This window comes from Trichosurus vulpecula, chromosome 9 (assembly GCF_011100635.1).
Source record: "Trichosurus vulpecula isolate mTriVul1 chromosome 9, mTriVul1.pri, whole genome shotgun sequence".
Classification (NCBI taxonomy): domain Eukaryota; kingdom Metazoa; phylum Chordata; class Mammalia; order Diprotodontia; family Phalangeridae; genus Trichosurus; species Trichosurus vulpecula.
Window position 1 is genome coordinate 124,916,965 of NC_050581.1, and position 144,179 is coordinate 125,061,143.

The following is a 144,179-nucleotide window of genomic DNA, read 5'->3' on the forward strand; positions in this document are numbered from 1 at the left end:
TAAGTTGTTCATACACTCTAACCTAGTGATCCTGTTATTGGGTATATATATACCCCATGTAGGTCAAAGACAGAAAGAAATGTCCAATACATGCCATGATGTTGATAGCAGCATTTTTAAGGTAGCAAAAAACTGGAAACATGTGGGTGTCCTTTGATTGGGAAATGGCTGAAAAATAGTCATATAGGAGTAGAACAGAATAAGAATTGTAGTAAGAAATGACAAAGAGGAGTAATTCATAGAAACATAGAAAGATTCGCATGAACAGATTCTAAGTGAAATGAGCAGAACCACAAGAATGATAATGACAATGGCCACAAAACATAAATGAAAGTATTACTAAAAGGAAGTTGAATTCTGAATAGTTGAAGAAAATGATGATCTCACAGAACAGCTAATGAAAGATACCTCCCTCCTCATAGCAGACAGGTGGAGGACCACCAGGGAAGAATGTTGCATACATTTTCAGCCATCATTACTGTTTCAGCAGTAACGAAACTGTTGACCAGAAGAGAAGATGTGTATTGAGCAGTAAAGGTAAATGGAGAGAATACTGGCTTTGTTATTGAAGAAACTGAGTTTGAATTCTAAGTCTATTGTCTACTGAGCTCTGGCCAAATCTTTTTTTCTGAACTTCAATGTCCTCATCTATATAATGAAAATGGCTGGCCCAGGTAATGTTCAGGGTCTCTTCCAGTGATTTTATGAAATAAGTTTGAATAGATGAGGAGATGCCAGACTAGGGAAGGCAACATGAACTGGCCAAGAAGTTTATATTTGACATAGAAGGAAACAGGGAGACACTGTGGTATAGTAGAAAGAACATCTGATTTGGAATCGGAAGTTCTGGGTTTGAATCTTCCTCTTGACTATAGCTTTGTAATGCCATACCAGTTGGTGCCATGTTGGTTACTGCCAACCAGGCTGGTTGCTGCTGCTATCACTCTCCTGGACTTCCAAGGTCCCCAGTCTGAGGTTTTCTGACTGCCTTGGGCCTTTCTGAGCATCCTGGGACTCTCTCAGGGGGGCCGCTCTTTTCTTGTTATACCTGCACAGAGCCATAAAAGCTATGCCTGACCTTGGCAGTCCCTAGTGGTGCTTGGATGTTATGCTGGTCTGGTATTGACTTTGTTCGGTGTCTATTCCTATTGTCCTCTGGCATCTGGTTGTCATATTGTGCATTTCTGGAGTGAAATTTACTACAATTTCACATTGTTTCTTGACCATTATTCACTCTAATGGGAACTTGAGGGTTTTGCTGGAGTAGGTATATGGGAGCTAGGTGGTCTCCTTCCCATTTAGGCAATCATCTTGGTAGAAGTCTCTAGAAATTCCTTATCATATGAGAGAAGCAGCAAAGGCTTTTGAGTAGGGGAGTTAACATGAAGAAAGAAGCATTTATGGAAATAAATAGTTCTAATAGCAATATGTAGAAATATAATAGTGAAGACGAGTAGTTAGATCCTCTTAGACAGTCCAGGTCTTGTGCAATTAGGAAGACTTTTGAGGACAAGAACAAGCATTAGAAAGTGAAATAGGAAATACAGTCAACGGTATTTAGCAATCCTTATGGTCAAATGTACTTTGGATTGTTGCTTTTGCCTAGTCATAGGACTTTTTGACAAATAGCTTTGGTTACTCTCTCTGTCACTGTCTCTCTCTTTCTCTGTCTTTCTGTTTCTGTCTCTCATGTCTCTCTCTCTCTCTCTCTGTCTCTCTCTCTCTCTCTGTCTCTCTCTCCCTCTCTCTCTCCTTTCTTCCTCCTCCTCCTCCTTCTCCCCTTCCTCCCTGTCCAACCCCCACTGTGTGAGCGTGGTCAAGTCACTTCACTTCTTCTGGCCTCAGGCTCCTCATCTGTAAAATGAAGGAATTGGGCTAGGTTAACTCTGAGGCCTCTGACAGGTCTAATTTTATGGTCCTAGTCTTATGGTGTCTGTTTCAAGGAGGCAACTACTGTGTAGTGAAAAGAACCACGGAATTGGAGTTAGGACATTTGATCCTACTGTGCGACCTCACTTCTGTTTTCTGGGCTTTCAGTTTTTTCCTTTATGAAATTAAGGGGTTGGCTTAGCTGACTTCTAGGATATTTTTTAGTTCTGACATTGTCTTGTTCTTTGGTTTGACTTTGAACTCTCTGCTTGGGAGTAGGAGTGGTGACTGATCCACCTCATCCTATGGTATTACTATATTTCAAAACCTACTAGCTCAGGAAAGAATTTGTCTAGATTGCAAACAAAAGAACTTATACCCAGTAAAAAAAGAAAGTGTTCAAGGCTAGATTTCTTCAGTACATTCTCTTTGGAATCATGCGAATTTGTTGGACTGAAAAAGGGAGTCTAATGAAACCTAAAGGAAGGTACATGGAAATTTGGGATGGTTTTAACAAAAAGTGGGAAGGCAATGAGGACATTGGAGCGCATCAACGTTTGTGGGGAAGGGGCCTGCCATCCCTACTGCCTCCAGTAGCAACTACCAACCACCTGCTATCTATGGGCAGATAAGCCCAAGAGTTCTGGGAACAATAGCACCCCTGCTCCAGACCACAGGCCCTTCTTCCAGTCTGCCTCCTCATGAGAGTTTAGAGAAACAACACTCGTGGAGATACAATCTGACAACTTCCTCTCCAAGTGCCAAATTCCCTGCCTCCCAAGTAGTCACAGCTTTAAAGAATGGGAAAATACATTTCTTACCACCTAAATCCTCAGCATTGTCAAGTGATTCAACATCAAAACGGATAGGTTTTAAATGATGGAAATGCCATTAAAGAAGATACACCCCTTCAATCTAAGGACCATAGGGATCTTTCCGTCTGACTCAAAGCTGAAACCTCCTATATTTATTGTCTCCCCTTATTAGAGTGCAAGCGTCTTATAAGAGCAGGGTCTGTCTTCTTTTTCCATTTGCATTCCCAGCGTTTAGCAAAGTGCTCTGTGCACAGTGAATGCTTAATAAATGCTTTTAAAATCCGTCCATCCATCCATCCATTCATATACTTATCCATCCTTTCGTTCATAGGAGGCTTATCTCAAGGACCCTTGAAACTCTGTAGTTTTTTTTCTCAACATTTAGTTATTTTTTTTTCATTTAAAAACCCAGTCTCTTCAATTTTTTCAGGGCTCTTGTGATGTATAGAGAAAGACACAGCACAGCACACACATGTTTACTGGACCTTTCTACCCAGTGTCAGCAAGGATGCATTTCCTGACCTCTCTTTCCTATGCCTATTCCGAGATCTTGAACATGAAAACATCAAGCCTCTTTACATAAGATCTATTATCAAACATAGCCTTTAAAAGTTGGTTAAATATTTTTGAGTCTCTCCTCCAGCTTCATGTCTCACTCTAGCAGGAACAGCATCTTCTTATATGAGGCTATAAATGATCTATTTGACAGAAACCCTTGTTCCGCTTTTCTTCCTTTTGTACTTCCTCTGTGATTTTGCCTAGTGAGCCTTCCTATACAGAATGCCTGTCCCAAAGATAGAACCTTACAGGGTGGCCTCAAGTTGAAGGTCAAAAAGAGTTCGCTGGTAGTTAAAGCACTTCCTTATGGTCAGCATTGCTCCTGGTGGCTGGTAGGTGACAGAAGAAGCACGGAATGACTTGGCTTAGGACTTCTGCTTTTGGATATTTTGGTACTTCTGCATGGGTGAAGATGAAGGAAGTACTGAAAACTGAAAACTCATTTAAAGGAAAGAATCCTTATGCTTTCAAACTCTGGAGAGATTGGAAGGGAGAAAGGGTCAAAATGAATTTTACCTAAATTTCTTTGGTCTTTTGCCAGATGGATTTAGTGACCCCCTCCTTCCCTCACACCCTACCCCTTATCTTTTGTTATTTTGCTTTGGGTATTCTCTGAGTTTTCTTTTTTTGTGCACTTCTTTGGTGGAGCGAAACAACAATATACACCAATAAAGGAAATTCTCAGCTGGTCTAAAAGAATAAAAGCAGGAAAAATCTGGTGATTCATGACTTCCAGGTTATTTTTTTACCCTAAAGGGTTTGAGGTGGGGTTTAGCTCAAACCTCAATGGATCCATGATCTCATCATCAATGTGGGTACTTCTCTACCAGGGCAGTTTGCAACCCTTCCAAGCCTTCTCATCCTGTTATTCTTGGCAATGTTTTCCCATAAATCCTCCAGAAATGACTTTACCCAACACTGGGAATTAGGAGGACTGCGATTTTACCACTGGTTTGTTATGTGCAAGTAACTCCTGGCAAATCACTTTCCCTCTGTGGGCCTCAGTTTCTCCTCTGTAAAATGAAAGGCTCAAACTGGATAATTTTTAAGGGGCACTGATTCAATAGGTTTAGTCGTTAGACTGTAAGCTCCTTGTGGGCAGGGACTGTTTTACTTTGGTCTTTATATTCTCAGTGCTTAGCCAAGGAGGTGTTTAATAAATTCTTCTTGATTGATTGATTTTCTTGGTGAGTAGTTTTACAGGTGATACTTCCCCTCGTCATCATTATTCCTACTTCTCCTTTACTCATAGCTGATATTCATGTAGCACTTTAAGGTTTCCCAAGCACTTTGCATACATTATCTTATTCTAATGTCATAACAACCCTATGAGGTAAGTAGTGTATTTGTGACGTCACTGATGCAGATCACAATTCACCTGCGCTTGCTCTCACTGTGTGATTCCTTCCAGGTCTTCCCATAAGTTTGTCTCAGGCAGTCTATCCAATATGTGTGTGTGTGTGTGTGTGTGTGTGTGTGTTTCCTTACTTCCTCTTGACATCATGAAGATATAGTATTTCAGTTTGCTTGCTCCCACCATCTACCCTTCCATTGCTCTCTGGGTGATTGTCTATTCCCATTCTTTGGATATGGTAGCCTGCCATTATTTTACAGGCATATGGCATCACTGGGACAAAAATTCTTTTGGATGAACCCATCGTTTAATTGGTATTGGGAACTCCCAGTGGGGAAACTTCTTCTACCAATGTCAGGAGGCACCTGCTCAGCAATTTATAGTGTTAGAAGTTGTGAAGGTGACTCTGACTTGATATGTCTAGTATGTGTGGGAGGCAGGTCTTGAACCCAGGTCGTCTTGACTCTGAAGATGGCTCTCTATCTACTACACTTCATCACTTCTCACTGGAAGAATGTGGGTCTTATACGAAGACAGGTTTTTGTTTCTAAATGAAGCTTAGGGTCATTAATGAACCTCATAATTTCCCAAAGGCAGTCTAGCCTGATACCCAAGCCCTGCTCAATTACAGGCCTAGTTTGTTGTCTATTTGCAACAACTGTCCAAGATAAATAAATATAAATACACAGATATATGAACAAGTTCTACAGGTTGTTCTATTTGATAATGCATCCTAGTCTAGACAATAGTATAAATATTATTATCTCCTTTTGAAAATGAGGAAATTGAGCCTCCATTTCCTAAGTTGCCTAAGGTCACATAGCTAGAACATGGCAGAGCTGTGACTACAACCCAGGCTTTCTGCTTCTAAGTCTAGTATGCTTTCCACTCTACCATGGAGTTGATGAAAAGTAACTTATGATGAAAGGATTTAGAACTAGAAGTGGATTGTAATCTCTGGCCCAGGGTGGGCTTCAGCCAGAGATGATCATGAATGTTACAAGTGATAAAAGCAAACCTGGCTAGGAGTTGACAAATTATTCCTGACGTTTGTTTACATTCTGAGATGCTTGGCTTTCCTGTGACTGAGCGCTCACTCAGGATACTTGAACCAAGAATCTCAGCTATGCTTAAATGCCTCCTGGATCAGTACTGGTCTTAGATTAGAACAACTTGCTATTTTCCTCTTTTCCTCTTGATTTCAGGTAAGCTTGAGACACATTACCCTTAATATTGGTTATGATCATTTTCGTTAGGAAGGAAATAAGCATTTATTAAATACCTACTTTGTTCCAGGCACTATGCTGTTTTTTTTAAATAACAAATATCTCATTTGATCTCACAATTCTGGGAGGTAGGTGTTATTATCCCCAATTTACAGATGAAGAAACCAAGGCAGACAACAGTTAAGTGACTTGTTCAAGGTCACAAAGCTGCTAGGTTTCTGAGTCTGGATTTAAACTCAGGTCTTCCTGACTCCAAGCTGAGTGCTCCATCTACCGTCCCACCCAGCTGCCTCTTTAGAAGAGTCACCGAATCTCAGAATGGGTAGGAACCTGGTTCAACCTCTGTTTAGAGCAGACGTTGCCTTTACAACAGCACTGGCCACTGGTCATCCAGCCTTCTTCACCTGAAGTCCTTCTGAGAAGAGAGAACCCATTCTTTCTTATTATTCAACTTTTGGATGGCTCTAATTTTTTCCCTTTTCCCCTGCTTTTATCCAGCCTAAATTTGCCTCTGTTCATTTCCTCCCCCCTCCCCCTATGCTCCCCAGGGGCAATCAGAACTATTTAATCCCTCTCTTACTTCAAATACTTGAAGGCAGCTATCAAATCTATCCCTCCTCTAAGCTAAATATCCCTAGTTCCTCCAACCCATTCTTCTGTGGCAGGGTCTCCAGCTCCCTCATTATCCTAGCTGCCCTCTTCTGGGTGCCTTCGGTCTTGCCAGTATTCTTTGTTTAATGTGCTGCCGGAACTGATGCAAGACCCCAAGTATGGACAGTCCGGGATAGATTACAGAAGGATCATCATATATTTTATCCTGCCATTATTGGAGTGATTACCATTTTGTTAAAGTGGTCTGATCATACAGACATTAGCCACAGGTATTCATGATTGAGACATAAATCTCCTGGTTATATTAAGACGATATACAGGCAAACCAAAATACAGTCAATTTTCAACTTATGGACAGGCATTCAGAATTTATTTTATAAAACAAGAAGAGAGGAATTATATTCTCTCTGTATTCTTATAATTGCATCCTATTATTACAAGAGGGAAATTACATATATTAAATATACAGCCTTCATCACCAATCATACTACCCTATCATGATGCATATTAATAATGATAACATAGTTTCAAACCATGACATATAAACTGACATAAATGTTGTTTTACTATTATTTGTCACATACTGACAGCCTATGAAATCTCTGTATAAGGACCTACTTTTCTCTGCTTAGGGCCGGTTAATGTTAGTCATCCAGCACTCTTCCCCTTCCTGTGAAATCTCCAGCTCATTTTAGAGAAGAATTTGTCAATCGTTACTTGTCACTCATTAGCTCAGCCTCCACTTACCAGCTACTCTTCTCTCCAGATCCAATATAGTGTTTCAGTCACTGAAATCTCAAGGTTATGATTGAATAAATAGTTTAATTAGATTAGCAAAATAACAATAACAGAAACAATAGCTAGCATTTATATAGTGTTTTCAGATTTGCAAAACACTTTATGAATTTAATTTTATTTTGTCCTCACAACAACCTTTGGGAGGTGGGTGCTATGATTATCTCCATTTTACAGATGAGGAAACTGAGATTAAGTGACTTGCCCAGAATCTAGTAAATGTCTGAGGCTGGATTTGAACTTAGGTATTCCTGACTCTAGGATCAGTACTCTTTTCCACTGTGTCACCTAGCTGCCTCCAAAATTATGATGAAGTCAAGAAAGCTTTAGTTATGTGCATTCTTGGAGCTCCTTATTTCAATGAAACCCCAAGTCCTCATCCCTGTCCTATTTTAAAAATGACCCTCTAGGCACTTCTCAGCTCCATTCCTCATGACTAACTTTGCCTCTTGGTTTGGAATCCATTTCTATTCTTTTCATTCTTCCAAGCTGGGAGAGAGAGGAAAGCAGGGAGTACATCTGCTTAAGGAGAAAAACATCCCCAACTCTATCCACCAGAGAATTATACTATTCATTCATTCCAGTTAACTCACAAACAGGTGCTATAGTTTGAAGTCTCCTGTCACTGTCACTGGGCAGAGGAGCATGTGCTAGACACGCCAAGCCATGTTCTCCCAGATATTTCCTTCTTCCTCAGTTCACTGAAGACTTCTTATACTTTGTTGAAACTTAACTGCTAATACATCACTTAAACTCCACATTGTGATAAAACCTCAAGCAATTTATTTAATAAAAGCATCACATTATCAAGGACATACGTCAGCAGCAAACATGTCCAACACCCACAATTTAAGCTAGCCAACTCATTTCCTCCCCATTCCCACCAACTTCTATTGTAATTTTGACATAACTTGGGCCTGCATTCCTGCCTCACAGCCTAACTTTGGCTCTAGTCAATCAAGAGAAGCTGGAGCCTTTGGAATAATAATTTGCCCCTCATCATAGGCAATAGGGAGTCTTCAGGATGGTGAAGTCATGGCTGCTTGACTAAGAACTTGGGTAAACTAAGAACTCTGCTTTTAGGAGATCTGTGGTCCATTTAGGTATGGAAAAGTATGGGCCACGTTGAATCTGCAATCCAGACAACAGCAAGAGCCATGAAATTTCCTGGGGCTGCAACAAGATGGCTAAATCAATACACAAAGCCCAGTCTTGCAGGAGGGAAAGAGAAACACCAGTCTCCAGAACTCTTGGTATGATGCAAAATATGCGGCAATGGCCATGTTAACCCCTTGACTTAAAAAAATTTAAAAAAAGTCTCACCACTAAACACATACTTATTTGTAGTCCATTTCCCTGGGACATTAAGTACTTAGGGAGGAAGGGAAAGCAAAACTATATGTTAGAGTATCAGAATGTTGGCAAAGTGCTAGAAGAATCCTCTTATAGATGATAAGATAAAGAATACAGTAAAGATGCGTGCCAGTGACATAAACAAACAAACAAACCTGGGTTCATTTTGACTTAAGCTGTGACATTCCACAGTACAAGCGTGATCCAATCAGGAGCTACTCAGTTCTTCCAGAATTGCAGACTAACCTAAAAAATTGCTTTTTCTTACTCAAGAGAAAGTGCAGGGACCTGGCACATAGTAGGTGCTTAAGCCATCTCTAGGGCAGGGGAGTGTGGAGGGAAGAAAACAAATTACATGATAACTTTATTATAAATTTAAAAGGAACAGTAAGTTGTATATAATAGATGTGCAGTGTCATGTGTAATCATCTTTTTTTAATTATACTATATTATTGAAATGCTTGTTTTATTCCACAACTTAAAGTAAATAAATTTGAGAAAAAATACAAATGAGAAAGGTTAAAAAAAGTTTATTGATTGGCGGACTGGCTCCCTTTACAAATGATCCAATTGAGAGAAATCAAATGCCAGGAACCAAAGGATTATAGCCAGTAGGGGTAGAAGGAATGGAGGTCATGGTTGAGGATGAAAAACAGGGTGGAGGGTTATTAGAAATAGGGAAAGAGAGAGTGATAAAAGATTAAGATCAGAGAAAGGAATTTCAGAGTTTGTGAATAAGGAAGCAGAACTCTTGCGGATGATGGCAAAATGGAGATTCTTACCTTCTTTATGTGTAGTTGAAGTGGAGTGAAGGAATAGGTCATGAGAATGGAATCGATTGAGCAACTGGGAAATCATGATGTTTGAAAGAACATCAATGGTATGTTGAACTCCCCTAGTGTGAAGGCAAGAGTCTTGGTGGAGAGGGAGTGTTGGTGGTAAGAGCCCAAATACATGCATTAAAGGTGTTAGATAAATGTGAGTTATTATTATTAAATATCAAAGTACTTTGTAAGGCAAAGCAGGAGGAATTCGTTTTTTCAGATTGCCTCTTTCCACAACTCATCCCGTTTCAATATAATTTATTGAACTACGTCAATCTTAATGACAACATTAATCTATTTCTGAAGATGGCTAATGTTATTTGTCTCACTATCATCTGAAAAAGTATGATTTCTACTTGGCTATAGAATTAAGAACTGGGATGAATGAGTGGATTTATAATGGGAGGAAAGGGGAGATTTCAACTCAGTGTAGGTGTATCAGAGATTGAATTGGCCCATAGAGATCATCTCAAGGGAACACGTATTCCATTCTTTCCTGGAAACTTGTGGGGACTTCAGTGACAGGTTTGACTTGGCATTTGGTTATAATCAGCAGCCCTGAAAACTTCTTTATGTTCTGATGTGATTTAAGTATCAGTTTCCCTGCAAATTACAGGAATAATTATAAGTTGTTACTGAATCCCTTTTTTTTGTAGCTCTGTTAATGTAAGCTATGAGTCTTTTACACTTAACATTTCTTTTGTGCATAGGAATAAAATACTGGGTCCCATCCTTGATTCATATTCTATATTAAATACCTTTCTACTCTCCCTTTTTGGGGAAACCCTGAAGGTGAGCCTAAACCTAATGGTTAAAAATCTCTGATACATTTATATGGAGTTGAAATCTCCCCTTTGCCCCCACTATAACTTCCACTCCTCCATCCAAGTTGCCTATTTTAGAGACAAGCAGAATAAGAAAAAATTGCATTTGCTCAGATGATAGTGAGAAGTTTTAAATAAACATAGGTTTTGAATAAAATTTTCCCTGAGGTATCAGTGTAGGAGTTCAATGAACCAGAGTATGAGAAAAGGGAATCTAACCTTTTTCATTAGAAGCAAATCTCCTGAGGAGGAATACAATCTAGCCATATGCCTGCTTCTAGAGCAAAAGGCCTACTAAGTAGAAAATGGAGCGGTACAGTACCCTAACTAGTACCCTTGAGACTCAGCAGTAGTGCCTTATTGTTAGCTGAGGAGGGACTTTTTAATCATTAGAGCTGTTTGCCAGTTAAATGGACTGCCTTGGGAGATAATGAGTTTCTGGACCCTTAAAAGGCCTCCAAATAGAGTCTGGATGACCACTTGTTGGTAGAAGTGATTTGTGCTTCTGTTAAAAACTGGAGCCAATGAACTTTGAAGACCTATCTAACTCTGGCTTTCTTTCTTATGCCAAACTGGGTCTGCCAGATGGAAACTACTCCAATGACTGATGGAGCTTTCTGAACTTCCAAAAAAGGTTCTGACCCTGAAGGTGTGCCATTACAAAAATTGCTTCTTCATTTTTAAAAATAAAAAGGGGGATGAACAATTGAGTCTTTTTTTTGCCTATTTGAAGGAGTAGAAACTGCTAGCCCCTTCACTTGCTTTCAATCAGCCTTTGGGACAAGTAAAATGTAGTTTAGGAATATCCTCATTTAATCCTATAGTTGTGAAAACAGGATAGGGCTTTAAAAGTTTTTAACGGCAATGCTATGAAAGATCACTGGATGAAAATATTATAATAATGCCATTTGACACTGCCTGCGTGTGTTTGTCTCTCTCTCTGTGTACGTGACATACCTGAGTTTCTATTTCTTCCACTCTGTGTCTCTGATTCACTGTGTTTCTTTTCCTGTATCTCTTGTTTTTCTCTCTTTTTCTATATCTATGTCATTGCTGCATCATTTGTAGTTTAGTAGACCAAGAGCTGAACTTAAGAACTTAACACCTGCATCAGAATCCTGACTCTGATGCTTGCAGCCTGTATGACCATGGGCAAGTCACTTAACTTCTCTGATTTTCAGTAAAGTGGGAATAATAACATTTTGCCATAGGGTGAGTGGGAGAAAAAGTGCTTGGTTCTCATACAACTCCTACATCATAAGAACTTGTATCCCTATCTCTTCCCCTCTTCATTTCTTCTCTCTCCTTCCATTCTCTCTTTTCCTTACCTTGCAATAAAACAGAGCACATTTTTTATTTGTTGCATTTATGGTACAGAATTTTTATGATACCCATTTTAATTTTAAAATCAGACGAATAGGATACCTTATGTTTCTCTCATTTAAGAGCAAATCAAAACAAAACAACAACTCTCAATTAATCCCCCCCCACTAGGTTACCAGTTGATTTTTTTCCCCTATAGATTAGGAAAAAGATTCCCACCTCTAGTTTAAATATAAATGAATCAGATGCCTTTAGAAGGCTCATTGAGAAATCCCTACTCTACATCCGACTCCAACTCCCACTGGATTCTGGAGATTAGTTAATGATGCTGTGCATACCTGGAGAAAGGCTAGATTTTCCTCCTCCAAACAAGGAACTTGAAGGAAGATTTGGAATGCTTCCTCAGCTGTCTGAGCCACCAAATATATGACAAAGATGAGAGCCAGTTAGCCAGAATGTAGCAAGTGTGTGTATATAAGGTCAGGGTACAGATGCAGCAGCTGTCTAGTGGTATTTTTAGGTTTCAAGTTCCTGAAGAGCAGAGATAAGACAGTTAAAGTATTCTATGCAGTGCTAGAACTCATTGGAGTAAACAGGCAGCGATGTTGGTACTGGTTGAAAAATATAAAAACTGATTAATGGAACAGATCAGGTAAATAAGACTCAGATGCAATTGAAAATAGCAGCCCATTATTTGATAAAGCCCAAAATATCAACTACTGGGGTGAGGACTCACTGTTTGACAAAAAGTGTGTTTCTTCTGCTTGTATTTGTATTCCCAGCATTTAGCACACCACCTGGCACATAATAATTGCCTGACAAATGATTTTTTTGATTTGACTTGACTTGAAAAGCTACTGGGAAAACTGGAAAACAATCTGGTAGAAATTAGGTTTAGATTAACATCTTATTCTATATACCATAATAAGCTCCAAATGGATACATGACCTAAATATAAATGTAATATAATAAACAAATCAGAGAAGAAGGGAAAAGGATACCTTTCATAACTATTAATAACGGGAGATATTGACCAAACAAAGGATAGAGAGGATTAGAAAAGAAAAAAATGGGCAATTTTGATTATGTAAAAGTGAAAAGTGTTTTGTACAAAGTAAAAAAAAATATATAGTGCAGTGAGAGTTAGAAAGGAAATAGTTGACTGGGAAAAAAATCTTTGCAGCAAACTTCTTTGATATCTACAATATATAAGGAATTGATGCAAATACATAGGAATGAGGGCCATTTCCTAATTGATAAATGGTCAAAGGATATGAACAGTTTTCAAATGAAGGAATGAAAGTTATCCACAATTATATGAAAAATATGCTCCAAATCAGCAAAAATAAGAGAAAGGCAAATTAAAATGACTTTGAGATTCAACCTCACCCCCTCATTGGATTGACAAAGATGACAAAAGGGAAAAATGGCAATTGTTGGAGGAAGTATGGGAGGATAAAAACACTAGTGCACTGTGGGTGGAGATGTGAATTGGTCCAACTACTCTGGAAAGATATAGGACTATGCCCACAAATCGTATAGGTGTTTAATAAATACTTACTGTTTGATCCAACTACAACTAATTAGGCAACTACTTTGACCTCAGAGGTCAAAGACAACGGGAAAAGACACATATGTGCAAAAATATTTATAGATTCTTTTCTTTGTTATTATAACAAAGAATTGGAAACAAAATAGATGCAATTCCAATGGGGAATAGCTATGTCACAAGAAATGATGAAAGGTTCAGATTCAGAGAAACCCAAAGACTTATATTAACTGATGCAGAGCTAAGTGAACAGAACCAGGAGAATAATTGATATAATTAGTAGAATAATATAAAGAAAAAAATTTTTAAAGAATTAAGAACTGTGTTTAATGCACCAATTAATCATATCCCCAGAAGACTGATGACAAAGCATGCTTTCCCCCTTTTGACAGAAAGGTGATAGATCAGAGGTACAGAATGGGACATACATGGTCAGATATGGCCAATTTGTGAATTTGTTTTGCTTGACTGCACTTATTTGTTACAACAGAGTGCTTTTATTTTAGGGAGGAGAATTGGGAGGGAGAATAGATGAGGAATGACAGTAATGCAAAAAAATTAAAAAAGAAAAAAGAACATTAATGAAATATTTAAAAACACACAGATGGAAGCTGAAGGAAGTTTAAAAGGGACACAGCCAACAAGCAGGGCAGTTTTGTTATCATCATAGTATATTTAAGAAATAGGTCTCAATTAGTGAGGATAATGAATCCTTTGAAGTGGCTGCATGAATGAGAATAATACAACTCCTTCAAGGGATTCTTCATTTGCCCTAATTGGAACCTATACTTAAGCTATACTTGAATTGTACATAGTAGAAATTCGGTCTCATACAGAATCCTCTTCTCCTGTTTTTTATATTGAATTGCTCATTTGTTGTAATTTTTAAGTTTTCAATAAAAATTAATTAAAAAATAAAAAATGCTGTTCTTTAAGGGTCACTAGGGTATGGACTATACTCCCACTAGCTTGATTTGCCTAATGTTTGCCTATGAGGACTGTGGTTAGACATGATGATAGTTTGTGGTCCATGGGCTGGACAATCCCACCGCCAATTTGTACCATCAGACCACTTGTCTCTTTCTGTGTATTTTTGCACGTACATCTGTTTAATCTCCTATGTTCCTATGCTCTGTATTTGTGTCTTCACATCTCTCTCCAAGGTGTTTCCAGTATAATGATAAGAGCACTGAGATGGGAAACAAGAGGTTCTCCTTCTGGCTTTGCCACTTATCAGCTATGTGACCTTAGATGAATCACTTTACTATTAAGAAATTCAGTTTCTCCATTTGGAAAATGGGGAGAATAATTTCCCTGAAAACATTATATAGTTATTGTGAGAATCATATGACACAATGTGTGTGAAAGCACTTTGAAAATTGTTAGGGAGTATAAAAATACTATCATGTCTTCATGTTGTCAGCACAATTCAGGGAGTCATTGAGGAAGTGGGGCTGTAGGGGTAGAGAAATGGGAGCTGTGGCTAAAGTCCTAATTAGGGCATCATTCCATTCTGAGGATGCCTGCAGACAGTAAATAAAAGCAGAACGACCTAGAACCTCTGGATTGGTTTTCCTGAACTGGCTCTAGTATTGTAGCTTCAGGACTGATTATATTTACACTAGTAAGCCAGGTGAGCCCTTGCCCTGCTGGATGGTAGCCCCAGGAATTTGGTATAATGTTTCCCCTTTTTTTGTCTGTGTTCAGGAGAAAGTCTTGCCTTTGGGCACAGAGAACACTGAAGGGTTGGATAATGATGACCCTATGTCATAAACAGCTGTATTTTTGACACTAACTTCTGAGCCCTTTCTTATTCTTTCATGTTTGCTTGTGTTAGAGATTGAAGGACCCTGATAACCATCAGTTGTGGGACCTTTGCCCAAGTATTATCTGCATCTTTAGCATCCAGTACCTAGCACTGCATATTGTATTTTGGTTGTTTAGTCATTTTTCAGTTGTGTCTGACTCTTGGTGACCCCTTTTGGGTTTTTTTTTGGCAAAGGTGGATACTGGAATGGTTTTCTATTTCCTTCCCTAGCTCATTTTACAGATGAGGAAATAGAGGCAAAGAGGATTAAGTGACTTGCTCAGGGTCACACAGCTAGATCTGAGGACAGAGTTGAACTCAGGAAGAGGAGTCTTCCTGACTCCAGGTCTGGCCCTGTACCACTTCGTTGCCCCATATTGTATTTAGTAGACACTGAAGAAATATGTGTTGAGTTCTGCTGAGTATGGGAGGTCTGATAGGGAAGATGGCTGAATAGAAGGATCATTTTCATATATGATGGATCTCTCTTACTCCTCCCAGGACATCTAAACTTCCCTGTCTATTTGACTCACTGGCTGGATAAGAATGGCAGGTAGGACTTGGGCATGGAAGAATCATTGGGATGAGAAGAGGTAGCCAGGAAGAAGAAGCCTGGGTAGCTTCAGATTGAAGTGTTATTGATCTTTTATTATAGAGCTGAAATGCTGGTGGGGACCCCAGAATCTTTTGCATATTTTGATGGATACGTGATCTCATTACCATCTTTCCACTAGTATAGAGTACAATTTCTCTGTATTGTCTCAACTGTGTTCTTATTCAAGTTTTCTCATAAATCTTCTATAGAGGAACTAACCAATGTACTGAAGGCCTTCCTCCTGTTTTTCTTTTGTTTTCTTTTTTTTGGGAGGGGGCAAGCAATTGGGGTTAAGTGACTTACACAAGGTCACACAGCTAGAAAGTGTGTCAAATGTCTGAGGCCAGATTTGAACTCAGGTCCTCCTGACTCCAGGGCTGGTGCTCTACTCACTGTGATGCCTAGCTGCCCCCCTCCTGTTTTTCTTGTGAGACCCATTGTTACCTAAGAGAAAATGAGATTCCCCATCCACTCTGAGGAAGCAGACACTTATCCATGCCTGCAAGTCAGGGAAAGACCAAGCAGTGAATAGCAGTGGCAGTATAGGAAATGGTAGGCATTAATACTGGGGTCTAAAAAATTTGCATATTCAATCAGCTGTCCAATGCTGCCATTTTTACCCCTCTAATATTTTTTGCATTCATCTCCTTCTCGTCTCTCATGTTACCTGTGACCACTCACCAGGATTATGGTAGTAGATTTCTAATTGGCTGCTTTGCCTCAAGTCTCCAATCTTTCACACCTCAGCCTAAACATACTTCCTAATACACTGTACTGACCAAATTGTTCTCTTGATCACAAAACTTTAGTGGATCCCTGTTGTCTGTAGGGCCAAGAAATTCCTTAGCCTGGTATTCAAGGCCCTTTACAATCTACCTCCAACCTACCTTTCTAGAATATCACTCCCCTTCACACACATTGCATTTGGAGCAAATTAGATATGTTACTGTACCCCAAACTTGTCAAAGTAATGTTCTTGTGAATCTGCAGAAACCACCTCCCTTGGAATGCATTTCCCTCCCCATTGCTTCCTTTTCAGAATCCTTCAAGTATCAGCCTAAGCACCAACTCCTCCACGAAGCTTTGTCTCTCCAGCTATGGTACTCTCTCTCTCCTTAAATATTCCTAGAGCACTGATCTCCCCTTTTCCTCCCTTCACTTGCCATGTTATGTTATACTTATCTGCGCTCATGCCTTACTCTCCATCTTAATAGCATGTAACCTCTCTGAACACCGGGTCTTTTGTTTTTTATCTGATCACTAGCATCTCATAGATGCTTAATAAAAGTTTGCGGAACTGGGCCAAAAAGAAAAGACTCTGGGGAAACTTGATAGAATCAACAGGCTCTTCTGGAGGCCCTCTGGTCAGAAGGCATTCAGGTTGATGGAAACTCTGAATGCAGGGCCTGCTTTCTGTTTTTGTCTTTTTTTTCCTTAAGAGCTAACCCAGTGCCTTGTACATGATAGGTACTCAATAAGTGTTTCCTGAATTGGAATGTTGAACTAAGAATAATGGATGGGAGCTGAAGGAAAGACTTTAGCTTGACGTTGGGAAAAACTTTGGGATGATCAGAGCCATTCAAAGGTGCTTTGGCTGGGAATGAGTCCCCCTTTACTGCAAGTCATCAAGTTGACTGTGGATAACTACTGGTCAGAGATGCTTTAGAGATGATTTTCTTTAATGAAAAGAACTTTGAGGTCTCTTTCAACTCTTATATAAAGTTAAAAAAATTATATTGGGCAGAAGCCTGCTTCTCCACAGCCCCTACCCTTTTCCCCTCCCTAGTTTTGTCTTCTGGAGCTTATATGATGATTATGTTTCTCTAAGTCTTTTCTAGACTAAACATTTCTAGCTCTCACTAGAAGGACTGAAGTTTAAGAATACTTTGAAGGACCAAACTGCATTAATTGAATGCGGTGCATATTTCTACATCCACAAGGCAAAAGAAAATAGAGATAGTAGAAAGTTTTTATTTTACAGTGAAATTATAATATTTTTGCATCGATTGTCACACCTCTCCCTCCTAATGTTAACTAATCTTCTTATGACATAATCTCAAGGACCTTTCCCATCCTAGCTGTCTTCCTCTGGAGTAGTGGCCTGGACCCTTTTGATCTGATGACTCCCAAAAAAGGAAATTGGTGAGTCTGGCACCATCTATTCTTATCAAACCCATGCTGACTCGGTCATCGTTGCTTCCTTTTCAAGATGTTTTTGAACCATCTCTTTAGTAATATATTCTAGAATCTTGCCAGTAATGGAGGTCAAGTTCCCTGGTCTATAGCTTGCAGATTCTCCTCTTTTGAAAATTGGCCGTACATTTGCTCTTCTCTTCTAATCCACAACACCTCTCCTCTTTTTTTTGTAGGTTTTGAGAGATCACTGATAGTGACTCCACAGCTTTATCTTCTTGGTTTTTTGCCCAGGGCTATATTTAATCTAGGCTTGGTGACTTAAATTCATCACGAGCAACTAGGAGCTCTCTTAAAATTTTTTTTAATGGACACCTCCCAGTTTCATATTACCCACATTTCCCAATGTATCTACCTCTCCCCCCATCACTAGCCATCCCTTATAATAAAGAATAAAAAGAGGGGGGAAAAGTTTAGCCAAAGTAATCAATATACTGGAAGAGTAAGATATTATATCCAAATAGTCACTTGTAAGTGGTGGTGAGTGGGAGTGGGGCGGGAGTGGGAAAGAAGGGAAGATGCTTTCTCATAATTCTTTCGGGCTAAGCTCGGTTGTTATAATTTTGAAGCATTCAGTTTCTATTTTGTTATTGTTATTGCTTTTCACATTTACACCAGCATAGTCATTGTGTAGCTTGTTTTCTTGTTTACTTATTTTACTTTATAACAGTTCATAGATCTTCTTATGCTTCTCAGTATCTTACATATTCACAGTTTCTTAAAGCACAGTAATATTCCGTTCCATTCATTTGCCGCACGTCATGTCTCTTAATCAACTAATAGACAGAAAATTCCTTTCTAATTCTTTACCATTACAAAAAGTACAGCAACATTTTGGTGTGTAATTATGGAGGCTTTCTTTTTATTTTTGATTTCCTTGGGAGGTTTGTTTAGCAGGGGAATCTCCGGACTATCGGATATAGATACTTTATTGACTCTCTGCGCAATCCAAATTATATTTATTTCCATAATGTTTGTTTCAATTCGCAGCTCTACCAACGGTGCGTAAGTGTGATCATCTTCCCACAACTCCTCCAATATTGATTATTTCTATCTTCTGTCACCTGCGCCAAGTTATGAGATATGAGGTGAAACCTCAAGTTTCTTTTGTTTTGCGTTTATCTTATTAGCTATATGTACTTATGCTAACTCCCTATTAACCATCTTTGTCCTATCTTTTCCTTTCCAAAGATTATTTTCCTTAGAAAAGTAAACAGAAACAGAATAAAAGTTGAGTAATTCTGCCTTCTTTCTCTTGTCAGCTATTGTCCCATCCAACTGGAACAGTTCTCCTATCTCTTGTTTTGCTTCTGCTTTCTAGTATAGTTACCTCCCCTACAGCAAGCCTTGTTTGTAATCCTTGGCATTCTTTACAAGTATTGACTCATTCTGATCTTAGGAATTCCTGATATTGTTTTTACAGGACCATGTCATACTTTTGCATTCATTCTGGTTCCTGCACTACCTTCCATTTTCTTTTTTTTTTTTTTCTTGGACTATTTTTTTTTTTATTTATAAGGAGGTTTGAAGTTTATTAAAGCCATATATATATATATATATATATATATAGGTATATATATATTTTTTTAAAGGTGTTTTATTTATTTTTAGTTTACCACACACGGTTCTACATAGTTTTGAGTTCCAGTTTTTCTCCCCTCCCTCCCCCCTCCCTCCCCAAGACGGCATGAAGTCTCATATAACTGTCATGTATAACTTCGCATTGAATTAATTTATGCTCTAGTCAAGTCGTGGAGAAGAATTTTGACCAATGGAATGAATCATGAGAAAGAAGAAACAGAACCAAAAAAAAAAAAAACAAAACAAACAAGAAAAAAAAAACCCCAAAAACAAAAACAAAAGAGAAGCAGAAAAGGCGAGCATGTAGTGTGCCTCAGTCTGTATTCAAACTTCGCAGTTCTTTCTCCGAATGAAGATAGCATTCTCCATCGTGAGTCCCCTGGAATTGTCCTTGCCCCTTTAGGTTGCTGAAAGAAGCGCAGTATGTCAGGGTTGGTCCTCACGGAATCCACATATCTGTGGCTGTGCACAACGTTCTCCTGGCTCTGCTCCGCTCACTCAGCATTATGTCGTGTAGGTTTTTCCAGGTTGTTATGAAGTCTGCATCATCCCCATTTCTTATGGCACAATAGTATTCCATCACCTTCATATACCACAGCTTGTTCAGCCATTCCCCAATTGATGGGCATCCCTTTGCTTTCCAATTCTTGGCTACCACAAAGAGAGCTGCTATAAATATTCTTGTACATATGGGTCCTTTTCCCACTTGCATGATTTCTTTGGGATACAACCCTAGAAGTGGTATTACTGGGTCAAAGGGTATGAACATTTCTATAGCCCTTTGGGCATAGTTCCACACCGCCCTCCAAAATGGCTGGATCAGCTCACAACTCCACCAGCAATGCAACAATGTTCCAATTTCCCCACATCCTTTCCAGCATTTATCATTCTCCTGATTTGTTATTTTAGCCAATCTGACAGGAGAGATGTGGTATCTAAGAGTTGTTTTGATTTGCATTTCTCTAATCAGCAGCGATCCAGAGCATTTTTTCATATGCCTGTAGATAGCTTTAATTTCTTCCTCTGAAAACTGCCTGTTCATATCCTTTGACCATTTCTCAATTGGGGAATGGCTTGTATTCCTATATATTTGGCTTAGCTCCCTGTATATTTTAGAGATGGTCCAATATCTTACACCATATACCAAAATAAAGTCAAAATGGGTTCATGATTTAGGAGTAAAAGTTGATACTCTAAATAATTTGGGAAAGCAAGGAATAGTTTACTTATCAGATTTGTGGAAAAGTAAAGAATTCATGACCCAACAAGAGATAGAGAGCATTACAAAATGCAAAATGGATAATTTTGATTATGTCAAATTGAAATGTTTTTGTACAAAAAAGCCAATGCAACAAGAATTAGGAGGGAAGCAGAAAATTGGGAGAAAATCTTTGCAACTAGTATCTCTGATAAAGGCCTCATCTACCTTCCATTTTCTATACATGTTTTTTAAAAACCTAAGTTGGTTGTACTCCTTTTCCCTCATGATTGGAATTGTTTGTGGACTCTCTTTGTGTCCTCAGAATTTCATTATTGAATGACTCCTATCCTCCTTGGGATAGCCACCTTTACAAAATTTTAGGCTATGAGGTTCTATGGATCCTTTCTCTGAGACTTAGAAATATGTTCTCACCAAATCTAGGATTACTATTCTCTTTTCTAAGATGTGGTGCTCACTCCCCAACCCACCTCCAAGATTCGCATCATTTTTACTTCGAACAACCAGTTCCTCCCTGCTGTTGAGAATTGGGACCAGATGAATAGTTCTCTGATTCTCCATCTTTTGAAAGATGAAATGATGATTAAGTCAAATCAAGAAATTATCAGCTGTCTGACTTTGGACAAAGAGAGAACTCCAGCAGATAGATGCGTAGTTTGTGTCTCCCTTGATATGTCTTCATTCTAGGCTTACGATCTTTCCTCTTCCCCCTGGGTTCCTCACCTACTTTCTCTTTTTGTTCAGGTGGTCAGTAGCAGACTTTTTATGACAATATTGCTTCTATTTCTACCACTGTTGATCTCCACACAAATGCTCACTTCTATGCTTCTTCCTTCTAAGTCCTGATTTTCCTTAACAAGTATTTTTTCTCAATACAGTATACAATGATACTCTTCTTTTCTCCCCTTGCCCCACCTTACTTATTTTATTCCTTGGAAATAAGATATGCCCTTCCCCAGTTTTTCTTTTTCTGGGCCCATATTTGAGGCCTTTCCATCTTGGTATAACCTGACATAGTCTACAATTTTTATCGTAGAGAGGTCTTGGTGGAGATGTCAGAGGAGGAATTTGGAGACATGGGCCAATTAATACATCAAGTTTTTGAATGTAAGCTTTGGGACAAGCATTATCCACTTTCAAAATCTCAGCGTGAATGAATCACAATGTGTAACTACTGCTGATTTATCTGATTTACTTATGACATTATCCTAAATATGTATTCCAACGTGATGTAAGCACAGGCCAGAGAGAGTTCACTATTCAGAACTATTGTAAAAATAGCTCAGGTTAACTTACCACAAGCATTCACCTAAGAAAACATGATGCATTTAAAGTTTTCACTCTCTAAATATTTTTTTTCTCTTCATAGTTATTTTGAGTACATAGACTGCTTTTTATTTTTCTTTTTTTTAATTTTAAAGCTCTTTGTCTTTGCAAATGTGCCAGATGAATTCCTTAAGTTGGGGCCTGCCAAATCCATGACTGTCTTCTGCTTCTTATCTGGCCCTTCATAGTTTTAACAGGAAGCTTCAGCCAAGAAAATGATGTAACTTGATGGACTTCACAGATATAAAACTGTTCACCGAGTGGAGAGAAAACTACATTAGGAATTCCTTTTCTTTTCTTTTTAGAACAAAAGTATTAACCACAAATTAAAAGACAGAAATAGTCTAGGTAACCAGTAATTGGATTCTTCAAATATTCCCTGTTCCTTTTAGGGCATAAGTTATGTGCCTCCTGACTGGGAATGGGTTAGCTTTCTCTATAAATTGTTCATGTCATTATAACTTAGCCTCAGAAAGCAATTCAGAATTCTCAACCCACTCCTGATTCCTGTACACCTCTCTCTTATCACCGATTTTAGAAAGGTAGCATTATTAGAACTCACCTCTGCTTATTCATGATTTATGGTTGTGGTACCTTAGGAAAAACCACAATCTTCTAGATTAGGTGTGGGGAACCTGTGGCCCCGAGGCCACATGTGGCCCTCTAGGCCCTCAAATGTGGCCTTTTGACCGAATCCAAACTTCACAGAACAAATCCCGTTAATAAAAGGATGTGTTAAACTTGGACTCAGTCAAAAGGCCACACCAAAGGACCTAGAAGCCACATGTGGCCTTGAAGCTGAAGGTTCCCCACTCCTGGGGAGTATCTCTGAGCCACACAGTAGCATAATGGAAAGTGTTGGACATGCACGTGGAAGATCTTGGTTTTAGTCTCAGAATCAAATATGTCAGAGGTAAAAGGGACCTCTAACCATGTCTGAAAAAGAGTTCCCTGTCCAATATTATCCAACAAGTGGTCATTCAATTTTTGCTTGGAGGCCTCCAATGAGACTGTATCTGCTGCTTCTTGAAGTAGCCAATTTTATGATTGATTAGCTTTGGTCAGAAGCTTCTCTTCATATCCTCATAGCATTCTCATGTCCATACTTTTATCCCCATATCCCCATATATCCCATATCCCCGTTGTATCCTTACATCCATACTTTTAGTTCTGCCTTTTGGAATAAAAATGAACAAGTCTAATATCTCCTTCCCACAGCAACCTTTTTATTAGACTCTGAGGATGTCTGAATGGACAGGAAGACAGCTGCCCATGGAAGGCAAAGGGGCTTGCAGCTGCCTGTAGTTGTTGATTGCTCCCTGAGTTGTGTTATTTGATGATAGAGATCTGTTTGGCGTGGCAGGAGGAGATCCAGACCCTAAGTATGTACTGGGGAGTTTTCTGTGAACGGACAGTTAGTACTGTGGCTGGAGTGATTAATGGTATGCAGAAGAAGGAGAGAGAAGATAGCCGCGGTCAGTAAGTGAGTTTGAATGAGAAGCTACGTCCAGGAGGAGAGCCCTGTGGTCAGCGCGGCTTCTGGGTGAGCCTTGTTTCGTGACAACATGGAGAAGGTGGGCACTGGGGCTGGGTGGGTACTAGAATGCTTTCCTTGTGCTTTGATCTCCGAGAGTATGACACCAGTGCAGCATTTAGAAGGCAGTGAAGAGGGAGCCCCAACAGAATTTATACCGTTGTTGCCGCTATGGGAAAAGTGAATAGTCAGGGTCTATATGTATATGTGTATGTAGAGAATGCGAGCAGGATCAGAGTGTGGTAAGTTAGCAGGGTTAGTGTATTTGAATGGGTCTCTGTATATACTGTGATATAATACAATACAATATAACATAAGATAACATAACACAACAAAACATAATATGCAATGTATTGTATAATATATAATATATGATATAAATATATATTATACAATATATGGGGCAGCTAGGTGGTACAGTGGATAGAATGCCTAGCCTGGGGTCTGGAGACTCATCTTCTTGAGTTCAAATCTGGCCTCAGACACTTACTTATCTGTAAAATTATAACTGGAGAAGGAAATGACAAACCACTTCAAATATCTTTGCCAAGAAAACCCCAAATGGGGTCACAAAGAGTCAGACATGCCTGAAAGAACAACTGAACAACAACAAATACAATATATTATATGTATAAAACCTATAATATAAAATGTGTATTTAATGTATGTTTGGGGACAAGAGGATGATCATATAGAATAGGCTATTACAACTGCCTGATGATAGGTGATGGGTTCTCTCTTACTGGAGACTTTCAGGTGGAGGCTCGATGACCATTCATCAGGAATGTTGTTGGAGGGGACTCATATTTCAGGTGGATGTTAGAGTAGATGTCCTCTGAATTCTCTTTCTCCTATAAGAATCTCTGATTTTAGATAAAAAATGTCAAAGAGGGAGGAGCGTGGGAAAAAGAAAAAATGGAGTAGGGAAGCTGCTTCCTTCCAGACTCATATAAGATTTAGGATCGTAGATTGACAGTTGGAAGGAACTGCAGAGACTATCTAATTCAACATCCTGCCTCCATTTTACAGATATAGAAACTGAGGCCTGGAGGGGTGCCAAACAAGATCACACAGGCAGTAAGCATGAAGGCAGGATTTGAACACAGGGTTCTCTGATCCCAGAATCAGTGCTTTTACCACTGTGCCACGTGAACTCCTCTTATTTAGTTTGCTAGTAGGAAGACCTAAATATCTTAGACACTATCTCCTTTAGTTTTACCATTTTACAGAAAAATGCCAGAGAAGGGAAACGATAAAAGTAGTAAGCAGGAGAACCAAGATTTGAACCCAAGTCTTCTGATTCCAACCCAAATATAGGAGCCACTATCTTACCCTGGCAACCCCTGTTCCTGAAACACGTAATAACAGTATTGGAGCCCCAAGTGTATGGGGTATTCAAGGAGGACTAGCACCGCTGGTGTGAGGGCTTGCAGAGCCCTTTTCAGGGCTGCTCATCCATCTTTGGTGTCCACCTGTGCCCAGCTCTCACCTGTGGCTCCAAGAAGCTGTTGCATGGGCAGCAGCCACACCCAGGTAAAAATGTCTTGGTAGACAGGCTAAGCCAGATTGAGGGTAACTGATGGGCTTGTAATGCAAATCACGACAGCACACTTGAGGACTGCTGCTGTGAATAGCTTTAAGGGTCTAATCACATAGTGGGATGAATTCTCTATTTATTTAGAACTAAACCTTATTCAGGAAACTAAAGTATAACTTTGACAACAACATAACATCACTTATTAGTAAGTTGGCCCCATAGTCTTAAATAAAACATATCATTCAGTATGTCTTACAGCATTTCTCAGAATAGCCACACAGCATATATCGTTCAATAAACTAAACCATAACATTCATAGCAACATCCTTAAGCAAAACATCATTCAGTAGCATCCCCCAAAGTACTTGTTTACACTTGCAGGGGGTCCCAGGTCAGGGTCTTCCCTAGCATATCGTCCTTAAGGGGTGGCAGAAAATAAAAACACCATCCACCCCTAGGTCACAGCAAGTTACAATCTCTTCAGTCAATAGAGTGTCCAAGTAAAGTTCTTCTTGGGGATATGTCCTTCTCCCCACACTGGCATTGCAGGTTTCCTCCTGGCACTCTCAGGTGCAGGCATGCTTTAATGAGCAAAGTCCCAACACAAACAAAAAGAGTCCAAATTAATTTCATCTTCATTGGTGGTGCATTTACCCTTTTCATTTTTGATACTGGTAATTTGGTTTTCTTTTTTTCTTTTCTTAAAATCAAGTTAACCAATGGTTTATCAATTTCACTAGTTTTTTCATAAAACCAACTTCTCATTTTATTTATTAGTTCAATAATTTTTAAATTTCACTGTTATTAATCTCCTTTTTGATTTTCAGGATCTCTATTTTGCTATTTAGTTTGGGATTTTTAATTTGTTCTTTTCCTAGTTTTTTTTGGTTGCATGCCAAATTCATTGTTCTGTGCTCCCCGCTTTGATATAAGCATATATATATATAAATACACACATATATTTCCCCCAAGTACTGCTATGGGTATATCTCATAACTTTTGGTATATTGTCTTGTTATTATCATTATCTTTAGCGAAATTATTGATTGTTTTTATGACTTTTTCCTTTGACCCATTCATGCTTTAGGATTAAATTGTTTAATTTCCAATTAATTTTTAATTTATGCTTCCAATTACCTTTATTGAAAGTAATTTTTATTGCATTATGGTCAAATAAGGGTGCATTTTATATTCTGCTTTTTCTGTATTTTTTTTGGTGAGGATTTTATCCCCTTATACATAATCAATTTTTGTGAAGGAGCCATAAACAGTTGAGAAAAAAGTATACTCTATTTTCAGTTGGCTCCAGAGGTTTATCATGTCTAGCTTTTCTAAAATTTTATTCATCTCCTTAACTTCTTATTTATTTTATGGTTAAATTTATCTAGTTCTAAGAGGGGTAAGTTGAGTTCCCTCACTAGTATAGTTTTATTGTCTATTTCCTCCTGTAACTCATTTAACTTTTAAAAATATGGATACTATATCATTTGGTACATGTGTGTTTGGTATTGATATTACTTCATTGTCTTTGGTACCTTTTTGCAAAATGCATTTTCCCGGATTATCTCTTTTAATTAGGTCTATTTTTGTGTTTCCTTTGTCTAGGATCATGATTGTTGCTCTTGCTTTTTTTTTTTTTACTGCAACTGAAACATAATAAATTCTCCTCTAGCTTCTTGTTTTAACTCTCTGTGTGTTTCATTCTGTTTTAAGCAATTTTTCTTGTAAACAACATAATGTTGGATTCTGATTTCTAATCTATCCTACTGCTTGCTTGTGTTTTATGAGTGAGTTCATCCCATTCATTTTATAGTTATGATTACTGTGTATTTCCCTCTAGCCTATTTTCTTTTGTTTATCCATCATTCTTTTTTTTACCCTGTTTCTCCTGAAAAATCTGTTTTGCTTCTGACCACTGCCTCCCTTACTCTGCCTTCCCTCTTATCACTCCCTCCATTTCTTTTATCTCTTTCCTCTCCTATTTCCCTGTTGGATAAGATAGGTTTCTATACTCAACTGAGTGTGTATATATCCTGTCCTCTTTAAACCACTTCAGATGAGAATGAACCTCTCTCACTTCACCCTTCTATTTTTTTTGAGAGCATACCAACATAATAGATTCACACCTGTACTTGCTCTCTATATAGACTTCTTCTAACTTCCCTAATAATGATAAAATCCTTAGGCATTACATATATTGTTATATGTATCATCTTCCCATTCAGGGGTGGGGAACCTGTGGCTTCAAGGCCACATGTGGCCCTCTAGGTTCTCAAGTGTGGCCCTTTGACTGAATTCAAACTTCACAGAACAAATCCCCTTAATAAAAGGATTTGTTCTGTAAAACTTGGATTCAGTCAAAAGGCTACACCCCAGGATCTAGAAGACCACATGTGGCCTCAAGGCTGCAGGTTCCCCACTCCTGGACTGATTCCTCTTCCCCAAGATAGCCCTTCAAACACTTGAACATAGTTATCTTGTCCTTTCCTCCCCCATGCCTCCCCTAGTCTCTTCTTCTCACACCTATTTTCCTCAACTAGTTCTTTCTTCTCATATTATTTCTCTCTGTGCACTTGATACTCCATTTAAATTTTATTCACCCAAATCTCCTACCTCTGTGAATGTATCTACCCTATGCTTTATGTCTGGAATGTTTTCCTTCTGCACTTTCACCTGTTAATTTTCATGTTGTTCAGTCATGTTTGACTCTGTGATCCCATTTGGGGTTTTCTTGGCAAAGACACAGGAAGAGTTTGCTATTTCCTTCTCCATATCATTTTACAGATAAGGAAAAGGAGGCAAACAGGGTTAAGTGACTTGCCCAAGGTGATACAGCTAGTGTATGTAGCCAAATTTGAACTCATGAAGATGAGTCTCCCTGATTCCAACCCCAGTGCTCTATCCGCTGTACCACCCAGATGTTCCATTAAGTTTCTAGCCATCCTTTAAATTTCAATTAACTTGTCACCTCTTTCATGATGTCTTCCCTGATCCTGGGGTGTTGATGACCTTTCCCCTCAGACCTTGTATAGTAGAGTGTTAGGCACCGATCCAATCCACTTATTTAATACATTTATTTGTGTTTCTCTCTCATTCCCTTATTAGGCTCAAATCTCCCTCAGAGTAGATGTGAAAACTGAAGCCCAGAGATATTTAAATAACTCACCCAAGGTCACAGAGCTAGTAAGAGCTGGGATTCAAACTGAAGACGACTGCCTCAAAATCCAGCATTCTTTCCACTACACAGAGCTACCTCCTACATGAGAATGAGTTAAAGGAACTCTGCATGATTATCCTTGAGTCCAAGATGGTGTTTCAGGGAGTGTCATGAGAACTGTTTCCAGGTATTTGAAGGGCTGTTCTTAGACCAATTCTTTTTGGTCCCAGAGGGCAGATTTAGCAGTGGAAACAGTGGAGAGACAGATTTAGGCTCTGATTAGGAAAAAAGAAACATCCTAACAATTAGAGCTGGCTATCCAAAAGCAGCCTGGGCTGCCTTGGGAAGTAAAGCTTAGACAATCACTTTCTGCAATGCTCTCACAGGCATTCTTGGTCAGCTATGAATTGGACTATAAGGTATTATGAAGTCTCTTTGAACTCTGAATCTCTTGTTCTGTGGCTAGAACTCTGACCCGTTATGGTTCTAAGACATTTCACTCTCCTCTCCCTATCTCATTCCCTTTATAAATAGAATAGTGTTCACCCCGACTCCAGGCATCATTCCAGAGAGATTCTTTCTCCCTCAGACACTGCTGACTTCAGGGAAATGAACTTGTCTTCAGTTTCTGTTTTAGCCAAAGAACTCTTGCTTTTGATTTCTTCATTTCTGGGACAGCTTTGGTGGACCAGGGCTTTCCCTTAAATCATAGGACTCAGACTCTGTCTTAGTCACTAGTTTTGTAGTTCTCCATGGAAGACATCCTAGCATTGAAATCTAATGATGAAGCATTCCCTATTCAGAGAACCTGGGAGCACTCACTCTCACATGTGGGCTTCAATCAAGCTACCCCAAGTTAAGTGGTTTGTATTCACTTAAGACCACAATTCATGAGCCATAATTGATTTGCTTACTTTTCTAATCAACTGGAAGACACAATAGTTAAAGCAAAGGTATTTAATGAAATAGTGTTGTAAGAAAAGTAGCACCAAAATGTTTTCTTCATAGTCAGGATGTACACTCCCACATACACCAGCAGTGGGAAGAGGGACATATTGTGTCTTCTGATCCTGTAGCTGCCTTCTCTACTTCAGGCTCTTGGGTTTCACCTCTTCCAGGTGTCCGTTGGCCACTGTAGGAGAATAGATGTATGTGTAAGATAAGACAGGGTCAAAAAAAGTCTTTCTTGGCTTCAGCTGTAATGGTACCTAATGTCTGAACTCTGGCAGCCAAACTACATATGTGCTAGTCCCTTAGGAAGTGACCAGCAAAACTCTTTGACTTTTATCGACTACTCAGAGACCTATATCATGTTCTAGGTTTCATGCCTAGGGGAATTCTAAAGAAAGTCCTGACCTATTTGGCTTGCTGATGCTTTCTTTTGGACAGTGCTAATGATACTGAAAGATTCTCACAAGCCACTTTGAATGTTAGATCTTTGCTGGGGTTTCCCCATCACTAGAAGTAGGAGGTACCACCTTAAGTAAAAGTTCTTTTGGTTAGCACATTGTGGTTCTCATTGTCCTAGTGCTCCAATAATATAAACCCAGGCCCTCCTCAGGCAATAGGCATCTTAGCACCTATCTGCTAAGATGCATTGGCCAATATCTCTTTAGATATAGCTAAGGCTTCAGGATGCCATATTTAGCTAAGGGACAAAATACAGGCAGAATATCCCCCTAGGATAAGGTTAAGTCTGGTTTTGAGCTCTTTTGTTTGAGGCTGAACTCTAGGTCTTTGTCCCAGACAACTATCTGACTTAGTGTTAGAACCTCTCAAGGTCCATTGGTCTCCCCTGCAAATGAAAGGGAATATAAAACAATCCTTTCTCCCCCTGTGACTTACATCATAAGTCCAGAGCAGGAGTTATTAACACTTTCTTGTGATATGGACCCCTTTGACTGTCTGGGGACATCCTCAGGCCCCTTATCAGTATCGTGTTTTTAAGTGCATAAAATAAAATATCTAGAATTACAATAGAAACTCATTATTAAAAGAAAGTTATCAGAATATTAAAGAAACCATTTCATGGAACCCATCTTAAAAGCCCTTTATCTAGAATGAGAAAGGGACCTTAGGAATCATCTAGTCTAGTGATTCTGCAAATGTGACCTGAGGACCCTGAAGGACCTTAAGACCTTTATTTGGGGGGTCCTCAAGATTAAAGTTATTTTTATAATAATATCAAAGTATTTTTATTTCCAATATGATAAATATTGATAGATACAATGCACATAAAAACTCTTTGAGGGGAAGTCCTCAGTAATTTTCGAGAGTCTAGAGGGGTCCTGAGATAAAAAAATTTGAAAACTACTGATCTAATCCAACTTCCATATTTTGCTGAGGAGGAAACTGATATCTGGAGAGTCTCAAAGAGTCGTCCAAGGTCATGCAGCTAGTAAGTGGTTGATTTGAACTTGCCACTTTCTAACTTCACTTCTAGGGGCTCAACAAAAGGCAGAGGAGAACCTGTAGAGAAATTCACTAGGGCACAAGAAAAATTGACCAGAGAAATTTTCCTTTCTTGTCGACCAGTTTTTCCTCTTGTATCTATGTTTATTTACTTGGTTTTCCTTCGCTTCAAAATATCAAGAGGATGCTCTAAATATAATGCTAATAGATAGAAACTTAACTACAACTGAGAAAGAAAATGCAGGGAAACTTTTAAGCAAATAACATTCAAGGCTTGGGCGCTTTCCAGGCAATGGTCTAATCACCAGGGATGGCATCCGAGTCTTCTATCCATTTTTGCAGGATGACCACTTTCCATTTCTAGTTTGATTGTTGTGTTAGGGAACAGCTGGGGTCAAAGCCTGGCACACTCTTAGCATCTTTACAGTCTGCCTGTTTGTTCTGCTTCATTTTGATTTCTATTGTTTTAAAGCATCACCATGAAGCTGAAAAAGTATCCTTTATAAAGACACTTGGTGTGTATTTGTCCAGCATCAGTACCTTTGCACAGGCTTTCACCTCCTTCAAGGCTCAGCTCAAGTACCATCTCCTACATGAAGTACATCCTGTTCCTCCTTTTCCTCCCATAGTCTCTAGTGACCTCCTCATCCCCTTTGTATTTATTTGTTATGTATTTTGTTTTTACTTATCTGTGTATACATTGTTTTCTCCTAATAAAATATGGCTTACTTGAAAGCAGGAACCATTTAGTTTTTGTCTTCACATCTCCAGTGCCTTGTACAGTGCCTGGCACGTAGATAGTGCTCAATAAATGCTTGTTGAATAAACAAATGGTCTAAATCCCCTTGGGGGGTTTTTTTCAGTCTCTTGGCTCACAGCTTCAAAGCAGGAACTCTAAGAAAATGTATAAATGATCAACCGATGAATCAATAAGTAAAAAAGAACTAATTAAAGGCTTATTATGTCCCAGGCAAGCATTCCTGTGGAGGAGGGGCCTCTTTAGCTGCCACCAACACCAATTGTGATGCCCCAGAGTAATTTAATTTACTACTGATAACTTTTTTTCTTACTATTATTTACTGCTTAAGGAGCCTTTAAAGAATTTTTATGAACCCCTTGGACCACTGTCATGAACTCCTTGGGGATTTGCAAACCACCAAATGGGAACCATTGCTCTAGACATATTTTGACTAGGGCAGTGCATAGTAGAACTATCATCTCCCTCTTTCTGGACATTATGAATTACTTAAAGATCATTTAGTCCAGAAGTCCTCAAGCTTTTTGTTTTGCAGTCTAGTGGAACCTATGAATTCCTCAGAATAAAGTTTTTAAATGCACAAAATAAAATACAGAGAATTGCACAGGAAAACAATTATATTGAAACGCAGTAATCAGAATGTTATTTAAAAAATCACAGAGCCTAGGTTCAGCATCCCTGTTCTAGTCCAGTTTCCTTATTTTACAGAGGAGGAAACTGAGGCTCAAAGAAATATAATAACTTGCTCAAATTCACAAGCGATTGATCTGGGATTCAAAATTGGGTCCTCTGATTCCAAGTCCTGTTCACATTTTGTAACACCATATGGGGTGACTGAAGACATGTTGGGATGGGAAGGTGTAACAGCAAGTAAAGAAGGATTTTTTGCTGGATTTAGTTCTAGCCAATCAGAGACCTGTATGTGAGTTCTAACCAATCAGACATGTGTATTGAGTTTTCTAAGAGCCCAGAAGAGACCTCTGAGAGCAGAGAGGAGACCTCTAAGAACAAAGAGAAGACCTTTGGTGGCAGAGACTTGCTGAAGTAGCATCTGAGTTGTAAAAGCAAATAGAGCTGTAGGGCAGAAACCTGCCCATGGGAAGGAAGTTTGGCTTAAGCACCTCTTGAGAGCTGTTAAAGTGAGTTGAGCTGTTATCACAGAGCCTCTGGACTTTGGAGGTGAATTGAGATGGTGGTGCTGATAGTGCGTGTTGTTGCCCCGTTAAGCTTTGTTTTCCCAGAGGCAGAAGCTGCGGGCAGAAACCCCTAGAGACTGCTGGGCAGGAGCAGGAAGACTTTGGAGTGGAGCAGTCCCCAGTGAGCTGAGATCTGGTGCAAGATAGGAGAGCTGCCTAGGTGTGAATCCAGGCAAGAGTCGGGAGCGGTCAGTCCACAGAGGAAGAGCCATGGGACTTGGAAGTCAACTTTGAGTCAAGATGAAAGAGGACTTTACTTGGATGCTTGGTATTGATTAAGAAGATTGTTCTTATTGTGATCTAGGGGTGGATGGTGTGGTATTTTCTGCTACTCCTTAAGGATGTGTAGTGCTAGGGAAGACCCTAGCCTGGGACCCCTAATTGTGTAAACAAATATTTTGGGGAACGCTTGTAAATGCAGTGATACATTCTATGTGCCATATGACAAACTGAGTGTTATGACACACACACACACACACACATATACACATATATATATATCAGATGATATGTTTTGCTTAAGGATGTTGTTATGAATGTTATGTTTTACTTTATTGAACAATAGTTTATCGCTGGATAAATAGAGAGTTCATTATACTATGCGATTAGACTCTTGAAATTATTCACGGGAGTAGTCTTCAAGTGTGCTGCCATGATTGACGTTACAGAAAGATGGAAAATCTAGCTTCAGGTGGCGTGATTTTTTTTCCAGTGACTCAGCAGTGAGTTTGTCTGCTGAACTGAGAGAGTAAGGGGTAATGAGATGAAGAGATTAAGTGATGTTTTAAGTATTTGGAAGAGGTGCTGTGATGTTTGATAGCAAGTTCTGATTTTCTAAGCAGGAAATACAACTTATTTACTCATTTTACTCTTCCTAGACTACAATCAAATGTACAAATATTCTCTGGGGGCAGGGAAAAAGTTCCGAAACCTAATTATGAATTCTGGGACTTGTAGTTGAACACCTGGTTATGCTAGGGAGAATAGAGTGACATCTTCCTTGTACACAATGATCTTCCTTTTTGTACTCCAGGCACTAGCTGCTACTGAAATCAGTCTAATTTGGTTCTAGTATAGGAAGGTAGTTAGGTAGTGGAAAGAGCCCTGGCTTCAGAGTCAGAACTGGTTTGTGCTATTGATTACCTGTGTGGTGTTGGGCAAGTCTTGACCCCTCTCTGTTTACTACTCAGTTCACTACTTTATAAAATGAGAAGTCTAGGTGATTTCCAATATCCCTTCCAGCTCTAAATCCTATGCTTTATTTTTCTTCTAATTTTTTTTCATTTTCTTTTTTAGAATTCTGAACTTAAGTTCCAAAGAAAGTAAACATTTCTATATGCATGTAGAAGAGGAGAGGATTGTTCCTGAAACCATGAATCTCCAGTTTTCTTTTTGTTAAGTATGTAACACATTCAACACATAACTTTTGAAGCTGATCTGTTTGCCTGTTATTTCTTCTAGCCTTCCTTCTGTTCTTTTGCTTTATTTTTCAGTGTTATTAATGGAATAAATATATGGAGTTGAACTTGAATGTGGATTAAAGGGAGACTAAGGATTGGCTCTCTCAGTCTTTCATCCCAATCAGGGTTGTGCTGATTGGTTGTAGACTTCTTTTTGTAGAGGACTCTGACATTTTGAGAAAACATCTCTGTGAAATTATGCAAATAGCCTTCAGAGAGGTAGCATAAGTTCTTTTTGAAGGAAACATTTGCAGCTCTCTGCAGGTGCTCTTTGTACCAATTTCCCAAAGCAGTGAAGATGCGTGCCTGAAGGATTAATGAGTTGTGTCAAGTGATGTGAGTTGAAATTGGAAATGAGCTGCTTTGAAAGTCTGAATTTGCTTATGAACAAAGAGGCGGAACATCTGAAAATCTGGTGGATGAAATTCATTTCGGGAATTTCCAGCTGAAGTGTAACTACAGGCTAACCAATGCTCGGAATGTGATAATTCGGCTTTTCTTTTGTTATTGTTAGAACTGGAAGAAAAATGCCACAGTATAGGAAGGGTTATTTTATGTTTTGGCTTTCTGATGGATGTCAGAGGAAGACTGGAATCAGGGCTTCCAAAGAAATGAAAGAATGTCGGGTTATGGGGAGGATGTAGCAGATGGAGATGTTGTCTCCAGTTCGACAAATATTTATCTAGTGTCTATCATATAGAAGGCACTGCCAAGCATTGTGGGAACACAAAGATGAAGAAAGTGTCTTCCTTGCCATCTGTGTTAACCTTGCAGTAGGTTATTAAGATAAACAGATAACTACAATGCAAACTGGAATGGGAAAAACCTTTGGAAGAACTATAAACAAAGAGCTGTTGGACTTCACAGTATTACTTTGGGGAGAAGATTGGGGAAAGCTTCATGGAGGAGGTGGTATTTGAATGAAGTCCAAAGGATGGATAGGAAATAAACAAGTGGAACTGGGAAGAGGGAGTATTCCAGGCAAAGTGAACAACATGAACAGAGGCTCAGAGGAAAGAAATTGGGAGGCGTATTCAGGGAATAGGAAGTAGTTTCATTGTAATTGGAAACATCAAGCATACTGGGAAATGCTTAACAACAAATTGAAAAAAGATGTAAGCATGGCACACTTTTAAGCTCAATCTTTATTATTATTACTTTTCCCATCACTTTCTTAAATCTGGACAGTCTACAAAACAATAAATCAAACTTTGATTTGTTGGGTTTGCTTATTTCAGAGTTATTGCTTATTTTGGCTGATTTACCAATCAACTCCTGAGAACCTATAAGAGCAGGCTCCATCATAGATATGTAAGAGCGAGACAAAAGTGGAGAGTAATGGGAAATAAATAAAGTTGGGGCAAAGCAAGGACATTTAATAGCAGACCAAGCAAGGGGTTGTCTTCTGGAGGCAATCGGGAACCATAGAAAGCTCTTGACCACAAAAATCATGCGCATCGTAGGATTTAGAGCTGGGAAATCTAGTCTAATTCCCTCATTTTTCAGGTAAAACTGAAGCTTAGGGAAGTTCCTCATGTGTAAAAGAGGGAATCATGATACGTGCATTAATATTTCACAGGGTAGCCATGAGGAAGGCACTTTGCCGACCATAAAGCCTATACAAATGTAATTCACACAGGGTCTAACTCCAAATCCAATTTGTCTCTGTCCCACAGTTACATCTCTACATAGTCAGTTAAAGATTATTCTTGTAGTATATGTAATATGGACTGGAAACAAGGGAGAGGCTAAAGTGTCTGATGTCTTTGGGTGGGTGGGTGGGGCAGGATGTTCGGTATTAACTTATACCAACTGGTTACTGAAGGGTGACAAGGTTTGGGAATACAGTCCTGCCACAGGCTTAAGAGTACTTGAACATAGCTGTGAAGGAATGGACACACAAGAGCAGAAGGTCCAGCTACGTGGTTTTGACAGAGGTGCTCAATGGCCTTATGTGGGAGTGGGCGGGGCAGGAAATGTGGCCTGAGGCAGCTACGTGGCACATTGGCTAGAGCTCTATCTCAGAGTTAGGAAGAGAAGCTCAAGTCAAGCCTCAGACACTTACTAGCTGTGTGACCTTGGGCAAGTCACTCAACCTTAGTGTCCCCATCTGTAAAATGGGGATAATAAGAACACCTAACTCTCAGGGTTATAATGAGGAGAAAAATTTATTGTGACATATGTAAATGTTAGTTATAATTACCATGTTACTATGTAATGGAAACTACCTCTAGTATGTCTTGGGGGATGAGAGGATGGTGGCTGGTCTCTGGTTTTCCGAAAGTGGATTTAGAGAAATGTTTTCATAGATCATTCTTTCCTTTCGAACCGACGACAGGAGACAAGTGACTGCCCTGTTTGGCTTTTAAACTAAGGAACAATCTGCCTCCTCTTTCTAATCCCCTGCCCCCAACCCTTTCCCCCTTTTTCCTGCAGCTCTATGTAGGCACCAGGCTTGAAAGAAAGAAATCAGAGGAAATTCCTCCTTTTTCCTCCCTACTCCCTCATACCATTAACAGGCATAGAAGGCCATCACCTGTGACCATGATTTACTGGCCGAAAATTCCTCCTTGCCTCATAATCTCTCTCCCATTGGTCTATAAAAGATCACCTGTCCTTATCATATAGTTTGAAATAAATCAACCAAATCACCCAATATTTATGTATTGTGAGAAGAGCATTGTAGTAGTTAGAGTGGAAAGGACCTGAGTTCAAACTTCACCTCTGACACAAATTAATGTATGACCTTGGGCTGAGCCTCTGGTAATCCTCTGAGACTAATGCTCTGGTTCTTATCTGCTTCTGTAGAATGAATGTTCATGTGAATAGAATCATGGGTCTAAGCAATGTAGGAGAGCAAAACCCCTTCTTTTCTCTTCCTACTTCTTTGCACCTCTCCCTTTTTGTCCTCTGGGCTTTGCCCTAACTGGGCAACTTACAGAGGGCTATAGAAGTTTGCCTTGGAGTTGGGTAGCAATAGGAAGTATGAATATCCAGAAATAACTGTAGTTACATGATACCATAGGTGTATTCATCCCAAGGTATTTATATTCATAAGCTATTTGTATGTGTTGTGTGATGGAAACACCTGCTTTTTGGACTTGGTCATTTTATTCTAGTTTATTGGGAACTGCAACTTGGGCGAATTGACTTAAGAGTTTAAAAATCACCTAATGATTTCTCAATTAATGAATCACCCAGTAGTCATACTATGGGTGTGGTGCTAGCTTTGTTGTCTTGTGGTGGGTTGCTTTCACTTAGGATAATATTTATTCATTGTACAACAGAATAGAACATAAACTACGAAATTAGAGTCTACTAATGTTGAGGATGATGCCTGTATTTGCTATCTGGAGGATCAAATTAGTATTACCTCTAGTTTTTGACTGTATTGATTCTTCAATGTAATTGATTTTATGCCATATTGATTTTATAATCGAGACTGCATCTGCTTAAAGCTACCTTTCTATGTCCTTGAGTTGAGCTCAGGAACGCAGCTGTCCCTTTGAGTTAGTTTAAAGTTATAATTAAAAGAAAAGCTTTTTTCTCTCACACTGGTATATTTCCAGAATATCTATTGTTATCTTTAAGTCCCACAAGTTAGCTTGGTACTATCCCCAAAAGATATGTTGTCTGTCCTTGTCTGTCCTTGTGCAATTAGGGGAGTTTTTAAACTCTTTCAAGGAGACAACAAATCTAGTAGTTTTGATCCCCTAGCAGAGATTACAAGATAAAGATGGATCCCACAAAATAATTTTTATTGTTGTTCCTTCGTTTAATATCTGACTCTTTGAGACCCCATTTGGGGTTTTCTTGGCAAAGATACTGCAATGGTATGCTGTTTTCTTCTCCAGCTCATTTTACAGATGATGAAACTGGGGCAAACAGGGTTAAATGTCTTGCTCAGGGTCATACAGCTAGGAAATGTCTGAGGCCACATTTGAACTCAGGTCTTCCTGACTCTAGGCCTGGCACTCTATCTGCTGTCCCACATAGCTGCCCTGCATTTTCAGAAAAGGGGTGACTAGCCACACTTGAACACCAACCACTTTTCTTAATAGAGTCAATGGTAATGTTCCAGAACTACCAAGTTCTTTTCTTTGTTGTCTGTCAATAAAAAGGGTCCCCTCCTCTTTGGGGTCCCTGGCTTTACTGAGGTTGCCTGTCTGACCTGCTTTGTTAACATATATGTACATTACTGTTAATAAACTGACTTTGCTGGGAGTTGTGTACCTCAGCTTACCTTTATTGATTTTATTTGCCACATCAGCATTACGTATTGTAGAAGTGATCACATTCAATAGCTCCCAGTTTTAAAGTATCTTTATAATGATACAGTAAATTTGAGAAGAGACTTGCTATTGACCTCTGGAACCACTCTTCTTTGTGTCTCATGAATTTCCTCAGATGGAGAGAGCTCGTCAGTTAATTTTTTTTGGGGGGGGAACAATCCCTTGAAATATAATTTTAGAATTTACTTAAGTTGAAAGGCACAAATGATCCTGACTCCTTTATTATATCAGTCTCTTTTCTCTCAGAATGAAGGAAAATGAAAACAAATCTTAAAAATGGAGAGGAAAAAAAGTAAGGTCATATCCTCCAGGATTAGATAGTAGCATAAAGCTATCACCACTGTCAGTACCCTTTATTAAGTGCTAGCCACATTAGGAATTGCAGAAAACAGACTCCTGATAGGTGGTTCCGATGAAAATGACATTATATATTACATTTATACAATAAAATGGTAGCCTGGTTTACCAGGAGGAGGGGACAGAAAGCTTGGGTCCAAATTCTCCCTCAGCCACTGACCAGGGACCATGAGCAATTAACCTCTCAGAGCTTCAGTTTCCTCATCTGTAGGGCTACTAGTACTTGTAGCAATGTCTTATACATGCTACCTATTATTACTATTATCACAACTAAAAGAATATAAGAACAGAGTTTAATGGTTTGGGAATTGGCAGCTATCTTTGGACAGCCCTTATGTTGATATCTCCTCTTTCCATTTAGATCCATCTCAAGATAGCTAGGTACTACAATGCTGGTCCTTGAGTAATAGTTATTATTATTGAGAAGTCAAGAGAAATCAGAGTGGGCTCAGCAATGCCTCTGGATAGAAGGGAGCAGAGGCTGCTTAACCAATGCACCCTAAGCGTTGGTGCTCGAAGAGAGAAAAAGGTGTGTGTGTGTGGGGGGCGGGGGGGGGCACTAAGATCTTCGAATGAAAGTGTTTGTAGACTCTTGGCAGGGAAAGGAATGAAGACAGGACAATTACATATACACAGGCACACGTGGTGCTGATGCACAAAGCAAAGGGGACACACACACACACGCGCACACACACACACACACACACACACACACACACACACACACCCTCCTCTCCTGTGACAGCGTCCCGGTTTTTTTTTTTTCTCCCTCTGTCCCTCCTTCCTCCAGCAGTACTGCTTGTCGGTGGTTCCGGCCCCTAACTCCCCTGGAGGATCCCAGAATAGCCACTACATCCTCTTCATCCTCCAACCCATGCAAAGAGGACCTGCCGTGGGGGGAGGGAACAAAGCACAACCCCTAAAAAGAAGAAGCAGGAGAGTTCCAGCTGATGGGCGCTGAGGGGCGGTCTGCCTCTGCTCAGGAGGCGGGGGCAGCGGGAGTCGGGGGAGATCGCAATTCGGTTGGCTCTCGTCGCGCTTTTGCGCCCGGGCTAGGAGAGCAGAAGAATTGAGCCAGGGAACCACGAGGAGGAGAGGAGAGACTGGTGGGGTCACTAGGCACATCCAGGCTGAACCAGGCTGGTGGGCACTGCTGTAGCTGCTCACCTATCTTGGGCCGCCTCGGACTCCTTCTTATCCCCGGCTCCTCCTCTGATCCTCCCCTCTCCGTCCTTCCCCTCCCCGCCTTCACGAGCCCGAGCCGGCCCCTGGCTCCCTCTTTTGGGAGACTTCCAACCAGGCTTCTCCGGAGCGAGAGCGATGGAGCTGCGAGCGCGGCGGCGGCTGCGACTTTTCCTGGTGCTGCTCTGGGGTAAGCGGGGGACCTGGGCGTCTGAGAGGGACAAAGGGACCGGGAGCGGATTGGGCCTGAGGGGGTTTCTCGCCGTGGCTCAGGGCAAGGTTTCTTGGTGCAGGGAGCCCCCTTTCTGAAAGGAGGGAAGCTGCCGCCCTCCCGCTGGATCCTCTAAGTTTTTCCTATGAAGTCTTGTCTGTTCGCCAGAAACTGTATACCTGGGAAGCCTCGCCCTCCCTACTTCTGCCTAGCCCTGCCCTGCCCCATTCTGCCCTGCCCCACCCGTGTGCAGCGGGGGCTTGAGCCTCTGGGAAGGAGGAAGGAGCTGTCCCTGTTGCCCACCCTCGGAACTTGGGCGCGTGGTGGCTGGCCAGCGAGAGTGTGAAGGGGCTCCGGGGGTGGGCCATTCTGCTGAGCGCTTCTGCCTCTCTCTCTCTCTCTCTCTCTCTCTCTCTCTCTCTCTCTCTCTCTCTCTCTCTCTCTCTCTCTCTCTCTCTCGTCTCTGTCTCTGTCTCTCTGTCTCTCTCTCTGTCTCTCTCTCTCTCTCTCTGTCTCTCTCTCTCTCTCTCTCTCTCTCTCTTTCTCTCTCTCTCTCCCAACCCCTGCCCCCGCTCCCCAGTCCCTGGCTAGGGGGCCAGCGGAGTAGACGGGCTGGGTTCTTCGTTGGAGGCGGGGTCTCGTCCCCGGCGGAGAAGGGGAAGTGGATTTGGGGCCGGCCCCTGATGGTCTGGGAATCCTCTGGCTAGAAACTTGGTATACCTGGGAGGCGGCTGGACTGTGTCCAGGGAGAGGGACCTGCGTTTTAGGATGCAGATCTGAGGTGCATTGTTTTCCTGTTTCATTTGTCCGTTGGATCTTTACTTTTTTCCGAGGGAAGGGTGGGGTGGGGTGGGTGGGGGGGAGGAGGTAGATTGGGAAGGGGAGCTGGAAAGATAATATGGCCTGAGAACCGGCGTGATAAAATTCCAGCACCTAGAGATGGGCTTCAGTCAAGTCAGCGGACTTGGGTTAGTCCAGACTTTGTTATTGGCTACCTGTGTGACCCTGATAAAGTCATTCGGCTTTTCTAAATATCTCTTTCCTCATCTCGGATGGTCTCTAAGGTCTCTTTCAGTGTCGAGGATGGGGACAGTGGCGGCGGTGGCTACAGTGCCCAGGGGAAAAAGGAGATGCGAGCGGGGTGGATCTTTTTTTCCCCTCGTGTGGTCTTTGAGGCAGACAGTTCTTCGCACCCCTTCATGGCTTTTCAGTAAATGGGATAGCTGAGGTACAAGAGGCACCTGTTCTAATGGGTCCTAGAGGACTGAATTTCTCTTCTCTCTCCCCCTCTGTCCCCGATCTCTCCTCTTCTCTCCTCCTCTTTTCTTCACTCCTCTCTTCCAACTCTCACCCTCCACCCTGCCCTCGCTGGCGTTTTGCACTGGGCTTCAGCTTGGGCTCATTCTTTTTTTTTTTCCCGGGCTAAGGAGTGATATCTCATATCTAACGTGGGAGTTTTTGTGGCAGGGACTGTCTTGTTTAAACATAGCATCTCTAACAGACCCTCCCCCTCCCCCCATCCTCTGCTCGCTGGTACAGTGCTCTATATACAAAGGCCATAATGAATATTTGTTGAATTGAATTGTGTTAGATTCCCTAGATTGAAAATAAAAGGCACGGAGGAAAAATGAGGTGGGAAATGGGGGTTAGGGCAAGGGTTTAATTGAGATCCATTTCTCCGAACTGAATTGATGGTGTAAGAGTGAAAAACCATTTGTCATAGTTGCATGAGTGGGTTTTTGTTGTTGATATTTTTTTGGTGGAGGTGGAAAGGAGCTGGTGGTGGTGTGACTTGGATTAGAAACTCTCACTTTTAAGGAAGAATAGTTGGGAATGGTAAGAGATGAAGGCCAGAAATCTATAAAAGCAAAAATACATTTCTAAGGTGTTATGGACAGAAGGGCCCATTATTCCAAATAGTGGTCACTCGCTCCATCATATCCTCACCAAATTCAATTTTTTTCTCATTTCTTAATTTGAAGTTTTCTTGGTAAATTGATGGCATGACTTTGATTTAGTTTGCACATACTTGGCAGTAAATTGTTTCCATTAGAAGTCTTGTAGGTTAACACATTTCTTTTAAATTATAGCAAAAGTTCTGCTTTAACTTGCTTTAGCTACTCAAAAGGAGTTACACTATATTTTTGATTTTATATATCCTTTAATCGTAAGGAACTTAGGAAATGCTTTTGATGTTTATGATGTGCTTTACTTTGAGAGTTAAAAGTGGTGTGGTAAGAACGGTTTGTATAGACATGTTTTAAAGTTGGCTTTGGGTGTGCATGGGTGTGTGAATTGTGTGTACCTGCCTCTTTGGCCTGAGGGCTAGATGGAAAGAGAAGGAAAGGAAACTTTCCCCTACCCTCTACCAGTTTTAAGGGAATAGCTCATGTCAGAAGAGCTCCATCCTGTGATTTTACTTGTAAAATTCCCAAATTCTTCATGACCATTCAAAGGAGCTAGAACCTTCTCTTTGGATCCTAAAAGTGGTTATTTTGAAAGATTCTTGAAATTAATTAAGTTGCCTTTATGGATCTGGAGTTCCCTGTTATTATAAATAAAAAGTGTGCTACCCCTCCTTCCAAGTGTATAGATTTCATCATTACCTCTAATGCTTGCCTAGCCCAGATTTTTCGCTTTAGCACAGGGCAGCTGAAACTGGAGCATATACTGATACAAGGAGGTTATGAAGGGCTTATTCAATTGAATGTGATTTATTAATTGATTTCTCTCCTCCCATTAGGATGCATTAATAAAAGGAATGCTTTTGGTTTTCAAGCCATTTGTTATTCTCTCTTCCCACCTCTTTATTGTTTTTCTTGGACAATTCCCAGAGCTTAACAGTATGTTATGGCATCTAGGTGGCACAGAGTGCCAGGCCTGAAGTTAGGAAGGGTCATCTTTGTGAGTTCAAATCTGATCTCAGACACTTAGTAGTTATGTAACCTTGGGCAAGTCAATTAAAGCCATTTGCCTCAGTTTCCTCATCTGTAAAATGAGTTGGAGAAGGAAGTGGCAAACCACTCCAGGATCTTTGCCAGGAAAACCCCAAATGGGGTCACAGAAAGTCGGACATGACTGAAAAATGACTGAGCTACAACAGCAAACAGTGTGCTATCTCACTCTGTGCATCTTGAGCAGTTGAGGAACGAGTATCTTGCCCAATATCCTTAGGTAAAATGAATATTAAGGGGCGGTGCCATAGGACCAGGGTTATACAAATAGGTGGCTGATTGGCTGCATGACATTTTAATGCAGTTTCCCGGCTTGGTTACAGTGTTGATGTGAAATGAGTAAATTGGGGCAACTTTGTGGAGTTGTTCTTGTAGTTTTTGACAACAATTTATTTAGGGTAATTTATGATATGGCAAATATAATTCACTTGCTTTTCAACCATTTTAGTAGGATTATTTCAGTACAATGTAAGCTACTTAAGGTCAGGGACTATTTTTCTTCTTTGGCTTTGTTTTCCTAATACTTAGTATGGTGCCTTAGACATAGTAAGCACTGGTTTAATAAGTGCTAATTTGAATGGTTTGGGTTTCAATCATGGGATCCTTAGAAAGAAGGGACTTGAAACATGATTTAGTTCAATTCCCCTATTTTACAGATGAGCTGAGACCAAGAGAGTGACTTGCCCAAGTCATACAGCTAAATTTTGGCAGAACTGATGCTGGAACCTAGGCCTGTTGGCTCTACTTCATGCTCTGCCAATGATATCACACTACTTTCTTCTACCATGGTGATCTCCATTGCTTATTTATTTTTATTTCTGCACGACTCACTTTAACATCTGTTTTTTGCCATTTACTGCTCCCCTGACTCTGTAGTCTGGAAGTCATTGTTTAAAACAAAAGAAGCAAATGTAACACACACTAATTTATTTTTAGGGTCTGTATGTTCTCTTTCAGTTTTAGGCAGCAAAGAGCATTCGTATTCTTAATGTTGTATTTCATCCATTTAATAATGTAACAGGTAGTGTGAGTTGAAAGGCACCAGTTTGTGTTTATAGAAAACCAGTTCCATGTGTTCACTGTCTGGGCTGAAGTGTGTGTTTTCTTTCTGGGTAGGTTTTTAGTCATCTGCTTAGCGATATTTGTTCAGGTTCATTATAGATCTATTATAGAGCCATAATGGGTGCCATTATTCAGTATAATTTAAAAGAACAAAGCAAAACAAAACTTTTAAGTGATTGGAGTCTTCTTCTGGGGGGGGGGTGTTGAGAGAGTAGGTCTGAGGAAAACTGGGAAGGGTAAGGAAATGCAAATGACAAAATGCATCAGAACTGTCTTCATTTCTGCCTTGACACAAAAGTTAGCTTTCTGCAATCAAGAATGGCTGATTTGTTCTACAGTGCTAACTTTATTGTTAAAGTTTGCACTAGGCTTGTAAGTTCCTGGAACCTCATCAAATCACCCAATCTAAGAATCTCCAAGGTCACATAGCTCAACCCAAATATGCTTCATCAGGAATCCCCTCTATGACATCCCTAACAAGTAGACATCCAGCCCCCATTTGCACATCTCCAGGCATGGGAGCCTACTACTTCCTAAGACAGTTCATTCTTCAAAAGAAAAAACAAATGAACAGACAAAAGCCCTAATAAACAATAGTACTACATTAGCACCTTCAGCTTGGACTTCCTTGCTGAATGGTGGAATTGACCTCTGGTGTCAAAGTGAAGAAGTCTAGTCCCTGATTTGTTGTTATGTATTTTAATTCTACAAATTGCCGTTGTTCTCCATAGCTAATACAGATCTCACTAACTACACAGATGGGCATTTTGCGAATTGCCCAGGATTTTCCAGGTGGTGGCAGCAGAAGACATCTTAAATTCATGCATTAACTCCCCAAGCAAATTCTTCTTTGGAAGAGACAGCTTGTTGCTTCAGCAGAACTAAAAACAAGACAGAGAGGGGGGGGGGAGGGGGAGAGAGGGGGAGAGAGGGGGAGGGGGAGAGAGGGAGAGGGAGAGGGAGAGGGAGAGGGAGAGAGAGAGAGAGAGAGAGAGAGAGAGAGAGAGAGAGAGCGAGCACTCCTTTTTCAGCCTTTTGGATAGTATATCTTAGTTGATCTTGTTTTCCTTTTGCTTGGGAAGACAAAGAAAACAAATATGGCAGAACCTATAGTCTCTTGGGACCCCAGTTTTGTGCTCCGGTGCTGCATTAAAGTATGCTCTTTCTTCCATGTCATATCCCTTCAAGTATTTGGAGGAAGCTATTTTGCCTTTCTGAAGTTTCTCACTTCATTTAACTAGTTTTCACTTGTTTTTTTTTAAACCAGCATACCAGATCTTCAGCCTTTGTATGAGAATTCTGCACTTACTAGGTTTACTTGACATATGAGAATCTAAATGCTTGATGACATGACCTACTTCAGATTTCACTGAAAAAATTGAAGCCATTCACAAAAGCTCCTTCTTCTCTCCTCCTCAACTCGCACCACTCAAATGTCTTCCACCACTTCCTCCTGTCATCCCTCTTTCATATCACTCCTCCTCCTCCTCCTCTTCCTCTTGTTCTTCTTGCTATTGTTGTTGTTGTTGTTGTTGTTCTTCTTCTTCTTCTTCTTCTTTTTCTTCTTCTTCTTCTTCTTCTTCTTCTTCTTCTTCTTCTTCTTCTTCTTCTTCTTCTTCTTCTTCTTCTTCTTCTTCTTCTTCTTCTTTTCCTTACCAAGGCAAGCTCCTCTACATGCACAAATGATCCTGTTCTGTCCTGTTTTCAGCACATTGCCTCCTCTACTATCCCTACTCATTTTTAATTTCTCCCTATCTCCTGGTTGGTTTCCTGCTGCCTATAAATACATGCATGTCTCTCATCTTTAAAGACCATCTACTTGATCCTACTTGATCATTCCTAGCTGCCATCAGATATCTTTCTTCCTTTTTTCAGCTAAATGCCTTGAGAAAGCAGTCTACAATTGGTGCCTCCACTTCCTCGCCTTTCACTTGATTCTAAACCTTATGCAATCTGCCTTTTGACTTTCTCAATCAACTGAAGCTCCTGTCTCTAAATCACCAGTGATCTCTTAGTTTAAAAGTCGAATGCTCTTTTCTCAATCCTCATTCTTCTCACCCTCTCTGCAGCCTTTGACACTATTAGTCACCCTCTTTTGATACTTTCTTGTCTCTAGGTTTATGTGATGCTGCTCTCTACTGGTTCTTGTTCCACCTCTCTGACTGATCTTTATCCGGGTCATATCCACTAACTGTGGGTTTCCTGGGGCCTCTTTTCTTTGACCTCTATATTTATCTCTCTTGGTGATCTCATCCACTGCCATGGATTCAATGATCTCTATGTTGATGATTCTCAAACTTTAAATCCAATCCTAACCACTCTCCTGGTCATCTCTTTCACATCTCCAATTGTCTATTGGACATCTCAAACTAGATGTCCCTTAGGCATCTTAAATTCAACATGTCCGCAATTGAACTCATCATGTTTCCCTCAATTCATTCCTCTCTAACCGTGCAGGACATCACCATCCTCCTGGTCAGCTAAGTTCATAACCTGGATGTCGTCTTTGACTTCACTCTCTCTCATCCCCCACATTCAAATGGTTGCAAAATCCTGTTGCTGCCACCTTTGCAACATCTTCTGTACGTGCCTCCTTCTCTCATCTGCCATTGCCACTGCCCTGGTCACTGGTAAGCCCGATCACTTCACCCTGAACTGTTGCAATATGCTTCTGATTGGTCTCCCAACCTCAAATCTTTGCCTATTCCTGCCCATCCTCCATTCAGCTATCAAAGTGATGATCTTAAAGTGCCCTTCTGACTACCATATTTCCTCTCCCCTCCCCATTCAGTAAACTCGAGTGGCTTTGTATTAAATCCAGGATCAAATATAAAACCATCTGATTGGCTTTTAAAGCCCTTTATTACCTGGCCCCTTCCCACCTTTCCACATATTCTATGATCCAGTTACATTGATTTCTTGCTTTTCCTTGAAGAACTCATGCCATCTCCCAACTCTGCGCATTTTCATTGGCTCTCACCCAAGCTTTGAATTCTTTCCCTTCTTATCTCCCTTATCTCCACCTCCTGGTTTTCTTCAAGTCTCATCTAAAATCCTACCTTTTGCAGTCTCCCGTAAAGCTAGTGCCTTCCCTCAGACATTAACTCCAATTTATCCTCTCTCTCTCGCTCTCTCTCTCTCTGTGCTTCTGTCTCTGTCTCTGTCTCCCTTTATCTCTGTCTCTCTGTCTCTCTCTGTCTCTTTTCTCTTTCTCTCTCTGTCTTTCACTCTGTCTCTCTTTTCTCTGTCCATCTGTCTCTGTCTCTCCTCTTTCTGTCTCTCTCTGCATCTTTTTCTCTCTCTTTCTCTCCCACTCTCTCTGTCTCTCTTCTCTCTCTCACTCTGTCTGTTTCTCTGTCTCTTCTCTCTGACTCTCTCTGCTTTGTGCATAGTTGTTTGCACATTGTCTCCTTCATTAGACTGTTTAAACTCCCTCATTAGACTGTGAGCTCTTTGAGCACAGAGACTATTTTTGCCTTTTTTTTTGGTATTCCCAGTGCCTAGCACATAATAAATGCAATAGATGTTTTTAGACTTGAAAGTTTTTTTTCCTTCCTGACTTATTTTCTCTCTGAAATGAGAAAGATGGAAGGAACGTTTATGAACATTCAAGACTTGATCAATATTCTTTGTTATCTTTTTCTCCTTCTTTTGCATCTTTGCTCCCTTCCTCTTCTGTTTATACTTAATACTTATTATTATTGATACCATGATCAATAATATGCAGTCCATGATTTTAAGGAACTTCTAATAGAGGACGTAAAACATGTGCACAGATATAATGTAACATAGGATGTTATAAATCTATGAAGAATATAAAGAAAGTGCTAGGAAAGAGAATTTTGAGTGGAAAGTGATTTCAGAGGCCATATAGTCAGATCTCTACCTGAACAATTGTATATAATCAATGTCACCCCCCACCCCCGTAGTCATTCTGAGTCATTACAATCTCAAATGGAGATCAGAGATCATAGGCTTAGAGTGGGAAGGGATCTCTGTCCTCATCTGGTACAATCACCTTATTTTTAGGGATAAAGAAACTAAGACTTAGGGAGGCTAAGGGACTTACCCCAGAGGGTAATAAGGGGCAGGAGTGGGATTTGAAAGCAAATGTTTTACTAGTAGGTGTTCTTTTCATAGCCCTGTGCTACTTGGTGCTCTTTCCGCCTTGATGAGCATTCTCAAAGGCTTTTCATGTATTTACATAGTTCAATACCACCCAAAGTTCATGTTCTCTAAACCTTCGGGTCAGATAAGGTGATGGGTGAAGGTGATGAGAGACTGCTAGCTGAGAGTAAGGTAGGGCTGTAGCCCACTCTCCCTTTTTACTCTAGCCAGTACCTTGGAGACAGTGGAGACTTTGATTTAATGCTTTGTTTTTCTTTGCATGGATGGAATATGGACTATTCCTTTTTTTGGTGTGTGCCAGCAATGACTGTTTTTTCAAAGCAGGTAAAATCAGATACATTTATGATATTATCTGGGAAATATATTTTTTGCCATTTTCTCCTCAGAATGGGTTAAAGGATACAGCAGCATGAGAGGTGAATAAATAAGTGATTATTTCTAAGGCATAGGGTAATCCTAGTTGTTTATGCCTAAGAAAATCACTTTGGAGATTAGCTTAGTTTTGAACTGCTTGCAAGCATACAAGTTCCTTAATTAGAACTGTATGAAGGAGAAAATTGCTTTGCTGGCAGAAAACTACATTTCCTCTGGTTTTGTAAAATCTTAACAATTTTTAGTTTCACCTTAAGGCTTCTGGCTGTGTGCTGTCCAAGTGACTGACAGGACACAGAAATGAACAGCATTTTTCTGGGGCAAATGTTTTAGGTCTCTCCCCTCTCCTCCTGTCTTCTCTCCTCTCCTCTCCTCTCCTCCCCTCTCCTCCCCTTTCCTCCCCTCCTCCCCTTTCCTCTCCTCTCCTCCTCTTTCCTCTCCTCCCCTCTCCTCCCCTCCCCTCCCCTCTCCTTCCCTCTCCTCCCCTCTCCTTCCCTCCCCTCCCCTCTCCTTCCCTCCCCTCCCCTCTCCTCCTCTCTCTTCCCCTCCTCTCTTCCTTTTCCCTCTCCTCCCCTCTCCTGTCCTCCCCTCCCCTCCCTTTTCCTCCCCTCTTCTCCCCTCCCCTCCTCTCCACTCTCCTTCCTTTCCCTTCTCTTCTTTTTCTCTTTGGTACTAATTCCTCCTTTCTTTTCCTCCATCCACTTCAATTAAATGCATCAATCTACAGAAAACTGAAGAATGAGATATGTTGACTTCAGGGTTTCTCTCTGATACCCACAGTATGCTAAAACTTGATTGGTCTCTGGATCCTCCAGATTGGGGTTCCAGTTCCCAAACTTTTCTAGAGCTGATGAATAAATGACCTATTTGTCCAAAGCCTTACACAGCTATGGATGCTTCCTGGTTATCACTTTATTTATGGGAATAGCATTGTTTTTGCCCAAAGTGCAAGACCACATATGAGATGTAAATGTGTATAGTTTTGCATAGAATGACCTTTTTTCTCAACCTATAACGACTCATAAGGTAGGCCTCTTAAGACATAAGGATAATGACCTGTGTTTGGTAGAGGGAGTACCTCTATTAGTGAAATAACGGATTTTTTTGGGGGGAAATATTGAAGAAAATCATAAGCAGAGAATGGGTAGGAGAAAGGTTGCTGCATGATTTTCAGTAACAGGGAAAACACCTAAAGTAAATTCCTTGCAGAATGTTAGAGAAAGGCTAGAATGCACCTTCAAGATAATCTAGTCTAAATTTTTCGTGTTACAGCTGAGGCCCAGATAGACCTGTTCATGATCACACAGCTAGAGTCAGGATTTGAAAACATATCTTCCATTACCAAGCTCAGTGTTCTTTCCCTTGTGTATCTCATTGGGATGATTACTCTTGGAAATGGTAGCAGAAGATCTAGGAAAGATGAAGGAGCCTTTTTGTATCCACATTAATTGAAATTCATTTATTTGCTTGTGCTTTGTAGAAAGAACCTTATGGTTTTAAGGTCAGCCCTCTCATTTTCTGTGCATCAGCTCCTTATATGGACAGGGAAGACTCAGAAGTTTATACTCGTGTTGAGTTTTCTGTCATTTATAGAGCGGGTTGTCAGCCTGTAGAACTGTGAGCACTGAAGACAAAAAAAGTGAGCAGAAACCCATTGTGTAAATGTCCATTGGGCTTATGTTGCTCCAGGCTAATTTTTGAAATGCAAAAGCCTTGCTTCATAGAGCTCTGAACACTGTTATGTTTCTATATCATTGCCTTTCTCTTTGTGCTTGTCATAGTATGCCTTTGAGATGTCTTTTCCATATGCAATAATCTCTTTCTAGCCCATGGAGGACAGTTGTGAGCTTGACAGCTGATGAAGCACCTCGTCTCGTCACTTTCCTAGTGGCACTGCAGTGTAAGTTTTGTCCAGAGAGGTGTTATATTATAGTGTGGTTAAAAATCTCTGGCTTCACAGTGTTGAAAGTTATGTTGACTCAGTATCCCATTATTCCCAGTCCTGCTTATCAATCAGTGTTGGAGGAGGTTTTGGTGGGGGAGGAGATGCTGAGTCTGCAGTTTTTTTTCCTTACCTGCTCTTTGTAACAGTAACTCTACCTAGAAATTGTCAGGTTCCTGCTACCTTGGGGAGGAACTGAGATTCAAGGGCTCTACTTCTGTCTGAGTTTTCAAGTTACCTGTAAAAGCTGACCCCCCCTTGAAGCCACTGCTTATCTTTAGTGATCGGCCCTTCAACGTGTTGCTACCTTGATGCACTTATAATAAACTCCTTTTAATTCTCTTTGTACCGAGTTTTGCCTCATTAATCAGACTGAAAGCCCAAATGAAGATTTTTCCTTTCAACAGTAGGTCGTTGCTAATATAATTTCCTGGAGAAGGGAGGAAAGCTAACTAGAAAGTTATAAACTGGTTTTTCTTTAAAGATTTTTTTTGGTCTTGCATTGTAAGAGATGGAAGCTACTTGTTTGAAGATACACTTTTCCTAAGGGTCAGGAAGCATTTGCAGAAAGCAGCAAGGGTAGTAGGGTAGTAATTCTGTTGTACCAGAAGCGAGCGAGACACACCACAGAGTATAAGTTTTAAGTGGAGAATTTATTAGCCGGCGGCCATCGGGGTACGGCACCACAAATCAATGGCAAATGTGTTGGGGTGATGGCTTGGCTTATATAGGATATGGGGGTACAGAGTGGGGGGAAAAACAGGAACAAAGGTCCTGGCTGATCAAAAGATTCAGTCAGGTTATCGTACTAGTGGGATAATCTCATTTACATTCCTTGGTGGAGTCACGGAGTCCCAGGGATATCTCCCAGGAAGGGTCTGTCAAGTTATCTCTCAGTGGGATGGTCCTACCTATTGAGATTCCTTGGTGGAGTCATGGAGTCCCAGGGAATTGGCTAAATGCCAAAGATATCTGAGTCCATTCTTTCTGGGGGTGCTTGTCAGTAGCTAGGGGTTTCTCAGGGGTTCCTAATTTTCCTTGTATTACAATTCAACATGTGGTTAGATTGGGGCAGCAAGGTGGCACGGTAACTGGCTCAGGAGTCAGGAGGACCTACGTTCAAATCTGGCCTCAGACAATTACTGGCTGTGTGACTCTGGGCAAGTCACTTAACCTCAGTTGCCTCCAAAAAAAAGATGTGGTTGGATTATATGATGTTAGTAAATGATGTTGGTAAAATTTCTGGAGATAGTCCAGCCTTTGTTGATGTCCCGAGACTAGTGTGGCCTCCACAGTACCACTGATCTTTGATCTCACTGATACTGGCATTCCTTATAGTGATGTATATACTGCAACCCATCCTTGCCCTCCTGTTCTTTGTGACGTACCCTCCTCCTTGTATTTTGAATATATATGGCAATATAAACTTTTTCATTATGCTGTATCTATTTATATGTGTGCTCATTGTGTCCCTCTCTCCCTCCACACATGAGAAGGGATTGTTTCATTCTTTGTTTTGTGTACAAAACAATTAGCATGGTGCTTGGCACATAGTAGGCACTTAAATGCTTGTTGATTACCCTTTCTGAACTTCAGATTCCCCCTTTGTAAAATGAGAATATTCAACTATGTGGTTTCTATGGTCTCATGGCTAATTGTTTAGGTCTTGATGGATTAGAATGAGCATAAATGGCAATTATTTTCTCTTCTGGCAAGAAACTTTGGTCTTCCCCTCCCAGACTGATGTTTTTGTGATGGTAAATTAGGCCATATTTTGTTGCAATTCTCTCTTAGCCCTTAGCCTTGTTGCTTCAGGCAAACTGAGGCCTGGGAAATGCCTTAATTTAGAAAGGCCAAGGTCATCTGGTGCATCTTGATTCTATCCACCCCCTCCTGAAAGTTTGTGCTGGGAGCCTATCCATGTTTGTCAGGGACCTTGGAATCTCCAAGATGCCAGTGGAGGCCATGAGCTGCTCATCAGCTATGTCTCACTTTTGTAGTGGGACCAACTGTTTTTTTTCTCAGATGTTTCTTGGTTGATGTCGTTTATACTGTTTTTCCTGATAAATACTATGTAATAAAGTGTAGCCTGCTCATACCCATCATGTATCTCTTCTTTGTCTATTGGATGGTCTTCCATTTGAAATCTTACTGGGAATAATGTATTTTAGACCCCCCCCCCCAAACTCTTCTATCTAAACTTGTATAAACCAGTGTAATTAGTACTTTTTGAATCGATACCCTGAGTGTGCTCAATAAATATAGACTAGTGGTTTTTTAACACAACTTTGGTATCATATTGATTTTTAAAAGTAAAAATTGTAGAGCAATGGGGAGAATCATAAATTTGACCAAAATAACTGACATTTATAAGAAGGTTTTTAAGATTTTAAAAAAGCATATTCTCTGTTAAAGCCCTATGTGGTATATAGGACAGATATTTTTGTCCCTAGTTTTTAGATGAAGGTACAGGCTCAAAGAGGTTGTGTTATTTCTCCATGACTGAATGGTTAGTAAGTGTCAAAGTTGAAATCTGAGGTCTCCTGATTCAGAGCTTGGCACTCTTTCCAAATGTGGAAAGTGGGGTGTATGTGTGTGTGTGTGTGTGTGTGTGTTAATATAAATGTGTGAGTGTATAGGATGGTAGAGCTTGTCTTAGAGTCAGGATTGCTCTTGCTGTTTAGTCACTTGTCAGTCAATAGAGTTTGTACTGGTCCCACAAGATGTTAAAAGGTACTAACCGAAGGACACTGAAAAATTGGGTAGAGCTCTTTTGCAGGATTTTTGGGAGCAAAATGGACAAAAACTGTTCAGGATGAAGAGGCTTGAATAGGTTGTGAACTGTATCATTGTATGATTACCCACATCAGTGAGACCGCAGCTCCACTGAAGCATTATTCAACCCATGCTGGTGTCTAGTGCACACTCACCATAAAAAACATCAATTATCCTGGAAAAGGTGAAGAAAACATTCTTCATTAGGTATGGGCAGTTTCTGAGGTCCCGTCTGAGAGATTTTGTGAAATTTACTGGAGATTTGATGTCAGGTTCAATAGTCTGTAATTACTAGAATCTATCTATTTTTTCATTTTTTGGGGGAAAATTGCAATAATATTTGCCTGTTTTTGGTATAACACTTTTTTGTTTTCCACTTTCTTAAATTCATTATAGCAATCCTCCATTTGCAGATACAGATTCTTTCAGTATCAGATGATGTAATTAATCTGTGTTTAGATAGTTGACAAAATTTAAATAGACTACTGCACTCTTAGTCTGTCCTCCACATGGGCCCTTCTATGATGACTGGACTATCCTTTTGTATGGGACAGAATTTTTAAATAATAAGAGAGACATCTTTAGGAGAAACAAAATAAATTTATTCTACAAACCTTGCAAGATTTGGGCATGCCTTCATAATGGAGAAGGCGAGGTAAAACGGAACCTGCCCTAATTTATACTCTTAATGAAAAGATTCCCACCCACCTCTATCCCTTCTCACCATTGGCTGGGAGGTGGGCTTACCGTCTAGGTGCGAAAACTACACAGAGGACCCAGGTTGATCTGGTCCATTCAGGTTTTTCCTTATCAGAACTCAAATGCCAGCGTGGCATCTGAAAGTCTAGGAGAAGGGGTGAGGGGTGGGGAGGAGAGACCCTCCTAGAGCAGAGAACAAATAGCTCACAGGAAGTTCATTATCTTCTAACATCTGAGAGAGAGGGGGAAGGGCACGCCCACAGTTCCGGGCCCTCACCTTCCAAAATCACAAAGCCAAATCAAATCCCGAAACCTTTCCATTAGACATACCCTCTGAAGTCTTCGCAATTATCCATCCCATTCACTTTGCAGTTTGAAGAGCATTCCTTGATGGAGAAAATGGGAGAAAAAAGGGAAGTCAGTAGTTTTCCCTTTTCCTTGTTAACAGCATTACACCATCAGGATAACTAGTTTATGTTTGTCTGGTACTTTTCAATTTACAAAGTGTTTTCATGTGTATCGTCATTGGATCCTCATAACGACTCCTCCAAGAGGTGGCCTGGGCAGGTGAGAGCTCTGCATTCTTCATATGAGGAAACCAAAGCCATTAGAGTTTCTTAGAGCCATGTGACTAGGAATGGCAGGGCCAGGGCTTCTGACTCTTTCCATAGACTGATTGTGATGCATCTCTTTGGTCCTTCACCAAGTAGGGGGCATTATTCCTTCCTCCTTCTCCTTGCTCCAAATATAAGAATCATTAGCATTCTCTGTGATCCTCAATTATTTTCCTGCCCTTACTGACAGTATTTTTACAGTGAATATATTTATATATTATGCATACATGTGTGTATAATATATATGTGTGTATATATATGTTTATATATATATGTATGTATCTGGCCTTTGTTCTATGCCCCCTCTTAATTTTTTTTTGTATGTATCTTTCTAAAATGTCCTCTCCTTGGAGAATTTGTAGTTATGTTGATTTCTCTTATTTAAATTCAATAAATATTTTTAAAGTACCTACCAAGGCACTGCGATTAGTACTGGAGATATAGACATAGATATGACATAGATATTGGTTCTCAAGGAACTTACAGTCAAATTGTGCACATGTACGTGTGTGTGCTTTGTGTGTACGTGTGTGTGTTAGGATAAATACAAAAATAATTGTGATACATGAGAAATTAAAAGAAGTGCAAAGTCGAGGGCCCACTCAAAGTGCTTTGAGAAATCTGAGGAGGGAGATACCACCATTCCCTCGTGGGGAGCTTGAGATGTCAGGAAAGGCTTCATAGAAGGTGTTAGGGTATAACCTGGGCAGGGGGCAGAACTTATGGCTGACTCTCAGATTACCTTTCCTGAAGTTTTTCCTCATGTACTATACCCCCTCAGAAGGAAATGAAAGCCACATATGTTCTTTTTTTTGCTCCAGATTGGAAGGACTTCTCTGTTCTTGTCTAATACTTAGCACAGTAGCAGACACATAGTAGGCACTTAATATATATTTATTATTGATTGATTTCAGTCAGAAATTGAAAAGGTAAATGTGTCTGGTTCATTTAAGTTACTTGGTCACCTCCATTTAGGCTTCATTGTTGTTGTTTGTCCTTCCTTCCCAAAGAGGACCTATGACATCTGGAAGGCGATATCTTGACTTGCAAGTGAATTAGATTCAAGCTGTGCAAAGTCATCAGCCTCACTCTCTCCTCCAGGGCATTGGAGGCCAGTGGCATGATATAGGTCAGGATGACTGACGATGGCCCTGGATGCAGTAGGAGACCTTGGCCTTTTAAAACTAAGGTCTTTCACACATCCCAGTTTGTCTGGGGCAACACCTATTCAGTAGTTAAAGGCTAGGTAAGAACTGAGGCAAAAGATGGGCTAGTTTGCATTCACAAAAGAATCAGTCTGAGAGGGGCAGACCCTCAGTGTTTCTGGCCAGAACAGAATTTAGGCAATGGGGTAAGGAATGCCATTTGGAAATCTTGACTCTCAGTTAAAATACCAGTTCGTAAAGAAGAACTCACATTTTTTAACAAGTCATTATTTTTGAGGATAAAAACTTATCTCCTGGAGCATTCAGACCCAGCAATCAAAGCATGAAAGGGAATTAAGGTTGAGAGACAAGTTTATTATTAAGACACTACACTTTTTGCCAAGTGGTGACTGACATTTCCTTGTCTCTGAAGATTGCTTCCAGGCTTTAGATTCTCTTATTCTTCTTCTCTTCCCTCTGCTATTCTGACAGAATTGAACTATTTTCTTGACTTTTGCAGCAGAAACTAACCCTATAGGCTTTTGTGAGCACTAAAGTATATGTACGTGCATGTGTCTGTTCGTGTGTGTGTATGTGTGTGTGTGTGTGTATGTGTGTATGTGTGTGTTTGTGTGTGTTTTCCCTCCCAATGGAACAAATGATATCAATGCCCTCAAAGGCCTGAGAAGCAGTTGACTCTCTTCTTAGAAAACCTCTTCTTTAGTGAAGAAAATAAGTGAGAGAAAACGGGCTTGCTCCAGCGTTCTATGGATGAACACTGTGTATGAGTGTTTATGATGTTTATTTCTTTTGTGAATTAAAAGGTGTAATATTCTTAAAGGAGCTACATGAGTGGATCTTATTTCTATTCCAGAGAAGACCCATTTTATATAATTTATTCAAAGATATGTGTATAGTTGGTAAAATAGGAATAGAAGTGGGTGTATGTGAATGTTAGGTTGGATATGTTTACATGTTGGTTTGTGGCATAACCTAAAATGTTTGTACTTTTTTTCAATGGAGGGAAGATTAGCATTAATCTTCCAGTCTTGGAAACTGTCTACTGACTTGATGTTGTAGGAATTTGCTTTGCCTCCTTTATGGAAGTCATTTAGTACTAGATGCCTGTCTCCAATAATACAAAGTGATGGTGTTTCTTTACACTTTCCTGGGTAGTGGAGTTAGGATAAGAACCAATTTCAAATCTTTGGTCTGTTGCTTATTAGCTGTTCGACTTTCAATCACTTCATCTCCCTACTCTCAGTTTAGCCATTTTTAAAATGAGAAAATTGGATCAGATAGTTCAGTGCTTAGCACAGTGCCCGGCACATAGTAAGCACTTAATAAGTGCTTGTTGATTAACTGGCTGACAGTACCAAAGGTCTCTTCCAGCTCTGACATGCTGTCAAAGGTTGTAATAATTATGGAATGAGACTTGGAAGGAATTTCAGAGGTTATCCAGTTCAATCCATACCTGAACAGGAAATGCTTCTACAACATCTTTCCAAAGTTGGTGCTCCACTATTGGAAGGCTTTCATAAGAGGATGGATGACCGCTTGTCAGACATAGTATGAACAAATGAGTAATTGAAAGAGAGAGAACTTATTAAGCACTTACTATGAGTCAGACATCGTGCTGGGCATAGGGATACAAATACTAAAGTGATACTCAAGGAACTTACAGTCTAATAGGGAAAACTATCTATCTATCTATCTATCTATCTAATTTTAAGGAGCAATGGCAGCCTGTTTCTAGAGCAAAAGATGGAAAGTGGGGTGGGTGGAGGGAGTGGAAGCCTAAGCCTAGAGGCAAAGGACCTGGAGTGAATGAGTACGTGTGAAGCATGGTCTAGAGCCTTCTAAATATAGAGGATATGGGAATAAATTATTTGGAACCAGTAGGACTGTATCTTCCAAAATCCCTTCTAGTTCTAAAATTCTGTAATTTTGTGGTTATCCAGTCACTGTTTGAAAACCTGCAGTGCTGGGAACTTAATTTTGACAACATAATGCTTTAAAATTTTAGAACTTATATCAAAGGTCACCTGAATATTTGCATTTATTAATTTTAAACTTACCTTTTGCCTGCATTTACTGACCTGAGCTCTTCGACATCCACCTTTCTCTTGTGTTGGCTCTCAGAACTAGATCTAGAAACCTGAAACTGCTATCGGCACTGAGATTTGTCTGCGCATATTACAGAATAGGGTTGCAATTTTCATTACTTTTGTTATCTTTTCCTTCTAACTTCTTCATGTTCGTTGCTGTTATTGTTATCAATCCTCCTTGCCAGGTCCTGACAGAGAGATTTGTCCCGGTGTTTGGATAAATATTTATACAGTGTCTTTTATGTGTTTGGAATGGTTTGGTGCTGTGGAGAATACAAATAAATAGAGCATAGAGTCTTAGAATGGAATAAGCCTCTGAGGTCCTCTACTCCTTATAAGTGTAGAGTGATGGGCCTGGAGTTAGGAAGACCCGAGTTCAAATCTGCCCTTAGATACTTACTAGCTATGTGACGTGGGGCAAGTTATTTAACCTTCCTCTGACTCATTTTCTTTATCTTTAAAATGGGAATAATGACGGCACCCATCTCCCAGAGTTGTTGTGAGGATAAAATGGAATAATATTTGTTTTCTATAAAATATATATTTATATAACCAATTTTGCAAAGCTTAAAGTACTGTAAAATGCTATTCTCCCCATTATTTGAATAACCGCCTATTATTTGAAACAAACAAGGCAGCGTTGTAACTATCATATTAAATTTATTATATAGTCAAACATAATCTAGATGTAATAGGGATATAGTGTCAGATACAGTTCTCTTTTCTCTTGTTTGTACATAGAAGTGATTGTGTTTGTTGGTGTTTGTCACGTTTGTAAGAAAAACAAAAGCATTCTATGAGAATTAGATATTTTTATTATTAATTCACAAGGTAGTATGATTTCCCTACAGAACACCAAGTTAATCATAAAAAACCCCAAACCTAATCCTCCCTCCTACCTATCAGGGATCTGACTTGCATAAACCTACACAGGAAAAATGTAGATTGGTTCTGCCCTCTCTTATGCCATAGCAGAGTAACAGCCTGTCTTCTTTTCTTTGCTTCCAGCCTCAGGGCAGTGTGGGGACAGTCTACCTACTGGGGATAATCTGGGGAGCAGAGCTCTCATCCCTAAACTCCCACCACATCACTTCTTTCAGAAATATAGATAGAAGGAGCACAGACGGAAACCAAGTGTTGTAGACTCTTGTCATCTCTACTCGTGCAATCTTTGCTCTCGCGAAGGGGAAGGATGACAAGTTTATATTCCCCTTCTGATGGGGCACAGCTCTGTACCATACAGACACAAGCAGCCAGACCTCACAGAAAATGACTCCCAAAGCTGCCCAAGGGCTATGAGTTCAGACCAGATGGCTGTACTATATAATTTTTTTTCTTTAAAGGAAGTCATACAGTTTAATGTAATAGAAGTTGGAACAAATTGGAAATTAGGAAATGAGGGTGAGGACTGAAAACATGAAAACATGAAAGAAAATCAGAAAGATGCACAGAAGTAATAGAAAAAAACCAAAAAATTACCATCTAAGAAATTTTATTTACAATAATATTGCAGCTCTCTACAAGAGGCTTCATGTGCCATCACCATTTCTAGCCCTACAAATAGTGTCTTTCCTGATTATGTATGGAATGTAATGGAAGACTGCGGTAGTGATTAGGACTAAGCAGCTAGGTGGCACAGTAGACAGAGCGCTGGGTCTGGAGTCAGGGACACTCATCTCCCTGAGTTCCAATCTGGCCTCAGACACTTACTAGCTGGGTGACCCTGAGCAAATCACTTAACCCTGTTTGCCTCAGTTTCCTCATCTGTAAAATGAGCTGAAGAAGGAAATGGAAAACCACTTTAGTATCTTTGCCAAGAATACTTCAGATGGGACCATGAAGAGTCAGACACAACTGAACAACAAGAAATTCAACATTTATATCAATTACTTAGATGAAGACATAGAAGCTATACTTATCACATTTGCAGAAGACACAAAGCTGGAAGAGATAGCTTGCATTTTGGACAATAGAATCGTGATTAAGAAAAATGTCAGCAGTCTGAAATGCAAAGGAGTCAAGTAAACCAAGTGGAATTTAAAGGGGGTGATTTAAAGTCCTGGACTAGGCTTGAACAAAATTAGTTGTGGCAGTACATGACAGGGGACACTGAGCTCGGTAACCAGTTTATGTGAAAAAAGATTTAGGGATGCTAGTTGACTACCAGCTTAGTATGAATCAATGTGATAACTCTTCTTTGAAAAACAATAAAAACAACTTAATATAACCACTAATACAATCATAGGCTTCATTAATAGGAAGTGGCCAGAAATAATAGACTAATTATAGTCTTTGCTGATCAATCCAATTTCCAGTGATGCAGTATGGCATCACATTTTAAAAAGGACCAACATTAAAGCACAGATCACCTGGAAGAAATATCTTACTAAGTATTTGCTGCATTGTTAAAATTGTTCAGTGTCTAAGAACTAGTTAATATAAGGAAGGGGTGAAGTTCCTGGTGTGTTTAGGTAAGAGAAGGGTAATGGAAGGAGAGGCATTTTAGTTGTTTTCCAGTATTTATGGGTTATGATATAGAAGAGGTAATTGACTTGTTCCATGTTTCTCCAAAGGAGTGGAAACCACAGAGAGTCAAATTTTGACTTAATATTAAAAAAGCATCTCCAACAATTAGAATTGTTTGACAATGGAACCTCATGAGGTAGCATTATCCATAAACAGAGGTATTCAAGCCAATGATAAACGGCATCCTTATGGTGTAAGTTGTTGAAGACATTCATTTAGGCATACTTTATATATGCCATATACGAAGAACAGAGAAGAGGATTGTATATGACGCTCCGGATCTCTATTGCACATATTCGGGATATTTTACTGTTCTCTTCTGTGTATTTTCTAAATGTTTCATTGACATTCTTCCTTCCTTCCTTCCTTCCTTCCTTCCTTCCTTCCTTCCTTCCTTCCTTCCTTCCTTCCTCCCTCCCTCCCTGCCTCTCTCTCTCTCTCTCTCTCTCTCTCTCTCTCTCTCTCTCTCTCTCTCTCTCCCTCCCTCCCCCTCTCTCTTTCTTTTCTTATTGTGGTCTATCCCCACTCCCCTATTTCAAATAAAAGTTCTCCTTCATAACGTGTGGTCTGTTTTTTAAAGGCTGTTGTCTACATCCATTATCCCTTGGAACCTCAGAAATGTCAGCCCTATAAGATAGAGCAGGTAGTATTATTCTCATTTTATAAATGAACCAATAGGGATAGAGAAGTTTAGTGACATCTCCAAGCTCACATTGTTGATATGAAGGCAAGGAAGAAGAAAATCATGTTAGATTTCAATGGGGACATTGGGCTTTAGGGATCTCAAATTGCTTGTCGTTGCAAAAATGCATTTTTTAAAAAAAAAATACCAGTATTCTTCTAGCAATGCTATCTGGCTGCAAATAACAGAATTCAATGAGTTCAGACTGGTTAAAATTGCAGGTGACACCAAGGGCAATGGAAAAATACGTGGTGGAAATATGTGGAAGCATTTTACCAATGATGGCTTGCATTCTTGAAGAGGTTTAGGATACCATCAAGGATATTCATGACTCAAAAAGGAAGTGAGCCGGCCTTGTCATGAGAATGAGGAATAACAGATGGGTAGATTGACTATTGTTTTGGTTTTCAAAGAAATATTACCAGAGCCCCAGGGTAAAGCCTCCAATTCATTGGTAGATCTTCTGTGGAAAGAAACAAAAAAGAATCATACAAGTCAAGAAGGTGTGCAGGGATTTCTGCCTGTATTGGTAAAGGAGGCCAATGTACTGATGAGATTACAGATCCATTGAAATATCCAAAGATATCCAAAGATACAAAAATGCTTTGTAGCTTATAAATATGCTATATCATTCAGTCCTCATAACAACCTTATGAAACAAATACTGTAATTATTCTGATTAGGAAACAGGCTCGGAGAGATAAAGTGGTTTGCCCAATGTTATATGATTAGTTCAGTGTTAGAAGTGACATTTCAAGCCTGCTTCCCTGATTAGTAACAAAGTGTTTTTTTTTTTACTAGACCACAATGAATGTGCCTAGGTGGTTGAATGCAGTAGCATTGTGTTAGGACAGGGAAGGTACCTGCTGAGAGGAGTAGACTGTCTTTTCCAATGGAGTTAGGTGTTACAGTGGATAAACTCTGGGCCTAGAGCCAAGGAGAACAAAGTTCATATCCTGCCTCAGACACTTACTAGCTGTGGGACCCTGGGCAAGTCCCTCAACCTCTGTCTGCCTTGATTTCCTCACCTGTAAAATGAGGGGGTTAGACTCCAAGGCCTTTAAAGTTCTTTGCAGCCCTAAAGCTATGATCTTAATTTCAGGTGTGATCCTATGATACTATGAGTTGAATTATTCTACATATAACTTTTTGTTGTTGATCTTGTCCATCACAGGTAACAGGATCATGGGCCGACTTTCCTATGGAAATTGTGCCTTTTTCCCTTTGTGCTCATGACAGCCTACTTCCATTTCCTTTACCTGGCTTGGTATTGATTTGTGAATCATATTTGGGGGGAGAATAATACTTTAAAAAATTGAGAATTAAGTTGACATTTTCAGGACCTAGATTTTTTTTGGGAGTTCTTTTTTGATTACACCTAGATGTCATCTTTCTTTCCCATTTTATTTGGATTTTTCATTAACTCTGAAAATTAGGAAGGGCCTAACCATAGGCATACTGAAAACATGAACTTCTACTTTGATTTTTTTTGGAACCAATTTTTCCATTTTCTAGTCTTGGATTATATCTACTTTTATGCTGAATTCTCTTGAATAAATTTCTAGAGTCAGAATATTTGAGTTCAAGTCCTTACTCCACTGGCTGTATGATCTCATGTAAATCATTTGCCCTCAGGACTTTTCATATAAAAATACTTAAAATTAAAGAGCCAGACTTTCTCAAAGACCCTTTCTGGCTCTGAAGTTCCACAAATAACAACAAATAAGTGATGAACAAGTATTTAAATGAACAGCTTCTTGGCATAAAGCTTGAAAAACTTGAAAAGCCAGACCTGGGCTTTAATAACATGTCTGCGTTTAATGTTTGACATCCCTCAATCTTGTGTTACTAAAATTTTAGGTGTTTCAAATACTGTAATTACTAAGGCCACAAGTAGCAAATTGATGATTTTCTTAAAAAAAATCAAAGCATGGCCAAGTCAATACCACTCCCATAAAAAGCTGTTTCTAATTATTTCAATAATTGTGACAGTAAGAAAACTAAATGAATCCAGAACTTTAAGATGAGACAATTGAAATGAGCTTGGCTAGTTTATGCATTTTCTGGGATTCTATTTCATTTTGTGTGTTCCTAAGAATAACAGAATGTTTCCTACTCAGAGAAATACCATCCCAGGAAAGAGTCTGGCTTTCCAGTTGGCAGATTCTCAGGGATGAGTATTTTCACCAACAGGCTAAAAATATTCTCCCTGCTCCAGTTGTTTGCTTCTCCACACTGCACTTTCATTGTCTTGAAGTTATCCATTTTTAGACAGACATACTCCTCTGGGAGAATTTCTCTGTCCAAATTCCAGCTCAATTCTTAAGACCAATGGTCTCGTAATTCAATCTCCTTTTTCTCCTTTAAGAAGCTTCATTATTTTAAATAATTAATTTTTGAAATAAATTTTTTGTTTTCTTTGTGTCTTCTCTAGGAACATTGGGTTTATACTTTATTCTCTTGATATTTATTGGGTTCTTCCCTTGTATGGGTCAAGGAGGTGAGGAAAGAAGGATATAAAGAAGAATAATACATCTTCTACCCTTGAAAGCCTTGTAAAACTAGTTGGAAGATTGTAAACTGAAAACATACAAGGTAGTATATGCTAAATTGAAAAATGAGTGTTACACAGTGAGTGCATAGGAACTGAGAGAAGGGAAAAAGTCTCAATGAGCTAGGAAAGGTTCCAGTGAGCTGCTGTGGTCAGGGAAAGAATCACAGAAGTGGTGTGACTTGAGCTAGGCATTACTAGATGGTTAGGAATATTGGGTTAGTAATGTTGGGTTAGGAATAAAGGTTAGTGGGAGCAGGAGAAAGGTATTTGTATATATCCCTTTAAACTATTAGCTCGATTAAGATAAAGTTCATGACTTCCCTAAACTCTGTATCTACCCTGATATGCAAAAGATGCTTAATAAATAATTGTTACATAATTATAACATATAGTCATATAATGTTATGTATCATATAAGATTTAATATATTATACAATGTGTTATAAAATAATTATCATAAAACAATACTTATTCAATAATTATATATAATAATATTAAAAATGATGATGCAACACATAATGATGCAACCTTGTAGAGAGCTTTAAAATTTACAGAGCACTTTCCTTATAGTGACCCTGTGAGGTAGGCAAATATGTGAGGTAGGAAACAGAGGCTTAGGAAACTGAAGTGATCTTCTCAAGGTTACACAGCTAGTAAATTTCAGAGCCAGGATTTGAATCCAATCCCTGTGCTCTTCTATGCTGTGCTGAATTTGTGTTGAAAGAGTAAAAGTTTAGAGTCATGAAAACACATGGCACATTCAGAGTATGAATAGATAAATTTGACTTGAAACAGAATTTATGTCAGGAAATGGGGAGACAGAGACTTAATAAGATAGATTGGGCCAGATTACAAATTCCAGTCTCGGGAGTTTGGTGTTGATTCTATAGGTAATGGAAAATAATTTTTGCATTTGTGATTAGGGCACTGATGTGGTGACAGTTGCGTTGGGATTGTTTTTGGTGATAGCCTTAATGGAAAGAATTTGCATTCCATTACAAATGAAGAGTGAATTTCCTCATCTTAGCATTTATGACAGGAACAAGAAAACGTCTATGGTGTTCTTAGAGGCAGCTAAGTGGTAAAGAACCAAACTAACTCCATTTTGTGAACAGCATCCATTTTGTGACTGAAAGTTCTATATTCCTGTAAAAACTTTGTTTATATGATTTCAGAGAAATACCACAAAATGTTCTGTACAACTTGTGGTGAGTACCTTCTTCTTTTGTCATTCTCTGGCCAATCACAAAGAAGAAATGCCCTTGCTGCTCAAGATTATGTAAACCAATATGTTCCTCTTTATTAATTATAAGAAAGCTTCGTTATCTATTATTCAGTGTCCTTGTGTCTACTGAGGGGCCTTGGATCCATTTTGTTACACAACTATGTGCCTTGCTAATAAATTATTATGCTCAGATTTAATTGTCTTGATGCTTACTAATTTCATTCATGACAGCTGGCAAGCCAGCCAGGCAGTTGAGAGAGGGATCCTGAGAGAGACAGCCCCTTTGAAGAACCTCCTAGAGTGTATGAAGGGACGTCTCCATGGAGGACTGCTATGGATGTTGGACTCCCTCGACCTTAATCTCAACTTTCTGAGCTAAGGGAAGCCTTCACATTAGTGGGAGAGTCCCTTAAGAGAAAAAAAAGCCAAGGCAAGGGGCTTAAAGGAAAAACAGAAAAGCTTTTCATATAACAAAACAGTGTATGTGTGAAATTTGTTCTAAAACTGCAAGAGATTTAGCTGATAAATATTCTGGCTTAAATTTCACATTTTAGATTATTGTATATTAAAGAAATTGAGACTGTCCATTGAACAATCCCATCCCTACCAAATGAATTATTGGTTTTGTTGGGATGCCCTGTCTAAAGGATCATGTCTTCTGCTCCTTAAAGGGCCCACTCCTATTTGTCAAATTAATGATTTTGAGATTGCTTTTAGAAAATTGTGCACAATTAAATTTTCAGTGGGAGATGAGGAGGAAAACTTTGCCAGAAAGTACATCTATGTGACTGTCTTATTTGTATTGTCTCTGATAAATGCTGCTAACTTCTTCCTGTGGTCTGAGGCAAACAAGAGACATAGATAAGAAGGAAGCGAATCTTTGTTCCTAATCTGCAGGAATTTATGATACTAAAACTAATTAGAGATGAAATTTGTGACTGAAATCTAATTTCTCAACTATGAATTTCCAAAATGTAGTTTGAATGTCTTTATAAATACTGAATTGTTTTTTTAGTGAGTTTTGAGGTACCACTCTATAGAAATTTATTTTAAGGAAAAATAAAAATAAGACTCTCTGAAAGTTACATGGAAACAGACCAAGAAAAGAGAGAAGTTTTTAAATTGGGGAGTAAGTAAAATCTAATTTAGAAGAATGTTTTGTGTTTTCTTTTGTCAGTGATAGAACACAACTTAATTGTTTAGGTGAACTAGAAGCACTATACAACTTATGCTAAATTGTTAAAGGGAAGAATTCAGTGGAAGTGAAGATTAATTCTCTAGATAGTTTGGGATATGATTGGGAAATAAAGATGATAGGAATTAGGCAAATAGAAGAAAGTAAGAGAAGTATTGGATCAGAATATGAAAGAAACAAGACAGATGAAATTAGGGAAGTTGTAGTCTGTTTGCACTGACAGTGTGAATAGAGGGTTTGAATGGAAAGGGTTTTGAAGCTTTGGAAAGGGAGATTTGAGGAAGGCTTTCAATCTCATTGAGATAAGAAGGATATGAGAAACTTAATTTTATTATTCCTTATGATATAGAAAATATAAAAACATAATTGCAGCATTGAATTATTTAAGGATAGTATACCAAAATTCTGTCTTTGAAGGATCAATAGAAGGGTATTTTATGGTCTTTATATAGGGAATATACATTCATAATTAAAGAGAGGTGAAAATGCAAGAGTAAATCTTTGGCAGTAGACTAACTAGAAGAAGTAGCTGGCAAAATATTACCATTGTAAACCCAAACTTGATTTGGTTGAAATTTTTTTCTAAATTATGAAACTAAATTATATGGTTTTATTTATGGTGAGATGTGTTATCCAATTAGGATAATTGTGATAAGTCAGAACTAAATACCAAATACACTGAGTACATGTATCAGAAAGCCCTAGTTCAGCTCTGGTCTCAGAAATTTATTGGCTGTGTGACTTGATATGTTATTGCACCTTTGTTTACCCCAATTTCCTAATTTGTAGAGGGACAATAGCACCTACCTCTCAGGGTTGTTTGGAGATCACGTGATTGATAAGTGCTTAGCACAGTGCCTAGTACATGGAAAACCCTATATAAATGTTAGTAAATAGAAGTACTCTATGTTGATCTTGAATGCAATCAATTTGGACTGTGGAAGGTGATGAGATGAATGATTTTCTATGTAGGATAATTGGAAATGCATTAGACTGAATGCCAACTGACTGGTAATATGTTTTGTTTCATGCTTTAAATACATGATATCATGTATGTTATTATTGTGTTTCTAGATTTTTCTTATATTGTGAAATTTAGTGAGCTATCATTAGATTAAGGGAGAAGCTGCTTTTCTAGTGGCATTTCTGATACAGTAGTATATTGCAACTTCTCTTTTAATCTGGATACTGTCAGATTATGAATTGAACTGTTAAAAGGATGTGGTAAAATGTTTGAAAATGGTTAAATATTTGACATATATTTTGATTTAAATTGGAAATAATAACAATAACAATAACTTACTGTTGGGAGAAAGAGAAGCACTTATATTAACTGTTACCAGGCACCTTAGAAAAATAATGATATCCTAACCCTAAACTGTGATTAGTGAAATTTTGCTATTTAAGATAAAATCTCTTGGGACTGTAATTTGATATTGTTCTAAGTTTTGATTTCAGGTGTGATTGTCAGGATTGGCATTAAGCCAATAGTCCACCATTCAAGGGGAATGCCACATGCACTGAGGTCTGAGAACTGCTACAGGTGGAAAAGTTGAGGGGATGACTTTGTACAGACAAAGGTAGGCTCCTCTTGGCCCAGTTTCCCTATTGTGCTATTTTCCTTTCTAAAGAGGAAGTTTTCCTACCAGGTTAATTCTAAACCTGGCTTTTTATTCCCTGTGAATAATGTGGAACTATGCTGTGTGACTGGCTGTTAACTATGCCTAGAAACAAACAGAGCTGATGGAGTTTTCCCTTATCATGGTTTATGTCAGGTCAGTCTGTGTCCTTGAGGGGACAGTCTTGATATCATCATAACCATGTCCCTCCTTTTTTCCTTTCATAGCAAATTACTATAGACAGGGCAGCTGAATAGTAAAAGTTTTGTGCAATACCAAATTTATTAATTAGTAGTTTTATATTAAAACATCTATGAGTGACAATAATAGGGATATAAGTATGAAGAATCCTGCCATCTCAATAAACTAATTATTCATGTACAAGATTACTCATTCCTTCAGAATGATTTAGGGATAATATTCTCATACTGGGGGAATTTACAATTTACTTCTGAAAGCGATAGTATCAGTTTCCACATATATATGTATATGTACACACATGGACACACACAATATACATAACTGGTTTTTTTGATTGGTTTCCAAATGTTTCTAATGGGATATACAGGCCTTGAGTATGTTTTATCTCTAGTTTCTCAAAATTGGATTGAGTATTTTGATTGTATTGATAATTGAAATTATTTTCCTATTTTGAAGTCTTTGATATAGATTCTTTCTTTAGCCCGTTGATGGCACTGTTCATATCAGGTACAGGGCTTAAGTGAATATAGAATGAGCAAATGGTATATAAAAATAAAACTTTTTGAAGTTTCAGGTGAATTATGGGTTCCTAATTTGATGTTCTTCTTATAGCTCTGTTGTTAATAGAATCAGAATCATAAGATTTGAGCTGGCTTTCACCACATGAACTGGTTGGAGGAGGAGGTTGTACTAGATTTGCTTTTCCAATAATTAGTTCATGTGGCAGATTTTAGCAGAATTACCTAGGAAACTCTTCAAGTACCTTGGAACCAGAGAAGCTGGTCTTCTAGGAGGAACATCCTTCAGAATGCTGCCAATGAGACCAAATCCAGAATGTCCAAGGGAAGATGTTTCCAGGGACCAGATGACTACCTGAGATGTCTGGGACTCAAGATGAAATGTGCTGATTAAACGGATGTTGGGAATAGGTTACCAGGCACAAGGACACTGAAATAACCAAGTCTCCTTATAACCTGGTAACCTGCTTGTTATTGTATTGCTTTGGCCTTTTTGTTTCGTGGTGTTTTTTGCATTTGACGAATTTTCTTGGTTACCTTCCTGTTGTTGAGTCACTTCAGTGTATCTGACTCTTTGTGACCCCATTCAGGGTTTTCTTGGCAGAGACACTGAAGTAATTTCCTTCTCTAGCTCATTTTACAGATAAGAAAACTGAGGCAAACAGGGTTAAGCGACTTGGCCAGGATCACACAGCTAGAAAATGTCTGAGGCTAGATTTGCACTCAGAAAGATGAGTTTTCCTGACTCCAGGCCAGGCATTCTATCCACTGAGCCACCCAGCTACCCTTGATGACATGTAAATCTTCCCTCTTAAATGGGTAACTGTTTAAATAAGTGATCCATGGGGAACAGGTTCCCCAAGGATCAAAGCGGTGGTGGCGGGGGCAGGGATTGAAGAACCAAGCTAACTCCATTTTGTGAACAGCATTCACTTTGTAACTTAAATGTCTACATTCCTATAAAAGCTTCGTTCATTTGATTTCAGGGAAATACCACAAAATGTTCTGTATAACTTGTGGTTAGTACCCTTAGGTTTTGTCATATTCTGGACAATCAGAAAGAAGAAATGCCCTTGTTGCTCAAGATACCTGATATGTTCCTCATTATTAACTATAAGAATGCTTTGTTATCTCTTATTTAGTGTCCTGGTACCTTCTGAGGGTCCTTGGATCCAATTTGTTATGCAACCACATGCTTTGCTAATAAATCAACATACTCGAATTTAATTGCCTCAGCTTTTACCAGTCTCATTTGCAGCAGCAGTACAACGCTTATTGGGCTGAACTTGGAATCTGGAAGACCTGGGTTCTTAGCTGTGCAAGCCTTGGTAAATCACTTCACCTCACTTGGCCTCAGTTTTCCTCATCTGTAAAACATGTATTATAAGAACACCTGCCTTACAGAGTCATTGTTATGTGCTCATTTGGAATTGGGAAGACTTGAATTCAAATATTGCTTCAGACACTTAGCTCTGTGACCTTGGGCAGCTTCAGTTCCTCAGTTTCCCAATCTCTAAAAGGAGGATAATGATAATTAATAATACCTACTTCACAGGGTTGTTGTGAAGATCAAATACAATAATATATGTAAAGCACGTTGCAAACCTCAAAAGACTCTATAAATGCCAGCTATTATTATTAGATCAATTTGTCAACATTTATTCCTTTTTTTGTTCTGAAAGAGAGACACAATCTTTCCATGTATAGTATCTCTCAGGCAGCATTCTGGAATTCTGATATAATAACTTGTTTGTTTTAGGGTTGAGCCAAACACTCCCTAAAACCACTTTGAAGCTTAGTGTCTGCAACCTTAGTGTCTCTGATGTTAACTTAATAGTTGTCTCTTGAAACTATGATATGATTAGAGGAAAACAATTGTCCTTTGGGGAATCATTACTGAAAAGTAATTTCAAGTGGTAATTCCTCTTGTAGAATCTGTTATTGCTGTGGTTACAGGCTGACTCCGCTCAAGTCCTCCTTGGATGTCTTGTCATGGTAGAGAAATGACTGTCGCTTTTCTGAAGCTATGACTTTGGAATGTGAGCTTTGGCAAAAGTCCTGCCAAGTCAGAGAGGCTTCAAGCATGAATTCTGTGTCTGTCACCTGAGGCTAAGTCTGGCTGAGTACTGGGAGATTCATTGGTAGAAGCTTGACCAAAAGGTGGTGATTTTTTTTCCAGCCTTAGCAACTCATTAAACTATCTTCTGAAGCACAGAGCAGTTGGTGTCTTCACTGGAACTGTTGTGTGTGTGTGTGTGTGTGTGTGTGTGTGTGTGTGTGTGTGTGTATGTGTGTATGTGTGTGTGTGTGTGGGAAGAATTTAGATGCTGGGCATATCAAAGTGTTGTCATTGACTGAACGCCATGGAGTAGTTTAATATTTTACCATTCTGACATAGGTATTTATATTGGTATTTACCCTTTCCCAGGTGCTTGTCAAAGAACCAGTGGCTGCAATGAAACACTCATGCTGGAAAGGTTGCCTGCATGTGGCAAAGCATTTGAAGACATGATGAGGAAAGTGGACACAAAGAATTGGTGCAACTTGACTGAGTTTATCACGTAAGTTCTTTTAGTAGATGAACAGAGTGGGCCTTGATTTCATGTTTACAATGCTAAAACTTCATGATTGCTCTTCTGGGGCCATAGCTCCTAGAATCCTGCCCCAGAGACCTGGACCTTACTGAGTTATTCTGGATAATCTTATTGCAATCTATTGTGCAAGGACAGATAATGGCTGTATTAACTTTCCATTAACTGAACTATTTATCTCTGAACACCATGGGGAATCATGGAAACCACAGTACACTTTCATACTAATTTTATAACTTCATTGTGTTTGGTTGGAAAGTGTTTAAAAAGTGTTCTACTGTAGCATAGATTTGTAACCAGAAAGGGAAGATACATTCTCTTTAAAGAACCAAGTTATTTTTTTGGAGCTTTAAAAATGTATTTGATCTAGAATAGCCTAATCCTATGCATGCTGGTTGATAAAAGGAACTAAGTGTGTAGGCATAAGTTTTTGCTCAGAAAGGAGGGCAAAAACTGGGACCAAGTTATTCAGGAGGAGAAAAGGGAAAATCATTTCCCCCTTTCCACAAAAAGATGGACAAGGTGGAGATGAAACACACATGGTCTGAATTTTCTCTTTCTTTTATTTTCTGCTAACCTATATTGAGTTGAATGGTAAATTTTCCTTCCAAGTACAGGGACTAGCTGGATAGTTGGATAATGAGAATGCTGAGCCACCCCTAGGTGGGCATGGAAATGGCTCTTTGCTTCAAGTTTTAACTGATCTAACAAGAAAATCTATAAGGGACATTTACTGAAGTAAATAGGTCAGAGAGAATGAAAGATTTTCTTCTGAAAGTTTTGGAAGAAAAAAAGATGGAAATTCATTGCTGTATAGAACTAGTGAAAATGGTACCTGATTTGTTTCTGGGTATTTGTATTTCTTTACACAGTATCTTAACCTAATTGTCTATTACTATTGTAAACATAGTGACTAGTAAATATTTATACTTAGTTTAATGAGTTAATTTAGTTAATTTTTTTTAAAAAAAATAATTGAATGGAAACTCTCTCATCCTCTTTGACTCATTTAAAAATGCCTTTGGTGAACCTAGACTTTGAACCATGAAATTATAACTGAGAGAAGCTGCTGACCTTTCAAGTTCAAACATCTAACTAAATTGGTGGTGATTGTCACAGTTTTATTGAATGTCTATTTTTGAAGGATTGGGGGAAGTTTTTCTTCTGGGTCTTCTATGGTTGTAGAAACATGAATTTTATGTAGTTTGCATCCTAAGTTAAAAATAACTTTGACACATTCTCTTCTGATTACTAGGACTTTAATATTTGAGTTTATATGTTCAGGTCAAGACCGAGCTTTCATAGAGTCTTCTAGATACTGTTTTTTCTAAGACTGCTGACAACTTCATAGCTGCTTCATAGCTAACCAAATCCCTGATTTTTTTCTTAAAAGAATAAAACTATAGTTTTATGCAAATTGGTCGTTTCAATTGTGTCCTGCTCTTTGTGACCCAATTGGGGTTTTCTGGGCAGAGATACTGGGGTGGTTTGCCATTTCCTTCTTCAGTTCATTTTACAGATGAGGAAGCTGAGGAAAACAGGGTTAAGTGACTTGCCTAGGGTCACACAGCTCAGCTAGGAAATGTCTGAGGCCAAATTTGAACTCAGGGAGATGAGTCTTCCTGACTCCAAGCTTGGCACTCAATGCACTGTACCACGTAACTGCCCATGCAAGTCAACAAGATATTTATTTATTTGTATTTATTAACAACAAGTATTTATTAAGCACTTACTATGTTCTAGACACTGTGCTGAGTGATACAGAGAAAGACAGAAAGACAGTCTTTACTCTCGAGCTCACAGTCTAATGGGAGGACTACATGTAAACAACCATGTACAACTAAGATATGTGTAAAAATATATATATACATATATGTATATATATATACATACACACATACATACATACACACATAGGATAAATAGAAGATAATAAATGAGTGGGAAGGCACTAGCATTAAGAGGGATTAGGAAGGCTTTTTGCAGAAAGTGGGACTTTAGTTTGGACCTGAAAGAAGTCGAAGAAGCCAGGAATGATTTCTCAATTGTCTGCCTGTAGATGATAGGTTCTCTGCACAGAGTTTGAGCATTGTTTCTTGTCTTGAGACCAGCCCTGATTCCTTTTCAGGAGAATCACAATACACCAGCTGCTGCAGCATGGGGGAACAGGTCTGCCCGCTCTGGCCCAAATGACAGATGTTCTTAGACCTCTTCTTATCTGGGCTGATGCTCCCCTTCCCTGATAGCACAATACCTCGAACACTGCAGACACTTCATAAATGCTTGTAGGATTGGATTGGAAACTATCTACTGTGGTATTTTTCCTTCAGCACTTTTTGTTGAGTCTGTATCATTCCTTTGAAAATAATTTGCTGCATATAAGATACATATGAAGTAGTTAGAAGGTAATGTCAGAGGGGAAGGCTCTAGCAGTGCAGTGGAGGAGACTGAGAAAGGTCTCCTCCAGAAGGGGCAATTTGAGACATCTAGAGATCCTAAGAGGCAGAGGTGAGGAGGGATTGGGGGACAGTCAGGACAAGACACAGAGACAGGAGTGTCATGTATGAGGAACGAGTCAGCCAGTGTGGATGGATCATAGAGTGCCCAGAAGGGTGAGAAAGACTGGATAGATAGGAAAAGGCTAGGTTGTCACATGTTAGTATTAGAGATAGGATTTGAATCTTGTAGTCTGCCTAACCCTAAGCCCAGCACTGAATTAAAAATGTCAGACTGTCTCTTGGGAAAATATTGACTTAATACCCTGAAGAGATGACAGTACTCAAACACAATAGGCAATGTATATTGATAACAAACCTCTGGGGCTTTTTTCTTCCTCTCTTTTAGATAAATTATTTCTCAGGGATGTTACCAACTTTGAAAATGTAGGCTTCCAGGACTGTTGGTACCCAATCAGACTTAACGCACTATCTAAAACCTTCTTGGAGTTAATCATTTAAGTGTTTATGAAATCGCTTTGCCTTATTCACTAAAATTGTTTTCTAACATTTTATGATAAAGTAAATGGGAAGATATTCACATGCTTACCCATGTTCCCCTTTGCTGACAAAGTTGTTATCATGATGTTATGTTTGGTGGTGTTGCTGTTATTTCCAACTCCAGAATGAGCTTCATTCAGAGTAGATATCTTCAGAAGATTCATTTAAAGTGATTCTTAATTGTTTGAACTGAAGTAATGGAAAGTATAATGGGCCAGCAATTCCTTTAAGTGCCCATAGATTTCCAGAGAATATTTCGGCTTATTTCTTCAGGGTTTTCTCCTTGGCATTTCATTTTAGTTAATGATGGGGTTAACAAAGCAGCATTGCATGTGGCATTTTTGTTAAAGGAAACAACTGTATATTCTATGATTCTGGAAGTGGAAGAGTCCCTGCACTGCCATAGTTGGTGCTTAGAGTCCTTGTGCCTTCTCCTAATCCAGGACCCCCCTCATTTCATGCTTTTGAGCCACTGGAGACTCCTAGAAGAGTTTGACACTAGTAATAAATAACTGTGTGGCCAGAGCCACCTGTGATTACCTTGAGCTCTGGTGAGGATCACTAAAGGGTAGTAGAAAAGGAGGAAGACAGAAAATTGTGGTGGGGAGCTACTAAAAGGATACCTTGAGCCACTCACTATATACAAAGTGGGGATATAATTTTAGTTAGATGAGATCAGAGTAGAAGGAAGTCTGCTGGGGAAATGGTAAAGTCACAACCTTGGAAGAGTCTTAGAGAGAAAGGCATAGAAGGAGGAAGTTAGATTAGTCAGAATAATCATGAACCTCTAAGTTCAAATTCCTAATCAACATACAGGGAGAATGTAAAAGCCAGGACCGTGGAGAAGCAGATGTGATTAAGGATACAAGATGAGTTCAGAATGCCAGCCCTTCAATAATGATGGGTCAGATGCTACTTCCTTTAGAAGCTCCAGGGCTCTTTGGGATTTAGAGTTCTTTGGCCCAAAAGGTTTTGTGTGGAGGTCGATACCTGGAGTTCTTCAAATTTATGTTCGGGAGTTTGGAGATGCAGCTGTAGTTCCATATTATCATTCCTTGAAGGTCAAGAAGCTTCTTCCTTCTCAACTCCTTCCTCTTTGTGAACAGCCAAAGCAAGTTAAGTGTCATGACCAGAGTCACACAGATAATTAATTGTCACAAGTATCAAATGTGTTATTTGATCCTGGGTTCAAATCATTCATTTAACAAACATTAAGAACGGCCAATGTATAGAGCATATTGCTCAGCATTGAAGGAAATATGAAGTTTAGTCTACTAAACTTCTTTGTGCTACTAACTAGCTTCATTTCCTTGGGGCCTTAGTTTCTCATCTGTAAAGTAAAGGGGTTGACGAGATCATCTCTCGACCCCTTCTAGCTCAAAAATTACATAATTTTGTGATCGTGTATCAGGAAAAGGACAAGGGAAAAATAGGTTATTTCCTGTGATAAATGGAAAGCCTATATGGGCACATGCTTCTTAACTTTGTGAATTGATTGTATAAAAAGACAACACTAAAAGGGGGGGGCAGTTATTTCCTTAGGAACAGTGATGTAAAAATGTGCAGATTGGCTGAACAGCATTTCAGAAGAGTTTTATAATATTATGATGGTGGGCATCGGTTGTAATAGTAATGTGGTGCATTGGGAACAATACTATTTGGAGTCTGACAATCTGGGGTCAAATTTAGCTCTGCTTCTAACTACTTGTATGACCCTGAGAGAGTCAGAACCTTTCTGGGCCTTACTCGGTTTCTTCACGAGGGATTAGACTTAATGACTTCTAAGGTTCCTTTCCCTTCTGGTTCTACGGTCTTATGATCCTATGATATGAATGTTGTTCAGGATAGTGCTAGGCCTGGGGTATTGTGCATGAACCTTGCCCTTTACCACCAGAGGGCACTCTTGGATTGCTAAGGCAAAATATGGGTTGAGTTTCATACCTTTGGTTGTAGAGATGATTGTAGAGTGGAAATTGTTAAATTTTACGAGAACAGATCATCAGAGTACAAATTGGTGGAAAGTGGAAGAAGCTTGTTCTCAGTCTTCAAACTGGTATAAGATCAGAAAATTCTGAGTTGCAGGATCGTAAGGTTTTAAATTAGAAGGGAACTATTCCAATTGCTTTATTTTATGGGAAGCCAAAGTCTCACCCCTCCTCTCCTTTTATTGAATTCCTTCTTTGTCTTCAAAGCCCAACTGAAGTGTCACCTCCCCTACAGTGGTATAATAACCCTGAACCCCAATCAGTAACAACCATTGTCCTGGGATCTCATGATACATTTTACTTGTCCCTCTCCAGAGTGTGAACATGTAATATTGTTATCTGTATTAGTGCCTTATCCCTTTGTTGACTATAAGCTCCGTGAGGAGCTTATCTAAAACTTTACATTTCCCTTGGCACTGAGCACAGTCCTTTATATCCAGGCCTTATGTAATGTTGCTGAGTAAATGATTGACTTCTTTATAATATAAAAATGTCTAATCTTGTCCTGATGGTTTGCAGCTGTCTTGATATGACTCCTCATTCTGGGCCATACTGAGCTTTTTATTTTTAAACTCATGGCTCAAATTATGGGTAAAATAGGGCCTCTGTACTCAGGTGTCATCAAAGAGAGAAAGTCACCCAAATGGCTTCTTTGTCTATCTTTTCCTGTTTCATAAACAAAAAGTGAGAGTACCTGTCTTTTAAGATTCCTCAGAGGCCTTGATGAGAACTCATAGCCTTGATGATGCCAACATTAAGCTCAGATTCCAAGCTTTATCATTTCTGCAAAGCTTTCTGCCTGTCTACCTATTATCCTTTTCTGAAAGTTCAGCTTTTTCCTTTTCACTTTTTCTTTATTTTCACTATCATCCACCAAGCCTGGAACTCTCTCCCTCCCTCCCTCCTCATCTCTGTCTCCTGGCTTCCTTCAAGTCTCAGCTAAAATCTCATCATTTTCAAACAGCCTTTCCTGGTCTTCCTTAATGCTTGTGCCTTCTCTCTGTTGATCATTTCCATTTTATCCTATATATTGCTAGTTTTCACATAGCTGTTTGCAAATTATCTCTCCCATTACACTGTGAGCTCCTTAACAACAGAGACTGTCTTTTGTCTTTCTTTGTATCCTCTGCATTTGGCACGGTGCCTGGCATAGAGTTAGCACTTAAAAAAATACTCACTGACGATTTCTTTTTCAATCTTTGCCTTAGGCATAGAGGAAATGGCTATAAAATGCAGCATGAGTAGTTTTATGTTTTTCTAGCAGGTTTTCTGTTTGAGACATGATGTTGAATATTAGATGTTCTGGGGAGTTATTTGGGATGGAATAATTTTCTTGAAACAATAAAAGCAACATTTAGAGTACATTACTAGAGCCTCTGCTTTATTTTGTCTGATTTCCTTGGTGGAGTGCTTCATTCATTCATAGTTAAATAAAACATTTATTACATACTCTCTCTGTGTAGGGCATGAGAGGCAGGAGCACCTAATTCTGGATTACTAAATTGGCCTTGGAGTTAAGAAGACCCAGGTTCAAGTCTAGCCTCTGAAACCTGCTAACTGTGTAACTCCAGGGAAGTCAGTGCCAGAGGCAACTCTCTAAGACTTTCAGTGGCGGAGAAGGTGCTAACCTACAAATTGGTAGAGGGAGTTAGTTCCTCATTGGGAGCTTGTTACGCTAAGGACATAGAAGGACCGGGAAAAACAAACAAATAAACCCCAAACTAAAATTAACTGAGCACAGTGCTAAGTGTTGAGGAGCATACAAAAATAAATAAGACAGCTCCTGCTTTCAAGGTGTCTACCTTACATTTGAAAATCACTTTTGAATTAAAAAAATTACTTTTAAAGCATCATTTCTCTTGATCTCATCAACAACCTTGGGTAGGTAGGAAAAGGGTCATTATTTCCATTTAATAGGCGAGGTTACTGAGTCTCAGAGAAATCAGATGACTTATCCAGTGTGCCCATAACTAGTGCCTAGCATACAGTAGGTGCTTAAATGCTGACTTGGTGGAGCAGAACCTTGAACCTAGGTCTTCTGACTCTTGAAGTATTCTTTTCCCTAGCATACTATGATGCTATCTGCTTTTTCCTACTCTTTCTTTTCCTCTTATTCTTCCTTTTTTCTTAACTCACTTTCTTGCCTTTCTCTCCAATTTTGAATAAAACTTTGTGCTGTAGAAATGTTTTAACATGGAAAAATTGCTACTTCAAAATCAGATGGGGACTCTCCTTTTAGTACAAAGGGCTTCCTTTTTTTCTTTTGTCCAAATTCTCCCTGCTGTGATAGATTCAATCCTTTTGCAAGTATACCTAGAGTTTCTTTCCCTTCCCATCATTGGATTATAGTGCTCCCAGCAAAAAAATGAGGACATCACTATATCTGGGGAAGTGATGGAAGTCTTCAAGAATTTCAGCTGATGGCATGTCATTGAAGTAGTCCAACAAATCATATGCATTTCAAAACAAGAAATAGCCTTAAAAGCTCTTCTCTGTGCTGATAATTTATTGCAGACATACAGCTGAGAAGATTCTGGATGAGGCCTGAGGCGTATTTTAAATGTTTATGCTTATGCTTTAGTTTATGCTTAGATTGAGTTTCTCCTTCCTACACGTGTGTTAGATTGACTTCAGTGACAGACACAAGTAGATTGGGGTGGGTGAGTCAGACCAACAGCACTCTAGATGGAAGGCACTGAGGAGCTCTGAACGTAAATAATTTTATGACTACACTTGAATGAGTCACCCTCACAATATTTTCCTTAAAGTTTCTGCAAGCAGAAAAACTTATCAGAAAATAAAGATGAAAAAGAATGTGCTTAGATTTGGAATTAAGTCTCCAAAGTTACTAAAAACAGAGCATGCCCTTTGACAAAAGGATACCACAGCTAGGCCTATATCTCAAATAGATCAAAGGAAGAGGAAATTGTGCTACAGATATAAAAATATTTAGACCAGTTCATTTTTTGTGTTGGCAAAGAATTGGAAACTAAATGGATGCCCATCAATTGGGGAATGGTTGAATAGTATATGAATGTAATAGAGTAGTATTATGCTGTAAGAAATGAAGAAAAAGACTATTTCAGAGAGACCTGGGAGGACTTGTATGAAGTGGTACAGAGTGAAGTGGGTAGATCCAGAAGAACTTACACTACAGCATTGATATTGTAAAAATGAACAATTATGAAAGGTGTGAGAATTAAGAACTCTGATTAACTACATGATAAGCCTGAGTACTTAAAAAGAAGAAGATTGCTCTTAGTGGGTTTGATCTTATAACATCCATATGAGAGAGATGATAAAGGGAAAGATAATACATGTTGTTTTCACTGTCTTGTTAGTCCTTCAGTAGATATATGATCTCATGGAAATGGGTATTCCCGTCATTGGTGTTCAATAGGACCTTTCTCAGCCTATGCAATTTTTGTCCACAAAGGTCCTGATAGAATATGTATCTAGTGTGCTGCAGACTTTCCTCTGGGTCTTTTTTACATTGTGTTTGTACAAGTGTAGTCTGGCTGTCCATCTGTTATCCCTTGCTATTTACACATTATCTGCCTACCTCCTTTTTCTGATCATACATTTCTCTTCTTGTACATGGACTGTTCTTAAAAATATGTTGCTAACTACCATTCATATCTCTGTTGCTCTTTGGAATACTTCAACTTTGATTCATCAGAGATCGTGGTGTCCTAGAACTTGCAAACCTACAGTGTTGATGGGAGGACATTTGTGTTAATGTGGACCTTTGTGACAGGGAGCAGCTTCGTATTGTTAAAAACATTGCACAGTTTCCTAAATGCAACAAATTCTGCTTTCTTCTCTTTAATTTAGGATTGATTCATTGTCCATCCATAGCGCCTGTTCCAATTAAACGTACTGATGTATTAACTCAATTGACTGGCCTTCCAACTTTTTATTGATATCTTTTGTTTTTACATCAATTATATTTTCTATTCTTTCCCTCCTCCACTCAGAAAACTATCCTTTATAACAAAGAAAAGAGGAAAAAATCAATTAAACACAACATCAACAAAATTTGACATTGAATGCAATGTTTCTCATCCATAGTCTACCACTTCTGCAGAATATGGAGGTGCATAACTCCTCCTTGGGGCCAAACTTAGTCATTATAATTTTGCAGAATTTGATATTGATTGTTTTTGTTGTCTATTTTTCCATTTACATTGTTGTTGAGTATATTGTTTTCTTGGTTCTGCTTGTTTTACTTGTTTCAATACATATAAAGCTTCCCATGTTTCTCTGTGTTCATCATATTAATAATTTCTTACAGTACAGTAATATTTTATTATGTTCAAGTACCAAAATATATTTTTCCATTCTGCAACCAATGGAAATGATTTTGCTTTCAGTTCTTTGCTACTACAAAAAGTGCGGCTGTCAATATTTTGGTTGTATGGGACTTGAAAAGAAACCCCTGACCTCCTTGGGTTATATGCCTAGCAGTGGGATTTCTTGATTAAAGAGTATGAATCTTTTAGTTACTTTCTTAGAAGAAGTTCAAGGTATTTTATAAAATTGTTGGATGAATTCACAGCTTCATCAATGGTGTATTAGTGTGTTTGTATTTCTACAACACTTTCAACAAGAATGCATCTTTTATTAATTTTTCTTATACATACTGTTTGACTGACCTCTCTTGAGTATTCATGGATCTCTTTGAGGAAGCCCTGTAATCTGGGGCTTCATGTAACAATCATTGTTTACTTCCCCCAAATCAGCCCTTTCTCTCGATTTCCGCATTTCTGTTGTCATTAAGCTAGTCAGGGTCAGATCCAGGATTTGAACCCTCATCTTTTGATTTAATGTTAAGCATGCTAATGATTGGCTTGCTGTAGAGAGGCAGGGAACCTCTGCAAAGTTGATAGTATTCAGGCTTTAACAACAGCTATAGCAATATTAAAACATGTTTTTAATTTTAAACATTAAATGTCCATGTTAACAGCACTTTAAAGACCTTTCTTTCCGGAATGGTGATGGTCATGCTGTTTTTTTATTTTTTAAAGCAACTTTATGAATAACTGGAATAGTAATGGCTAACATTTATTGTACTTTAAGATTTAGAAAACATTTTAAGTAGATTATTTCATTTAATCATGACTATAAGCCTGGGGGATAGACCCAGTTATTATTATCCCCATTCAGCAGGTGAGGAAGTTGGCTTGAAGAGGCTTCAAAAGTGAGATTCAAACCTAGGTCTCTGTTGACTGGATGTCTGGTATTTTCCCCACTATACTATGCTGTCTTGTGGTAGTAGTGGTGGTGGCGGTAGTCATGATGGTCACGGTGGCAGTGGTGGTGATGGTAGTGGTGCATATTCTGGTTAATTGGATCAGAAAAAGTTTTTGCTTTAATTTTTGTTTCAAACATTTGTACAATAATATTTCTCTTATCAAAACGTCACCTATTGACGTGTGTCTATAAACAGCCAAAATTGATGTCACAATGTTCACACACTTTTCTTAAAGGAGAGTTGTTCAGTCTTGCTTGGAGCTTTTGGGCTCTACTTTACATTTAATTCCAACATACTTAGTTATCTATTTCCAGTCTTCAATATATTGGAAGTAGCGAATTAGCAAAAAAGGGGGAGAACTTTTATAAATAATTTTAATGTCAGTAGCAAGAAATGACAGCTAACAATATGACCTTGAGGAGAAAAAATAAAATTATAAAAGCAGACAAAAATAGAGTCATCTCTTATAAAAGGGATAGAAACTTGGACCTGTGATTTCATTGGGATAGGGAACCCCCAGGTGAGTCAACAACTTAGATCAATACAGTCAGCACTTTCTCTATAATTTAGTCAGAGATTTTGCTAAAGCAATGAGAGCTTAAATGACACATCTAGGACCACATGGACAGTATGTATCAGAGGCAGGACTTGAACCCAGATATTCTTGGCTTTGAGGCTGACTCTCTATCCACTATGACACACTACCTCTCTGTCTCTTATAATAAAGTATAAAAAAGAGGAAAAGAAAATTTAGCAAAACCAAGCAACATCAGTATTCTCTTTCAATTTCCTCCCTTCCTCTACCTCAAGCATTGTTGTGCATTTCTCCAAGAGGTCCAAATCATCATCTGGGCTAATAATGAAACAACAGTAAAGCAGCAAAAGCTAGACAATTTAAGAAAATAGACACACGACCCTCTTTTTTATCTAGCCTTAAGGAAAACAATATTTTGTGGGTGCTAAATTGAGATCTTTAATAGAATTAAGTAACTACATGAGAGATTAGTTTTCTAGCCAAAACATTTTCCCTGCCTACTGGGAATATTACAGCTGAGATTGGACTGTTTCTCTAGAAATAGTAATGGATCCCAAATCCTTTCTTTGCACTTGACACTAGTAAAATTTCAGAGTAGCAAATAATTGAGATCTTCTTTTCTACAACCAAACCAAGTTATCCTAGCCAAGACATGGAAGGGAAGGAATGAGTCCAACTGATGACTGGGCCTGCCTCACCTCACCCCATTAGAATCCCATCTGTTTATACTCACTGCCTCGTTGGAAGTTAGGGTTCTAAGATGAGGAGGGAGGGAGCAGCAGAGAGGCACTCCAGGTAACAGAAAATGCAACTCTCTTCTTTTTTTCTCATCCCTCTTTTCCCTCAGCTGTGTTTAGTATAAACATCTCTGGGGGCTAGGGCTGTGCTCATTGACGTATTCTGGAAAACACTTGGGACACTGTGGCCACTATCAGGGATCAGCAAAGAAGATGAAAATCATCTGGCCTTATTCTCCCAGGGCTTGGAAGTGGGACTAAGGAGGTTTCGGGCCATTGATCTCATACATGGAAGAGAAATAATGAGGAGACATTTGTCCTTCTCTAAGAGTGATGTGATGTCATCTGTAGTATCTGTGCAATCTCCACCCTGCCCCTCTCCCCCAACACATGTGGATGTCCAGAAAGCAACCACATGTTTGAAGCACTATGGGTGAGCAACCTCTCAAAATCATAGCTCATATGTTTCCACCAAGTTGTTTACTTTTATAAGGACAAAGGGCATGTTAGTTAAAAGCAAAAGGTACTTAAAAAGAATAACAAGTTAAGTGACTAGAAAAAATTCCTCCATATATACATTGGGTACAGTCTTCTCTGAGCTGTCATTATACTAGCGGAGAGGGCATATACATATAGATGTGTGACCAGAACACATACTTGGAAGGCATATGTTTGAAGAATGCATATAGGGCATATTAATGGAGAGCATTTACATGGGGAACATGTCCAGCCAGGGCATTCAGTGGAGGCCACATGTATCAGGTCATGCATGAATGCTTGGGACAACTCACACTTCTAATGCCATGAAGTCACCAATGACTTCTGATCATGGTATCATTCTGTTCTCTGCTGGACACTGCCCATCTGAAGGCAGCTGGGAGTTGTGTTGTTTCTATTGGACATTTTGTCCTTACTTCCCGGCATGTTCATGCTTTCTGCACATCATCATTTCATCACATTGTAGTTCCACCCTCCCCTGGATGTCTCCACTGGTAACAACAACAAACATAAACAACAATGATAGTTAACATTTATGTAGTGCCTTAAAGTTTGTAAGAATGCAAAGTACTTTATTATCTATTTTGATCTTTACAAAAGCACTGTGAGTCAGGTGCTATTGTAAAGTCTGTTTTACAAATGCAGAAACTGAAGCAGAGAGAAGTCAAGTGACTTATCCCAGGTTGCAAGGCTCATAGGTATCTGAGGCAGAATTTGAATTTGGGTTTTCTGGAAGCCAAGTCCATTCCTTTTTCCACGATATCCCCTAGCTGCCCCCTAGCTAGTATTAACAGTGGCTCAGCTTTTTTTTTAACCAGTTGTTTCATTTTTTTTTAGCTATTTTATTTAGCTTCTTTTGGGCCATATTCTATTCTCTGCTACCATTTACTTGGGGTACAGTGACTAGTAAGACTTTCTTAGGCAAGTTAGTCAAAAGTTGGCTAGAAATATTTTAGTGCCTACCCCAGGACCATAAGCCATCATAGCCAGAAAAACCCAACAGAAGCTTTTTGTTTAGATTGCCAATTCTATTGACTACCTTTCTCCCGGTTCCTAGGTCCTTTGCTCTAGCCAGTTATCTGAACTGGACTGATAAAATTCCCTTTAAGTCCTTCAAGTTCTTGATTGTCAGTCTGAATTTCCAAAACCTACTTTGGAGTTTCCACCTAGATCTGTGTGGTGATGTAGCTTAGCTACTGTAATGCTCCTTGGTCAGTAAGCAAATGAGCCTGAGGACAGGAACAAAAGGGCTAGGCAAAACCTAAAAGGGCTATACTTTCCTTTTGATTCTTCATAATTGACTTTATTATGTATTTCTGCTGGTAATGATATTTATGACTTTTATAGGCCAGCACAAGCCTCTCTGATTTCCTTACACATTCATTACAACATTTCTTTAATGTACATTTTTGTTTTGGACTAGGCTTGTGATTTCATTTGTATAGGGAATTCTGATGATGAAATTATCTCTATCAGTACAGATTGACACTATTTTTGGGAAGCAATGTCTGAGAGGGCTTCCTAGGGTATGGAGAAGTTAAGCGACCTGCTAAGGCTCCCACAGCTAGTACGTTAGTTGTGGGACTTAAACCCAAGTCTTTGTGGCTTTGAGGTCCACTATGCCACACTGCCTCTCATACTGAACTGAAGGAGAGATTGCTAAAGCTGTTCTATATATCCAGAGTACTTCCACAGCATAAGACCCCCTTACCTTGATGTATTTATAAGTATGCCTTTGTTACAGAAGCCTCTCCTGCAAAAGCCCAGTCTGCTCTACTTGTCAAAGGGGGAAAGGGATGAAGTCACTGAGTCATTGAGTTAGCACTTTCTTTGGATCCAAGTGGCAAATCTGGCTGAAGAGGTAAAAGAGAAATGTGAGCTTGGAGAGTAGGAGAGTCAGGAAGAAGAAGAAGGAGAAAAGAACTACTGAACCCTTGAAGCTAAAAACAAATTTGAGACTTTTCCAAAACAGAAAGGGTTTGAACTCTTAGGAAGGAAATGATTGCTTCACTTCAAAGGGGTGCCAAAGTAGCGCTACGGATACTGTCAGGTGAGTGATAATACAATAAAGGTAATGGGAAGGCCTTTAGTGATAGGAAATAGTGATGGTTGGTGACTCCTGATCAGTGGTATGGAGGCAGCTGTTTCTTGATTTGATAACAACTGGGAGGTGTTTTGGCTTCCTAGGATAATTATCTGAGACATAACATAGAAGCTCCTAAGACTTTGTCAAAATGGATAACTATTAGTTGCTTTTGATGATTGCTGCAAACATAGATGATACTGCCAGAAGGAACATTTAGAGGATTGCCAAAGATTACAAGGTCTTGGGCAAGAAATGAAGACCAGAGGGGGTTACAGGTGGTGTTTTCATCCATGAAACCCATTGAAAGCATGTAATGTATAAGAGAAGGATGCTTTGGGGAAATGAATACACTTAAAGTGATGGGGTCTGAGAGTGGGTTTTAGATTTCTGAATTATAGCTTTAGATGTGGGGATAACTGGCCACTGGCCAGGGATGGAGTATACAGGGATGGAGAATATATTCACCTATATGTTTAATATGATTGTACATGTATAGCCTGTATCAGATTGCTTGCTGTCTGGGAGTGGGAAGGAGAAAGAGAGAAGAAGAAAAAAGTATGGAACTCAAAATTTTATAAAAGTGAATTTTATAAAAGTTTACATGTGATTGGAAAAAATAAACTACTATTAAGTGGAAAAAATATATTCACCTGGTGTCTTGCAGCTCTAATAAAAAGAATTTTAAACTGAAAAGGGAGAGGGAGAAAACTACCTATTTGTATCCATCTACCAAGTTACTTATTGTAGCTAGTAACTATAGTGTAGGAAGATAGATAGTAATAAAGAAGGTAAGCCATTCACAGGAGACAAAATTTAAGAAAGGAGCAGTAGAATGTGAAAAGTATAAGCTACAAGCAAGATAAATTAGAGGTCCTGATGCATGGAAATAAATTTGACCTTATGGGAATCATTGAAACTTGGTAGGATGAGTCTCATGACTAGAATATGACTCCAGATGGATGTGCCTTATTCATAAGAGATGGGATAGCTAAAAGGGATTTGGGGGAATGATGAGAGTAGTATTATATATTAAGATGATAGACTTATGTGAAGAAATCCATGAAATGCAGAGGAAAAGCATAGTAAGGCATACCAGGTGAGTGAAAATCAGTGGTAGAGAAACAAACAATTTTTGTCATTACAGCATATTATAAGTCACCTAGTGAGAAAGAAGAGATAGGTCAAGAGTTTGGGAAACAGAGCATAAGTCTGGGACACAGTTGTGATAAAGAAGGCATAGAGATCCTTAATTATTTAGACATCTGCTGGAGTACACACTCACTCTCTGACAATAGCAGAGAAACCGATAATTTCTTGGCCGTAAGATTTATCATAATGATACTGTCATCCTTCAAAATGTGGAAATGTCAAGGGGAAGTTCTATTCTGAACCTGATTCTCACTAACGGGAAGGTACTGGTTGCTGGCACAAAAATGATGAGAACCTTACAGAGGAGCAGAGGCCACTCTCTCCTACAGTTTGTGACAGAGGAAAGGAAATCTGGGCATAGTCTGACATGCTCTCTGTATTCTGAGGACAGCAAATCTCTAAGGGTTCAGAAGAAGGTTTGATGAGAACACATAGACTAAAATTCTTCAGAGGAAATAAGTCCAGGAAAAATAGGAAGCTCTTAAGAATAAAATTCTTAAAATTCAAAATAAATTCTGACAAAACAAAAAAGAAACAATTTAGATGAGGAAAATGGCAGTTGTCTGAAGACCTTGAGGATACTTAAGGAATTCACCAAACAACTTAGAGTAAAAAATATGCATAGGAGATGGAAAAAGGGCAGATAACAAGATTAATACAAAAGCATGACAAATTATTCCAAGGATATCATCAAGAGTGCTAAAGCTCAGAGTGAACTAAGGTGCTAAGAATAACTTAAAAGAAGTTGTCTTGGGACTAGACTTTTGGGAGCCAAGATGGCAGAGTAAGCAGTAAATTACCATAACTCTCCCATATTCATCTCCAAAACACCATAAATTAGGTCTGTTTTTGCTTTTGCTTTGTCTGCTCCTGATTTTGTTTTTGTTTTTGTTTTACTTCAGCTGGAGCATAATAGATTCTGTTCCAGCCCCTTACCTTTACTTCGTGTGTGTCTCTCGGCTTCAGATGTGTTTCTTGTAAATAACATGTTGTAGGATTCTGGCTTTTGATCCACTCTGCTGATTCCATTTTATGGGAAAGTTCTTCTCATTCACATTCACAGTTATGATTACTATGTATTTCCCTCCACCCTATTTTTCCTCCTCTTCATCCTCTCTCCTTTCACCCTTTTCCTCCTCGACAGTGTTTTGCCTCTGTCTGCTGCCTCCCCTGGTCTGCCCTTTCTTCTGTCAATCTCCCCCCTACCCCACCTACTTTCCTGTCAGGTAAGATAGATTTCTGTATTTAACTGATTGAGTATATTATTCCCTCTTTGAGCCAATACTGATGAAAGTAAGGTGGAAGCGATGCCAATCTCCCATCCTCCCATCTTCCCTTCCACTGTAATAGGTTTTCTGCACCTTTTCATGTGAAATAATTTACCCCATTCTACCCCTCCCTTCCTTCTCCACCCAGTATACTTCTCTTTCTCATCCCTTAATTATTTTTTTTGTGTCATTCTCTCCAATTCACCTCATACCCGTACTCTCTGTCTATGTAATTGGATAAGGAAGGAAACCACATATTGCTAAAAGGTACCATAGAAAATATATGTAATATCAATACTAAACATGTATGCACCAAGAGGTATAGCATCCAAATTCTTAAAGGAGAAGTCAAGTGAGTTACAGGAAGAAATAGAAAACAAAACTATACTCATGGGGGACCTCAACTGTCCCCTCCCAGAACTTGATAAGTCCAACAAACAATAAACAAGAAAAAACTATGGAGGTAAATAGAATCTTAGAAAAGTTAGAGATGGCAGACCTTTGGAGAAAACTGAATAGGAACAGAAAGGAATATACCTTTTTCTCATCAGCACATGGCACCTACAGAAAAACTGACTGTGTATTATGGTATAAAACCCCACAAATCAAATGTAGAAAGGCAGGAATATTAAATGTATTCTTTTTGGATCATAATGCAATAAAAATGATATTCAGCAAAAGGCAGTGGAAAGATAGATTAAAAATTAATTGGAAATTAAATAACCTAATCCTAAAGAATAGGTGGATCAAAGAACAAATCATAGAAAAAATCAATAATTTCCTTAAAGAGAATAACAACAATGAGACAACATCCCAAAATCTATGGGATGCATCCAAAGCAGTACTTAGAGGGAAATTTCTTTAAATTCTTACATCAACAAAATAGAGACAGAGCAGATAAATGAATTGTGTGCACAACTAAAAAACTAGAAAAAGAACACATTAAAAATCTCCAATTGAGCACCAAATTGGAAATTCTAAAAACCCAAAGTGAGATAAGTAAAATTGAAATAAAAAAATATTGAATTAATAAATAAAACTAGGAGCTAGTTTTAGGAAAAAAAAACAATAAGGTAGATAAGCCATTGGTTAATTTGATTAAAAAAGAAAGAAGAAAACCAAATATCCAGTATCAAAAATGAAAAGGATGAAATTACCACACCTAAAGAGGAAATTAAAGCAATAATTAGGAGATATTTTGCCCAATTATATGCCAATAAATCTGACAATCTGAGTGAAATCAATGAATATTTACAAAAATACAAGTTACCTAGATTAACAGATCAGGAAATAGAATGCCTAAATAACCCCATCTTAGAAAAAGAAATTGAACAAACCGTTAATTAACTCCCTAAAAAAATCCCCAGGGCCAGATGGGTTCACAATTGAATTCTACCAAACATTTAAAGAACAATTAATTCCAATACTATGTAAACTATTTGGAAAAATAAGGTGAAAGAATCCTACCAAACTCCTTTTATGACACAAATATGGTTCTGATAGATAAACTAGGAAGAGCTAAAACAGAAAAAGAAAATTATAGACCAATTTCCCCAATGAATATTGGATGCAAAAATTCTGAACAAAATACTAGCAAAGTGACTATAGCAACATATTACAAGGATTATACACTATGACCAGCTGGGATTTATACCAGGAATGTAGGGTTGGTTCAATTTTAGGAAAACTAGCAACACAATTGATCATATCAGTAACAAAACTGACAGAAATCACATGATTGCCTCAATGGATACTTAAACAGCTTTTAACAAAATACAGCATCCATTCCTATTAAAAATGCTAGAGAGCATAGGAATAAAAGGGGCATTCCTTAAAATGATAAGCAGTAGCTATCTAAAACCATCAGCAAGCATTATCTGCAATGGGGATAAGCTAGAAGCCTTTCCAGTACAATCAGGGATAAAGTAAGGATGCCCATTATCACCACCATTACTAGATGTAACACTAGAAATATTAGCCAAAGCAATAAGAAAAGAAAAAGAAATAGAAGGAATTACAAGAGGCAATGAGGAAACATTACTATCACTCTTTGTAGATGATATGTTGGTATACTTAGAGAGCCCTAGGGACACAACTAAAAAATTACTTGAAATAATTAACAACTTTAGCAAAGTTGCAAGATATGAGATAAATCCACATTATTCATTAGCATTTCTTTATATGACCAACAAATTGTAGCAGCAGGAGAAAGAAAGAGAAATTCCATTTAAAATAACTGTAAACATCATAAAATACTTGGGAGTCTACCTGCCAAGACAAACCCAGGAACTATATAAACACAATTACAAAGTACTTTTCAAACAAATAAATTCAGATCTAAACAGCTGAAAAAATATCAATTGCTCATGCATAGGCTGATCCAATAAGATAAAATGACAATTCTACCTAAATTAATTAACTTATTCAGTGTCATACCAAAACTACCCAAAAATTATTTTATAGAGCTTGAAAAGATAAAAACAAAATTCATCTGGAAGAACAAAAGATCAAGAATATCAAGGAAATTACCGTAATGAAAAAAAAAATACAAAGGAAGGTAGCCTAGCAATACCAGATCTCAAACTATGTTATAAAGCAGTAATCATCAAAACTATCTGGTAAGAAATAGAGTGGTAGATCAATGGAATAGATCAGATACACAAGACACAGTAGTAAATACATAGTAACCTAGTGTTTGATAAACTGAAAGACCCCAGGCTTTGGGATAAGAACTCACCATTTGACAAAAACTTCTGGGAAAATTGGAAAACAATAGGGAACAAACTAGGTATAGACCTACATTTCACATCATATGCCAAGATAAGGTCAAAATGGGTACGTGATTTAGATATAAAGAGTAACACCATAAGCAAATGAGAATAGCAAAAAATAGTCTACCTGTCAGATCTACAGAGAAGAGAAAAATTTATGACCAAACAAGAGATAGAAAGCATTATAAAATGTAAAATATATAATTTTGATTATATTAAATTAAAAGGTTTTTGCACAAGCAAACCCAAGGAAGCCAAGATTACAACTAAAGCAGAAAGCTGGGAAACAATCTTTACAGCAAGTGTCTCTGATAAAGGTCTCATTTCTCAAATATATACAGAACTGAGTCAAATTTACAAGACTACAAATCATTCCCTAATTGATAAATGGTCAAAGGATATGAACAGGCAGTTCTCAGATGAAGAAATCAGATCTATGGGCATATGAAGAAGTGTTCTAAATCACTTTTGATTAGAGCAATGCAAATTGAAACAACTATGAGGTACCACCTCACACCTATCAGATTGACTTATATGACAAAAAAGGAAAATGATAAATGTTGGAGAGGTTATAGGAAAATTGAGACACTAATTGCTGGAGTTGTGAATTGATCCAACCATTCTCGAGAGCAATTTGGAGCTATGTCAAAAAACAACCAAGCTTTGATCCAGCAATACCATTACTAGGTCTATCTCCCAAAGAGATCCTAAAAAAGGGAAAAGTACCTACATGTACAAAAATATTTATAGCAGCCCTTTTGTGGTGGCAAAATATTGGAAATTAAAGGGATACCCATCAATTGGGGAATGGCTGAACAAACTGTGGTATATGACTACAATGGAATACTATTGTGTAATAAGAAATAATGAACAGGCAGATTTCAGAAAGACCTGGAAAGACTTGTACAAAATGATGCAAAATGAAATGAGCAGAATCAGGAAAACACTGTGCATAATATCAGCAAAACTGTATGATGACCAGCTACGAATGACTCAGCTCCTCACAGCAACACAGTGATCCAAGACAAGTACAAGGGACTCAAGAAGGAAAATGCCATCCAGATAGACTGAATGCAGATCGAAGCATACTTTTTTTATTTGATTCTTTTTCATGTTTTTTTCTTTTGATCTGTTTCTTCTTTCACAACTGTGACTAATATGGAAATATGTTTTACATGATAGCACATGTACAACCTATATAAAATTGCCTACCATTTTAGGAAGAGGGGAGGAGAGGGAAGGAGAAAAAATTTTAAACTCAAAATCTTGTAAGAATAAATGCTAAAATTGACTTGTCGTGTAATTGGAGAAGACAGGAAAAACTGTCTTGGGAGAAGAAAAGGATTAGAAAAGAGATGTGACTATTGCTTAGAGTGGATAGGATAGTGATAATGAGTGATACAGAAGGCAGAACTCATCAATCCTTACTTTGCTTATATTTTTCTCTGCCGATGAGAATTTCCTTTGGATTGGAAAGGACAGAACAAAAATGGTTAATAGCAAGTAAACTCCAATCTGTTGTGCTTGTTGAAGTCCTTTTTTTCTTTTAAGCTTAGGTGTTGCCTCTACCATGAAGTCTTCTCTAATTTCCTTTGGGGAAAATGATCTCTTCTTCAAATTCACACAAATCACCTTGTTATCACTTTGATCTGTCTCTGCCTTGTATTATACTTATCTGTGTATGTTATAGCCTCTTTCTCCCACTCCCCATTCCCTGAGTAGATTGAGTTTCTTGAGATCACGAACCATACTAGTTTTCATCTTTGTATGCCCAGCAGTTAGTTCAGTAGCCTGCACAGATAGGCATTTATTAAATGTTTGTTCATTTGAATTGTTCCTTTGCTAACTAGAATATAAACTCAAGAAGAGCAGGGCCCTTGATTTTACTTATAGGGCTCAGATCAGTATTACTTGTGTGAAATAGATAAGCGATAAATATGTATTGGTGAGATTAAAATAGGAAGGATTCCATTTTGTAGGATTAAAGCATTAAATGACCATGGTTATGTGATAGTGCTAGTTTTAATAATAGTGCTATCTAAAAACAAAAGGTGCTTGATTTTATCAGCATGAATATTCCTTCTTCCAATGCTGATCACAACATTTTCTCCTTATCTCTCTCCATTCCTTAATAAATAGCTTTATGAATTGTTGTGGGCTAAAACAATTCATTACCTGTTATCAGGTCTCCTGGTGAGGACCCTCTTTGAACTTAGCTCTGCTGGTTCTTGAGTATAGGTATAAGTCCATTTTTGGGCCTATACTCAGACTCTTCAGCGTAGTTCTTAATAGAAACTGCTCTGCTACTAATTATTTGAGAAAAAGAGACTTGAGAAGAGGATTTTGGTGGGTAATATGGAAATACATGGTTTCCAAATACTTGTCCAGATGACCATAATATGACCTTCAAAAGACAGCTTTTTCTTTAAATAATAGGATGCAAGAATTTGAAATGAGATGTTCCCAAGTTGATTGTGTCAGCAATTATAGTTGATGAGATGGTCAATTGTTTTCAAATTGTTTCAAATCATTAATATTTTATGTACTTGAACTTGGTAAATGCCACAGTGCATGAATTATTATAAGGAAGTGAAAGATATGATCTAATATGATTTAAACTTCGGCCAGAATCCTAGAGATACTTAATATCAAATTTCAGATTATGTTGTGAATAGATATCTAAGCTGGAAAAAGAAGTGAATTTTTCTCGCCATATTCTTTTATTAACTTCATATTTTTCAGGAATTGCTTCTGTCTCTACTTTGTGTGTGTGATCTGAAACAAACAAGTTATGAATTATTCACACTTTAAGTGTTTTTAAGGTTTGGTTAATATGGATACAGAAGATATACAGCTGAGAAGAGTTCTCTAATTTTTCATTAGTTAAATTAATCTCCTGCCAAATCATATTACAGAAGGAAGCATAGTTTAAATATTTCTACAATGAACAGGAAACTCATGTGACTGGGAGAGAGCTAGAATTGCTGGTTGATGAGAAACAGCAACTTGGTTATGTGTGATAATCTCACTTGTTATAAGCTTCTTTGGATGGTACTTACTGGGCAACCTCCCTGTGCTTTATGCATAAAAGTTGAGGGAGAAGTGCCTTCCAAGAAATAGTTATGTAGCTACTAAAAGTCATATGAAGATAACAGAGTGAAACACTTCATGGAGACTGAGGTGGAAAAACGACCTCTCCAAAAAAAATGAAAGCATTATAATTATTCAAGAAGATTGGGGACCACTGGTAACGAGTACCTAATACATGCCACATAAGGATTGGCTGAAGGAATTGGGAATGTTTAGCCTAGAGAAGAGAAGACTGAAGGGACAAGAGAGTTGTATTTAAATATTTAAATGACTTCATGAGGGAGGGAGGGGAAATACACTTGTCTGTTTGATCCCAGAGGGCAAATTTAGGCTTTAAGGTACGGAAAAACTTTTTATCAAAACAAATGATCCAAAAGTGGAATTAGTTGTCTCTGGGTTCCTATTTGCTGGAGGTCTTTAAGCAAAGGATAGATGACCACTTGTCAGGTATTTTGTAGGAGCAATTCCTTTTCAGGTATGAGTGAAATGGGTGGGCTTCGGAGTTTCTTCCAACTCTAAAATAATATGATTCAGTATTGAATCATAAAATCCCAAAGTTTTTTCGTGTGTACTGCTGTTAAGTCAAATCTTTCCAAGACTGTACTTGACTGGTTGTATATGTGCACAAAAAATGCTAGAACTCACATTTATATCCTTTAAAAATGAAATCTTAGGTTATATTTTATCAGGGCTTGGAAACTCCTAACAGTGGGGTGCTCTTGTCATATCTTAATTCTAGTTTCCCTCTTCTTCCTTCTTTAGGTACTATGACAACTTTACCTCTTGCACAGAATTTGAAACCAACATCGTGGGGTGCTTTTGGCCTAACCCCCTAACAGAGGGCTTCATCACAGGAATTCACAAACAGTTCTTTTCAAACTGTACATCGGACAAAGTGCATTGGGAAGACCCACCAGATGAAATTCTCATTCCCCTGATTCTGATTCCTGTCCTGTTGACAGTGGGGATGGCGAGCCTGGTGGTGTGGTGCAGTAAACGGAATGATGTTTTGGTGTAGCCTGCATTCTCCTCTTTTGACTTTCCTTGTTTACTTTTTTTTTTTTGAAAAAAAAAAAAACCCAGCAGAAGTCAAGCGTCAGGAACCATTGGTTTATGGCTGCTTCAGCCTAAATAGCTCCTTTCCAGAGGAAATCTTTCTGGACTTGAAAAGTCTTGATAAAAGCTGTCATTTTAGAGTTCATGTAATGAAACTTATGAATTTTTAAAGATGCAAAGACACTGGATTTCATCAGATTTCTAACTCTACAAGGGACAAAATGGAAATTTCTAGAGGAATTGACAGTATGGAAGCTGCTGAATATAGAAAAATGAAAGTAAATCTGGGCCAGTGAGAACTAAGTTTATCCATTTTTTCCTAGCTAACCATTCATCTCACAAATAGCTATGATAAAGTTTGATTCACTTGTCTCTGAGTTGGTAGAAGGCTTATGTTGTAAGCTTCACACCAAAGGTCTCCTACTAATGGATTTCACAGAAGGCTATCTCAGTTCTTTTATTTGTGGTAAAAGGAAGAAAATGCAACCAAAGATCAGTGCTGCTGTTTTGAAGACAACAATTTAAATAGCCACATTATACCTTTAAGGAGAAAGGACCATATCACATGAAAGGATGGTAACAGAAGTGCTTTCTAGGGATGGACTTCTTGATTTGAGGAGCACATGGAACTGACTTCAAGAAGGATGCAGACCCCTTTCTCACAATGAGGAAAGAGTGAAAGGAAATGGGCTGCCTTAATTTGTCAAGGAGTAATGAAGAAGCTACAGATACATCACATTCCTTCATTTGTTATTTAATTATTGCTGTCACTTTTATGAAAATATGAGTACTGACTGGTTTCTTCCCATGCCTTCTCTCTGCTCCCAAAGGGATTGTGTGTACACAGTGTTCTATAAATAATAGAATACCCAGGCGGCGGAGATGCCTTTCAAATGTTAACTGTCAGAAACTGGCTTTCTTTTTAGATAGATGGATTAAGGACAGGCATTAGGAATGGAAAAAAAAAGCTGCGAGGAAGCTTGTAGTAGTCAGTATGGACTATGTAGAATAGGGAAGAAAACAGCTCCTCCAGCAAAGTGGGAGAAATTCATTTCTGCAGGTTGCCATAAAACTGTGGATACTTGTGCATTTGCTGGGCAATTGTTTTCCCTGTTCCTTTTGTGACCCCCTCCCCTGTCACTTCACGATTGTCCTCTAAATATTCCATGAGAAGTGAGCAGTCCAGTTTGGCTTCTTCACCCAAAATTTTTCATCCTTTAAATGTATCTTTCCTGGGTCCCGGTTGGCTCTCTTATTCTTAAGGGAGCAAAATTTGTGTTTGTAACAACTGTGTGTATAATTCCTACATGTAAGATGTGTTTATAGGTTTGAACTATTCAGTGGTCCTCTGTTTTTAAAAAGTCTCTAAGTAAATGTGTATATATGTTTTTTTATTTTGTTTTCTTTCACACTGCTCCAGTAAACAGCAGATGCTTTCACCAATGCTGAGAGAAGTAGACCATGTTATTTATAGTGATATTTTTATTGATTTCCTCCCTGAATCAGTTATGCAGATTGGGTTGTTCTTTCTTCTTGTTAATTTGGTTTCAGAGCAGTGGTTTTCTTTTGTAGTGGCCTGACTTTCTATTCCTTGACAGTGATCCAGGAATCAGATTTTGATCTTTTAGAGACCAAAGAGAAGTTCTTTGTGAGTGTTTTGATGATCCCACACCAAGTGAATTCTTCACTGAGATGTATTAAAAGCCACAGATTGCTAAGCAACCTTGTAAAATCAATTGGAGGAATTGTTTTTATTTTCTCAAAAATATCCCTTATAACTTAGAAAATCATTGCTTAGCCTATCCCCAGTGGCTATGTGTGGCTCTGAACATTTGTTGGAAACTTAATCACAGGATCTTAGAGTTGGAAAAGATCCCAGAGATAATCTAGTACTGGTGGAATAGGCATTTACTCTACAACATTCCCAGCAAGTACTTATCTACCCTATGTTAGGAGACATGTAGTGATTGGAACAACACCCATTTCCTCCTAAGCAGACTATCCAACTTTTGGAAAGCTATGGGGATGATGATTATCATGATAATAACTGACAATATGTGTCAAAACTTTAAAATTTTCAAAGTGCTTTGCATACATTATTTCATTTGATCCTCACAGATGAAGAAACTAAGGCTTAGAGAGCCTCATGGCTCTCAAACCATGGCCCATGGCCATGTAGCTGGTAAGTTTCAGAAGTGGGATTTGAACCCATTTGTAATTGTTAGGAATTTTATTTCCTTACATCAAGCGTAAATCTGCCTCCCTGCAGCTTCAAACAATTCTCCTAGTTCTTCTTTCTGGGGCCAAACAGACATCAAGTCCTACATTTCAACATTATCTAAACAGTTATCCTGTTCTCACGTTGCCCCAAGTTTCCTTTCCTAATATCCCCAGGTTTTCCAACTCATCTTCATATGCCATGGTCTACCTTTGCCTCACTGTCATGGATGCCTTCATTTGGATGTATTTTGATGGATTAAATTCTTTCCTAAAATGTACCCAGAACTGAACAAAATACTTAAATGTGTTCTGACCACAGCAGTGTATAATGGGACTATCACATTCTTCATTCAAGATCCAGTGCTTTTCTTAATCACACTAACATTTTGGCTACCCTATCACGCTGTTGACTCATTTTGAGCTTGCAGTCTGCTAAAAATCTCTCAACCTTTTCTATTGAAATTATCTAGCTGTGCTGTCTCCATTCTGTTTTTCTGCTCATACCTGGGCAAATCATTTCACCCTGTTCGCCTCAGTTTCCTCATTTGTAAAATAAGATAGAGAAGGAAATGGCAAACAACTCCAATATCTTTCCCAAGAAGACCTCAAACGGGGTCACAAAGAGTTGGACATGACTGAAATGACTCAACAACAACAAATAGTGTTTTACTTGTATCACTATTAAATTTCATCTAATTAGATTTAGCCCATTTTTTAGTCTGTGAAGGTATTTTTGAATCTTGGTTTTAAAGTTATGAATGTTAGCTATTATTATTATTGTCTCTATAATTCAGTGTGTTGACTGCCTCTCCCAAGTTTGGATTATTAGGAAAAATGATAAGCATATTATCTATGCCTTCATTCAATCAATCAACCAGTCAACAAGCATTTATTATTAACTTACTATGTGTTTGACACTGTACTAGAGTGGGTATACAAAGACAATGATTAAAATTTAGAATAGCATGGACTAAGGACAAATTCCCACTGACAGTCCACCAGAGATATCCCAAAGGTTGACATTGACCCATTAATCACTACTCTTTGAGTTTGGTCATTCTACTAGCCTGAATCAACCAAAGTATAGTATCATTTAACGCACAATAATAACATGAAAAAGTTTGTCATATACATTGCCGGCATTGAGGTCTACCATATCTAGGTCATTCTTTGTGTGTGTGTATCATACTTATACATATATATATATATATATATATATATATATATATATATATATATATATATACAATATACACACAACACATATGTGTGTATATTGTTAAAGAAGGAAGTTAGATTAATTTGGCATCATCTTTTTTAATGAAGTCATTTTTTTTTGGTTGATCAACGCTCATTTTTTCCAAATATTCACAAACTATCCCTCTAATAATTTATTCTAAAATTTTTTCAGGAAGCAAATTTAAGCTCACCAGCTTACAGTTTCTACTGTACCTCTACTTGTTTCCCTTTTGTGAAAACGGGGTTATTTTCCCATCCTGAGTCCTGTGATACCTCTCCTATTCTCCACAGATTTTCAGAAATTATTATAGCAGCTTATTAATCACATCTGCTAGTTCTTTCAGTACTTTGGTATGCACTTTGTCCTGGCTTGGATGACTTGTTCATTACATCCTTTACAAAGTCCTCTTGCAATGGATCATCATGGGATGGAAGTGTGACTTGGGTCCTTAAAGTATATGCCAGTAAAGTCCCAGTTTTGTCAAGACTGACCAAGCTGGAAAGGTTTTGCGTATGTCTTTTATCTGGGAATCAGGTTAATGACGGAAATGTTTATTGGAAGGTTGGTTACTGGTCTTGACTTTTTTCCCCTACAGCCACCCATGAAGATGATCCAAGCTATAGAGGGAGAGGGAGTACTTTGATTGATGCAATCATATATCTTAGAAGCATTGAAATATATACAGTACACCTGTGAATACCAATAATTCTAGCCTTCTTGGATGATAAAAACATACACACACACACACACACACATACACACATATATATGTATTTTGTGTATGTATATGTCTGTATATGTATGATATACACAAACACATACAGCAGCACAGTGGCATGAGAGTATTGTATAGCCTGTACTATGGTAGTACTGGGTCACCAGATCAGGGTTTCAACTGGACATGTATTAAAGCAAGGCAAACTCAAATCAATTCTGAGATGGTTCAGGCAGGCTAAGGAAACAGGGTAAACTTTTGTCTTCAAGGCAGGTGAAAAATCCCTAGGCCAGATGTCAGCACTATTGATAGTTCTGGAGGATCATTCTGGGCCTATGATTCCCTACCTCTCTCTCTCTCTCTCTCTCTGCCCACAAAGAGTTCATGAACTTGGGTGAGTCATTTTCATATAACCCACATATATTTCAGTATAATTGGTTTTCTTTGTAGTCCTATTTTATTAATTTAGAAGCATTATTCTGAAAAGGACCCATTGGCTTTATAAAACGGCCAAGGGAGTCCATGACACAAAAAGGTTATGAACCCTTGTTTTCAAAGAAATAAGTATCTTTTATTTGGAGGCAGTCTTATGCCTTTTTGGTTATTTATGCCACAAAGTAGAACCTGCTGACTTTTAAAAGTCTGATCCTGTTACATTTAATTCTGTAATGTTAGAGGCTGTTTTCTATCCAGGACCTGAAACAGGTTAGAATCTGTGGGTAGTACTATGCTTTACTGATGGGTTAGGACTTTCAATTTTCATTTAGTGGAGTTAGCCTTTCCTATGACTTTCAGATTTAATTTCTTTAGAATCTTCCTTTTCTGATATCTTGAACCCATTTTTATTGGAATCCCAAGTTCTAAAAATGGATCCCCTGGTTTTGACACTTGGGAATAGTTGGTAGGGTGGCCTGCTACAAATTACACAAGACTAACACAGAATTAGACTGTCAGCAAACATTCATTGAACATCATTTGAATGTTACTTTTTTTTCCTAGTGGGATTTAAGAAGCCCATTGACAGCTCTCTCACACCAAAGATGGATTTGTTACTTGAGTGTTTTGCTATAGAATATACTTTAGAAACAGGAAAAATTTTAAATGTTGTTGTTAATATTTTATTTTTCTAATTACATGTAAAACAATGTTTAACATTCATTTAAAAAATTTGAGTTTTAAATTCCCTCCTTCCCTTGATGCCCTCTCCACCAACTGAGAAGGCAAGCAATCTGATATAGATTATACATGTGCAGTCATGCAAAACCTTTCCATATTAGCCATATTGTGAAAGAAAACACAGACACAAAACCCCCAAGAAAAATAAAGTAAATAATAAATATGCTTTGATTTGCATTCAGATTCCATCAGTTCTTTCTCTGGAGTAGATGGTGTTTTTTCATCACAAGTCCTTTGGAATTGTCTTGGATCATTGTCTTTCTTAGAGTAGTGAAGTCATTCACGGTTGAGCATCATACAATATTGCTGTTATCATGTACACTTCTTCTGGTTCTACTCATTTCACTTTACATCAATTCATGCAAGTCTTTTCAGACTGCTTATTTCCTGCTTATCATTTCTTATAACACAATAGTATTCCATCACAATCATATACCACAACTTGTTAAGCTATTCCCCAATTGATATGCACTCCCCTATCTTCCAATTCTTTGCCACTACAAAAAAGCTGTTATAAGTGCTTTTGAACATAAAGGTCTTTTTCCTTTTTAAAAAATCTCTTTATTATATAGACCTAGTAGTAGTATCGCTGGGTCAAAGAATATGCATGGTTGTATAGCCTTTTGAGCATAGTTCCAAATTACTCAGTTCACAACTCCAAAAGTGCTTTAGTTTCCCAATTTTTTCCACATTTTTTCCGACATTTGCAGTTTCTTTTTCTGTCTTATTAGCCAGTCTGATAGGTGTAAAGTGGTACCTCAGAGTTGCTTAATTTTCATTTTTCTAATCAATACTGATTTGGAACATTTCTTCATAGGACTACATGTAGCTTTGATTTCTTTATCTGAAAACTGTTCAGGTCCTTTGACCATTTATTAATTGGAGAATGATTTGTATTCTTCTAAATTTGATTCAGTTCACTATATATTTGAAAAAAATGAGGTCTTTATCAGAGAAACTTGCTATACATTTTTTCAGTTATGATTACTGTGTATTTCCCTCCATCCTATTTTTCTCCCCATTTCTCTCTCTCCCCCCTCTCCCTCTTTCTCTCCCTCTTCTCTCTCTCTCTCTCTCTGTCTTTTATTCTGTCCATCCTCTAAACTGTTTTGCTTTTGACTACTGTCTCCTCTAATCTGTCCTCCTTTCTATCAGCCCCTCTCTTCTCTTATCCCTTTCCTCCCCTTACCTGCAGGGTAAGATAGATTTCTATACCCAACTGAGTATGTATTTTATTCCCTCTTTGAGCCCCAATGTTCAAATGTTATCCACCAACCCTCCCATCTTCACCTTCACTGTAAAAACTCTTTCCCATCTCTTTTGTGTGAGATAACTTACCCTATTCTACTACTTCTCCCTTCCCCCTTTCTCAGTGCATTCCTCTTTCTTATTCCTTAATTTTATTTTTTAGATACAATCTCATCATAATCTATCAGAAAGAGGAAAATTTAAAAAGAAATGAATATCATCTTAATGTACACAGGAGTTAAAAAGATTAATAAATTATTTCTTCATTCAGGTTTTCCTTGGTATATAGTGTAGTGATAAGATGTATCTTAAAAATGTCACCTCTGAGGAAATCAGGTTCTTCAAAAGATCAGAGAGATGTGTTTTTAAAGAAAAGATTTTGAGGTCATTATTATGAGATCATAGAATTTAGAGCTTTAAAGGACTTTGAGGTCATCTGGCTCCTAACACTTCATTATACAAATGAACTAAACAGGCTTCAAGGAGTTGGGTGGCATCTTCCGTCATCACTGAAGTAATAGAGTTAGGATTTTAATACAGATCTTCTAACTCCAAAGAATGGTGAAGCAGAAAAGGTAGGAACAATGAGTTTAAAAAATTATTAAGCCCCTTGAACTTAATGACTACAAAGACAAAAATGACCTTAATGATCTCACATTCTACAAAAGGCATCTATATAATTATGATAAATAAATATGAACTAATTTCAGGGAGGAAGAGCACTAACAACAGGTGAGAATGAGGGTGGTTATAGAAGACTTGAAGGAAGAGGGAGCATCTGAATGGAAACTTGAAGTTAAGAATTTTTAGAGATGGAGATTGAGAGGGCACGAATTCTAGGCTTGGAAGGTACTGTTAGCACAAAAACATGGGGAAGGAAGATGAGAGTCAAATTTGAAAGACATCTAGTAGTTTGGCTAGAATGTATGACATATAAAGAGGAGTAAAAGAAGATTGTAAAGGTAGGTTGAAGTTAGATTAATTAAGGTTTTAATTGCAGGATTTATGACTTTGTCTTTTGTCATAGAGCCAGTAGGAAGCCACTTAAGATTCTTGAGCCAGGGAAGTGACACAGTTAGAACTGTTGCCTTGGAACATTAATCTGGCAGTGGATGATGGAATGGAAAGAGAAGAGACTAGAATCAGGGAGGTCACTAAGGAAGATATAATACTTCAAATAAAAGGTGATGAAGAGGGCCTGAATAAACACAACAAATAACAACAATCACCTAGCATTTATATACTGTATTAAGGTTTGCAAAATGCTTCACCTGTATTATTTCATTTGAACCTCACAACAACCCTGTGAGGTAGGTACTAGCTAGGATGGTAACTGTATGAACAAGAAGAAGGGGATAGATTGGAATGTGGGGTAAATAGAAGTAGAATTGACAAGATGTTCAACTGATTGGATATTAGGGTGAAGAAGAAGGAATTGTCAAGGATGACTCTAAAGTTATGAACTTGGATGACTTGTAAGAAGGTATTGCCCTCAAAAGAAATAGGTTAGTTTAGAAGAAATGAAATTAGGAGGGAAGATTATGAGTTCCATTTTAGAGATGTTGAATTTGAGATGCCAACATGGAAGTATAGGTGGCCCACAGACACTACATGATATAGGATTGGAGTTCAGGAGAGATTAGAGTTTTATATATGTATATGTATATATATGTATATATACATGTATATGTGTAGTTTGGGGAATCATCCATATACAAATCATGGAATCCATCAGATTGGATGAGGTCACTAATAGAGAAAATTCAGAGAGAGAGAAAAGGAGGCTCAGGCAGAATATTTTTTTTTGGGGGGTGGTGGTCAACACAAAGAACTTACAAGATGTGAATAAAGATCCAGCAAAGCAGATGAAAGAGTAGTACGATTGAAATCAGAAGACACGAAGACCTCTACAGCCAATATTGAGGGACTAGGTGTTGGAACCTGTGTAGCTCAATAAAGAGGCAATGTTGCATAGTTGTTAGAGAGTTGGCTTTGGAGAAGTGAAGAACTGAGTTCAAGTCCTGTTTCTGACACATATAGTCTGTATGACTGTGGGCAAGTCATGTAACCTTTCAATTATTTAGGTGAGGGGCAGAAACAAGATAGTGGAGAGAATTGAGTATTTCTGCTGAGCTCTTCCAACTCAATCCTCTAAACAATTAAAGAAACCCCCAAATACCTGAAATCAAATTTTGAGTAGGATTAAAGTCACAATATCTCATTTTTTAGTATCTAAAGAAATGAGAGTTCTGCTTGCAGGCAAGGTCGGGGCTGGCTGGGAGCTTGTGTGGAAGAAGCTGCACCAGCCGTTGGACCTGGAGACAGTGACAGCAAGCGACAGCAGTGGTGGGACCAAGAGCAACATGGGAACTAAACTCCTGGTAAAAAAAATATTAAAGAGGACTCTTGTGTTAGCTCTGGGTGCAGGGCTGGTACCATTTGGCAGCTTTGTTGCCCCTTACCCAGTTCCAAATCATAGTTTCAGGGTGAGAAGAGTGTTTACAGTCTGTGGTCACAAGGGAGCAGAAGTCCTACCTGTGTGAGTACTAGAGTAAAGATCAGGGGGGTAGTGACCAGAACTCTCTCAGAATCACACCACCTTGGAAGCATCAAATATGTACAGGCCTAGCCCCAGAAGTTCAGACTAGCCATCTCCCTTCCCCCCACCACTGAGGTAAGCAGAGCCCAACTCTAACATAAAAATCCAAAGCCAAGAGATAAGCTGGCAAAATGAGCAAAAAGCTAAAGAAGAACCTGACCATAAAATTTTTCTATGAAGACAGGAAAGCTCAAGACACAAATTCAGAAGACAATGATATGAAAATAGCTGCGAACAAAGCCTCAAAGAAAAATGCACCAAGCCCAACAAGAATTTCTAGAAGAACTAAAGAAAATTTGGGGCAGGATAAACTTCCTGAGGACCTGATATTTCATCTGAGTATTAAAGAACAGTCAGAAATTTAACAGATGGAAAGAAGAGTAGAGGAGGAAGGTTTTCCAGTGGACAGACAGCCTGAGCTCTTTGTCTGGTGTCACTGCACCAAGGTCCAAAAGGCCAGAGCTGAATATAGAATGATGATTAAACTGGCTGGCCTGCATCATAGAAAATTGGTGGTGGTGGAGTTATAATAACAGATGAAGCTAGAAGGCACTAGACTACAAAGAGCCTTGAACGTTAGGTAAAGCAGTTTAAACTTTACTTGGAAGGAAGTTTGACTTTAACCAGAAAAGGGCAGAGACAAATAGGACAAAATGAAAGCAGAGCAGGTTACCTGTCTGTACTTCCCTGATTCCCTATTCTAAATGAATAACCTTTGTTTCCAGGGGATACTGCTCTGTCACTTTTTAATCTGAAAGTTGCAGTCTGGTTAACATGATGCTGGATTTTTACTTTCATGCATCTGGTTCTGAGCATGATTTTCTTCCATGTCAATAAGAAGCAATTTAGGGGCTCAAATCTACAGTTTTCTCATCTGCAAAGAAGGAGGTGGAAAAATATTCCCAATTTATCTGAGATTTAAGACAACTGTGCACCTTCTCTTTTACCTCAAATTATTAATTCTTCTCCCATATCCACCAATGTCCAAGTCTTGTTCCCTCTCCCACAGAGACCCTCAAAAACTACACCCAAGTTTATGGTATTCTTTGGGTCAACATTCAAAACTTTTAGACCAAGCCTCCATCTAATGTACTCTTTCATAGACCGATCCAGATTTTATACACGAGGTCACAAAAGGCATTGAATAAAACTGAATAATGAGGTGAATTGCTAAAAAAAATCCCCACATACGTGCAAAGGCACACTCTTCTGCAAATTCCCATGTTGCTCGTACTTATACATTCCCATTCAACTCATACTCCTAAGGTTGTATCCCGGCTGGAATACCTCTGTCTCCAAAGCTGGTACTTACAATTTCCCTGCAAAGTTGCTGATGTCAGCTCCTAGACTGGTTTCTCCGTGGAGCTGCCATCTCCCACTTCTCTGCTAAATTGCCACCGGGTTACTTGCCACTAAGTTGCTACTTTTGATTCTAGATGCCCTGAGTAAGCTCCTGAGAGGCCTTCCACCATTCTACCAATCACTTTTTAATCAGAGTGGAATTTGTGATCTATGGAAAGACTTCAATATTACTAGATGATAATTCAGTAAACATTAAGCACACTCTCTGCGAAAGCATTGTGTTAGGTGCCATGGATGCAAAGATAAACATCCTTCCTCTCCACAGTCTTTGACCTTTAATTGCTCATGTCCTACTGTAAGGACACAACACAGATGTAAATACACATAGTAAAAAGGAAAATGAGGAAGGAGGGCAAAAGCACCAAAGCTTAGGTAGAGGGAGTATCCCCAGAGGAGGTGACACCTGAGTTGAGCCTTGAATGAGGGCAAGGAGTCTGAGTTGACAAGGGAGTGGATCCCTTCTTGACATGGGCCGTGATTTAAAATGAATGCATGGAGATGGGAAACAGAAAACTGAATCTGGCTAATGAATGATCCAGTTTGACTGGAGTGTTGAATACCTAAAGAGGAGTAATAGGAAGTCAGAATGGAAAGGTAAGTGGGAGACATTTTAAATGTTAGGTCAGGGAACTAGAGCTCATTTTTCTTACTTACATGTCAAAATACATTAGTTAGTAGAGGAAGGGTGAAGCAAGGGCACAGGAAAAGTCCATGTAATTTAGTGATACAAGTTGGAAATTTGAATGCAAGTGTTTTTTTCAGTTGATGTAGTTTGACATTAAGTGGCTCAAAGGTTCAGAATCATGAATTTGAATTCTGGGTCCCCAAAGAAAATTTTGTAGAAATTTTTTTGACAGGCTAGAATGTTGGGCAATATCTGATGGAAATAAATTTAATAGGGATGAACATAGTCTTATGCTTATGTTAAAAATTCAGCTTCTTAAAGATAAGTTTGGGGTGGTGTGATAAGACAATGTGTCTGAAAAAGATGTGGGGATTTTAGTGGCTTGGAAGCTCACTACGAGTCAGTGATATCACTGTGTGACACAGTGGTCAAAAAAGCTATTGCCATTAAAAAAATCTGGGCCTGTAATTTCGTGGGTGTAGGAAGTTTCTGGAAACAGAAGCTTCCTGAACTGATGCTCATTAGCAGCTCATTTATGTTTTATCTTAGAAAATTGCCTGGACTGCTGAGAGGTTCTTTCAATTCATCTTGCTCTTGGGTGGATTAAGATATGATATAGGTCAAATCATGTCTGAAGGATAATTGCGTGTAGTCACTGATAAACATGATTAACCTATAAGGGAGATTTCAAACTTTTCTCTAATATAAGGGTTTTAAGGGGCCCCACTATAGTTATGATAATTAACTAGAGAGATCATATTGTATAGAAAGATAATTATATAGAGGGATACTATTAATACTACTAAATGCCAGTCTAAGATTCTATTCCTAGCTTTATGTGTAATTCGATATGTCTGAGATACATATTATCTTAGTGTTGGAAGAGAATTGTGGTCATTTGGTTCAACCATAGTCTGAAGGAAAAATCACCTCTACACCTGCCTTGACAAGTGGTCATCTTGATGACCTCTTGTGATGGGAAATTCACTATGTCCTAAAACAAGTTGATTCTATTTTTGGAAAACTCTCATTGTCAGCTTTTCTTCCCCTTTAAATGAAGCTGAAATTTGTCTCTTTCATCTTCATTGGTTCAACTTTTGCTCATTGAAGTAGTTCGATCCTTTTCCCTTAGGTCATACTCTAAACTACTTGAAGACAATAATCATGTGCTTCCCCACATCTTTTGCTCCAGCTTACACATCCATAGTTCCTTCTTTCAATCCAGTCTTTTCCCCATTGAGGTCACTTTCCTATGAAGTTCACCAGGTTATCATTGTTCTTAATAGAATGTGGTACTTAGAAATTTATGCAATATTCCAGATGTTACCTGACCAGGATAGAGTGCACTGGGATCATCACTTTCCTCATTCCAGAAAATATGCTTTGCTTAATGCATTCTAAGATCACATTAGTTTTTTTGAATAGCATGCCATACTATTGGCTTAAATTGATTTTGTAGCCACAGTTGACTTGTATCGACTTCTTTTCCATCTGAATATATACTTTGTGTTACCTTTATTTATGGCTCACTAACTTCTAATTTATTGTGAGAGTGTTGTATATGGGGAAAAATACTTCCTTTCCTATTCCTACCCTCCTTCTCCCTCTACCGGTGCTCAATAGGATGTTTCTTCTTATTTTTATTTATTTTTAATTTATTTTATTCTAAACTCAAGAAATAAAACAAGCATTTCCATAACAGAGTAGAATAGAAAAAAGATGATTGTACATGAAACTGCAAATTTATCATGTACAACTTGCTACTCCCTTTAAATATACAATAAAGTTATCATGTAACTTTCCTTTTTTTAAAAATTTTTTTCTCTCTCTCCCTCTCCCCACCCTAGAGATGGCTACTATTAGACATAAATATGTATATATGTATATGTATATATATACATATATAAACTATTCTATACATAGAAAGTTTTAGCTGCAAGTCAGATAGGAAGATTTATGGTTTGTAGGATGCAGCAGTACAACACAGTAGTGCACCTTTACTCTTATTAATAATAATTATTAAATTATATATTAAATTATAATTATATAAGTTAAATTATATATAAATATTAAATTATATAAATTAAATTATATATATTTATATATAAATTAAATTGTACTAAGATATATATATATATATATATATATATATATATATATATATATATATATCTGATATCACACCATTTGATAGGATCCAAGATTTTGGTATTAAAACTTTCTTTTCTGGGGTTTCAGAATCTGGGGCTGTCAAGGAGGCACATGTGATAACACCTAAAGAGGAAGTTGTCAGGTTGCATTTTCATAAGGGTTGTTCCTTTGGAGGATGCCTACAGGGGCTGGGATAGAAGCTATTCTGTGGGATGCTGCTATTTCCAGGGCTCTTGGAATTACCTGCATGTAGGTGGCAGTTGGTTGGAGTTTAGGGATAGTGGTGACAGGGATGGTGGAATCAACCCCTTCTCCACAGGGGTTGCTTTAATGGATAATGGCTGGGCATATGTGTATGTGTATATGTGTGTGTGTGTGTGTGTGTGTGTGTGGTTGGTGTTAATTGGTATTGACCAGTTAAATGTCATGTTTAAATCATGACCACTATATGCAATGGATAGTGTATAAATGAAACAACACAGAGGGAAAGTGAAGGAAGGAGCATGGCCAAGTAGGTCAGGGCTGAGCCAGAGCTGATTTGTCAGTGCCTACCACCATCACCAACCTCTGCCATTGGGCAGACAAATTAGCTTAACTGAAGCAACAATGTACCCTGAGGGGGAGATAGTAACGTGTGTTAAACAGAGCAAATGAATCATGTTCCTACATAAGAATGCCAGATTATCTCTGACATGTGATGGATATAAACAAGCATAGTAGTCTGGGTTCTTTAAACAGTGATGACCCAGATGTCACACAGCTGTCAATCAGCCAAACGCTACCCTCCAGAGGTCATACACCTGTCAATCAGCCAAATGCTACCCCCTCTGCTAAATCATTGTTATGTCCTGGAATCTCATCCAGAAGAGTTATATGAAAAAATTAGAGTTGGACTGACCGGCAGTGTACCCTATAGAATGATTGATGTTAGAAGATCCTTGTGACTGAGTGGGACATTGGGAATATGGAATGATGGGATAGAGGCATGAATTAGTTGGGGGAGTGCTATCTATAAAAGGTAGGAACCAGACAAGAGATCTGTGACTTAGAGACCAAGGAGAGTTAGGCATGAGTTGTCATTCTGTCTGAGACAGGAATGGAAGCTGAGGAAACAAACAGCTCTTTTGCCTTCTTACTGGTCAGGGGAAGTTAAGGAAAGTGACCCTTTTGATGATATAAAAAGAAATACAAACTCCCTAGAGAGCCAGGGAGAGAAAACTAGAGGGAGAAGAGGCTGAAGTTCAAAGGGATCCATCTCTAAATAAGCTGGAGAAAAGCAGACTCTGGAACTACACATGGGAAGCTTAGCACGGTACCTGATATACAGTAAATGCTTAATAAATGCTTATTGATTGTTGACTAATGGAATCCTCTCATCTAAGGACTCTATGATCCAGTAACACTGGCCTCCTTCCAGTTCCTCCAACAAGACACTCCTTCCCACTCTGGGAATTTTTGCTGACTGCTCCTCATGCCTGGTTCCCTGGTTTCAACTCTACATGTTTGATTCCCTGTTTTCTTTCAAGTTGTAGCTAAAATTCCAGCTTCTACCGAAAACTTCTCTCAATCATCCTTAATGCTAGTGTCTCGCCACTCCCTCCCCCTCCCCCCAGATTATCTCCAATTTATCATATACTTATCTTGTTTGTACATGGTGATTTGCAGTTTGTCTCTCCCATTAGACTGTGAGCTTTGAGAGTAGGGACCATTTTTTTTGCCTTTCTTTGTATCCCCAGCACTTAGCAAAGGGCCTGACACTATTGCTTGGTGACTTGACTTGATTATACCTGTAATTGTTTTCCTACATAAGTAGTGTTTGATTTTCCCCACAGTGCTTTCATGGAAATTTCATTTAAAAGTGGATTTTGGTGAAATGTATTAAAGAGAAAAAGCTTTGTGCAGTAGAAAGAATGTTGGACTTAGAATCATGAAACCTGGTTCATGACCCATCTTTGAACTTATTGGTCATATGATGTTGGACAAGTCACTTAACCTTTCTGAAACTCAATGTCCTCATTCTCATACTTGCATTTCCTACTTCACATACTTATGAGGAAAGTGTTTTGTAAACATAGGAATGTGAGTTATTCATATTTTTCTCTACAGGAAGAATGTTATTAATGGTGAAGAGGGTGGTTCCCACCTAAGAACTTAGCAGACGATAAATCACACATGTGATCAACAATATGTCAAGGAACTTAAAATCTAATGAAGAGGAGGAGATTCTAAGAAATAAGAGTTACATAACATTAGGCCTAATATTGAAATAACATCAGGCAAGATATGATAAGTTCTAAGGGGCCAGTAAAAAGTCCATGGAGATGGGAGAGGGCAGGGCAAGAACAGGCGATGGAGAATTGCTCATTTGGGCTGAACACACGGCACATGAACTGTGAATAAAGCTGGAAAGGGTCTTGAATCAGAAAGCCAAGGTCAGGAGTTTATACTTTATCAAGTTATGAATTGGGAATCACTGAAGGCTGTGGTATAAAATTGCCTACCATCTGGACTGTGAGTGTAGGAGATCAGACCAGAGCCAGAGACTAGGTGGTACCTGAGATTAGCAGAGGTATGTCTTGGCTGGGGTCTAATTAAGTGTATTAGACAAATTCAGCTGACTTTTGGATAAGCCAATGATCAGCCAGAAAGTAAGACCACATTGCATGGCAAGATGGTCAAAGTCTAGAGCCAATAAGTTCCTAAAAGGAAAAGGTCACCAGATCAGAGTCTAGATAGAAAAGAATCCCTTGATGCCAAGGCCAGTCAATCCAAAGTCTGAGAAACAATAAACCAAAAAGGCTGACAGAGAGGCAAGGTCACAGTTTATCACTTCCAAGTTAAGAACCCAGGATCAAAACCAGGGCAGCATTCAAAAACAGTGCAAAAGTGACCAGGAGGAGTGGAATGTGACTAGTCAAGTCAGATGATTTATTTCCTTTGGGGTATTGCTCAGCCACCAGGCTTCCCTAATCCATCCTTAATGTCATGCCTTTCCATTTGGCTTATTTTAGGCAATTATCAATCTTGATTCCTGGTTATTGTGAATAGCTCTATCCCCCAACTGGATTGTAAGATATCTGAAGATAGGGATTGTGTCCTTTGTATGCTCAATACCAGACAGGGTTTTGCACTTAGTAGATATATAATAAATATTTGTGGAAATGACTTGAGTATGATAAAATAAAATGTAGAATTTAAACCTGAAATTAGTTGAACTTCATAAATAGACATAGTTTTTGATGAATACTCAGTAAAAGTGCTTGATGTACTCTGGAAAGAGCAGATTATTCCAGGAGAGAAGGAGAGTCAAGGGGCAGCAAACAGATGACATCCAGGAGAGAGTGCAGAGATACGAGGTAAACCCTAGGTGCAACCCCAGAGTGGGAAAATGGCTCCTCTGAAAAAGTCTATTCTTTCCAGAGTCCTCCTAATAAATGCTGCTGTATAGATTCATGTGGCCTGGGCTTGGACAGCAACAGTGTGGAAGATTGGAGAGTCTAAAGAGAAGAAGGTCAGCTGGAAGCTTATTGCAATAGAAATGGTTTGGGGGATGATTTGAATGTCCTTGGCTCTTAAAGCTGTCCAGGGAAGTTTGAAATTATGCCTTCTGTTTCTTTTTGTGTTTCCCTGCAGAACAAGAGGCATTCAAAAACAAAGTCAAAAAATAGCCATCATAGTATCTAACATCTGAATATCTTCTTACTAGTGAGGACTTGGAAAAAGAAGTAATGATAATAAGAATACCAAGAGCAAGGAGGGCCCCCTACTCCCTAAGTAGGGTGGACCCCCTATGTTGAACTTGTGGGAAGACATGGACAAGAGTCACTCACACAGGCTAGGGAAGCATAGATGGGTTGCGATCTGAATCGCTGGAGGGTATGTCCACATCGAAGAGATCACAGATACACTGCTTATGACACTCTACATTTTGCTAAATGGCAAAACCTGATGAATGTGTTAGGAATTTCCCCCAAATAAATTATACACAAAACACACTAATGGAAGGATCTTTTAATTTGTTTTCTACAAAAGTGCCTCACTTTTTATTTGTACTGCGAAAGGCACTATGCCTGGCACTTAGTAACTTTTTCATTAGTTGATGGATATATCATGTGCTCTGATAAGTAAGTACTAAGCAATTTGAGGAAGAAGAGAGTGTTCATACGTGGAGGGGAACTGATAGGGATCGCTTTAAGAGGCTACAGGACCTGAACTGGTATACCTCCTTCATAGGGATGTGGGGAAGCCTTAAGGAGAAGCTGGATGTAAAGAACTTTTGTTAATTCTACCTCTAGAAAGTTACTTTTCTTTTAAAAATTTCTATTGATCTTCCAGTTAACCTTTTTGTGCTCCTCCTAGCTATTTTATCTGGTACCACATAACCCTTTGCTTGTAAATGTGACTCATTCAGCCATCATCTGGGGAGAGGGTCTTGTGGAGGAGGGGCCAGCCATCCCCCTCAACTACCAATCGGTTGCCACTCACAGAGCAGGTCTAGGGGTTGCTGCCATTCCCAGGGCTCTTTTGCCCATCTGTCTTGTATGGCAATGGGTCAGCAACTGTTGCTGGTGGAGATGAGGAAGGTGTGCCCCTTCTCCCTATTAATTTCTTCCCTCTGTCCTTCTTGTGTCCATGAGGAGCTGGGAATTCATCACTGATTCTGGAACCATCACATTTAGCAACATGTCCAAACAACAAGATGAATGAGGCAGCCATAGGGATAGCTGATTTATGCAGCATTATTTAAAAGACTATGAACATGTTGTTTTAGCAATTCCAAAGGCATCAGTGGGGTGTATCATTAATGACTACTCAGGAGGATCACATTTACAAGCAAAGAATTATGTGGTACCAGGCAAAATAGCTTGGAGGAACATAAGAAGGCTAACTGGCAGGTGAATAGAAATAAAAAAGAAAAGAAACTTTCTGGATGTAAAAATAAAAATCATAGAAACAATTAAGTTCAAATTGTATAGCACTTCTAGTAATCTCAAATTGTTTGTTGAAACAAAATAAAATAGAACAATATCTTTTTAACTTCAACAATATTTTGATATGATGTTGCTATGAACCATGGGATGTTACAATATCCAAAGAATCAGAATTGCAAATCATGCAGAGGGCAAAGGAAAGAAGTATGGTGGACATAAATAGCCTACATAGTATATTAGCAGAACATCTGGACTTCTTGTCACATGTGGGCCCCCAGAAAGCTACCTTAGGCTCAAAGCACTTCATGGGGCAGTATCCACTCAAAATCACAGCTCATGGGTCTGCATTGATGTGTCTTTTTTATTAGACCAATCAGTGGATACATTTGAAGCACACCGAAAGCAACATACATTGAATCATGTAGCACGGTGACAAAAAGTAGCACTTTTAAAAGTTATCAGGGTTATCAAAGGGGGAAGGGTACACACGTAGGGAACACGTATAGCCAGGGAAAATGTATACAGGGGTAAGCATATTGGGGACATTTATGGCCAGGGCATATTTGTGGCTGGAAAACCTCATCTCCATTGCTACAGAACCATTGACGTCCTCTGATGATATCATCTCAATAGACACATTCCTATGCTGCTGTTTTCTCTGCTGGCCATCTTTTTACTATTCGTTTCTGGGTGTCTTCGGGATTGCTTTCTGCTACCACCTGCTGGGTTTAGGCTGTTTTATGTCCTCTTCAGTTTTCTACTGCTTCCTGCCTCTATTTGTAGCATGGTTGTGATGCAGCTGCTTTCCTGTATGAGGAAGAGCCAATCTTCTCTTGCTGTGGTTTCTTTTGTCCTTCATTTTCAAAGAGGACAAATGACATCATGGGGTGATATCTTGATTTGTGCATGAATCAGATTTAAATAAGTGAGAGTTGCACAAAGTCATCAGCCTCACTATCTCTTCCAGAGTCTTCAAGTCCAATGACAAGACAAAAGTCAAGATGACTGGGGATGGCCCAGGATGCAGTGGATAACCTTGGTGTCTTTGATGTCAGATCAAGCTCTAAGTGCCCCAGAACACCTACTTTAGCCATCTTTATGACATTTGGAGCAAACTGTTCTCATCTGCCCATTCTGCCAGGGAAAGTCTTCATATGCTTGGGGTAGTCACCCCCCCACTCACTGATGGGATTGAGACCTGTTGGTTACCCTCAACCTGGTTTAGCCTGTCTGCTGAGAGTTTACTGGGGTGTGGCTGCTATGCATACTACAGCTTCTTGGAGCCACAGATGAGAGTTGAGTGCCAGGTAGGCACCAAAGGTGGATGACACTATAATTTAACATCATTTAAGTGGGTAAATGTACACATGTGTAATGCTGGCATTGCCATGGAAATATGATATGCTCAAGCAAATGCTAACCCAGAAGTTGACCAGTTACTGATGTTTTGGAACTGAGAAGTCAGTGGAGGGAGAGAGGGAAGTTATGAAGGTTTCTTGAAGAAAGAAGCCCAACTTGCTGAGAATTCTAGTTGGGTTAGGGAATCTGTCCTGTAGCTTGCTATAATGTATGCAGATGGTAGGTATCCAGACACCTGCTTCCCTACTTTCCCACTTCTGACAGACTGAAACCAGTGGTGGTCATTGATATGGCTGCTACTGTGGCTGATGAGAAATGTGCTGGGCTGGTGCAATGGTTGGTGAGGTAAGCCAAGCTCCTTCTCAAAGACAATTCCCTTTTCCTCTGCCTCTGAGGTGGAGAAGGAAGCAATTCACACTGAGTAACTCTTTTGAGTTTTGCTTCTTTCTTCCCACAAGGGGGAAGGAATTTAGGACTCTTGCTCCAGCATAATATGCAGAGCAATGGAGGAAGTAGTGACTCCCACTAAATATCATAAATATGTTGGAGAAACCTTGAGATGGTATTCCTTAGCTAGCTCAAGTACTATAAGCAGGAGAGATTTTATACAGAGTGAGATTAATAACCCAAAGAGAATTAAAATCCCTAGGCATAGCAAAGATAAACTTATGAGCTGAGGACGTGGGAAGCAGGATTTATTATAATGTGTATTGAATGATTTCTTTTTGGATTCTTTGATGACATTTAGATATCATAAGTTTGTTCCCTACTCCCACTAGTTCCCTGTCAAAGTTTCTTGTCTTATCAACCCCACTTACTTGAGAGCTGTTTCTGTCAGGGTCAACCTACATTTGGGTAAGGATAACTATTTAAGCATCTGAGACCGTGTCTGAACTTAGGTCTTGCTGACTCTAGGGCTAGTGCTCTATCCATTGGACCACCATTTTAGAGCTTGAAAAAGGCTTCCTGTGGAGATGACACAAGAACTTATCCTTGAAGGAAGGTAGGGATTCCAAGAGGCAGAGGTATGGAGGGGAGTGCATTCCAGATCTAGGCAATGCCCCCATTGAAGAAAACTGAGACTCAGGGAGGAAAGGAAACTTGCCCAAGGTCAAAGTAGAGCCTGTGGGAGAATCAGGATTTGACCTGACATTTCAAGTAAGACAAGTTATTTAACCTCTTTTTGCCTCAGTTTCCTCATCTGTAAAATGGGGGTAATAATAGTACCTACCTCCCAGTGTTGTTGTGACGATCAAATGAGATAATAAACATAAAGAGCTTAGTCTAGTGCCTGGAACATAGGAAGTGCTACATACGTGTTAGCTGTTTATTATTATTATTACTAATTTCTGATTCCAATTTCACTGCTTTCCTCACTGTACCATATGAATTATCATCTACTTGAGGAGATTCTTGCCTATTCTATATATGATATGATGGACTGCAGTGTTTCTGTTTAGATTGTCCCTAATGGTAGCAATCTAGCCAATATAATGTGCGGCTTACCAGAGAAGCTATACCTTCTACTACACAAAACATGGGAAGAGGAGCACACGTCCTCTCCTCCCCTACCCCCCACAAAACCCCCAAACAAACCCGACAATCATCAAGGGAGAAAACTCTAGGTCTGATGGACAGCATTTTCACTGGCTGTTCTCCTTGCCTGGAACTTTTGCTCTCCTAATTTCTGTCTCTTGGCTTCCCTGGATTTCTTCAAGTCTCAGCTAAAATGCCATCTTCTGCAAGAAGCCTTTCCTGGTCTTCCTTAGCTTAAAGATTATCTCCCATGAGCTATCACTTTAACCTGCACATATCACCCTGTCATTGATTCACAAAGTGACTTCTTGGGTTATCTTTGAGTTTTCTCTCTCTCTTTCTTCTTACATCCAATAAGTTACTAAGTTAAGTTCCTTCCCACTGACGATTATTTCCAATAAATTTGTATGTGTCTCGTATGTGTATAGTTGATTGCACGTTGTCTCTTCCTTTAGACTGTGAACTCTTTGAGAGCAGGGACTGTCTTATCTTTCTTCGTATCCCTTATGGACATCACCATTTCTAAGGAATCAAAATTGCATGTCATACAAAAGGCAATGGAGAGAATTACAGTGGATACAAATAGCTTACAACAGAAGAGTGTGGCCTTGGGCCTCTTCTCACATGTGTTCTCCCAGAAAACTGCCCTAAATTGCAGACTCTTTGTGGGCAAGCAACCAATTTAAAAAAAAAAAACCAGGTCAATCAGAGGACACATTAGTTTAGAGCAAAGTATGTTAAATTATATAGAATAGTAAATTCAGTTTGCTACCTGTCGGAGGATCAGGGAAGCCTTCCTTATGGAGTTTGCGATTGAGTAGGGTTTCAAAAGATGGGTAATAATTATACAGATAAAGAAGAGTTGGAAGACATTTCAGGACATTTGTAATAGAAAGGGTAAATGAAATGGAAAAATGGGAATGAAAGACTGTATGGAGAAGAGAGTAAATCAATTTGAACAGAGAGTACTTGTAGGGAAGTAGTTTAAGGTAAGGTTCAAATAGATAGACGGTACCAGGTTGTGGATGGCCTTGAAGCTCAGGCAGAGAAATTTGAATTTTATTTGGTAGAAAAAAGGGAGACAAAAACTGAAGGTTTTCTTTAAATTGTTTTTTGGTAGAGAAATAATGTGATATGGCATGTATATGCATTAGAAAAATCTAATTTGGTAGCAGTTTATAGGATGGGATGGAAGAGGGAAAGAATTTACATGGAAAGGTGTTACGAGACTATTGGAATAGTCCAGATGGGTGGTAATGAAGGACAGTACTGGTAGTGAGATGGTCATCAGAACAGAGAGTAGGGGACAGATCTGAGAGATGTAGAAGAGGGGGAATGGAAGGTTCTTATTAACTAATTGGATATAAGAAGCAAGGGAGAGGGAAAAGTCAACAATAACCCAAGTAGTCACTTTGTGAATCAGTGACAGGGTGATATGAGCATCTTAAAGTGATAGCTCATGGGAGATAATCTTTAAATTAGAAAAAGAAGAAATGACTGTTGAAATCATAGGGGCAGCCAGGTGGCACTGTGGATGGAGAGTTGAGCCTGGAGTCAGGAAGGCCTGGGTTCAAATCTGATCCAGACATTTACCAGCTATGTGACCCTGGGCAAATTATTTGAGTGTTGTTTGCCTCAGTTTCCACAACTGTAAAATTGAGACAATAACAGCATTTACCTTCTAGGGCTGTGAGGATCAAATGAGATATTTGTAAAGAGCTTAGCACAGTTCTTGGCACATAGTACTCTATAAATACTAGCTATTAATAATAATAAACCTATTCCCTTCCCTCTTCCCCACTGAGCAAGAATTGAGGCCATTCTGTCTCCCTAGATCATGTAATTTCTCCTGCTGGGCTGGCTGGTGAGCTCAGCCAGGGGACAGTTTCTAATCATCCCATCAAACTTCTAATAATCCAATTATGATTCAAAAGGAGTTTGAAAACCTCTCTCATCAACTGGATTCATGTTGAGGGATTTTTTTCTGTCCCCTAGGAACTGCTACAAGATGATTGGTAGCCTTCTAATATCAGCTCTAACTCAGTAAAAGTAGAGCTCTCACAAGAAATTTCAGGTCTGAAAAAGAAAGAGCAGCTTAGGAAAACCGGCATGATTTGTGGACTTTCAAAATGTGCTGCTGATTCAAGGGGTGGAGGTGGGAGCAGAATAGGAAGGACACCAAGGAGTCCCTGATTTTTCCCAGTTTAGGGCAGGCAATATTTTAACACATGGAGTCAAATGCAGGGTTAGATAATGGAAACAGCACTGCTTCTGGAGTCAGAGAACCTGGTTTTAAATCCTCCTTCTGTAAATTATTATGTGACTTTGGCCTCAGAGAAACTGAGACTGGGGGAAGACCTTAATTTAGAAAGGCCAAGACCACCTACTGCATCCTTGGCGATCACCAGTTATCTTGACTTTTGTCTTTCCACTGGCCTCCCATGACTCTGGAGGAAAGAGTAAAGCTGATGACTTTGTTCATCTCTGCCTCACTTCAATTCAATTCATGAGCAAGTCAAGACATTAATCACCCTCATGATGTCATTGGTTCTCTTTGAGAATGAAGGATGAACAACAATAAGCACAACCTATGTGACTTTGGGCAAGTAACTCTCTTGGGTCTTGGTTTCCTCAATTAAAGAAATAAAGGGTTTGGAGCAGATGGCCTCTGCAGCTTGTTCTTTCTCTAGGTCTAGGATGTTTTTTTCTGTCCTCAAGGTCAGTGAAATTTGAATCTCTGCACTCTGTTTTTAGGTAGTATATTCCATAATGATAATAGTTCATATTTATATTACCTGTAACTCAGCCCCTCAAGGCTACATCAAGTTTGACCTTGAAGTCCTAGAAAAAATTCTCTTTTTGGCTTGTTTTTCCAGAGGTGTTTCTGGGAAATAACAGGATATGATCTGAATAGCACTTGGTCAGTCCTTGGAAGGGTAAGCCAATACATGAGCACTCCTCCAGGGACCAAACTCTACTTTCGAGTCTTTGGGCTCTGATGCACTCAGAAAAGGAAAGAAGGCAAAAGGGTCTCAGCCAACCAATTCATTTCTAATCAATGAGACTTGAGGAGTCAAAGCAAGTCAGCTAGAATTTATTAATGGTCTACTATATGTCAGGCACTGTGCTAAAGACTGGGAATACAAGAAAGGCAAAAAACAGTCCCTGCTCTCAAGGAGCTCACAGTAAAATGGGAAAGACAATATACAAATAACTATGTGCAAACAAAATCTAAACAGAATAAATTGGGTGTAATCTTACAAGGAAGGCACTGGCAATAAAGGGGATTGGCAAAGACTTTCTGTGGAAGGTGGGACTTCAGCAGAGTTTTGAAGGAAGTAAGGATGTGTAGGTGAGGGAGAAGGGTCCAAGAATGAGGGATAGCTGGGGAAAATGCTTAGTCTTGGGAGATGGAATGTTGTTTTTGAGGAACAGCAAGGAGGCCAATGTCACTTTGCAGAGTATATGGAGAGGAATAAGTTGTGAGAAGACTGGAAAGATAGGATGATGTATTTTCGGGCATAACTTGATTAATAGCCTCCAATCCACTCAAAGGTAAGCATGTCTGTTGTTGCTTAGTCATTTCAGTCCTGTCTGACTCTTTGTGACCCCATTTGGGGTTTTCTTGGCATAGATACTGGAGTGGTTTGCCATTTCCTTCTCTAGGTCATTTTACAGATGAGGAAACTGAGGCAAACAGGGTTAAGTGACTTGTTCAGGGTCACAGAGCTACTAAGTGTCTGAAGCCAGATTTCAACTCAGGAAGAGGAGTCTTTCCGATTCCAGGCCCAATGCTCTTTCCACTGTGCCACATAGCTGTAATATCAATTAAGTTGGGTGTCTTTGATTGAGCCTTACTAGGTGCTAAACGCCAGGCCCAAACCCCTATCTACTAGTGCTAAGCCTATGTGGGCGAAGCCCTCAGGGTCCTAAGGGGAATTGCTAAGACCAGAGCCAATAGTAGGAACCTGAGTTCTGGTAGCTCAGATGACGTTTGATGATGGCTAAAGAGTGTATAAAAAGAGAGAACAGAACTATTTGTGGAGGGCTCTCACTCTTGGTGGAGTGCTGATGTGGAGACTCTGGGCAGCTGTAGTTAAGAGCCCCCCAGCTTGTAAACCCAGATGTTGGGACTTTGTTAAACTCTGGTAACTATGCATTGAGATTTGAATCAGACAAAGTCTGTCTGTTGATGTTTGTAATTTGTTTGTATTTGTTCTGAAGTTCAGGGTGCTAGCTTTTCCCCCTGAACTAAGTGAATGATATTTGTATGTTCGATTAAATTGAGATTGTTAACCCCTTAACGTTGCTTTCCTTAGTAAAGCAGATGAAAAGAACCTATGTTGGCAGCTTTCCGTGTGCCGGTTGTTGGTGGGTCTTATACGCCTACAGCAGCTGCTAGCCGGATTGTTGCAACACTAGCTTCCCAAGCATGTCTACACTTAGGCAATTAAATGATACTGTGGATAGAGTTCTGGGCCTGGAGGAAGACAAGTTCAAATCCAGCTTCAGATACTTACTAGCTGTGTGACTGTGGACAAGTCACTTAACCCCATTTGCCTCAGTTTCCTCATCTGTAGAATGAACTCGAGAAGGAAATAGCAGACCACTCCAGTATCTTTGCCAAGAAAACCCTAAAGGGGGAGTCATGAAGAGCTGAACACAACTACAATGACTGAACAACAACAAAAATCTTATATTTATCTTATTTCACTTACTAGACTGTAAGTTCCTTGCTTTTGAAAAACCTTTAATTCTATTTCCTTGCCCAGTATCTTATTTTGGAGAGAATAATTTGGACTTGCACAACTCAGGTCAAATTTGATATGCCCTTTCTGGTTTGAGATTTGCCTGAATGAATGCATTATTCATTTTTGCATTCCCAGAAGTGATGCCTAGGCACTTAAGAAATATTTGTTGCACATATTTTGTTAACTATAACATGCTCGGGGTAGTTACCTGATCAACTTTATAGAATGCAGATAGTTAAATGAATAATGATAACAGCTGACATTTATGTATTTGGTACTTTAAGGTTTATAAAATGTTCTTTACATGCTATCTCATTTGAATGTGATAAGTGCGCAGGAGGTGCTGATGAAGTACAGTGAAGAAATTTACTGATCACTTCCTAAGGGATGGGGGGTAGGGGGCGAAAACACTTGTGAAACACTTTGTAAACCTTAAAGTGCAATATAAATATTAGCTATTTTTATTACTACTAATAATGATGCTAATTATCATTATTATTAAAATTCCTCAACCAATGTTCTACTCTGATGCCTCATTGTGGCAGGTTGTAGAGGCCTTGCAAACTGGTAAAGCACACAGTGAGAGTGCGCTCATACTGATAAAATTAGGATTCTTGATGTATATAACATTTATAAAGTGCCCAGCACATAGTAGGTGCTATATCAATGCTAGCTATGATTATCATAATTAATTTCATGCAGTTTTTATTTTTGATAATAACAATAATAATGTTGTTTATTGCCATCAATATCCTTATAAATCCTGGGAATAAATCTCTCTCTAAAAAACTAAGCTGAACATTAGAAATATGACTAATGTAAGAATCATAAACACTAAAAACCCACAGCCAGTTCTCCAGTGTTTGACAATCTCAGATTTTTTTGAAGTGTACCATGAAGGCTGGTTTATGGTACAGATGACCTTTACTAATATCATACAATTTCTTGACTTCTTTCAGATAGCTTTTGTCCCCAGATAGATATCTGTAGATAGAAAGAGGATTTTTTTGGGGGAGTGTGGTGGGATGTTGTGAGTGTGTGCACAGAAGATTCATTTATTTTACACTTTAGAAGAGGGGTTCTAAACATGAGGTCCATGAATCCCTTGAGTGTCCATCAATAGGTTTCATGGGGTCATTGAACTTGAGCGGGAAAAATATCACATCCATTTTCAGTTACCTTTGGTTTCTTTGTAATGCTATGTATTATATTACATAATACTTAAATATATTATTTAATATTTAATAATATTAACTAGTTAATAACATTTAATTATTAGTAATATTATACTATTTAATATTTAATGATATTAATACATAAGCTATTAAAACTGCACTAAGACTTTTGGGATAACCTGGATTTTATACATTTAAAATTGTCCTGAGAAGAGGTTCATAAGGTTCATTAGATAGCTAAAGTGAGCCAAGAAATGAAAACTCTCAAGAATCTCTGCTTTAAAGGATTATTAACACTTTAAAAAAATATCATAGTCTTTCCCACAATCTTTCCACCCCCAGGACCCTCCCTGTAATGGTCATGTAAATTTGAAAATTTTCCCATCCATTAATAGGCCTATGTGACCTGCTTATGTCACAGGAAGCCCAAGTCACATATGGGGGGAGGAGCTTGTTGAAAGAGTGGAACAGGAATGCTCAAAGTAGTTAGAATGGTTGGAGAGAGAGGATGTAGGTAAGGAGCCCGCTAGGAATTGTGAGTGTTTGTTTGTGGGAAGGCCCCAGTAGCAGGGGTGGTGGTGCGGAGGAGAGGGAGAGGCTTTGGGATGGAGTGGCTTCCTGCTGTGATAATGTGTGCTAACTTCTTAGTTGCTATACTGGATTGGACTTACTGGTTTTGGGATGTGGTTTTCTGGTGTCTGAATAAATGTTTTGCTTCTGTCTTCTATAGGGAGAGTCTGTTATATTTTGTGTTTCAGAACCATGCTGGCATACTCATAACAATAGCAACTATTATGAATATTACCTTGGCGATACACTCCCTTATAACAACAACAAAAACAGTTAATCAAAATGAATCAATACACAGATAGCATCTGACAGCATATGCTAGGAAGCCAGGTAGCACAGTGGATAGAGCATTGGGCCTTGAGTTGGGAACACTTCAGTTCAAATCCAGAGATGCTGTGTGACCCTTGGGCAAGTCATTTAACCTCTCAGACTCAGTTTCCTCATCTGCAAAATGGGGGTGATAGTCGTATTTACCTCTGAGCGTTGTTAGAAGGATCAAATAAGATAAAACATGAAAAATGCTTTGCAAACATAAAAGGGCTATCTACATTCTAGCTGTTATATGCAACATTCTGTAACTGTGGTGCCATTTCACCTCCACTCACCCCTCCACCTTTATCTTCCCCAGAAGTGCTACATGAGTGTTTCATTGTCTGCAATGTTCATTGCATTAAATCTGAGATCTGCTGCACTTTATTGTTGTTCTCACTTAAATTATTGGGTTTTTGGAGTATATTTTTTTCTCCTGCTTCTGCTTTCTTCACCTTGCACTACTTCACACAAGTCTTCCCATGTTTCTCTTATTTCTTCATTTTTGTCATTTCTTACAGCACAATAATACTCTGATACAGTCACATGCTGCAAATTGTTCAGCTGTTCCCTAGTCAATAGGCACCCACTTGTTTCCAGTTTTTTTTTTTTGCTATCACAAAAAGTACCATTATAAATATTTTGGTATGTATGGAGACTGCCTGTCACTAATTGCCTTGGTTATATAACCAGTAGTACGATCACTGGTTTAGTGGCTTTTCTTCCTTAATTCCAAATTATTTTCTAGAGAGGTTAGACTTAAAGTAATTCACATTTCCACTAACAGTGCATAAATACGCAGAGGGTGGATTTTTTCATCTGAGTTGTACACTTGAATCTCTTTTTGCCTTTGCCTTGATAAAAGATTTCCCTTCTTTGTGTCTAGGGATCCTTGAGCAATGCTCAAGGAATGAATAAACATGGCTGTGGGCTTTCATGCTTGCCCATGCCTCTGTCCAGCATCTTATCAACATTTTCTTGGCAGCTCTGAGGAGGCTATAGTGTCTTTGTTGGCTGCCCAGCACTTACACTATTGTTTTAGCAGAGATGACCCTTCCAGTCTGTAGAATCAATTGCACTCATTTTCTCTGCCTCTAAAATCCAGGGCACTGTGTTGGATTGGTCTGGAAAAAAGTCATTTTTTTGCTTCTAGTCATATTGATTGACTGGTAGGCTTGCAATGCTAGCTGACTCTGGAGAATAATCTGCTTTCAATCCAAACTAGGTTTTGTCCTTGTCATTCAGAGCAGTTTTATTTCTTAACTTATTTGGACTGATTCTAAATGGAGATTGAAAATGTCACTTTGGCTTAGCATCAAATTATCCCGATAAGAAGAATTTAGCTGAATATTTTTACTTTTGCATTTCTTGACAGGAAGATTGTATGAATAAAGAAGTTGAATTCATAAAAACATGAGTGAAATAAATTTATTTAATAAAAGGAGGGAAAATGAGAAGTTTTACTCTTTTGGCACAAAATTGGGGGCAGGGAGCTTTTTCTATACTCAAGGGAGTTCTTTTGTTTTCAGTAATAGAAATTCTCTATCTTTAGGTACTTTGACACTTCCAAAATCAACAAACATGTATTAGTCACTTACTGTGTATTAGGCACTGTGCTAAGGGCTAGGAATACAAATATAAGGAGAAAGAAAACCTGTTTCTGCCCTCAAAGAGCTTATATTCTAATAGGAGAAGACAACATATAAGAGGAAGATGTGAAGGGGAAGAAGGGGAGAAGGAGATGAGGAGTACCAGCATACAGGGAGCATGGTAGAAAAAGTTCAGAGAGTCAAGAATGAAGCCTGGAAAGGACTGAAAACATGGCTGACCTGGATGTCCTCTTTAAAATGGAGGTTATAGGAAGAACCAGCTAATCAGAGGAAGAGGCAAAGGATACTTCCAGTGGGAGAAGTCCAGGGACTAGAATGAACTTCCAAGCAAAGAGGTTTCTGTGGGATGGTAGAGAGTGTCCAGAGATGCCTCTCATGGTGGTGTAGAAATGACTCACAGTGCTTGAAGGCTACGCTTATGGAATGCAAGCTCAGGAAGGTCCTTCTAAGCTGGAAAAACTTTGAATATGTTGTCGGAACACAAGCCTAGCTAAGTTGAAGCCATCAACAAGCATTGATTAAGTGCTTACTATGTTCCAGATGCTGTGCTGAGCATCGGAGATACAAAGAAAGATAAAAACAGCTCCTGCCCTCAAGGAGCTCACGTTCTATTGGGAAAGGTGCCCAAAATTATGTACTTACAAAATATTTACAGGGTAGATTGGATGTACCCGCAAGCCCCTTACCAGAAAGTTGACCCTGAGTGTATGAATTTTTTTGGCCATGGTGATATCTGAGTCCAAAGGGAAAATATCTCAGTAGATTGGGAATGGCGAAAATCAAAAGCTGTAAACTCAGTTGTCTGAATGGAGTCCTCTCAGCTTTCCTGGGGAAACTTTATAGCTCTCCTCTGTGAGACTTTTCCTGAGATCAGAAGAATCATCACTAGAAGAAAGACATCTTTTCTCACTGAGAAATGACATCAGAAGCTTCCGAAGAACTATCAGTATTCCTCCAGGTCCTGATGAGGCTGACCTGAGGAAATGTGCCAGAGATTGACTGAACACAGGAACAAGGAGGAAGTGGACTCAAGGAGGTGGCTTGATGTAATGGAAAGAACATTGGCCTTGGTGTCAGAAGGACATGAGTTCACATCCTGTTTCCATCACTTACTAGCCATGTGACTGCTATGAGTTCTTTTAAACACGCCAAGCTCCATCTTTCTAATCTGGAGAACATTTATTTAGAAGATTTATGATTTTACCAGTGTGAGTCCTCCTGGAATGATTCAGATTGCAATCGCATTGACATTTTAGTAGAAGGTCTTTGTGTGTAACTATGATTTTTAAATGGATCATTCTGTGGCCAACTTTTTGGTTATAAGCCTGTCTGAACTTAGGCTGGTCCTCAGGAAATAGACGTATAGGTCCTGTCTGGATAGGATTTGCCGGGGTAGGACTCTGCCAAGATAGCCTTTGAGAATTCATAGTCACCTCTATGCCACGAAGAGACATCTGAGCAGATTTTTTTTTTGTGATCTGTAAAATAGGAATTTATTCATTCATTCAATATTCAGCAAACATTTATAATATCCTACTATGTCCTAGGCATCCTGCTTGTCACTGGGGATGTGAAGACAAAGGAGTACTAATCACTGAAGATATGAAAATATTTTGTATTGGAAGAAAAAACACATACATAATTAAGTAAATATGAAAAACATACAAGACAGATATAAAATAATCTCCCGGGGAGGTTAAGGAGAAGGCACAATCAATCAATCAATCAATCAAAGTATTTATTAAATGCCTACAGTCTGCCAGAGACTGTACTAGGCACTGGAGATATAATTACAAAGAAGGAAACACTTCCTACTTGCAATGACCCTACATTCTAATGTAAGAGAGAGCAAGTTCTTGTAAAAATATATACAGCATATTTATACACTAGTTGGTTGTTGTCCTTCTCAAAGAGGACCAAAATAACATTGCTATGCTAGAGTCAAGTTTCAGTGTGTCCTACTATGGCTGATCAGACCAATATGAGCTTGGAATGCTCTACCACAGGTCGGCACAAATAGTTTATGTGAATGTTTGGGGTAGATACTCTAAACTTGTGCATCCTGTGTTTCCTTTGAGCTGTTTCAATTCTTCTTTGCTTATAGGGCACAGCACCTTCTCTGATGTGGGCACACCATGTGGAGTGGTCTTGTGCCAGTGTCTCAATCAATTCAATCAATTCCAAAGTTCTTAAGAGAGACCTTAGTGTGTTCTTGTATCACTTCTTCTGACCACCATGTGAGCGCTTGCCCTGTGTGAGTTACATACACATATATGCACGTACTCACACATGGACACAAATAGTCATATGCAGCTAAGTGGCACAGTGGATAGAGCATCGGGCCTCGGGTCAGGAAGACTCATCTTCCTGAGTTCAAGTCCGGCCTCAGACACTTACTAGCAGTGTGACCCTGGACAAGTCACTTAACCCTCTTTGCCTCAGTTTCTCATTCTGTAAAATGAGCTGGAGAAGGAAATGGCAAAGCGCTCCAGTATCTCTGCCAAGAAAATCCCAAATTGGGTCAGATACGAAACAACTGAACAGCAACAGCAGCAGCACCAACAAAAACATCAACTTAAACAAGAAAAGTCTGGACAGGCTATGTGTAGGAGGTGGCCTGGGCTTAACATTGATGGAAAGCCATGGATTCTACAAAGTAGGGCAAGGTCCAGGGTCCAACCAAGCTGACCTTTTGGCTGTTCCTCACCACACTTCATATTTCCCACCTCCATGCCTTTGCTCAGGCTGACCTTCCATTTCTGGATGCATTCTCTTCTCATCTCTCCCTTTTAGAATCTCTTCCATCAAAGCTCAACTGAAACATCACCTCTTGTATGAGGATTTTATTGATTTTGTTCCCCCAACTTCTATAACCTCCTCCACAAAATTACCCTGTGTTTCTTTTGTAGATATTTGGTATAAATGTATAAAACATTGATTCCCCCAATGGAATGTAATTTCCTTGAAGGCAGGAACCATTTCATTTTCATCTTTGTGTCACTACTGCCTGGCACACAGTAGGCTCTTGATAAATGCCAATTGATTAATTGAATGAATCCAGGCATGGGGAGGAGGTCAGCCTATGAGAAGGCTCAGAGACAGGAGATAAAATATTGACCAAGTAGGTCAAGCTGGATTGAATGTAGGGTTTGTGGTAGAGAATAATGTGCAATGAATGGGTCGAAGAAGGAAGGTTGATCTCACAGTGAGAATGTGATGGGATTTAAATGTTAACCAGAGATATCTGAATGGTATCCTAGAGGCAGGAGAAAAGGGATGGGAGGGAGTGTTATAGTAATACCTGTATTTTAGGTTTGCTTGACACCAAGGAAGAATCTCTTTCATTCTTCCTCTTCACCCCCACCCCCAGCACCTAACACGGGCCAATCCTTAACTATTATCAAGGCAAAGTAAAGAATTTGTGATTGTATTTTTCTCACAACCCATGGGAAATAGTTTTTAGATTCTAATGATTCTTTATGGAAACTATGTGAGAGGAATTCAATTCATGTCATGTGAAGATTAGTTGAAAGGCATGATTTGCTATAAGCAACAATAGCATTGGCTACTGTGAGTCTGAGCTTATGTTGGGCAAATAAACTGTTTTTCAGATCGGTCAATCCAGGATGTCCCTGAAAGTCTTAATGAAGTTTTAAGTTTTATAGCTTAAATGAGTTGTTTCCCAGATAAGTCAATTGGTGTCTCCAAAAGTCAAAGTGAATTTTAAGATAATACTTCACGAAGACATTTGGGGACACCCTATGTAGTGACAGATTCCCAGATTGGGCTTAAGAAAGGATTTGGAGTGGAGGAAGGTAGAAAGGGAAGGGAGAAGGGGAAAGACAAGGAGGGAAGAAAAGAAAAGCAGAGGAATCAGAGGTAGATGAAGGGAAGCGGATTGTAGAAAGGGAGAAGTTGGATGATCTAAATATCTGATTCTGAGTCTATGATCTGTAAGTCCCCTTCTACCTTCAATATTTTGTGGTATATAAATTATCGTATTTAGAGCTGGAAGGGACCTTTGGAATCATCCAGTTTTCCTCATTTAATTTCTTCATGTAATGGAATAGGAAACTGAGGCCCAGAGATGCTAAGTGATCTTTCCAAGGTCACACAGGGAGTAAATAGCAGAACAGAGATCCAAAGCCAAGTTCTCTGAGTACAGATACAGTGAGTTTCTAATTCTAACTCCTAATTCTGTGATGGGAAGTGTGATTAAAATGAGGGGGTCAAAACCAAAATCAATCATCAGATTGGAGTTAGGGGCTTTGAAGTTTAGAAGAGTAGTAGGGATCTCATAAGTACCTAGAGTTCAAGCAACTGAGATCCAGGGTGATTTGGGGACAGAAACAGAAAACTTGGAATGTATCAGAATCTATAAAGGAACCTGAACAGTATCTTGACCTTAATACAAAACCCTGGTAAGCTCTAATAACTGTTCTTAAAGCTAGTATCTCATTTTTTTTTGGCTGATAGGACCCCCAGGGATTAAAGGATGACTGTCTTTTGCATCAGAGAATGTGAATATGGATGTGAAATTCTGGCAATTCACTTGGTGGTTTAGGGTTTAATTCTTGAGCAAAGAATGGAAAAAGATTACCAGTATATCCTTGGGTGATGTTGAGACTTCAGGGTTACGCAAACAAGTTTAGGTTTAGCAGCAGGACACCCTGAAGGAGAGACAGTGGATAGCATTGTCAGACAAATCACACTACCACTGACATCTCAACAATCAAACCTCCTTGGACCCAGGACCTTGAATCCAGGAGCCTTGAAAATAGCAGTGTTACCTTGATCACTAGCTCTGCTTCCAGCTATCACTGAAGGAAGCAGTCATTATGGAGAAGGGACCCACCTACCTTACCACTCCAATACCAACTACTGATCAACCTATGGGCATGTAAGCTCAAGAGCCCTGGGAATGGCAGCACCCGCAAGACTTTTTTGGAGGGGGGAAGGCAGGGCAATTGGGGTTAAGTGTCTTGCCCAAGGTCACACAACTAGTAAGCGTGTCAAGTGGCTGGATTTGGACTCAGGTCCTCCTGACTCCAGCGCTGGTGCTACCCCCAAGATTTCTGGGCCTGCTTTCAAACCATTCTCAGGAGCCATCCTAGAAAGTAACTTCTGTGGAAATGTGACCTGGCAACATCTTTTGCGGTGTGCTGCACCTATAGCTACTGAAGATCTAGAAAAGAAAGTTCTGGCTACTGAGGTCCTTGGCACTCTCAAATAGTTCTACATCAGAAACTGTATCATTTTGTCACTACAAATCACATTAAAGAGATACATTAACTTTCCCTTTGCCACTGTACTCTAAGGACCATAGGACTTTTCCATATGACTTGTAGCATTCTATGTGTATTGTTGCCCACACTAGAGTGTGGAGGAAGGTAGAAAGGGAAGAGAAGGGGGTGGGGAGACAAGGAAGGAAGAAAAGAAAAATGGATGAATTAGAGGCAGATGAGGGGAAGCAGATTGTAGAAAGGGAGGAGTTGGATGATCTAAATATCTGTTTCTAAGTCTCCTTGAGAGCAGAGGCTATCTTACTTTTGTATTTGTATCTCCAGCATTTAGCACAGTGCTTTAGAAATAGTAAGTGGTTAATAAATGTTTTTCATCCCTCCCTCCCTCCCTCCTTCCATTCATCCCTTTGTACCCCTCATTTGTATCCAAGTGCCTCATGAAAGTTAAATGTTGGTTAAATCTGTGTCGCCTCCTGTTTGAAAGGTCCCACAAGCCAACTCGTTGAGTCAAAATTGGAAAGAGGTTGGAACACAATTGTGGAGGGCCTTGAATGCCACCTAGTAAGTGGCACGATGGAACTTGAACCTTTGGGCTTCTCAATCTAAGTCCACGATTCTTTCCCTTATACCACTCTGGCTTTCTTACTAGTCCCTTTTCATCTTCTGATTTATATGCAGCATAGTTCCTTCAGTCATTTTGAAAATAAGCGAATTTCATTGGGGTGTCCTTTCTATCCCCTGGCCCATCTTCCTCTTGGTAGCAGACAAGCATTCATCCCTCCATTATCTCTCATTGCAGATGGATTTGTTATCTTTTGCTCTTTGTGTTGCAGAAAATTAAATGCACTAATGTTCACTTTCTAGGCACGTCCCTCCAGCATGCTTCGATTCCCTATCTGCTAACCATGTTGTGTGGTATTTTGAAATCAGAAGGCTATTCATTTGAGCCTTCCTATCTAACCCACAATTTTCTGAGGAATGCAGACTCCCTCTCAAGCTCATTGTGGCAGAAAGGAAGCCTATTTACTAGAGCAAAAAGTTAATTTCTTCTTTTTTATTTTTTGTCTAGTCAACATGTTGTTTTCTCTTTTTCTCATTCCAGAATATTAGCTTGTTGGTGAAGTCACAAAACGTGTCCTAACTTAGAGGAAAGGACTATTTTGGGGGTGTGTGGCTTAAAGTACTTTGACTATAGGAGACTAAATCCAGGGTGACCTTTATTTACAAACATTCATTTGCCTCTAAATCTGAAAGCAAAAAATCTGAGAGCAAAACCCTTGCTCTCATTGCCATATTAATAAAGGAGAATGTAAAGGACATTGTACCACAGCATTTGACTACTTTCTAATTGAACTTTCAGTATAAGAAAAATAATGTGATACTTGGCTCATTTTTCATAAATACTTCAGTTATTAATCCCTAAAACTCTTCCATGGCACTGGCACCATTTCAGAGAAATGACTTTTTCCATTTAAAGGTCAGTTTGGGACTGAATGCCACTTCTCTTTTGAGGTACAAATAGGAAGTAGTTTATGAGTGAAATGGATGGATTTTCTGATAAGTTTTCCATAGGCCATATCTAAAGGAGAATGGCCCTTCTGGATTTTGGACCAGAGGATTTAGAGCCCAGTCCTACCTCTGACATGTACCACCTGTGTGATTTTCATCCACTCACTTGTGTCTCAGCCTCAGTTTCCTCAACAGTAAAATGAAGGGATTGGATTAGATGACCTCTGAGAATATACTTATAATCTGTGATCCTATGATCTACATAATAAAGGAATATGATTTCTAAGCTCTCTTCCAGCTCTGTGGTCCCGCGAACTCTTGTCAGTGGAAACCATTGTGGCAAAGAATAAAGGATAAAGGGCAGCAGTTGTATATTTCAGGCCTCTTTTTAGGCGTTAGGGACACATACACACATATATCCATATGCTTGTATATATACACAGATATATATGTGTGTATATATATATACATATATATATACACACATATATACACATACACACATATATACACATATACATACATACATATGTGTATGTATATAGAAAATCTGGGACAAAGAAACATTCTTTCTCATCAGCTGATACGCCCCAGAACCATTTCTCCTTCAGTTTTTAATCACCTTGGCAATAGATTTCCCATAATCCCAGTTGACAGCTCTTATATCAATTCTAGACCTGAATTTCAGGTCTTATTCTGTTCTTGTCACAGTAAGTAGAGGCTTACATGACTGCTTCAGCGGTGGCTGTACCCCAAAATGTCAATCTGAGAGCAAAAAAATGTCAGTTTGAGAATAGTTGTCAATTGCTCTCTATGAATGACAGGGTGTGTAGGTCTGCTTCTTCCTTTCTCTTCCCTGTGCCCTGTAACTCATGACCAAAGGCTTTTTTAAGGGAAAAGGGAAAAAACTTGGAGTTTGAAGGTCTATGTTTCTATACACATAGCTTCCTTTTCTTTCCTCTCATGTCTCATTGATATCTTTTCCTATCAACACTTTTATAAGAGAGAAGAACCATGGGTAACACCCCTCCCCCAATATGTAGAAATCTCTGTCTCAAAAAAATCTGTGACAGACTGGGACAATAGTGTTGGAGATGGGCTTTCTTGCCCTTGAATTTAAGATATAGGTCTGCACAGCCAAGATGGTGGAGTAAAGGCAGGGACTTGACTGAATTCTTCCAAATTTCCCTCCAAACAACTTTAAAATAATACCTTGAAATGAATTCTAGAGTAGTAGAGCCAACAAAAGGGTGGAGAGAATAATATTCTAGCCCAAGGCAATTTAGAAGGTTGGCAGGAAAGGTCTGTCACAACAATTCAAGAGTGGAGGACAATCTAACTTGGGCAAAGCCCAGGCAGGACAGCAGCAGGCCTTTGGGGCAGCTGAATTGGCAAGAGTGGCTTCCACAGCTTTCAGCCCACAGACAGTAAGAGGGTTAGACAACTGGTAAGAAGGAGATTATAGAGGTCTCTTTGCTGGTACTAAGTGCAGGACTCTGTTGCATCGCCCATAGACAGATCCAGGCCACAGTCCTGCATTGCAGTCCTAGGGCAAAAAAGAGCACTAGCATACCAGAACCTGTGTCATGTGTCAGTAAAAATTACAAAAATCCACTGAAGAGAACTCTTTAAAAAGCAGAATTGGCTAAATGGAAAAGGAAGTACAAAAGCTCACAGAAGAAAAGAATTCCTTAAAAATTAGAATTGAGCAAGTGGAAGCTAATGACTTCATGAAACATCAAGAAACAATAAAGTAAAATCAAAAGAATGAAAGATAGCAGAACATGTGAAATATCTCATTGGGAAGACCCACTGATCTGGAAACTAGATTGAGGTGAGATAACTTGAGAATTACTGAATTAGGAGCACTTCTGGGAGCCAAGATGGCAGAGTGAGCAGTAAATTGCTGTAACTCTCCCATATTCACTTCCAAACAACCCATAACAGCACCCCAAAACAAATCCTAGGAACAGCAGAATGAGCAAAAAGATGGAGTGAAACAATCTTTTAGCCCAAGAAACTTATAAGATTGGCAAGAAAGGTCTGCTTCACTTGGGTAAAAGGGGAGGAATGTCCTAGCAAGCCAGTAGCAAGCCCCACCTCAGCAAATCATCAGGAGATCCTGAGCCCCAGTACAGTGGAGTAGGCAAATGCCAACATCAGGACCCCCTGTCTGTCTCAGCATAGCCAGAAGAATGACCCTAGCTCCAAGAACTGCCACATGCTTTAGCATAGCCCTAGCAAACAGGCAGCCTTCAGTGCCCAGACCACCACGTACTTCAGTGTAGCCTTGGGGAAACACAGAAACACCCCATCAACTTCAGCATACTCTAGCACACACAGACAGTGCTAAGACCCCAGCTCAGCACCAGGTCAACTGCTAGACCCCTACAGTCCCTAGCAGTGCCAGCCACCTTCCACCCCACCCCCTCAGTGCAGCACCAGACATGAGGATCCCCTGTGGGCCTCAGGGCAACATCAGTGCAGCATCAGTTAAACAGCCAAAGCCTACAGCCCCTGGCACAAGAAGCCTAGACAATGGTCCTCCCACCTGGGAGCAGAGCTCAAGTTTAAAAGAAAGGAAAAAGGACAAAAAGATGAGAAAAAGCAATAATAAAGAATCTGACCATAGAAATTATTATTATTAGAAATTATTATGGTGACAGGGAAGATCAAGATACAAACTCAGAAGAGGACAACATTGTTAAAACACCTGTGGCCAAAACATGAAAGGAAAATGGGAAGTGGTATTAAGTGGTGTTAACTCATGGAAGAATTCAAAAAAGGAGCTTAAAAATAATATGCTAGTGATAGAAGAAAAATTGGGAAAAGAAATGAGAGTGATGTAAGAGAATTATGAAAAAAGAGTCAATATCTTGGAAAAAAACCCCATCTGTTTAAAATGTAGAACTGGCCAAATGGAAAAGGAGATACACAAACCCATTGAAGAAAACAACTCCTTAAAAATGCAATTAGCCAAATGGAAAAGGAAGTACGAAAGCTAACTGGGGAAAACAACTTTTTTTTTTAATAATTTATTTATTTAATATTTTTAGCTTTCAACATTGATTTCCACAAGATTTTGAGTTACAAATTTTTTCCCCATTTCTACTCTCCCTCCACTCCAAGATGGCATATATTCTGATTGCTCTGTTACCCAGTCAGCCCTCCCTTCTGTCAGCCCCCTCCCCAATCCCCTTTCCCCTTACTTTCTTGTAGGGCAAGATAGATTTCTATACCCCATTGCCTGTATATCTTACTTCCCAGTTGCATTCAAAAACAACTTTTTTTGAGCATCTGCTTTTAGAACTTTGAGTTCCAAATTCTCTCCCGTCTTCCCTCTCCACCCACCCTCCCTAAGAAGACAAGCAATTCAACATAGGCCACACATGTATCAATATGCAAAACACTTCTACAATAGTCATGTGAAAGACTAACTATATTTCCCTCCATCCTATCCTGTCCCCCTTCATTCAATATTCTCCCTTGACTCTGTCCCTTTTCAGAAGTGTTGGCTTTTGATTACCTCCTCCCCTGATCTGCCCTTCCTTCTATCATCCTCCCTTTCTTATCCCCTTTGCCCTACTTTCCTGTGGGGTAAGATACCCAGATGAGTGTGTATGTTATTCTCTCCTCAAGTCAAATCTGATGAGAGCAAGATTCACTCATTCCCTTTCACCTGGCCTCTCTTCCCTTCCAACAGAACTGCTTTTTCTTGCCACTTTTATGTGAGATAATTCACTCCATTCTATCTCTTCCTTTCTCCCTCTCTCAATATATTCCTCTCTCACCCCTTAATTTTATTTTATTTTTAAGATATCATCCCTTCATATTCAAGTCACCCTGTGCCCTCTGTCCATATATATGTTATGTTCCTTTCAACTACACTAATACTGAGAAAGGTCTCATGAATTATAAACATCATCTTTCCTTTAGGTATATAAATAAAACAGTTCAACTTTAGTAAGTCCCTTATGATTTCTCTTTCTTGTTTACCTTTTCATGCTTCTCTTGATTCTTGTATTTGAAAATCAAATTTTCTATTCAGCTCTATTCTTTTCATTGAGAAAGCTCGAAAGTCCTCTATTTTGCCTTGGAGCATTATACTCAGTTTTGCTGGGTAAGTGATTCCTGGTTTTAATCCTAGCTCCTTTGACCTCTGGAATATCATATTCCAAGCCCTTCAATCCCTTAGTATAGAAGCTGCCAGATCTTGTATTATCCTGATTGTGTTTCCACAATACTCAATTTTTTTTTCCTGGCTGCTTGCAGTGTTTTCTCCTTGACCTGGGAGCTCTGGAATTTGGTGACAATATTCCTAGGAGTTTTCTTTTTGGGATCTTTTTGAGGAGGTGATCTATGGATTCTTTTAATTTCTATTTTACCCTCTGGTTCTAGAATATCTGGGCAGTTTTCCTCGATAATTCCTTGAAAGATGATGTCTATGCTCTTTTTTTGATCATGGCTTTCAGGTAGTCCAATAATTTTTAAGTTATCTCTCCTGGATCTATTTTCCAGGTCAGTGGTTTTTCCAATGAGATATTTCACATTGTCTTTCTTTTTCATTCCTTTGCTTCTGTTTTATAATTTCTTGGTTTCTCATAAAGTCACTAGCCTCCACTTGCTCCAATCTAATTTTCAAGGTGGTATTTTCTTCAGTGGTCTTTGGACCTCCTTTTCCATTTGGCTTATTCTGCCTTTCAAGGCATTCTTCTCCTCATTGGCTTTTTGGAGCTCTTTTGACATTTGGGTTAGTCTATTTTTAAGGTGTTATTTTCTTCAGTATTTTTTTGGGTCTCCTTTAGCAAGTCATTGACTTGTTTTTTATGATTTTCTTGCATCCTTCTCATTTCTCTTCCCAATTTTTCCTCTACTTCTCTAACTTGCTTTTCCAAATCCTTTTTGAGCTCTTCCATGGCCTGAGACCAGTTCATGTTTTTCTTGGAGGCTTTTGATGTAAGCTCTTTGACTTTGTTGACTTCTTCTGGCTATATGTTTTGGTCTTCTTTGTCACCAAACAAAGATTCCAAAGTCTGAGTCTGAGTCTGAGTCTGAGTCTATTTTTGCTGCCGTTCACGTTCCCAGCCAACTACTGACCCTTGAGCTTTTTGTAAAGGTGTGACTGCTTGTAGAGTAGAGAGTACTTTGTCCCAAGCTTTAGGGGCCTTGTGCCGCTGTTTTCAGAGCTACTTCTACTCTCCAGTCTCCACAAACTCTGCCACAGCAGTGCTCCTCCTCCCCTAAGAACTTCCCACCAGTACCTTGATCCAGATAAAAGCACAGTGAAACGCTCCCTGCACTCCTGCTCTGATTGGCTGCCTGATTCTTCCCATCCCGTGGGCCAGGGATTCTGAAGCAGCTGATGCTGGAGTTCTGGAAGCAGCCACAGCAGCTTCCTGCTGCTGCCACCACTGCACTTTGCTGCCCCCAGGGCTGGGGCCAGACCACCCTCACCACAATCCAGCAGCTTTCCCAGTAACCTGCTCTGTGGTCTTTAGTGTTTGTGAGTTGAGAAGTCTGGTAGTTGCTACAGCTCAGTGGTTCATGGCCCTAAGGCCTGCTCTGGCTGACTCTTGGTCTGGTCTGTCCTGGTGCAGCCCATGCTGGGCTGTGCTCTGCTCCCAGCACCATGCAACAGACGCTTCCCAGCAACCATCCAGGCCATCCTGAACTGGAAACCTGCTTCCTTCTGGTATTTCATAGCTTCCACAGCTCTAGAATTTGTTCAGAGCCATTTTTGCAGGTGTTTGGAATAATTTGGGGGAGAGCTTAAGTAAATCCCTGCTTTTCAGCTGCCATCTTGGCTCTGGCCCTGGAAAACAGTTTCTTTTTTTTATAAATTTATTTATTTAACATCTTTAGTTTTCAGCATTGATTTTCACAAGAGTTTGAATTACAAATTTTCTCCCCATTTCTACCCTCCCCCCCACTCCAAGATGGTGTATATTCTGGTTGCCCTGTTCCCCAGTCAGCCCTCCCTTCTGTCACCCTACTCCCCTCCCATCCCCTTTTCCCTTCCTTTCTTGTAGGGCAAGATAAATTTCTACGCCACATTGCCTGTGTATCTTATTTTCTAGCTGCATGCAAAAACTTTTTGTTTTTGAACATCTGTTTTTAAAACTTTGAGTTCCAAATTCTCTCCCCTCTTCCCTTCCCACCTACTCTCCCTAAGAAGTCAAGCTATTCAACATAGGCCACATGTGTATCATTATGTATAACCCTTCCACGATACTCATGTTGTGAAAGACTAACTATATTTTGCTCCTTCCCAACCCATCCCCCTTTATTGAATTTTCTCCCTTGACCCTGTCCCCTTTCCAAAGTGTTTGTTTTTGATTACCTCCACCCCCATCTGTCCTCCCCTCCATTGTCCCCCCCCCTTTTTTATCTTCTTCCCTCTTCTTTCCTGTGGGGTAAGATACCCAATTGAGTATGTATGGTATTCCCTCCTCAGGCCAAATCTGATGAGAGCAAGATTTACTCATTCCACCCTCACCTGCCCTCTCCCCTCCTCCTACAGAACTGCTTCCTCTTGCCACCTTTATGCGAGATAATCCACCCCATTCTATCTCTCCCTATCTCCCCCTCTCAATATATTCCTCTCTCATTCCTTAATTTGATTTTATTTCTTTTAGATATCTTCCCTTCATCTTCAACTCACCTTGTGTCCTCTCTTTCTCTCTCTCTGTATATATATATATATATATATATATATATATATATATATGTACACATATACATACATACACATTCACTTATATATATGTATATATATATAAACATATATATGTATATATATATATATATATATATATATAATATATATATATATGCATATTCCCTTCAGCTACCCTAATACTGAGGTCTCATGAATCATACACGTCATCTTTCCATGTAGGAATGTAAACAAAACAGTTCAACTTTAGTAAGTCCTTTGCAATTTCTTTTTATTCTTCTTTTTCTTGATTACCTTTTCATGCTTCTCTTGATTCTTGTGTTTGAAAGTCAAATTTTCTATTCAGTTCTGGTCTTTTCACTGAGAAAGCTTGAAAGTCCTCTATTTTATTGAAAATCCATATTTTGCCTTGGAGCATGATACTCAGTTTTGCTGGTTAGGTGATTCTAGGTTTTAATCCTAGCTCCATTGACTTCCGGAATATTGTATTCCAAGCCCTTCGATCTCTTAATGTAGAAGCTGCCAGATCTTAGGTTATTCTGATTGTGTTTCTGCAATACTCAAATTGTTTCTTTCTGGCTGCTTGCAGTATTTTCTCCTTGACCTGGGAGCTCTGGAATTTGGTGACAATATTCCTAGGAGATTTCTTTTTGGGATCTATTTGAGGAGGCGATCTGTGGATTCTTTCAATTTCTATTTTGCCCTGTGGCTCTAGAATATCAGGGCAGTTCTCCTTGATAATTCCTTGAAAGATGATATCTAGGCTTTTTTTTTGATCATGGCTTTCAGGTAGTCCAATAATTTTAAAATTATCTCTCCTGGATCTATTTTCCAGGTCAGTGGTTTTTCCAACGAGATATTTCACATTGTCTTCCATTTTTTCATTCCTTTGGTTCTGTTTTATAATATCTTGATTTCTCATAAAGTCATTGGCTTCCACTTGCTCCAATCTAATTTTTAAGGTAGTATTTTCTTCAGTGGTCTTTTGGACTTCCTTTTCCATTTGTCTAATTCTGCCTTTCAAGGCATTCTTCTCCTCATTGGCTTTTTGGAGCTCTTTTGCCATTTGAGTTAGTCTATTTTTTAAGGTGTTGTTTTCTTCAGTATATTTTTCAGTATTTTTTTGGGTCTCCTTTAGCAAGTCATTGACTTGTTTTTCATGGTTTTCTCACATCCTTCTCATTTCTCTTCCCAATTTTTCCTCTACCTCTCTAACTTGCTTTTCCAAATCCTTTTTGAGCTCTTCCGTGGCCTGGGACCAGTTCATGTTTTTCTTGGAGGCTTCTGTTGTAGGCTCTTTGACTTTGTTAACTTCTTCTTTCTGTATGTTTTGGTCTTCTTTGTCACCAAAGAAAGAATCCAAAGTCTGAGACTGAATCTGGGCGCGTTTTTGCTGCCTGGCCATATTCCCAACCAACTAACTTGACCCTTGAGTTTTTCAGCAGGGTATGACTGCTTGTAGACTAAAGAGGTCTATGTTCCACGTCTGGGAGGCATGCACCAGCTCTGCCACACCAGCACTCCTCCTTCCCCAAGAACCCCCAACCCAGACTGGGCTTAGATCTTCAGCAGGCTGTGCACTCCTGCTCTGATCTGCCACTTAATTCCTCCCACCAGGTGGGCCTGGGTCTGGAAGCAACTGCAGCTGTAGCTGCTCCACCTCCGCTGCCCCGGGGGTGGTGGCCGAACTGCGAACTCCTTCCACTTCCGCAGCTTTTCCCACTAACTTTCTCCACTGTCTTTGGTGTTTGTGGGTTGAGAAATCTGGTAACTGCCACAGCCCACTGATTCAGGGTGCTAGGGCCCACTCCGCCCGGCTCCTGGTCTGGTTGGTCGGTGCCGCTCACGCTGAGCCCTGCTCCTCTCAGCTCCCAGCTCCCAGCTCCATGTGGGATAGACCTCACCCAGAGACCATCCAGGCTGTCCTGGGCTGGAGCCCTTCTTCCCTCTGCTGTTTTGTGGGTTCTGCAGTTCTAGAATTGGTTCAGAGCCATTTTTATAGGTTTTTGGAGGGACTCGGTGAGGAGCTCACGCTAGTCCCTGCTTTACAGCCGCCATCTGAAAAACAATTTCTTAAAAGTTGGAATTAGGCAAGTATCTAATTAGGCAAACTAATGTCTCTATAAGACATTAATCTGTATAAGACTCTTCATAACTAATAATTAATGTCTACCAGAATCAATCAAACAAATTCAAAAGAATGGAAATATACAAGAAAATATAAAATACCTCATTGAAAAAAGAAACTGACCTGGAAAATAGATCTAGGAGAGACAATGTTAGAATCATTGCACTATTTGAAAGTCATAATCAAAAGGAGGACCTGGACAGCATCTTTTAAGAAACTATCCAGGAAAACTGCCCTGATATCCTGTAACCAGAGGGCAAAATAGGCATTCAAAGAATCCACTGATCACCTCAGGAAAGATATCCCAAAACAAAAATTCCAACTAGCATTATAGCCAAATTACAGAACTATCAGGTCAAGGAAAAAAGATAGCAAGTGGTGAGAAAAAGCAATTCAAATATTGAGAAGCCATAATCAGGATTACCCGGGATTTAATATTCAAGGACTGGAGGTCATTGAACACAATATTCTGGAAGGCGAAGGAGCTGGGACTACAGGTATGGGTAATAAATCAGGTGAACTTGAGATCCAAGGCAGGAGGTAAATACCAAGTCAGAGATTTTATTGAGCCTTGCTGGGATATAACTCCTGACTGAAATGCGTCAATAGAATGACATGCCTCCTTCCAAACAGATAGCATGCTTGTCAAATTTGTGCTTGAAATGAAGATGAGAAGAATAGCAGATACATTAAATAATAAAATGAGAGTCCTGGAAGATCTCAACTACCTATAATTACAGGCCAAATCTAATTAGATAAATCTTATTAAAAATCAAATATACAAATATAGGATGGGGGAGATATGGTTAGACAAAAAGTCATGTGTAAAAGAACAATAAAATTTCAGGCCTAGAAGAGATCTTAGAGGTCATATAGTTTATCTTGTATCTAACTGGAATCTTTTGTTACAAGTGGTCCAGTCTTTGCTTGAAGATCTCAAGTGAGATAAATGGAATATACTACCTCATATGGTAACTCCTTCTATAGTTATATAGCTCCAATTTTTAGGACAATTTCCCCTTAAATTGAGACTAACTATGCCACTATTTAATTTCTACCTAGAGGTTTTGGTGGATTCTGAGCTCTATTTGAGCAACAGTGTGTTGTAATAGCCCTTCCCCCTTCAAAGTAATGTGACCTTAGCATTTATTAATAGAATTATAGTACCCAGGACAAAGGAGGGGATATTTCTATGCTGCCCTGGTCACAACACATCTGAGGTGTTGTGTTCACTTTTCCACATTTAGGTGGTCCATTAATAAGCTGGATTGTGTTCAGAGTAGAATAATGAGAAAAGGACAATGAGGGAAATTGAAACCATGCTTTAGGAGAACTGGGGATGTTTAGTCTATAGAAGACAGGGTGCACGTGATATCAATCTTCAACTATTTTAAGGACTGTCACATGGAAGAGAGTGGACCCTCATTTCCTTTGTGTCAGAAGTCAGGAACAATGGATAGGGGTTGTATAAAGGCACAATATTGGTTAAGTATGTGATGTCAAGGAAAACAAGCAAAGTTTCACACTCCATTAATTTAAATACAATATTTGCTGATAGTATACAAACTACTTAGTAGATATGTTCACTCATACGTGAAGGATAAAAGAAGGGTACAAGAGATATACATCCTGTTTCACTTCTATCCTGGAACCTCACTGTGGTTGAGATGAAGGATCTAAAGTCACATGCATAATTGCAGTTCACGCATTCGGTTTTATTTAGGCAACAGTCCGGTTCTGGATGGCCTACAATTGTTAGGGGCTGTGTAGTTTCATACTAAAATAGACAAAGGGATGTGGAGCTTCAAACATTCACCAGTCCAGGATAGGCAGATCTCAATTAACTTTGAACACCCAAATCATGAGTAGCTCAGATAAATCTGAATAAAATAATTGGTTTTATTTCTTTTCCTTTTAAAAAAAATTATTTGTTTTTTAACATTCTTTAAAAAAAATTAGTTCCAAATTCTCTCATTCTTCCACCCTTCCCCCACCCGCTGAGAAGGCAAGAAGTGTTGTATCAATTATACATGTGAGAGCATGGGAAATATATTTCCCTATTATTTATGTTGCAAGAAAGTAAGAAAAATATTGTGAAAAAAATATGCTTCAATCTGGACTCAGACTCCATCAATTCTCTCTCTCTCTCTCTCTCTCTCTCTCTCTCTCTCTCTCTCTCTCTCTCTCTCATAGCATTTTTCACCATGAGTCCTTCAGAACTGTCTTGGATCATTGTATTGTTGAGAATAGCTAAGTCACTCACAGCTGATTATCATACAATATTGCTATTACTGTGAACAATGGTCTCCTGGTTCTGCTCATTTCACTACATAAGTTCATATAAGTCTTCCCAGGTTTTTCTGAACCCATCCTGCTCACCATTTCTTATAGCACAATAGTATTTCATCACAATTATTTACCCAATTAATGGGTGTCTCCACAATTTCCAGTTCTTTACCACCACAGTAAGAGCTGTTATGAATATTTTTTCATTTATTTATTTTTTCATTTTCACATTTTTCATTTTTTCCCTTTTTCTTCTGTCTCTTTGGGATATAGAAATTGTCTTTCTTTGTAGTCAATTTCTGCACTTGGGGATATTTGTTGTTCACTCTTCTTCATGTAACTCTTTATTCTCGGAAAAGTGTCTAATTCAACAGCCTTTCTCAGGCAGACTCATGTTTGACATAAGAAAAAATTTACAAACAATTAATATTATCGAAAAATGAAATGAGTTGCCTCAGGAAGGAGTATATGAATTTTCACCGTACTCTTCTGCATGAATTTTTACCATACTTTTCTGATAACTCTTGTGCTTATGTCTTCAGGGGCCAACATGTGTGAAAGTACCAGGTTGTGGGAGCCTAATGCCTGATCATTGGTAGTGTGAGGCAGAGCCCTGTTTTGATAACTGCTCCCATTCACTATATCTTCTAGATTAGTTGGGAGCAGAGACTGAGAACACATATTCCATCTCTGTCCCCTAATAATGGGTTAAAAATGAAAGAGACATTTGGAGTTGTCTTTGAACCTTGTATTGCTGAGAAGAGCCGAGTCCATCAAAGTTAGTCATCACAGAATCAATATATCTGTGGTTGTGTACAATGTTCTCTTGGTTCTGCTCCGCTCACTCAGCATCATATCATGCAGTTCTTTCCAGGTTTTTATGAAGTCCGTATCTTACCCATTTCTTATAGCACAATAATATTCCATTACATTCATATGCCACAACTTGTTTAGCCATTCCCCAATTGTTGGGCATCCCCTTGATTTCCAATTCTTTGCTACCACAAAAAGAGCTGCTATAAATATTTTTGTCTATACGGGTCCTTTTCTCACTTGTGTGATGTCTTTGGGATACAGCCCTAGACGTGGTATTGCTGGGTCAAAGGGTATGCACATTTTTTTAAGGTGTTGACAAGCTTATTTTAATCCAGCATACAAATATCACTCACTTAGTTCAGGGGAAAAAACCAGCACCCTGAACTTCAGAGCAAAATACAAACAAAGTACAAACATCGACAGACAGACCTTGTCTGATTCAAATCCCAATACATAGTTACCAGAGTTTAACAAAGTCCCAACATCTGGGTTATGAGTTGGAGGGCTCTTAGCTACAGCTGCCCAGAGACCTGCATTAGCTCACCAGCACGAGTGAGAGCCCAATGGCTCTGTCTTCTCTTCCTATAGCATTTCAGACATCATCAAATGTCATCTGAATGACCAGAACTTAGGCTCCTATGATTGGCTATTGAGTTAGCACCTCCCCTTAGTACCCTGGGAGCTTCACACCCACATAGGCTTAGCACCTAATAGGGGTTTGGCCCTGGGGCTTAGCACCTAGTAAGACTCAATGAAATACACTGAATTACTCAAAGGAAACAAATGCCAAACTCTTCAAGGGCACTTGGTTGAACTGAGTGCTAAGAGCCCATTTTGCTTACCAACACAAGGCTACATGCGTATCATTATGCAAAACTGTCGCACAATACTCATGTTGTGAAAGACTAACTATATTTTGCTCCTTCCTAACCTATCCCCCTTTATTCAATTTTCTCCCTTGACCCTGTCCCTTTTCGAAAGTGATTGTTCTTGATTACCTCCTCCCCCTATCTGCCCTCCCTTCTCTTGTCCCCCCTTTTTATCTTTTTCCTCCTTCTTTCCTGTGGGGTAAGAAACCCAATTATTCCTCCCTCAGGTCAAATCCGATGAGAGCAAGATTCACTCACCCCCCCCCCCCCCGCCCCCTCTTCCCTTCCTACAGAACTGCTTTTTCTTGCCACTTTTATGTGAGATAATTACTCACATAAATGGAGTATGTGAGTAAATACTCCATTTTATCTCTCCCTTTCTCCCTTTCTTAATATATTCCTCTCTCATCCCTTAATTTGATTTTCTTAGATATCATCCCTTCATATTCAACTCACCCTGTGCCCTCTATCTATCTATCTATCTATCTATCTATCTATCTGTCTGTCTATCTATATATATACAGAAACACACACACACACACATATATATATATATATAATACACACACACACATATATACATACACACACCTTCATATATATATACATACATACATACACATATATGTATATTCCCTTCAGCTACCCTAATACTGAGGTCTCATGAATCATACACATCATCTTTCCATGTAGGAATGTAAACAAAACAGTTCAACTTTAGTAAGTCCCTTGTGATTTCTCTTTCTTGTTTACCTTCTCATGCTTCTCTTGATTCTTGTGTTTGAAAATCAAATTTTCTATTCAGCTCTGGTCTTTTCACTG

General features: G+C 39.0%; 1 protein-coding gene across 1 annotated transcript; it reads left to right on the plus strand.

The window, feature by feature from the left end:
- The first annotated feature begins 39,557 nt into the window (after positions 1-39,557).
- Positions 39,558-95,695, plus strand: RAMP3 (receptor activity modifying protein 3). The gene is made up of 3 exons (XM_036738844.1): positions 39,558-39,897; positions 70,666-70,798; positions 93,960-95,695. Exons 1-3 carry the CDS (start codon positions 39,846-39,848, stop codon positions 94,213-94,215), a joined length of 441 nt encoding a protein of 146 aa, XP_036594739.1. The 5' UTR covers positions 39,558-39,845; the 3' UTR covers positions 94,216-95,695.
- The last annotated feature ends 48,484 nt before the right edge of the window (positions 95,696-144,179 follow it).

What these genes read in the sequence shown, in the direction of transcription:
- RAMP3 (XM_036738844.1), top strand. Translation starts at nt 39,846, where the DNA reads ATGGAGCTGCGAGCGCGGCGGCGGCTGCGACTTTTCCTGGTGCTGCTC. An exon ending in TTTCCTGGTGCTGCTCTGGG is followed by an intron (nt 39,898 to 70,665) that starts GTAAGCGGGGGA and finishes ACCCTTTCCCAG; the next exon opens with GTGCTTGTCAAAGAACCAGT. An exon ending in AACTTGACTGAGTTTATCAC is followed by an intron (nt 70,799 to 93,959) that starts GTAAGTTCTTTT and finishes TTCCTTCTTTAG; the next exon opens with GTACTATGACAACTTTACCT.